The sequence below is a fragment of the Zonotrichia leucophrys genome, chromosome 2 (genome assembly GCF_028769735.1).
Source record: "Zonotrichia leucophrys gambelii isolate GWCS_2022_RI chromosome 2, RI_Zleu_2.0, whole genome shotgun sequence".
NCBI lineage: Eukaryota > Metazoa > Chordata > Aves > Passeriformes > Passerellidae > Zonotrichia > Zonotrichia leucophrys.
Window position 1 is genome coordinate 103,512,925 of NC_088171.1, and position 144,179 is coordinate 103,657,103.

Sequence of the window (144,179 nt, forward strand, 5' to 3'; positions counted from 1 at the left end):
GCTCTTGTGAGCTTTTTATCTTTCTAAAGCCTCCCTTTTGTGGTGACACTAAGAGAAAAGCAGTGGTTGCTAATTACAGGCCTGCTGGGTGTCCATGAGCTTCTCCTGCCTGCCCTGCTGTGTCCCAGGAATTGGCTCTGGCTCCAGTCCTATGCCCCTGTTGCAGTATCTGCCTTGAAGCAGCATTTGGGAGGGATGCAACTGCTGTTCCTTCCTACAGTGACATACCTCCTCCTGATAATGAAAGTAATATACCATTAACAGGCTCTTGTAAAGGAGAGAAAACCATTTTGCAGTTATTAATCAAATCCAAACATCCTTTCTTCCACCAGCAGGAGGTTGGGCTTTTATATGGAGAGATCTGTTATCCTTTCTTCTACGTGCCAGAGAGAGACTTCTTCTGTACAGACTTTGCAGCTTCTTCCATATGCCTTCCCCAGCTGGGATGCTGTTCTTTGAGTCCAGTGATGATGATAACTATTATTTTATTATTATTTATTTTTGCTAGTGCTTTGTGAGAGGTAAATTTCTCTCCCTTTAGGGTAGGTTCTACCAGGTATGGAGCTGAGAGACATCCTGTCTTCTTTTGTGGGTCTCAGAAGGCAACAATTCAACACAAAGCATTGTTTGGAGCAACAGCAGTTAATGGAAAATACTATACCAGCAGAAATCCTTAAAAATAAACCCAAAAAACCAAGAAATCCCCCAAAAATGTACTATTGGTTTTACAAGTATCCCATCCTCAGAGATGATGTCTGTGGCCTCTTGCCCAGCAGAGAAAATGTTTTTTTCTTAGTGACAGCTCCCTGGGAGGACCATTGGAAGAGATTCCCCCTAGGTAATTGTCTTCCTTCAGCATCTTCTCAGCCTTTTTCTGAGCTGCATATGGAATCAAAAGCAGTTGGTTAAGTTTTTTTTTTTAATATTATATGTGAGATGTTAGCTCTGCCAAATAAACTGCATTATACCTGTTGAAGTCTTTTTGGTTTGTTCTTTAGTCCTTCAGCTTCATGCTGTGTACTAGAGTTAAGTAACTTCTATCAAGCTGGTTTGGAAGTTTCCATGCAAGTCTGTGTGTACTAAATAAACAAGTTTAATATGAGTAGTTCTTCATGACACCATTTAAAAAATGATACCTTTAGATTCATATTGAAAACTTAATACACAATGCAAAAATACATAGTTTTCTGATCTATCAGTTTGTTAATTTGCAAGCAGTTTCAACAAGTCTGTGTCAAAATGTGTTTTCCCAGCTAGCCTACATTGTAGCAAGACATATATTATCACATACCAAGGGAAAACATAAACCAATCATCAGTTTACAGAGCAAAAGTCTGCTGATATTTTGATTTTTAAAGTGTTCCTTCTTTCTTTTCTTCAGAAGTGCTTATAAGGCAATGCATGGCAGAGATCAGGATACCTCATTTGCTCATGAGTCCTTCCCCCTGCCCCAAATTTATAAAACATGTGCCCAGAGTTCACCGGCCGCTTTGGCAATTACATTAGCAGAGGTGCTGCTCAGGTTTCTGTGTTGCATTTGGCAGTGTCACCCGTGGTGGCTGCAGAGGAGAGGGTGAATAGGGTGGCGGGTGGTCAGTGGCCCCGGCTATCATTGCTAAGGGATGGAGGCAGGAATGCTTTAGGAATGCCAAGTGAGTCCCAGGCATTGGTGGCTTTGCAGGGGAAGGAAACTGCTTTTATTCAACTCTGCAAACACTGCAGAGAGTCCTCAAAGCCTCTGAAGCTCAGTAAGTTGTTCTAAAACTAGTTAACTCTTGAGTGTGAATATTTGGTATAAACATAGCTGTTCAGCTAAAAACAAAAAAAAAAAAAAGGGCATTTTTTTTTCTGTGTGCATATTGTTCCTAAATTAGGTTACCAGTGATTAAGGGATTTGTTCTCTTTCCCCATTTAGAAGTATTCCCCCACCTTCTTTGCAAGTGTAAATTGCTCTCCTGTAATGAGATCAATGGACCTTCACTGATTTACAGTGGTAGAGAATAATTTGGCTCGTTATGCATTTGATGAGATACGATCTGTGGTTATCTTGGCATGGACAGATAGTAAAGCATTAAGAACTAATAAAAAATGTTGTATTCTCTAATACTGTGCTCTGGATGTGTATACATGGATAAATTATTCCATACGAGTGGAGGAAAAGTATCTAAGGGTCAGCCCAGATGGGGAGTGGAGATTTTCTCCAATTCCTACTTCTGTGGTGAAACTTTGTTTTGTCAGTCAGGGTGGGCAGAGGCTCTGGTTCAGTCTTGGGTTTAGAATGTGTCCTGGCAAAGTGCAGCTGCTCTTTACACAGGCAAAACTGGAGGGTTTGATTACGTTTTTTTTGTCTAATGGAAGCACAAATCCTAATGAAGTCCCTTACAGTGGTACCAGGATGAGGTTAAAGGAGATTGTTTTGAGTCACAGACAGGATTTAACATCAAACAAATCACCTCAAAATTGGTTGCTCCTGTAATTTGGCTAAGTAATCCATTGCTCTTTGACAGCCAGCTGGCTACAGGGAAGGCTCTTGCATTCCTGCAGGTTTGGTGCAGATCCTCAAAAAGCTCTACCCCTGTGACAGCTCTGGTGAGCATTTTTTGCTGCCTGGAACTCTTGATCCTTTGAGAAAAGAAGTTAAGCATGCTCTCTTAATTTTACTTTTTCTCCCAAGAAAGTGTGTTGCAATGGTATTTTCTGTGATATTGATATGTGTCCCTGGTATTGGGAACTTTGGAAAGGGAAGTGAGAGTATAAGATAAAATTGATTGTGAGATGTGAGGAATGTACTTAAAAGCACAAATGTGAATTGTGTGCAGGTCTTTTTCTGTGTTTTGTTTTAAGAGGTGAATAATTTTTGTTTCTCAAGTTTGTGTCTCTCAAATTCACAATGTAGGAACGTGAATATTGCTGAAAACCTAAGGTAAGTTTGAAACAGCTGTACTGTTGGCCAGCTGGTTACTGCAAGTTCCTGCAAGAACTTTGTAGAAATACATTGTTTTCTTATATGCAAATGTTTTTACCCTCTATATAACACTCTAATGACTTGGATAAAGATCTGGTTTATTCATGTCTTGCATGTAGAATTTTCTGGACTCTTTGCCCTACACAGTACATGTGGCATTTTTACAAAACACAATAAGAGGAATGGGAGTAAAATGTCTAAAGGGACACCTTGAGCGGATAACCTTCATCCTTATAAAAATTCAGAGAGATTTGAATTTTCACAATGTGGGTGCCACTGGTGAGTAGGGTTGGGTTATCTCTGTTTTTAGTAATGGCAGAGCTCTTTAGTAAGTTTGGTTTAGGTTTGTTTTGATTTGTTTTGGGTTTGGTTTTTTTGGGGGGGTGGGGGGGAGACATGGGCTGTGGTTTTGGTTTTGATGGAGAACTCTGTTGTGCTTGTAAGATTAGAAAATTTTACACACTTTGTGGATTAGGAAGCACTCAGGATAACAAAGGTGGTTTTGGTAAGGTGAAATAATTCTCCAGCCTCCTGGAGAACTGAACCCTGCTCTGGAGGCTTGGATTAAATTTCTAGGCTATGCAACTTTAAAATCATGCTTTTCCTCCTCTCAGTTGGTGCTGATGACCCGATGGGAGTGTTTTGGCTGCTCAGTGAGGCCTCCCTGCTGTGAATCAGAGAAATTCTCTGGTGGCAGGAACCACAGATGAAATATCTGTGAGTGCATGGCAGACCTTGGGGCTGCATGCTGTGGATGCTTCGCTTCCTTGATCCATCAGCTGCTTTAGAATGAGGCACAGCAGCACTGGGGTCTGTGCAGAGAGCTGCTGCCTGGGCTGTGGCTGTGCAAACCTCCTGTGCTCCAAATCCAGCAGTGATGTCTCTGGGAACCACAAAAAATATTAACTTCCTTAAATACTCTGGATTTTCCATGATTTCATGGCTCAGTCTGATGCCTCTTGTCTGCTGTTGCCAAATCGTTCCTCTGGTGTTCAGCCATGGTACTTGAGAGAAACACGGGTTTGCAAAAATGGAAGGGGTCCTTGTTTGATGAGGTCAAACCAAGCTGAGGTCAAACACAGCTGTGGGTTGTTCCAGGGCATCCTGAAGTAGGTGGGAGCCTCATGTGCTGGCTGGTGCTGGCAGAGATTTTTTGTTTACACCATATATTTCCATAATTGGGCAGGGCTTTATTTTGCTGCATTTTGTACCAGTTTCAAACTAGAGTGGGAAATTAAGGTTTAGCTGTTCCCCCTCCTCCACTCCTTCCACAAGAAATGACAGCAAAGGTTTTCATACTTGGTTTTCATTTTTATTATTATTTTTTTATTCTACCTAAATGCCTCATTCTGCTTCTAGAAATGCAGATCTGCTAGGACAAATAAGCTCTTGGTAGGTTTTTCAGATTTGGTTTGGCTTTTTTGAGAGTATGCTTCACCCCAACACAGCTTTCATTCATTTGCATTGCAGGTCCAGGAATGGGAAACCTTGTCTCAGGTTTTGTAGGGTATTTGTAACTAATGTGAGCCAGCATCTGGATACAGCCCTTGTGTCCTTGGCATTGTGCTCCAGTAGTGCCCAAGCACAGCAATGACAGCAGTCTGAAGCAGGAAGGATTTGGGGTGCTGAAGGGATTTCAGAACCCCAAATTCCTCAGATTCCTGGGATTCACTGTGAAAAGGGGGTTTAGTTTCAAAATAATTTCACTTTATTTATTCACTAGTACTGTTCCTAGTCTTAGTTCTGGTTGTATAAAGCAAGGGCTACCTGTTGTTGATGTGTAAAGATTATAGTGTGACATGTTCTCTGAGTGGTGGATGGAGCTTCAGTACCTTCTCTGATGTCACATGTGATTGTGGTGGCAAACAGCTCTCGGATAAGGTTCCCTAAGCTTTTGAAACCTGAGCCTGATTCTTTGGATTATTCTCTGAAGCTACCCAAAAGCAAACACAAATCTTTTTAATCTTTGGTAATAAGCAATGTGATCCAAAATATCACGTGTTAATTCAGTGGCTGCATTTCTTGTTCCTGAAAACTTCCCAAGCCAAGGCTGCGCTCAGAGCATGGTTTTGAGGTACATCAACCAGTTTTAGAACCTACAGCTTAAAACTGTCATGGGGCTGCTCTTCTCAAGTGCAGCAGAATACAAAAACTGATCATATATGAGAATATGCAGAATAATATTAGGAAGTGAATAAACTACGTTAAAAATTTTTAATAACTTTTGTAGGACCACAGTCTTTATGATGCCTAAAGCTGTTATTTTCAAAATCTTTTATTGGAGTCTGTTTTTTTTTAAATTTTATTTTATGTGTCTATAATTTCATGCTGTTTAAGATTTCACAAGTGAATATGCTCTGCTTCTGTGGAAAAAGTTAATAAGCTCCAGATGTGATTTCATTCTCTCTAGAGGTAAATTTAAACCTAGTAATTCCTTACAGGCTTTGAATCAGTCATTCTTCTTTTCTTTTTCTTAATACCTAGCTGATGAATTACAAAAGTAATTCAAACTTTGTTTTCGATGTCTTTTCCTTGTCTGCTGGCAACTGGCAATTCTTTTGCTGTGATGCATATCAAATCACAGCTCATTGAGGCTCCTCACAAACAGGGTTGCAGAACTCTCACATTGCCATGCTCCTTGGGGTTTTCGCTTTGGGTTGAGAATATGAACTCATTGAGGACTCTTGATCTGAGAAGCCTTAGAAAATTTTGGTTTTGCAAAAATGAATTCCCACCACCCCTGGCTATCGCTTAGAAACCCATTACTCTAATGCTGCTTTTTATGCCATTTGCACAACCTTTCAGAATAATATGCTTTAGAAAATTGTGCAGTGGAAGAGTCTTGACAAGATCAAATTGAAGGCTCAAATAACAAAGGCTGAAATTGTAATGTTCCTACAGCTAATGAAGTGTAATTTACCAAGTCAGTTCAAGAATTCGCCTCTAAACTTCAGAGTAAGGTTTTATTCAGTGGCTGTCGAATTTAAGATACCCCAAGCCTCGCAGATAAAGCAAAGACCATGTTTATAGTCCATTTACACTGGGAGCCAAACTGCCAATGCGGAGCTGTGCCAGCTTGGGACAGATGAGAAACTGGCTCCCTACTCTCTCCCTACAGAGAGCACCAGATCTGTGTTTTTCACATCTAGTTTTTGACCCTGACATCCGATGCAGTAACTACAAGTGGAGCTGAACTGCTAGCAAACAGTAACTTTCCTTTTTTGTTTTTGTTCCACAGTAGAAACATGTGTCAAGTACAAATAGTGAAGTTCACCTGCTGTTGTAGCAGCCCTCCTCACAGAATTCTAGCAGAGGACAAGATACTGAATGCAATCACACCAAAAACCCCTAGGAATGTAGCACATGGGGCTTTAGTAGTTTGGGAAGAGGCAGAGGATGATGAGGAAGCCAAGCTGGCCACAGCAGGGATAAAGCATTTTGTCAGACAAGCAGCAAAACAGCAATGCCATTGGTGTGGGAGGTGATTACACCCCAGCTGAGATCACCATCAGCTGTTTGCTGTGGGGCCATGCACTAGATCTCAGGGGGAACCAGTCATATCACTTACTGGGTCAATTAAATAATGTAGGAACGCAGCATCCTACCTACATTGCTGCAGTGGCAATGGATGGATTTACCTTCCATGAACTTTACACTTGAGAAACAATTCGTTCTCCACTGTGGGCAAAGTGTAATTAAACAAGAATCTCAGAGGGATGAATCAGCTAAGCCTATTCCTTTCTCCAGCTTTCTGCTTTTTCTTCAACTTTTGTGTCTAATATTAATTTGATTCTTTCAGAGACAGACATTTTAATTGATTAAATATACCCTAGAGGTTGATAATATGTTGCCAACGTTTTTAACAATATGTTCCTTAAAAAAAAAAAAATCATCCATCAGCTTCATGCTTTTCTCAGAGAAGGAGAAAAGAAACCTGTCAATTCCACGTCCTTCATCTTGTTCCCCAAAAGATCCATTATTTCTTCTTGTTGCACATCTGGTTTAGTACTTCCTAGTTTGTGTTGATTTTTTGTCTGCCTTCAGATGACGGTAGTTAATATTTCCAGAAGTGATGATGGAAGAAACATACCCTGTTCCTTCTGTGGGAAGTGGTTTGGGGGACCTTTTCTAATAAGGGCTTCATGAACCTGCAGAGGTTGCCCTGCATTATTGGGGCTGTCTGTGAGAGCAGTGGGCACTGAGGGGCTCCCTGAGTGAGCAGGAGTGTCTCAGTCCTAGACTTGGACACGAGCTGTTAAGAGGTGTGCTAGGTTGGTTCCAGGTCTGGATGGGCAGTCCTGACAGGGACTTTATTCTCCAAAAACTTTTCCCTTGGTGAGTGTGATTCTCATTCACCATTACGGTGCCACACAAGGGACTGCAGTTTTTAGGAGTTAGAGAGAGCCACAAAAAACTGCACTAGTGGACCAAGAGGGAGTCCTGTGAAGCTCAGCAAAGAAAAATGCAGAGAACTGCACCTAGGAGGGAATGAGCACTGCCTGGGGGATGCTGCCTCAGTAACAGGACTGGAGGAGAGGACCTACAAGTCCTTTTGGTGCACAAACTGAACATGAGTCAGCAGTGAAGGGCGATGACAGAATCACAGACCATAAAATCATTTAGGTTGAAAAAGACCCTTTAGGTTATTAGGTCCAGCCATAAAAATAACACTGCCATGTCTTCCACTAAACCATGTCCATGGTTAGAAAAGAGCACAGATGGAATGTCAAGAGAAATTCCCCATAGTCAGCAAAAGACAGGTTTTATCTGGAGTCCCATGCCCAGTTTGTTCCCATGGAAGAAAGGCTTTCATTTTCAGAATGGAGGTTATCTAGACAGCAAGGAGGCTGAAAAATAAAATGAAGGACCAAGAGAGGTGGAAAGTGTGACTTTATATATCTCAGAGAAGAAAGTAATCAAAGAGGAATCCTATGAATTGTCTATAGATAAGGTGGATCAGCCTCATCCTGGAAGTGTACAGCAGCAGAAGGATTTCCTGCTAGGTGTAAAAAACCAAATTTCACGGTAAAGAGGACCAAATATCAGCACCAGGGAGTATCCAGTCTTTATGCTTGAAGGTATTCAGAACTTGACAGAACAAATGTTCAAACAGTCTGATCTAACTTTGAAGTTAACCTTGCTTTCAGCAAGGAGATAGGACTTAACAATTTTAATTCTTCCAATCATAATTATTCAATGATTCAATTCAAATCCTGTGCTTTTTGAACTCTTTTGATTTTTATCAGACTGCTAGTTAGGTGTTTCTCATGGAAAGTGTTTTTCAACCCATAACTACTCCTAATTTGAAATACTCAGATAACTCTTTTATCCAAAAGGAGTGTATGCCTCACCTGGAGGGGGAAAGAAGGGATTTGGGTTTTTTACCAAGCCAAAATGATCTTAACCTTGTTTTCAGGAATGAAAGGATAATATATTATTTTACCTATATTAGGATTTTTTTCTGTTCTTTCTCAAATGTTCTGTTGTTCTTGTGCTTTCAGGCAAAGCCTATTAGCTTGGCAGGCTGCGTGGCTTTTTGGCAAGGCCTTGCTGAGTGAAGTGCTGCACAAAAAGTTTATGTTTAATGAAGATTTGAGTTCAAGTTGGTGAGACTAGGCATGGAAGGGAAGACTCAGAGTAGAGAGTGTGATGAAGATCAGAAAGTGGAGGAAAAGAAGGAAGCAGGACAGTAACAAGTCAGGGGAGGGGACTAGAGAGTGATGTCTGCTTTGTCCTAGGTGGGACTTGTTTAGTGGTGTGCTCAGAAGCTGACCAGCCTCTGTTTATATTTTGCAAATGGCTGTGATAACAGGGCAAGGCCATGGGGGTATGAAGTAGCAGGTTGGACTGCACTCATCCATTCAGTCCTGTCCATTACCCTGAAGTTCCCTACTGAGGCTATGCCAATTATCTGAATTTCTCTTTTTCTGACATTTGAGCTGTGATTTGAGAATTTCAGTACAAAAATTATGAGATGCAGCTGAAAAGTATTGGGATTGTGCTTAGAAGATATGGCGTGGTGTAAATGATCTTGCCTGGGTGGCACCAGTTGGGCATCCCAAACTGATGGATGCTTTTGACATTCATGTGTGTGGCTCAGTTCCCTGTGTGGAAAATGTGGCTGGAAAGGTGGCAATTATCAGTATCGATGGCTATTCTTGCAGTGCTCATTTATCAGTGTTAAGCACCACAGGAAAGGAAGTGAAGAAATTGATAACTCTGTCGTCATGACTCAGTTCCTTAAATACTCTTTACCTTTTCCACTGGATAAGGCAGCAGTTCCCTCCTGGCCAAAAAAAAAAAAAAAAAAAAGAAAAAACAGGAAGGTTGAACATAGTGCATCAGTAGAATGCAACTTAATTCTGACATTTCTAAGTATTGACTTCTATAATGTTAATGTATTCTGGTGGGTAATTTTACCTATAAAACTGTGTTCCTATTAGATTGGTCAATATTTTTGTTGTAAGCATTGGCCCTAATGATTCCTCTGAAGCTTCTCAGTCTGCTTGCATTATTCAACATTACTGATGTAAAAGGAGAAGTCCAGGTTGTCTTGTCCAGTTTGCTTAAAGAAAAGGTAAAATTATCTTTCAGAGGCTGAGTGGACTTTTCTGCTGCACAGGTTTCCAACAGTTCTTTAACCTCACTGATAGTGAATACATATTTCTTCTGAATTTTGGCTCCTGCTTGTGATACTGTTGAAGCCTTTATTTTTAGAGTTGCTATCTTTTCTCCTGCTGCCATATCTGTCTGCTGAGTGTTGCACTCCTGCCAAGTTTCACTTGCTCTAGACACAACATAAACATAATTACATGAAAGAAATGTGAATTTCCTGGGATTTGCTGTGAAAAGGGGGTTTCCTTTCAAAATAATTTCACTTTAGCACTGCTCCTAGTCTTAATTCTGGCTGCATAAAGCAAGGGCTACCTGTTGTTGATGTATAAAGATTATAGTGTGCTTTAGCTCCTTTCACTGCCTGGAGTTCTGAGATGCTACAAGAGAAGAAATAATAAAGTAGCTTTATGTGTATTAATGAAAAAAAAATTGTTGTTTTCATACTGACATCAGAAAGGGATCATTAAAACTGTGAAATAAATTGTGTGTGAGGGGAAAAAAAGAAAATACAGGAGAAAAATATTTTATCTTTCTTAAAAAGAAGGTGGTCCTAGTAGTAGATGGTATAAGGACAGAAAAGATTTTATTCATTGTCCTCTGAGGTCTGTCTTCATCCCAAGTTCATTAGTTTTCTGATTATTAAGGCTGTCATGTAAACCACAATGAAAATCTGGCCATGCTTTGAGAAAATAAAATATTTGTGCTTGAAGATGCATTACTTTGATGCTAAGAATAGAAAAAAAGGAAAAAACCCAGCAAAACAACAACCACAAACAGCTTTGTTGTACTTACATCAGTTCAGAAAATGCCTGGTTTTAGTTAGCTCTGAAGAGTAAAACTTTGAGGTTGAACTTGTGTAATGTTCATTACTTGAACATTGCTTTGATGACTTTTTTTTTTTTTTTTTAACTTGTGGCAGAGTCAAAGAAACAGAACTGAATTGGTAATTTGGATAAATCCTGGCATCTGATCCAGTGCTGGTGCAGAAGGATGTAGCTGCACATCACAGCTATTATAGCAACAGAGACCCACTGAAAACAATTTTTTGTAGGATCTAGGGTAGATGTTAAGCAAACACATATGTAGCTGATTTAAAAATTAAAAAATAAGAGAGACTCTCATTGAGAGACACAGAAGTAGTTGAATATAAAATGTCAATTTTATTCCTGATGCTCTTCTGTGTGATGTAGGACTGTCTGATATCTGGTGAGACTAAAAAGGGTTTGATTCTCCCTTATCTAGATAGTTTTCTTCAACTGGGAAATAAAAGTGGTGCCACAAGCAATGATGAAGGGAAGGAACTGCCTGAAAGTAATTGCAAAACAAGGCATGGATGAACCCTAGTAGAGAAGACAAGGCTCTTGGGGAGGCTGCACAGTTCATGGGTGATGTTCGTCTCTAGAACTCTTCAGATTAAAACCAGCTCCAGAGAATAGGCCCCTAACTACTCCCACCCTGAGCTGTGAGCCCAAGAAAATATTATACTACCCTTGACCACATGTGGAGCAGTGTCTTGCAATGATTTGAAGGAAGGAAAAAAAAATTCTGTGCCCATCTGCGTGAATCTGTGAATATTAGCAATGTTTCTGCTGGCCTGAATAACTTTCAGGCTAATTTCTGAAGTTGCTGGCAGAGCAGCCCTGGAGCTGTGGGGGCTGTGCCCTACTCTTCTCTTCACTCAGAGGCTGATGGCAGCTCATGCCCTGCCTGTGCTCAGCCTGACATCGTGCCAAAAGGATGCTCTGTGTGCCTTCTCTCTGTGGAGGGGGACAAAAAATAAGTTGGGAAAGTGGTGCTTTGAAAGTTCTCCTCAACAGGGAAGGATTGGTGTGTTAGGATTGATGAAAACCCAGCTCTTCTGTGTCTGCTCATTGCATGCCAAGATAAGATAAAGTTGTGAAATGGAGCAACCTATTTAAAAATATTCATCATTGTTAGAGAAAAACATGGGCATGAAAGAGGGAAAGACGGGGTTGTGATGTGGGCTGGTCGTGCTCTTGCAGCATCCATTTAAATTCCCATTTATAGTTTCCTAATACACTCATCTCCTTTTTGCCTCAGAGCTACTTTAATTGAATTTGCTTGTTCTGTCTGCCATTTAGCTGTGAGCTGGCCTGGCTAAAGGCAGTTCCAATGCAATAACAAACCGAGCTGCTTCACTAAATTTCCGGCATTAGGAGCAGCTGACCTTCATGTGCTGCACTGGGGGGGTCTGTTGGGTCTGATGCTGAGGGATGCACACCTAATAATCAACATAATCAACTGCACACCTAACTTGGATGAGAAATTACTGTAATTGCACTAACCGTCCATATTAAACACAGTTGCTGTCTTTTTATGTGCTAGTGTGTTTGTGTCATTTTCAAATATTTTCTGCATTTGAATTGAATTATCAAATGGGCTGAAATAATAAGTTAGAATTCCTTTGGGATGAGTGTGTATTTTGTAATAATTAGTTCATTGCTGAGCATAATTTAGCTGTTTCTCTTGAATGTACTCTTTTCATTTATTTAGAAAAAAGGTATTTGAAAAAATTGTCCACAAATATGGAATTGCTGCTCTTGGATGAAATGCAAATAAAGGAATTGAGTCAAAACTGTACAGCTATTAAAATAGTCTTTGTCTAATTTGCAAAACAGAGCAGTCAGACAATGCATTGTCTCTCTCTGACAGTATATTTCTGTTGGTTTTGTTGGGCTTGGCTGCACAGGGCAGGGACAGCCTTTCATCATTAAACTGATGAGTTTTACTGTCCTTTTCAATGGTGAGGGCTTCACCTACTGAACTGTTGAGATTAGACCTCTTTGTTGCAGGGAGGAGTAGCATGTTTGCTTATGTAAAGCTACTGTGGATAGAACAGACTTTATGGTTTTTTCCACCTGTGCTGTACTCCTGATGGTCTGCTTAAGGCTCTCCTTGAGTGAGTGATACGATTTTCAAACAGGTTTAGAAAGTCTCTGTTGTTTCTCAGTGGCTTGGATGGAAAAGAATGTGTTGAGATAAGGCCTGTCAGTATTGCCTATGGGTAACCCACGTGCAAACAAGCAGAGAGGAGGCTTATTTGTGTGGTTTATAATGCTGCTGTAATTCCTAGTTTTATAAACAGCCCAACTGTTCAGGCAGAGAAGCCCTCTTGTGAAATCCGATATAATTATTGGCTGCTGCTGCCAGAGAGCAGAGTGTGCGTTAGGAAATGGTACGGAGGAAGCAGGGCTGCTTCTGTCTGACCCCTCCTTTCCTCTCACCAACGTGCTCAGAGTCAGGGCAGCGTTCAAATCTGATTTGAAACCTGTTTGTTTAAACAAACTGCTAGCTCTGATTATGGTCTGGAAAATCATAGAATCATTAAGATTGGAAAACACCTCTAAGACCATTGGGTCCAACCAATGGACCCAGCTTTGCCCGATCCACCACTAAACCATGTCCATAAGTCCCACATCTACATGGGGTTTTTTAACACTTACAGGGATGGAGATTCCACAGCCTGTTCCAGTGCTTGTTATCTTTTTCAGTTAAGATTTTTTTTCTTAATATCCTTCTATGGCTTAACTTGGGGATACCACTTCATAAAATCACTTACTAGAGAACATAATAGGTGTTAGAACCTATTAGGGGATGCATTCTCAGTGCATATAGTGAACACTTGGACAAAATGACTTGATTTCTTTTTCTCATTAGCACAGCCATGATTAGTTTGAATTTCTTCTATGCTAGAAAGTAAATTTTATCAGAGTATAATGAAGACTACAAAAAGTAAGGAAAATTATAGTCTATAGAGGTATAAGAAGCCTGGGTAAAAGCAGGCTTATTGTCAAATAAGACAGACAAATATTGTCTGTCCACTAAGGAATCTGAGATATACAATGCTGTTATTAACTAAAAAATTTTTAAAACTTTTCATTGTTGGGATTTAAGAAATGTCACATGACTCAGCATGATTCATACCACCTCTCCTTCCTATGTTTAATTTTCTCATTTGAGTAGCTGTTACAATACTCAGCTTCCCCTCCACGAGTTTCTTTACTACTCTTTGAAACCATGAGGTTTAAGCAAAGTAGAGATGTAGAGATGTGGGTGGGAGGAAGAAGAGAGAATTGAAATTATCAGAGAGACCTGATATATTTTTATTTCCCTAAATATATATGTATAAAGAGAACCCAGTGTAGAAACAAATATAGGAACATTGGAAATTATTGAAAGAGAATATACAATACAGTTGAAAATTCCATTATTGATACATTGTTTTCAAAATGCTTTCCCTGGTAAAAATTTCAGGCTGGTTTTAGTCTGCCCTATTTGTTAGTATTTTACAACTCATCTATTCCACAGAACCTAGATTTCTCAGGTCAGATTCACTGTTGGTCTTTCATAACAAACCAGGTTGATCATATCAATAATTAAGACAAAGTCTTCCTGCAGTGTGATCCTGGTATCCTCTGGAGTCCTGCTCAGGTACCCAGATCACTGACAGTGTTCCTCACCTCTCCAGCGCCCCTGAGCTTGGGTGCAGGGGTTCAAATGTGACATCTCTGTGCATGGTTGCTCCCCATATGAAAACCTCTCAAATATTTGCGAATGCCTAAGTGTAGCTATAACTGCTTTCTGTGGGCTAAGTAAATCCTACCCAAAATATTCCTTATTATTTAACTTAGTAATGCTGTTGGCATTTCAAAAATGTCTCTATTCTTCATCACTTTATTTTTCTCCTGGAAGCAAGCAAAAAAACCTGAACTTTTCCTTACACAGGGCAAGTGTTTTATAGGTTTCAGGTACTGAAAGAGGTAACAAGTGGTTAAGAGCAGCTGGTAGAGAAGCTGAGGGTATTAACAAAGATAAGAAATTAAGATGTAACATGCTACATTATCTTACCATAATGGCTCAGTTTGCATGTACATGATGCATTGTAACTGCTGCTTTATGGCGAGTCTCTCAGATGCTGTAATTGCCTGGTGAGCGTTGCGTTGCTGCGTTCATCGACTGATGAATTCTATACCAACTTTAGACACATCACATAATGGGATGTCTGGGAAGTTGCAAAGTGAAAATTTTGTTTGATAAGCTGAAATAAAATTGATAAATAATAGGGAACATAATTTTAGCTTTAAAGAGGCTTTGAAGAAGGTAAATGAATAAAATATCCACATTGATGATGCAGCTTTTGCAACAGACCTTGTAATTCACATGCATTTCAAGATCACAGTCAATTACAGAAAAACGAAACTTTGCTTTGCTTTACTTTGTAAATTCATCATTGGTAAGTTTAACTTCAGAAGTCCTTACCTTAATCATTATAGCTGACATACGTCAGAGTATTTGATTTCATGGCTGTTGTGGAGTATAGAAAACTTATTTCTCTCGAAGGCTAGACCTTTTGTCATGTTATTCCAAGAGCTGCTGATTAAAAGTTTAAAGTTATTATTATTGTTGTTCTTATCATTATTATTTGCTACTCATTAAAAACAGGGAAAAGGAAAACAAACCAAAAACCTACCAGTGAGGAATTCACTGGTGACATGAGAACACTTTCTTTTTGAAGATGATTTCAGAGTACTGTACAAAAGGGGCTTGGCACTCTTGCACCCTAAGAAATGCGTCACCACCATTGTGGTGGGTACTCAAGGCTGAGTTCTCCAAGAATAAGTCACTCTATCTCCTGCCTTTTTTGTCTGGGTGGAACATGAGAACAAGAGCTCATGTTTCATCATTCCTCTGTATAATCACTTTCAGGTTCCTTCATAGCGTGGCAGAATCCCCCACAAAAGAAAATAAAGCAAGACTTTGTATTGCTTAATGCAAAGCAGAGGGTGGCTGGCGCAGGGAGAGACAGGGCGGCTCTGCGCCACGAGACACTGCCGCAGCATCTTTGATGCTGAGCATTCCAATCCATCCTGTGCAGTGCTGTGACAAATAGAGACAAGCAGTGCTGGTGGTGAAGCCATGGTGGTCTAGAATGGATGGTCCAGAGGAGCAAAGCTTGCCTCTCTCTCTAGGGGACAGGTTTTGTTTGGGTGTGAGCCCTAGTGGGCAAGGATCCTGTTAGATTAATCACAGTGTGTGTGGTGATAGACAGTCAGCGTGAGCAGTGCTGCCTGTCAGCTCACACGCTGCCAGGGCATATGCTCCTGCCTGCCTTGCAGAAAGATCCAGAGGGGTACTCAGAGCACTGAGCTTGCTGGGGCAAGCATGGAGTCTAGAGGACTAGGAGCAGTAATAAAACCTTACGAACACAACCTTTCCCATATTTCATTTTCATCTTTCCAATTTTTCTCCCCAAAATGTGAAAGGAAGATATGAGAGCAACTCATTGAAGTCGTCTGAACCCTCTGAAGGCTGTTTTATGAGTTCATTTATCTGGCTTGCTTGTGTTTCTTTGTAACTTCTTTCTTCTGCTGTTCTTCTGTTATTTTCGTCTATAAAAATAACTCTTAGACTATAGATTAGCTGCTGTACAAAGAGCAGTAAAATGGCCCAAACCTCCAGGAATGGACTTAATAGCAAAGTCAGAATTGGAGGAGTATGGGACATTTAATTCCAAACTAATTGAGTTATAGAATTTTCTTGCAGTTGTAAAGGCAACAGCTGGGCACTACATATTGTGTAAATGTAATACTTGGTGTCAATGTCACTGTGTTTTTCCTTTGAGAAAATATTTGTAGGTTTCATTATGTCTTACACTGCGTGTCTTGTCAGGAGAAAACAGTGTCTTAAACTGAAAATACTCCTTTTCCAGCCTTATTGCCCTTGTCTGGCACCTCAAGCATCAGCAAGGTCTTGTTACTTTGGTTGAGAAGGGACTGTTCATGGTGCATGGTAACAGGTGCAATGGCAATTGCAAATTTGTCCTTAGCAGATGGGTCAGGATACCCAAGTGCAGGGTGATGCAACCCATCACCATGATGCCATCAGGGTAGAGCAGGGAAGTTGGCAATCTGAGGACCAGTCCTGTGTGTAAGCCCTGACACTATTGACGTGATTTTGTCTTGAAACAGAGATTCCAAGAGATTTCCACTTTTTCTGTTACTTTGTTTTGAGAGAGGAGCTACACTAAAACCCTGGAAAGGGTGAGTGCTAGGCTACTCTGATTGGTGTGTTAAAGAGGGCCTTGGAAATAATTTGACTAAAGTTTGAGCAAAATTAGTTCAAATGTGGAGAAGACTGTAGCCTGGAACTCTTTGGTTCACAGACCCTTTGTAAATACATTATTTTATGTTTATGCATTTGAAACCACTGATGTGCTTGACTTTAACTGTCACCAGTGGTTCTGTGTCAGCCCTCAGGTACACTGAAGGGATGCTTGCTTAAGGCTGGGTTTGGGTAAGGAATGGAAAGGCAGTGTGTGCTTTGTGTGGTTTTGCCCAGGAAATAGATTTTTCAACCTGAATATTTGTTCAGATTTTATTTTAGAAACCTTAGAAACTTCTGCACACAAATTGTTTGCCTTTTTCTTTTCTTTTTCTTGAATGTGATGACAGGACAGGAATTAAGACATTTACTTTTCTACCAAAAAAAAATGTGCACCCAAAAATTAATTTACTGGGAAAGTAGCAGAGCATCTCTTCTTCTAAATGCAGGTTCCTTATGTAAGCTTGTGCATTCCTATCAGCCTATTTTTTCAAGAAACTTTTTTAAAGCAGGCGAGCTGGCCTGATGCTTAAGGCATCGAGGATGTTGCTTGGCAACTTTGGGCTGTGTGTGCGTTTCTGTGGGAGCAGCTGGACAGATGTTTGCACACAGGCTGACTGGGAGCAGAGCCTGGTGGTGACCAAGTAAACCCAGTCCTAAAATTATTGTTTCGAGGGATGTGTGATAAATTAAACATTTGCACTGTGAGAGGCTGTTCATGATACTCTTTATTTGAAATGTTTAAAAAAGATTTTCAGAAGGTGAGAGGCTGAGATGCCTTCCTGGCTATTTTTTGGTGCCTAGGGGACAGACACATACCATTTGTCATTTGGGTGAGTGAAATTTGTTTGGTTTAAAGCTGTGAGTTGATGATGATGTTTTGTTATGGTGTTGCCTTTCCCCACCCCCCCAGTTGTACCAGTGTCATTTTCATGCTATTAAGAGGATTTACCCTTCGGAGATCGCAAGGCAGATATCAGGGGGCTGGTTTGCAGGCCTGTGTCAAGTTAGCAATTGGCTGCATTTCAATTAGAAAGAAGACAGTGGGGTGTGACCCTCTGCTACTTTCTATCATGATATACAATTTGCTGGGTGCACACAAGGCATATAACTTTAAGGTATGCCACTGTATTTGCTGAGGAAAAACCACAAAAATCCTGGATCAGTGAGTAACTTCTGATTTTTTTCCCCATGAGTACTGATAGTGAGAGCGACTTGCAGGGGGAGTAAGCTGTTGAAGCAGAAGGAAGGGATGAATGTCTCTTCACTACCTTAATTTTAACTGGCAGGATCCCATGAATTGAATGTGAGACTTAAACTGTAATCTGGATCAGATGATGTTTTAATGCATTTTGAAAGCGTCTGAGCAGCTATGAATGTCATGTGGAGGAGCTCCTGGCTATGTGCAGAGGCTGTTTGCTGGTGCTGGTCCAGCCTCTGTGAACCCCACTCAGGTGGGGGCTGAAGGATAGGGGAATAATTTTGATCAGTTGCTCACATAAGTAAAGGCTGATGCCCAACATCATCATCTGATGCCAGCACAAGCTGGCATAGCTCCTGACAGAGGCAGTGGTGTGATATTGCTGTCATTCTCACTGCTCATGTCACACCACACCACCCACTCCTCAGTCTCGTATTGATGAGCTCTCACAGGAAATCACAGTGAGGAATTGATCAGATTTATTGTTTCTCCTCTATTTTCTAACTTGAAAGGGTTTGCCTGCTTCTTCCCACAGACTTAATAAATATTTGTAGTGGCTTAGTGAAAGGGGCAGGAGATGGAGGTGGGAAGGAGCAACTGAGAAACTGTGGGATTAATAAAGAGGTTTCTTCTGTTGGTATTGCAGATGTCTAACTGGGAGAATGTGGCAAACTGGGCCAGGGACAGGCTGTGAGGAACACTGGTGACATCTGGCTTGGTGGGCTTTGAGCCACCGGGCACAGCCCCAGGTCCTTGTTTTGTGAAGAGCAGCCACTTCTGCTGTAAAGTTTTGTGCAAGGAAAGATATAAGAGCAAGATGAGGAAGCATACTGGGAACAACTGTGCACTTTTCTAATTAGAGACAGAGAAATTACAGTGCATAAATTGGGGTTTTGCTTGTTGTTGTTGTTTTCTTCAAAAAGTATATTTGATAGATTAGAAACACCAGCCTTTCTCCTTTCTGAGAGTTTACTTATTGTTGTCCAATCTGGGTTTTTCTACTCTTCTGTCACTCTGGGAGATTAAAAATGAAGAGGGATAGCTCAACAGGAAAGATAGTGAACCTAAAGTTCTTGTTTAGACATGCCAGGCCAGAAATGTTTCAATTGTAAGGAATCCTTGAGCCTAAAGGAATCCTTCAACCATTGAAGAAAGCAACCTGGGACATCTTAGCCTATAAGACAACACAGATAAAGGATAAATGTGTTCTGTTTTGAGCAGGCCTTCTTATCCTTTCCCAATAACATTTTAGTATGCTGATAAACATAAACATTCATTGTATTTTAAACAAGAACCTACTACTGCTTCCCTTAATTGCTTTTAACCTTAATTAGGATGAGAGCTGAACTGTGTTGGGCGCTATGCAAACACTCATTAAAGTGCCTTCCCTCCCTGGTAAATCTTGCATCTAACGAAGACAAATGATATGAAAGCAGTTGGGGGCTATGCCTATTAACCTGGCCACTGCAAGCCATTTTATTATAGATGTCATGAGGAAGAGACATCTTCCTCATGGGATTTGTAGAAGGCAGTTATGATTCAGGATGGCATGTCTATTTCTGATAGTAGTCCATAAATAGGAGAATTGATTCTTCTTTAACTCAGTGAGACTGTAGCTTATGCTTACATAAACTTCACCTTAAATCTTTCTCTGAATTAGATGAAAAGACATAGAAGAGCTAAAAATAGTTTTATGACTAAAATGCAAGACCAGGTTTAATGGTATGGAAAAGAATGAAGGAAGCAACCTAGTAAAGGAAAATAGTCTGTGGTGACCTCCATAGAGATGGTTGCCATCTGGCAAGTTTGTGGTCTTAGAGTTGCTACTGGAAAATGAAAGTTGTCCTCCCCTCCCTTATTGTTGGGCTGTTCAGGAACACTAATGAAATGAAAATAAATTTGTACTGACTGCATATTGTGCTGTTGGTTTCCTGTAGTCAGCGTATATTAAATCAAACTACCGTTAAACCTTATTAATGACTATGAATAAACAAACTAAATCAAAAATTAAAACCTCAACTGTGATTCAAAGCTTCAGTTTATTATTCTCTCTGAAAGATAACCCTCGTACGTTTTGGTCACAGGCTCAGGTACATCCCAAAGCATCACATTTATGTATCCATAAAATGTGACTACCTTTGGTTCATAATGGGGGCTGGAGAACTGCAGCAGGAGGTAATCCTTGATAATCCAGTTAATGCTTTCAGTCAGAAAGTGGCCACAGATATGAAAGTGGCAAAGGGCGGTGCTGAATTAATTGCAGTAAATCTTCTACGGGCAGGATTTCAGTTGCACAGCGCTGGGGCCAAATTTACTTATTGTTCCTTTAGTAGTCTTAAAATGGGGTGGATTTGGCAGTGACTGGCAGAGAGTTACAGACAACAGACCAAATAAATCTCTTCTCTGAGGTCAGTAAACCAGCGTCAAGAATAAATCTAACCTGCTGTGTCACTGAGTTCTGCTTAAGGATAGCTCATCTACAGGTTTACTACTGACATATTTTAAGGCAATGGTAATATTGGCCAATTAGTGGGCATTATGTTTGTAGTGAGTGAAGACAGAAATAGAAAATTTGGTTTGATTTATAAATCTTACCTTCATCTGTTCACAGTGATCATTCTTAATTATGAGAATTTTGTTTCATTGCCATGCAGAAAGTTAAGCTGCATGAGTCATGGCCAGAATGGTTTGCTTTTAATAAATGGAAGTGGATACGGTAATAATAAAAAAAAAAGAAAAAAAAATCAGTTTGACTCCAAACCCATCTGCCCGTCTAGACAGATAGTGCCAAGCTCCTGTCTGCTAAGAAGTATCTTCTTAATAATGCTGTATTAATGCTAGTACTTTTATAGTACTTGCCATTTCTCAAAGTGCTGTGCCCAGCTAATTCATCGTTGGCTGGACTTAAGACGGCTTTTTGCTGAGTTTGATAGCATTTTTGTGTCTTGCTTTTCTGTTATGTGCTATTTTGAATGCCATGTCCAATCAATTAGGGAATCACAAGAATGTTTTAGGCATCAGTTCCCAGAGCTGGGCAATAATCCTTGTCCCTGTTCTTCCAGGGTTGCCTATTCATCTTTTCCTGGCAGAGACCATGTGTCTCCCCATTCCTCTCCCCTATAAAAAAAAGTCCTTGTAGTGGCCAAATGCTTTGCACAGGCCTGTTTTCCTTACCACTGTTTTCCTCTGAGTGGAACCCCATGGGGAAGGGGTGTGTGGGGGTGTGTGTTGGCAACTTTTCCTTCCTCACCTCTAATTTACCTGCTTCGTGTTTGCTATTATTCTTCCATGGCTTTTTCTTCCTCCCTTTGAAGGGCTTTCCCAAGCATAGTTGCAAGTGTTCACCAAAGCTGAGAAACTGGAAGGGCAAAAGGGGTGTATGGGTAGAGAAGAGAATGGAAGGCAGAACTTTCCACCTCTTTTACCCCCTTCCCCAGCTGTGGGTGATTCTCCTGAGCAACTCTGGCTCTTGCTCATATAGTTGGGTCCTGCCATGTCAATACAGGAAATGGAGAAAATGTGGGGAAGATATATGGTATGAGGGGAAGGAAACTGCTTTAGAGGGAAAATGAAGAGATGCCTCTTTTAAGGGCTGAGGTGGAAGATGTTTGGGAAATCCCTGACCAATAGGTATCGTGCTAATAGAGAGAGGGGGAGAATGGGCCAAACTGGGTATGAGAAGAGGAAAGGGACTGGTGTAACAGGAGCAGCTGGGAGAGGTGTTCTGCAGTCACTGAAATGGAGGGGAGATGGTGTGTGGGTGGTGGGACACAGGGAGCTCATGTCGAGAGCAGCAGGGTGTGGGGGTTCAAAGGCCGTGTGTTCAGAGCAAGTGCCAGTGTGTGGCATCCCACATGCATCTCACCCAACCTGGTGCTGTTTTTAAATAAGCAGGATGTAGGAGTTAAAGACTCCTCCAGGGCAGGCAGCAAGGGCTGTGTGACTTGCTGCCTGCAGGGCCTTATGTGGAGGTGAGAAGGGACTGCCTTGGGCTGCACCAAGCCTGATGTGTTGGGAGCTGAGATGAATGGAACTCAAATGGAACCATTTGCTCCTGACATCTAGGTCTGAAGCACTACCTCCAGAAAGAAAAGAAAGTAGCAAAAATAAAAATATTGTCCCATAGCAAGGCAGGAGATCAGTCTCTTCTCATGCTAGGCAAGAGATCAGTCTCTTCTCGTGCTACCTGGACCTGTAGTCTGGTGTCTTCCTTTTCTGTAAATGGACACTGTGTTAATTCCAGTGAAGTGCAGAGGGATTTTTCACATTTCCCACCTGTGTAAGGAAAGTATGGATTCAGGCTTGCTATAAATTAGTGAAAAAAACATTAAGAAAAATTTAAAATGCTGATTCATGGAAACCTAAACTTCCTTGGAGCTTCCTTCTGACAAAAGTCATGACAAGTGGGGCAACAAATCCACTTTGAAATTAGAAATTAACATTTGAAAATGAAAAAAAAAATCCTTTGTTGAGAGCTCTGAAACTTAAGCCCATATTGGTAGCCCAGAGGTACCAGCTGCCTTTAATCTGTTGCAAAGATTTCTTGTTTGGAGGAGCAGCCTGTTAATACCACTTGATGCTTTGAGGTTAAGTCAATGTGCTGGAAGCCTTCTAGAGCCTCAGATGAAAGATGCCATTATGTATGCAGAATATCCACAAAAGGGATCACAGAGAATAGTGTAACTGTGGGGCAAATCTGCCGGCAGTACTGCTCAAGGACGACATGGGTGGCTGGGGAGCACTAATAACTCCTGTGATGTGTCTGCATAAAAGTGATGTCAACACCTTCCTCTCTAATGGGCAGTGCAAGAGCTGCCAAAGATCGAGCTGGTAAATTCTTGCTGATTTTTCACAAATATTTCTGAAGTCTCCTAGTTTGCTTTAGAGACTCAATTTGATTCAGAGCAAGTCAGTCCTTTTCTTACTTTCCTCTTGTTTTGTTTTGGTTTTTTTTCAAATCAAACCTTGTTAACTCTAATGTGCATCTTAGCTGTCAAGACCATTCCCGTGTGATTTGTGATGGCTTCCAGAGCTCCTGGTGGAAAAGAGTATACAAGTCTTGTTATTTCAACTGCATGACCAGAGGTATGCCCTCCCTTAGTTGATGGCATGCATTTTCCTTTTGAATTCTCTTTCCTTCTCAGGCACATTACAGTGTGCCAGGCACTCTTGCATAGCAGGTGAAGAGGGCGGTGTGTGGCTGGCTGCAGTTCCATGTGAAATACAGAACAGCACAGTTTTGCAGATCTGAGAAATGGTATGCTTCTGCCTACTGTTAAAACCTCCTTCTCTTCTTAAATCCCCCAGAGATGCTGCTAATTAAAAGAGCTGTTCCCTGCCCCTCCCTCTCCCCTTGCTTCATGTCAGAGCCTGAGTATGATTTGGGTCTCATAAGTTTCGGGAGCTCTGTAAGTGCTCTATCTAAAGAGAGAATAAACCTCATTTATCCACTTTGCTGTACCAGGATTGAAGGTACAGCATCAGACCGTGTTCATCTGTCACTCTCTGCAGCCAAGCCATCACTGCCCTTCCTGTGGTCAATTCCTCCTCGAGAAAAGAGCAAGCTCAGCTGCTTCTTGTCCCCCAGAGAAGCAAATGAGCAGTGCCTCTGAGCATGGTGATGCAGCAGTCTCAAACCCAACAGCCACTCCTGTGTGTGTAGAAGGGAGAAGTCAGTTTTGTGCTCTAAGAGGAGATATTTATATATTTACCACACTTGGAATGGTGCAAGTCAGATTAATCCCCTCCCAAACTGCTTTTGTATGCACTACAAATTTTTTGATGCTTTCTGACATGTGGCATGTTGTGGTCTGTACTGGAGTACCAACTTGACTGTACTGAAGTACAAACTTCAAAGTCATCTTTGGTTTTACATTATCCCTTTTGGATCAGGAGCTGATGTGCAACAGGACTTATATATATATATTTTTTTTTTTACATTTTGGCAGTCTTCTTGAGGGAAATACGGTTCATATTTTAAGAACATGTAGTTTGTCACTGAAAATTAAAATTGAAAAGGCCCCCCATCAAAACTTCCACATGTTACTCAAAGCCAGACCTTGCCAGCTCACAGCTTGCTGCTTTTAAGTTGACAGGGAGCTTCTCAATCGCAGGGGTTTGCCTGAAACTGCTGCAGCTATACTCATCTCCCTAAATACACGGATTCATTTAGCTGGGCCAAAAACCGGCCGAATCCCTCCGGACGCAGGTGGGGATCCCTGTGCTGGCGGGGTGGCTCTATGCCGTGCCCGGGGAGCAGCCTGCGGTGGCCCGGGGAGGAGGGCAGGCGGGAAGTCTGCCTCCACAAACCTGCTGCCATCCGGCTTTTGCCGCTCTCCCCTGCGTACAGTTCATTTTTTTTTTCCTTTTTTTTTTTTTTTTTTTTTTTTCCCCTTTCCTTTTTCCCTCCCTCTCGCCGGAGGAGCCTCGGCAGCCCTGATTTGCTGGGGAGCGGCGGAGGCTCGCTCTGGGCAGAGCCGGGCTGCGCTGCCGCTGCTGACGCGTGGCCGCCGCCGCCGCCGCGCCGGGAGCAGCCCCGCGCCCGCCGCCGCCGCGCTCCGCTCCGTGCCCGAGGAAGCTCCGCGCCGCTCCGCCTGCGGTGCGCTCCCGCCGCGGGGAGCCCAGGGTATGCCCGGGGGGCGGGGGCAGGTCGCATCTCCCCCTTTTTGTAATAGATACGCATTTAATTCTATATGTGTGTGTGTATATATAGACATATAAAAATATATATGTGTATATATATCTACATCATTCTTAGGAGCCATTTTTAAGTTGGGGGGCGGCGTGTGCGTGCGGCCAGGCTGCCTGGGGGAGCGGGGCAGGCAGCGAGCGGTGTCCCCGCAGAGCCCCCGCCGCCCTCCCCGCTCTGCGGGGACACACACAGGCTCGGCTGCTCCCGCCGCAGCTCTGCTGGGCGGCGGGCGGTGGGGGGGCGAGCGCAATTTCAGTTTTTTTAGGACGATACGCATTTCTGTGGGAAACTTCTGTAGGCGGCGGAGGGGGGCGGGCGAGGCGTGTGGCGTGGTGGGGCGCACCCCGAGCCCCCCATGGGCCGTGCCCCGCTCACCTGGGGGACGCCACACCTGGGCGGTGCGGGGGCCCGGCTGCGCTACTCGCCATGGGGGGGTTACCCCGTACCCCCCCGCCCCGGGCCGTGGCTTCTGCAATGCGGTGGGTGTGGTTATGCACGGAGCACATCGCAGCCCCGGACCGCTGCAGTGGCAGCACCGCGCCGGCCCCCGCCTGGCCGGCAGCGAGGGGCCCCGCCGGGCCGGGCCGGGCTGTGCTGCCCCGCTCCGCTCCGCCCCGCGCTGGAGCCATCGCGCCTCCCTGCCCCAGGTGCTCGGGAGCGCGGCTCAGACGCTGGAACCCCTCACTGTTCCCCATCCCTCCTCCTGGCCCCGCGGAGCGCGGCGTGGAAGTGTCGGTGCTCGGCCAGGTGTGTGGGGAAAGGGCAATGGAGAAGCCGCGGGTGCGACCAGCGCGGGGGCTGAGCGGGTCCGTCGGTGCTCCCGCATCCTGGGTGCGGCCCCGCGCCCTTGGGCTGCCACAGAGGGACCGGGGCGGGTCGGCGGAAAAGGATTTTGTCTTTTTCGGTTGTCCCATTTTTCATTCAAAGGCGAAACTTCATCACATATAGCGAGAAGCATAAAAACTTGCACTCGTGTGGAAATCGCAAGAGCAAATCATCCCTGTCTGGCCTTGTGCTCTCTTGATTTAATTTCTCTTGGGGCTGTGCTGGAGGAGGAAAGCGCTGGGTCAAGGCGGTTGTTACTCTCACCGCGGTTCTCCGGCGTGTGTCCCTGTTTGAGGCAGAAACTGTTTTCCTCCACTGAACACGCACGTTGCTTCGAAGTTGAAGGGAAACTACTTACAATGTTTTTCTGTCAAAATGATTGCAAGTCAGAGGCCCGGTTGCCAGGAAAAAAAAAAAAAAAGGAAAAAAGCTCCGAGTTAGGTGTGTCCCATGCGTATCTGTTCTTTTACAGCCTGGTGAGCTGTGATACCTTTTTGTTTAACTTTTGGTGCTGTCAGCAATTATCTCTGTCCATAGAAAACTGAAAGGTTTGTTATAAAGAAAGCATTAATAAATCCCATTAAAAATAAGAATATAAGCAAACTACATAAGGCTTGGACCAGTAAAGGTCAGATGCAGTTGAATGTATGCTTTTTCTCTAATTCTGTGAAGAAGAGTCGTTTCAGAGAGTATTAAAAGGTCAAGATGATCATGCTGCATCACTGATGTTGTTAAATTCACTGCTCTTGCTGCACCTCTGAGTGTGTACATGCATAATAGAGTATAGGCAAATACTGCTATGCTGGTCTCCTTGGGTTGGAAAGTTTCAGCTCTAGCGTGAGGATGGGAGCTGCATGGCAATCAGGGGAGGAGAGGAAAGCCTGAGAGCACTGCATTGGGGTAGGAGCTGCTGGAACTTTATTCCTTATGGCACTGCATGAACGCAAAGGCTCCTTGAGCTGCTGGCATGCTGTAGACCTGCTTGCTGCAGCAGGGAACACGAAACACATCGGGGAGCATTAAAAATACCAGCGCAGCCCCGGCCTCTCCCCTCTCTAATTGCCTGCAGTCGCATCCCTCTGTTAGTGGTGCAGCTGATGGCCTTTTCTCCCCAAAGGCTTCCCCATAGGAGGAGGAGCTGCTCGGATGCGCATCAGGAGCTCATCCCATGGGAGCCCGCTGCTGCGGTGGGCAGGTTCAGCCTCGAGGAGGAGCCGCGGGGAGGGGGGGCGCAGGGTGTGGCACCCATCCCCATCCATCCCCATCCTCCCTATCCATCCCCATCCTCCCCCTGCGCCTCTGCCTTGGCGCTCCTCGCTGGGCAGGGCTGTGCCTGGCTGCTGGAGAGCTGCACCAAAACTGGAGAGGGCTGGTTTGGGTCCGGCTCTGCTCTCTCTTCCCAGAAGGAGCAAGTGAAGGTGAAGCTGCAACTTACGTAATTTTTCATTTAATCAGGATGAATTTTTTTCTTGTCTGTAGCGGAAATCTGCTGAATATTTAGTCTTTAATGGGAAATAATTGTTATTCAGAGATTTTTCTTTGAAATCCGGGAAGGGGTAGGTGATAGTAGATTTGTCCCACAGCAGTGTGGTCCCACCTATGTTTGTTATGTTTGTTGTTTGATGCATGGTTGCGAGTTTCATGGGGGTTAGGCATGGTTGTTTTCCTAAAATATGTGAAATGTCACTTTTTTTGTATTTCAGGCATGATTATGAGTTAACAGAAAGTTCTTGAAATGTGTTAAATGTGTTATTCACGGTGGGTGACATTCAGACTCTTTTCATGGAAATCTCATGTACCAGTAAATGACTGCTTGTTGTCTGAGGGAAAACATCAAACCATTTATAAGTGGTCATAAAAGACTTCTTGTCTCTCATGAGATGAAGCATCAGCTTTATTTCTTGGGCTACGGCATTTTCAACACAAAAGTGTGAAACTATGTGACTTTGTCACATCAAAATACATCCTTGGCTGAGAATGTGTGTGTGTGTTCAGTGCATGTTTAATATAAGTTGGGCTTTGAAAACAAAGGGTCAGTCTATGCAGGGAGGGCTGTTGTGAGTCTGCAGGATTGTGATTTCTCAATGTAGCATGGCCCTAGGATTTTGTGGGTTAGCATCTTATTTATCACATTTTTACAGGAAATATGTTATGACTGCAGTGTTTGAATGTTCAAAGTGTTTTGTTCAAACAAAATTTCTCTCTAATCAAGTGAGTATAAATGCATGCACATAACTGAAAAATATGATTGCTGTCAACTAAGCTGAAAATTAGACTGAAAAAGTGTTCTTTATGATGGATTGTTTCTATTTTGTATAAAAATTGTAGAGTATAAGAGTGTTACCCAGAACTAAACTTAAATAAGCATAACTAAGCAGTTTGAGTCAGTAGCATGAAGGAAGTATTTAAAAGAGATGAACCACTGGAAGAACGATAGATTAGCTAGCTTTTATAGCATGTTTCTCTAAATTTTCACTCTCCAGTCTTAGCCATTTATAATGGCTGGGGAATGGTCTGAGTCTAAATGAGTATATGGACACATAGCACTGCCTCTCTCAATAGCTGGCTTGAAACACCCAAAGAGAAAGGCTTGTTTTCTTTGGGAAGATCTCCATTTCTTAAATGAACAGCCCAGGTAGTGGAGAAAAGGAGCATAAGCACTTTCCCTGGCTTTGGTAAGAGATAACCTACAGGCCCTTTGCTCCCTGCCCTGCCACTCTCAATCGCTGTCACCATCGCCATCAGTGCAGAGGAAGCTCGGGAGCATTGCTGAGGACTGAGTAGCTCTGGAAAAGCAGAAATGGGTCAGTATTTGGGACAACTGAGTTAATCTGAGACAGTGTGCTGTATAGGCAGCAGAATCAATATCTCCTGCACCCTTCCTGAGTAATTGATATAATGCAATTTGAGTAATTGTCAGCTTTTTGTCTCTGGAGAAAAATGAAATCTTTAAATTTTACTTTGTATCAGCGGAGCTGGCTGTTCTTGTATAAAGTGGGTAAAAGCAAAAAGGAAATTATAATCTATTAAATCATGAATCTATTTGCATCCTATGGGATGCAGTACATGAAAGAGTATTACATAAATGAAAGTTTTAAAAGTACACAGAACAAAAAAAAAAAAAGGGGAGGGTGGGCTTTTCTACATAGACCTCATCAATTTTTACCCTTTCCTTTATAGATCTTGGAAATACTTTGTGTGCCACAGACAGAGACTCCTTTTCAGTGGCTTCACTATCTATCCAAACTGATCTGTTGGCACGCTGAGAAACAAAAGAAGTACTGAAATCTGCATAAGGATCACCCACCAGATGTTTGATCCCACTTAGAAAAGTCTTTCAGTTTAAAGGGTTAAAAAAGAATGTGGAAACTGGGGACTCGGAGCATGTGTTGGGGATAAAGGGCTAGAATAAATGGAAAACATATGTGAAAATAAAAAAATATTCAGAAAGGGTAGGGGAATGTGAAGACAAAAAAAGCAGGATACAATTTTGAATACCTGTTCATGTGCGGGTATTTGTAAGAAACAGATGTTTATTGGCAAATGGGTCAGGGGCAAGCAGTCACAGCTTTGCTCTATTAGGTGAGACTTGGGAGAAGAAAGCTCCTGTGTGGGATAGAGAATGGTTGATGATTCTGATTTAGGGCTGTGTTAAATTTGGGACTACGAAGGTGTAGCATGTGCCCATTGCCTGGCTTTTACTGCAGCCCTTTTCCCAAAACAGGAGTTGTTTTTTGTTCCCAGATGGGCTGCAGGTAGCAAGTGAGTGAATAATTTGAGGTGGCAACAGCTGACCCTGGTGGGCTTTTGTTGGGAGCCCCGTTGATGAACAGTGGGATGTTCATGGGATAGAAGCAGGGAAAACACCTGGCCCTGGCCCAAGCCCAGATCAGGCTAGGGCAAGCTGCACACTTAGGCCTGTGGTTTTCTTCTGCTCTGTAGTCATGTCCTGCTCCTCCAGTCAGGCTCTTGCCTATTGCTCCCCGTGCTTGTCTGCTTTCCCTGGCTGCAATCACTGGCTGGGTCCCCTTGTCTTTGGGCTTCTTGGTGGAATCCCTAGTGGAACCCTATCCTCTGGCACTCTCCATTTTTCCCATCACCCAAGAAAGTGGTCAAGTACTTGGGCACTTGCTTGCTTCTCCTCCTCCTCATTTGGGATTATTCCTTCATATTCCTCATCCTCAGAGCTTCCTCCCTTGCAGCAGCTCAGTCACAGCACTCTCCACCTCCCTGGAGGAGGTGAATAAATCCCGGGAGACAGCCACATGCTGAGGTGTCCCAGCAGCCCTTTCCCTGGTGGCAGGAGGTGACACCACTCATGGCATCCCAGGAACTTGACACTGCTGGTAGCAATGGAGCAGGGGGAATCCTTGGTGGTGGAGGTTACTTTGTTTAGTCCTTATGAATCTGAGGGCAATTATGTGTAACACCTCCAGTTCCCTAGAACATACTGGCTGCAAATAAAATCTAGTTTAATAAGCCAGGAAATGTAAACAGGCTGTGAAAAACAGAAGAAGAAAAAAATAAAAAACCTAAAAAACACACCAGCTCTTCCAGACCTAGGAAACATATGTTTATACTGAGAGACCTGTTCTTGCACCCTGACTCATGTTGGGGAGTATCCTAGTCCACCAGTCTTCCCATGGAAATCGGTAAGCCTGGCTGTGAGGCAAGGCTCAGTTTGGTTTAGATGGAGGTACCAAAATCTGACCCAGCCAAATTGTAGCTTAGGTCAGGAAGCTGAAATCTTGCTAAGGACACTGGAAATTATTACTGCACCAGGTGCTCTGTATTTATCACTCTTTTCTTTCTATTAAATTACTGCTGTTGCAGAGCAACTGTTGGGGCAGATGGAGCTTAGCCCCTTTGCTCCCAGCACGATGTGATTCCTGAAGCTGCCCCACAGATGCACTGGAGTCCATACATGGACATATGCATCCATACAAAGAGAAACATCACTGCTTGCCTGTGAGAATTATTTGTAGCAAAAAATCTGATAATTCTGCTTTGTTCCTGGTAGTGGTTCCTAACCTTTCATATCAGTAAATGCCAGGTTTGATAAAGTCAAAAAAAAAAAAAGGTGATGTATAAAAGTGTGTGCTCAGGAAAGCAGGGTCTTTTAGTTTGGCCAGATGGTCTTGATAGTCCAGGCACTGGTTGCACAGAACTCTCTGTGTGCACTGTCTGGCACCAGTATTGGCCAGGGAGGTTGGGGAATGATGGGCAGCTGCCTTTTTGGAGGTCAGCATGTCGCTGTGTCTTGAAGCAGGCATAAAATACAGGTCTCAGTTCCATTTGAGGTGCCGACCCAAGGTGAAGTGGCTTCTTGTAAGCAGGTTTCTTCATTGATCATTTTTTATTGATCACGCAGTTTGCTGACACCACCAAACGGTTTGGTGTGGCTGAGGTGCTGGAGGGAAGGGATGGCATTCAGAGAAGCCTTGACAGGCTTGAGAGATGGGCCCAAGTGAACCTCTTGAAGTTCAGCAAGGTCAAGTGCAGGGCCCTGCACAGAGGTCAGGACAAACCCAAGCTCAAATACCGGCTGAGAGATGGATTGAGAGCAGGCCTGAGGAGAAATACTTGGAGGTGTTTGTGTAGGAGAAGCTCGACATGACAGCAAGGCATGATCACAGCCCAGAAAGCCAACAGCATGCTGGGCTCCATCAAAAGCAATGTGGCCAGCCAGCTGAGGGATGGGGCTCTGCTCTCATGAGACCTTACCTGGAATATTGCTTCCCCCTCTGGGTCCTTAGAACAGGAGAAGTGTAGACCTGTTGAAACAGATACAGAGGAGGGCCATGGATGTGATCAGAGGGCTGGAACACCTCTGCTAAGAAGACAGACTAAAAGAGTTGGGGTTGTTCAGACTGGAGCAGAGAAAGCTCTGGGGAGACTGCATTGGGAGATTGAAGTGGCCTTTGCAGAAAGGATGGAAGGATTTTTTTACATGAGCATGTAGTGATAGGACAAGGAGGAATGAATGACCAGGTTTTCTAGAGAAATTGTGGATGCCCCATCCCTGAAGTCACAGAATCATAAAATATACTGAGCTGGAAGGCCCCATCAGGGATCATAAAATCCAACTCCTGGACCAGTCCAGAACATGCAAGATTCATGCCATGTGCCTGAAAGCATTGCCAAAGGCCAGGCGCTCAAGGCAATGTTGGATGGGGCTTTAAGCAATCTAGTGTAGTAGATGTCCCTGCCCATGGTATGGGGGCTGGAACTTGGTGAGTTTTAAGGTCCCTTCCAACCTAAATTATTCTAGAATAATGGCAGTATGTTGCTGCTTTAACCATGTGTCTCACTGGCCAAGTGCTGTTGTAAAATCTCAAGAAGAGCCCTGGAAGGAAGAGCCCAGCTGTAGGATTGAAAGGTGAAGTGAGATGACAAGGGTTTTTTTTAACCTTGGAGTTTGTCTTTTCCATTTCTTCTATCTTTCCCATTTAGATCATTCCAGAAGACTAAGGTTTTGGTCAATTATATGTGCTTAAAGAGAAACACTGTAATGTAGTTTCCACTGTACTGGAGCATTATTCTTGTACAGCTGGAGCTGGCAGCCTTTCATTCCCTTACCACCTCCTTTTTTCTCCTAAAAATAGCAGCACACTACAGCAGTATTACAGGAGAGGCAGAAGAACGTTTCCTGAGCAACAATTTTTGCCGGATAGTGGTTGAGGTAGCATCAAGAGCAGATTTGGGGGAAGTTGGAGGAAGATATAAATAGGAACAGAACAAAATGGGACAAAGATAAAATTGGTACGGAGAGGATGAGGCTGGTCAGTGAAACGCCTGTGGATGGTGGTGTTCACTGGGCTGTGTAACAGTCTGCCTGGGGAATTGGGAGAAGCCTCAGCACTTGAATCATTTAGGAGTTGTCGAGACGGAGCACTCGGCAGCACTGTAGGGGTAACAGACTCACGGTGCAGATTGGAGGCGTGGGTGACATGACCTAATTTTCGTCTCTGATTTCTATGATTTATTAAAGAGTTTTGCAGACTTTCTCTTAGCAGGCTTAGAGCTGGAATTTGAAGCATGGCAATTAGGAGGATCCTTTAATACTGTGCCAGCACTGTTGGGGTTTCATCAGTTACTTGCAGGGGTAGTGTGCTAAGTGCAGAAAACAGAGGCTGGGGACAGGCTCTATGCCAGGTTAGATCTGGTATTGACAGTGGTTTGCTTTCTGTGTTCAGTCCTGCCCTCAGTGCCACTACTAGTATTTGTGGATTATAATCACCTATTCATGGGCTGTAGTAGATATTAAAAAATAAAAACCCAAATCATCACCCACAGCCACTTCTCATGCCACCCTATTTAATGACACACTCAAGAAATAGAGAATAGTTGATTTGTCTGTCCTGATCTTGGGAATCTCTTCATGCCTGGGTTGGAGAAGCAGAGCCAGCGGACAATGCTTCTGTCCTCATCGGTTTTCCAAGATAAGGAGAAAAGACAGCACCCACTTCCTTCATCAATATATTTAAATATATTCAACCAGGCTTTCTGTCTGCATAAACACTGTATCTACTTTTATTTGCACAAACTAAATATGCCACACAATTTTTGTGGTGGTGAAATGCTGATATACTTGAAAGTATATATGAAAGAAATGCTGAACTTACTTGAAAGCTAAACTAAACATACTTGAAAAGCTGACCTTATGCTTCTAAGTGTTGGTGCTAAGGTTCTTATTTCTGATCTGTTACCTGTTGGCTACAGCTCTTGTGAAGCTCAACCACGCAGAATTTCATACTTAAGGTTTGAAAGTGTTCTCTCCTCATCTGCTACTTCTTTGACTTAAATTTCTTGACTTATTCTTTTCTTGTATGAACCTGAAACCATTTCTCTTACACTTGCATCATATATGAAGTAGGAATATTTTTCTGTGTAGCTTCTCTGCCAACATGATAATGCAGAGCAGTAAAGCCAGTCCTTTTCTCAGCCCTAGGGGACAGTGATTGAATTAAGCATGCAGAGCTGAAGAATAAAAAAAGTTCCTTCCTTTTAAACTGTTATCAGCTTCCCATTGCTGTGCTGTAGGAACAGACATAAAATGTCTCTTGTCAGTACCGGGCAGACTGCATGGTTTTGGGGTTACACATTGCGGGGAAATGGTTACATTGACCAGAAGGATACCAGCAGCTTCTGTAACAGTAATGTCTGTATTAAAGCAAACTCTTTACCTGGCTTTGGACTTCCTCCCTCTCAAGCTCCAATGTTGTTTTAACCTATCTGCTTTGCAGACATGATCACTGTATTTTCCCCATCCCTTGTTGCTCTGAATCACCTTGCCTCACCCCAGTGGGAGTTTGGGTATTGCGATTTATTTTCCTGTTTCCCTGTGTCCTGCATTTTCCATCATCTGAAGTGCCCCTTTCTAACTCTAGCCAGTGTTTCTTCTGTCTAAAAGCAAAATAGCTGGTACGAAAAAAGATGCCCCTCATGACCTTCTGATCCTGTGATGCTGCTTTGAAGAACACCCTTGGTGTAGTTATGCCTCCTTCTTTAAACCAGTCTGTGGAAGTCGATATAAGTGTTTGATATTTCCATAGATTCATAAGAAATCTTGCTGTGGTTTGTTTTTTTTTCTTTTTCCTAAGTGAAAAAGTGCTGGCATGCACTAGAAGATGGGGCAACAAAACATTGTGTTAAAAACTTTCTAATTGCTTAAGAAGATACCCATCGCTCTCTGGCTTCCGAGCAGCTATAAAGGGATAAAACAGATACAGTAACTACATACTGCATTGTGTGCTTCGCTGAAAATGCTTTGCCACCTTTCTTTTAAGGCACGCCAAGGTTATCATTGTTCCTAACCTGCAGAACTGTGAGTGTGCTTCCTTGATAGCGTCCTCTGTGCCTGGAATGTTGTTGTAAGAAGAAAAAGCTCTGCAGGACAGTATTTGGCAAACAGATCAAGGTCTCAGCCAAGGAAATACATTGTCTGTTCATTTTCTAAACAAAACTAGCTCAGCTGAAATCATGTGTTTTGTATCTGGTTTCCACTGGCTGTATTTTGATTTTGTAAAGTAGATGCGATATGCAATTATTTCTACAAACGTGACGTTGTTTAAAAAACACTAGTTGTTAAATATTTCTTAATTAAATGTTGGCTGCTGAGTCTGAAAGAAACTGTCTAGAAATTCAGAATGGATAGCATAAACATTAACAAGAGTCTGAAGAAGAGTTTACATAATGAATAGAATTATTTCCTACTTAAAAACATACTGGAGATATGGGTTGAGCAGAATTCACTCTTTGACTAATCTCATGTTTAAGCCCAACATCTCTACATTTCCAGGCAAAGAATCCAGCTTTCTGCTGGCATTTAGTCTTCATTTTAAGATCTTGGATAGCCTACTCTTAACCTACTATTCTGAAGTTGTGGTGTATGGAAAACCCATTTTATTAACACTGTGGAAATTTTAGAGCTTAGAATAAAAAGCCCGTCAGTGTCCTTCGTCCTCCCTGTCTGACCCACAAGTACAGAACACACAGCTCTTTCCAGGTGCAGATAAAGGCCTCAACTTCGTTTCTGTCACCATCCTTGCAAACCACAGCATTTCTTATCAGTGGGCCTGCCCAGAGTCCTCCCCTGCTTTGGAAAACAAAAGGTGGGAGGTAGCAGTGGGGACAAGGACGAGGTGCTGGGCCCTCCTGGCTGTTGTGTTTGCAAGGAGCAGACTTCACCCTGTGGTGCTGCAGGACGTGGCTTCCCCTTCTCAAGGATGCTCTGTAGCAGCTCCTGGGGCTGGTGGCTGACTGACTGCCTGCTCTGCTTGGTCTTTTGTCGTAGGCGCCGCCAAGATGAATAATTCAGTTTGTCAGGTGAAAATTTAAATTGCATCAGTCACACCTCTTCTAGAGTTATCCTGTGATTAAAAATGACAAATGGGTTTCAATGAAATACTGTTTTCATGTTCTCCTAACCTCTCAACACATACGTATTTGAAGCTTAAGAGTGTCATACGCACTCTTCGAAACCCGTCTCTAAAATTATATGTTTAATGTAAGGAGGGAGAAAAGTTTTCACCTGTAGTTTAGAGGGAACTGAAAGTGTATCCATTTTCACCTAAAATATTGACCTTTTTTTTGCCTTGCTGCTAGGAACAAAGCCATAGCTGTTCAGGCTTTGAATTTCTGCACCTGTCTGGCATGATCTCTTTGCTGAGAAGTGATGCTTTTAGACTTGACAAAACCTGAATGATTAATCTGATAGCCTACCAAAATAGCCTTACAGTAGCTGATAAATTTATGCACAGTTATGGAAATCCACTAAAACCTTGATGTTGAATTGTTAATCTCAAGCAGTAGTATGACATGGAAAACCAATGCACTCCTTTCCAGAAAGGGCCCCACTTTGTTTAAATGGCTGGTAACTTCCAGCAAGGTTGCAGTTCCATCCTCTGTGAAACCAACCTGCAGTTTCATCAACATGAAGGCTGCATCTTGACACTCAATTTTACTCTGCCACATGAGGCAAAAGGCAAAACCAAAGCATGCTTTGACTCCTGAACATGGTGAAGGAGACGCAGAGGTGTCTGATCCCAAACATCCCTGAGCCTTCATGAGCAGCCTGCAGGCTCTGGGCTGTCAGGATTGCCAGCTGGCACTTGCCAATCATGCTATGAATGGAGCCTGCTTGCTGGTTTTGGTAATAGTGCTTCAGCAGTCGAGCAGATGTTGCCCTGCTCTATAACAGATAGTATTTGGAGATAAAGACTCCTGGGTTTTGGCGTGCAGAGTTGCAGAGCTCTGGGATTGAGGATGATGTGCGTGTCTCTCCAGCCTGCAGGTTTAGGTTGGGGAAACTTTTTGGGCTCAAAGGCCCAGCAGGTGTCCCAGACATTTGGGGCTTACAAAAATAAATACATTTTGTGGCCGTTTGGGGGGGTTTTCTTGTAGTGGATCTGAAGGGCTTGTGGATGATGAGTCTTTGAACCCCACACTGTGTTCCCACTGGGTGCTACACTGCCTTCACCTGCTTTGTTCAGCTTCCTCGAGGTCTTGTTATGTCACATTACCAAAAAGTACAGTATTAGCTTCAGACATCTCCCTTTTTCAACTGTGAAGCCAGTAATTTTCTTATAAAATATCAAGTCCTCTTGAACACTGCAAGAATAGTACCAGACAGAAATGTTGACAACTAGGTCTGCTGTTCAAATAATCTCTTGCATGAATGTGAAAAGCACATTTTCAAGATTGAAGTGCTAACCCCAATTTACTGTTGCAATCTGAAGTAAGATATCAGGCCTTTCATTATTTTAATTCAGGCTCCTCTTTAAGCTTTGGGCTTGAACCAAACAGCTTTGTAAATGCTGTTGGTTATAGAGCTCTTTCTAGTATATTTTCCATACAAAATGTGTAAACACATGCAGTGTTTATGCATGAGTTTTCAGGCTCTTTGCATTCCAGCTATTGGCACTATAAAAATGCATTAGTTTAATTGTTAAGATAATACTACTTGGCCATTTAATTTCTCTGGTAAAAGATGAGACAGTTTTTAAGTGAATGGAAGGTTTTTAGCCAAAAAAAAAAATCTTGCTCTGTAAGGGCAAAAGGCTTTGATTCTAGTCCATGGTCTTGGAAATTGGAAAAAGAGCCTTTTAAGGACTACTTAGAAATAAATGATGGATATTGGTGCCATCTCTTAGTGTGGCAGCTGGAAAGTTTAATTATAGGCTGGGAAGTCAGTTAGGGATTAAGGAAAGTGGTAGCAGAAGGGGTGAATGTTAATGACAGCTGTTTGCTGTAGGCTTCAATGAGGCAAAAACATATAGAAGATAAGTGTAGGGACAAACATATGCTGGCTTTGAACATTCAAAAACACCAGGCCTTTGAGCCTTGGCATGTGACACCAGTTTGAGGGAATTCATTTTACCCTCCTTGCACTTGTGGAGGGGGGAGAAATTCTTTCTTTCATTATCAGAGTCCCGAGCACAGAAGAGCTTGTGTTCACAGTTGGAAAACAGCACCTGGGCCAGGGATAAATATAGACCAGGAGAGAAGCATGTACTCATATCCTCATTAGGAGAGTGTAGTTGGCCTGGGAGAAGGGGATCCATACCATGAAAAGTTTGGGCTGAGGCCCTGACATGCCCATGCCCTGGCTTTGCGCTTGTCCCAAGCAGCACACTGCCTGTGCCTGCAAAGACCCGTGAACCAAAACAAGTTAGAAAACTCATGGCACGGAGTGTAGGGGTTGTAAGCACATTGTACCTGGTGTTGCAGACCCACACATGCAGTTTGAGGGAAACTCCAAATCCTTTTGCTTCTGAAAGCAATACATCATTGGGAAATAGTTCTGCATCTGCTCAGGGTACCCATAAATCCCATTGTACTGGTCAGGCACTACTGCTGAGGTTAGGAACACTGCAAAGGGCAAGGTTGGTTACAGCCAACACAGTCTTAAGGCTGAACCAGTCTTCCTGTTTTGTCATTCTCCCAGGTACTCAGTCTAAGTTTTTCATTCAGGTACATTCAGTCTGTTCTGAAAATAGCTAAATAGCATTTTTTTTTCTTCTGTGGCACAGGTTTTTCACTATATAAATTTTGTTTGAATGAAGAGGAGTTGGAAGGGATGTGTGCCAGACCTAAGCTTGCTAGGTGCATACATGACTTAACAAGTCTGCTTTCTAACATAAAACTGCTTTCTGCAGTAAGCAGATGTCATCCTCTGAGAGGACAGAGAATTATAACATAAGCCATCCTGTGAGAAAAACAAAAATTCTCCCCAAAATTCAAACACCCCTCCAAACCCAAGAAACTTCCAAAGGCAACCAAAAACCCCAACCAGCACACAAAACCCAAACCAAAAATCCAGCCTTTTTGTTACGAGGAGTGTTTGAAACAGATGTGCAATCACAGCTTGTTGGTGTTTCTACTCTTAGAGAAGTTTGGATTTATCCTTCATGTATGTGAGTTTTAAAATTGCCTTCTATTCAGTCAGAGTAGTAGACCTGCTGTACCTTGCAGACACCTATGGAGAGGAGTAAACTCAAAGAATCATCTTCTCCATTAATATTGAACTAAGTTGATCATGTGTGTTATTTTTAATACATTTCATAGATTTATAGCTGCACATGATCTTCCTTGACAATTAAAACTTGCAGTGCACAGAAATGTATTTAGTTTAATAAGCTGCAAAACTGTCTCCTATGAGACTTCTGGGTGTTATAACACTGAGGTTGTGGCAAAAATAATTCAGCCTTTCTGCACTTACTTGCATGTGACCTACCTTAATGAATGTATGGCTGTGGTGTATAGGGTGGTACAGTGAGTGCTTGAAAAATAACAAAATAATATTCACAAAAAAATTGGGAGCTTTTGGATGCTTGCCAGTTTTGGTTACAGCTGGAGTTGAGTGAAGGGGCTGATGGTATCTTCTGTCCTTGCTGGCTTGAGTGGGAGCTGGGTGGGTGCAGTGGCACACAGAGGTTGTGGGCTCCCTCTCTGGCCCAGCTGCTTCCCACTCACTGAGGAGGGACAAAGGGATTTACACCTCTGGTTCTTGGAGAGCTTACAGTTCATGGGAAGCTGTCTGACGCTGGACAGAAAGCACTTCATGTGCTATTTAAAATGCTGGACAAGAATTCACAGCAGGCATTTCCTGTCATCTGAAGTGTGAGCAGAGGAAGAGGAAAAAGGAAAAAACCTTAATAAAATGCATCTCACTTTAGAGATGGTGAAGCTGAATAGTTGAACCTGTGTCACTTAAGGTTATGTCAGTGCAGGTCAAGTGCTGAACTTCAGATGAAATAATAAGAGATAAAAAGAATCCTTGCCTATTTGAAGGCAGTACACTTTTACAAGACTGTAAAAGATTATAAATGGGGTGAAACAGGGAAGAACCTCAAATGTGTGTGGTTTGAAATTTGTGCCCTTGATTGTGTGCTTGCATGTGAGCAAGAGAAGAAATCTCTAACTTGCTCAATCTGCAGGCTGCTGTGGTTTTCTGGGTAGTTTCAGTTTTGGTGGGGCCTTTTTTTTTTTCCCTCCAGTGGATTCTTCTCCCTTCCTCCCCCAGCCCCTCCAGGTCCCTCTTGGAGAACTCATTAATTGCAGCTGTAATTCTGAGGCTTAGATGCAGTTCTGGGCACACATGACCCTGCCATGTTCCTGGTCTTACTTACTACTAATGGATTAGACAAAAAAGAAAGTCTCAGAACCCCACCCTGAAATATTGCAAGCTGCTTTTCTTCTTAAGAACTCCTAAATATCCAAGCCCACACTTGCATCCACTTAAGCCAGCTTGAACTAGCTTCTCTGCAAGTTTTCAGTTGTCTGAATGCCAGCCATTGTCTACCACTTGGTTGGAATGAAGCAGAATCCTATATTGGCCTGTCAGCTCTTTTTTGGCTTCCTGTCCCCAAGGCACGTTCACTCTCAGTACCAAAGGTAGGAAGAGAAGGTCTTCTTGGTAGTGTAATGTAGGCTGGGGTTTTATTCCCTCCTGAGAAACCAGTATTGAAATTGTTCTTAAAATACATATTAAAGGAATAAGTCTCATTTTCTCTCTTTATTTTTCCATTTTTTCATTGCTAAGGCAGAGCATGTTGTTCATTCCATGAGCGTATTATGATGCCCAGAATTAACCTGAAATTGCAGTCTTTCCTCACCATTTAACTTTTGGTTCTGTAAGGGTTGAGGCAAACATTTGCCAGCATATTGAGAGGAACCTGACACTTCTGTTGCAAATAACTTTTCCCCAAAAGCACTGCTTGTGTTGGAACAGTTTGGGCTCTGGCTTGCAGCCATGGGTTCACCTAAGCATGTTACACGAAGTGACAGGTAGACAGAGGTAATACATATTTTAATGTGCTTGACTCAGCTAGAGACCATAAAATGAGGGAGACTAGACTTTCCTTTCCTAGCAGATGTGAGCTTAGTCTCAATTTATTAATGAGTTGTGACACTGCCAGGAATGCCACTCAGGTCGGCTTAATGGCCCTGTGAAAGTGGACAAGAACTTTTGAGTTCTGCCTTGTTTGGAAGGTGTTCTCAGCTCCTGTGAAACCATTACAGCAAACATGCTGGGGGTCAGCCTGGCCAAGTTTCTGATGCCCCCAAGACCTGTCAAGGAACGGAAGTGCATATGTCAGCAGTGAGTTGAAACTATTGGTGAAATTGGAAATTTTTCCGATTGGGACTTCCTAATATTTTAATAAATATGAGAGTACTGTGGCATGAATGTATTTGGACACAGGGAGCTGCAGTTGTTCTAACATAAATCATGTGCACTCCTGTCACTGAAACTAGATCTTGTATGGTAATAAATGCTTTAACTTTTTGAATGGTACCCTTCAAAAGAGAAGGGACTTTGTAAGTATAAAATTTTTTAAAAAATCAAATAATATCTAGCTAGTAAGTAGGTCTCTTTCCTCACTTTTTGTTGGATAAAATGAAGTTAAGTTAGTTTTTATCCACTATGGAGATCCTTAGGCAGTAGTGTGGAGAAAACAGTGTGGGATCTTGAATGAATCAAAGGTTTAAACTAAGTTGATTATTGTCATAATACGGAGAAAATATTGAACTCTTTGCTAGCTGGAGGTATGAAGAGAATAAAGCTCAGATATAAAGCTGTCCTTGCAAGAAGTTCAGCATCAGTAAGGACAGTTGATCTTCAGCTGAAAGTAGGGTTTGGATGCTGTTGCTCTGGAAAGAAGTGAACTGATGGCAAAGAGAACAGAGCAGGGGAAAAGGAGCGTGAGAGAGGACTAAAAATAGGAGTGCCAGAAGAGGCAGAGGAGAGAGTGGTCTGAGGGGCAAACAGCAGCTGTCTACGAGCTGCAGAGCCATGCTATGCATCCACCATTGTCAGGGTGAGGAGAACTCAGTACATTTCAAGAACTAGGTCAGACATTTGGGAAAATTTTCCCAAACAGCAAGGCTTGGGAGCCATTGCAATAAATGGCCTATGGGGAACATGTAAACTTCAGCGTTGTGGGATTTTTGTAACAGTTGACATAAATATATGTCAGGTAGAGTTCAGACAAGGTGGACTGGGAAGGGGACCAGGGAGCATTGAAGTTAATGTGCAAGATGAGCTCCCTGATTAAGATCCAATATGCATCTGATGTGCTTGTTTTGTGATGGTACTTTTGGTATGCCTGCATGTCTGTATCTCTCAAAGAAAATGTGGTGGCTGCTGCTGTAGGGATCATTAATGGAGCTGAGGGAAGAGTTAGTTGGTTTCTTGCTTCTTTGGAAACCTCTAAAGCAATGATTCCTTGAGGGAAAAGTGTCTGTGGCCCTAGCTGCAGTAAAACACATGCATACAGTGAAGGTGACAGAGAGCAGAACGGGCTGGAGCCCAGCTGCAGGGTACCACTTCCCTGGAGCACTCATGACATCCAGGGAGGGGGTGGATTACCTCATTCATTTTTTAGTTCAGATGTAATGGCACTGTGAATATTGGCATGGAGTTTTGTGTCCCCATGGAAAAAAGACTACAGAGGGAGCAGAAAAGGGGAAGGAGAGGTGAAATGTGACTCTCTTGTTAATCTAGCATCAGACATTGCTCTAGGAGAAGCTTGTGGTTGTTGAGACACCATTTATGATGCTCTAGGGAGTAGCTGTATTTCCTACATGTTTATTAGCTCCTGAGAAGGTTGAATTGTGCACTAAGGTATCAAAGTTGTTTGATATGTTAAACTTTGAAATTATAAATGCCTTTCTGAGCAAATTTTCCAGTAAGGAGTTAGACAGTTACCCAGTTACCTTTTTATTTTTTCCACCCAAACTAGCATATAGTGTGGAATGTAAATGAATTTTACATGCTGTGACCTCAAGGGTACTGAAGGAAATGGATTGGTATAAAATAATCATTAGTTACAATGCACAGCAGTCCTTTGTCACTTGGCCGGAGACTCTTGCATAGGCTCCTGCATAATATCAGGAGGAAAGATGGCAAAAGCCACTGTTCATGGGCTTGTTTCACTGATTCGGGCACTTACCTCATTAGCACATGTGACAAGTTTGAAACTCAGCACATTAGGTAGGATCCCGTATCAAAGTCTCTCACTTTGTTTCTGAATTGTAGCATTCTCCGTTAAATTAAGGTAGATTGTAGCAACAGAATTAGTGGCCTTCTGTAGTGGACAGAATTTGTAGTCTTAAAAACACACCATCAAACATTTAGCAAAGGTATATTTTTAAAAAAGTATGTGGGGAAGGAAATAATTTTAGAGTCATTTATTACATGTTATTACAGTCATTTAAAGAGTTTGGGAATTGCAGCATCTAGCTTAATTACCTTCACTTCTCCTTTTAAATTATGAACTTGATACAGAATATATATTTTTGTTATCATTTCTCTTGAGTAACCTAGATTTATGTGGCTTATTTTTTTAAACCCTAGTGATTTAAAAGCTGCAAAGAGCTTTCATAGAGTTTTTCTTGCTTTTCTTTCTGCTGCAGGAGTTTGTCCATTCCTTTTTTTTTTTTTTTTTTTTTTTTTTTTTTTGTGATTAAGCTGCATTACTGCAACTTTCTGCTTTCTTGTTTTCCCCTCCTCCCTCATTTTTTGTTTTCTGACTGCTGTCTTGTGGGGACACTTTAGGCCACCTGTCTGTCCCAATTGCCTCAACCCCTTCTGTCCTCTCTGAGCTGCTGTCATTTCTATGTGTCTGAACTCCAAGAAGGTCATACACATTGCAGAGGAATTGCCAGATCTGGTGACATCCATCTTCAGAGACAGCATAATCCAGTATAACACTGGGTCAGGACTATATAATGTAATTACGATGGAGCTGTATGTGGAGCATTTCAGGGTTTAATAGGTAAAAAGGGTTAGAGCCTCTTTAAAGAAAGCTATTTTCTTTGTCAGGCTGTACTGGATGCTGCTCTGCAAATCCTTGTAGTATGGTGTAGCTGCACAGATGGTGAAAGATTTTGGCTTTACTGGGATGTTATGTGAAGACACCGAAAGCTTGCTCATAATTCCCTACAGAGCTGATTGTGCAAATGACCCTCAGGTCTGAACTAGTGTGCATTGGGAGATGTGAAAGGATCTTCCTGTGCTTTGGAAACATGTAACTAAAAAAGTTCTAAAACATCTAAATCCAAGTGTGACTGGCTCTGGAGAGAATCCTGCTTTCTGGCTGTTTTTAAGTGAGATCACTCTACAGATGCCTGGACCCACCATAAATGTACTTGTTGTTCGTGCATTTCCTCTGACCAATTTGTTCCTAGAAGTCCCTGCTCCCACACCATCCTCACACCCTGGTTTGCATCCAACACATGATTTTACAGCTGGTGTCTGTGAGGCGTTAGGGCTGACTGCTGGTATGTGCATTTGAGTTTTGGGAGTGGGGGAGAGGGAAATGTGGAACTACATTTTCAGATGATGCTGGGAGATTGTTTTTGCAGTGCAAGCGTAACCTGGAGCACACGTGTCATGGGCTAGCTGCTGGTGCCAATTGAGCAGTATTTTTGTAATCTCTAGCAGGTAATTAAAGCTCTGGGGAGCGTGGAAGTCCCAGAAGAGTTTAGGTATGAAAACCTAGCTGTCTGATGCCATGGGTTTGGTTGTTTAGGTGCACAAGATTTTAAATTGTTTGGGGAGCCTGTGGTTTCCTGATGCAGTGCTCCATACTGGAAAGTCCTTTACTTGATATTGCAGGATGTGTTTTATATTCAAAACTGACATGAATGCCCAGGAGATTAATATCTAAATATGAAATGAATAATCCATTTCAGAAAAACAGAAGCTATTACAACTAAAACTACTGTGATGCCTCACCATCAAGTAGTCTTGCTGCATCAGACCCATTTAGCATCTTCAAAAGTTGAAACACAGGGTGTAAAATTAGTGTTACTAGGAAGGAACAAAATGAAAAGAGGAAGATGAAGTAGGAGCACTTTTGTCACCAGGTCTCAGCTTGATGGCTCTCATCACACAGAGCTGCCTTTATTTAACTAGGACCCAGCATGAATTCAGGGTGGTTCCTCTGCATTTTTTTTCACTGCCTGTGACTTCTTCCTTCCTTTGGCATCTTCCTGAATTTTTGAAGTTTTCTCAATTATTTTAATCCAGCATGGAGGAATCCACCTGGAGCTCCTAGAGATGGAGAGCAAGCACTGCTCTGGGCTGTTGTGGGGGAAGCCATTGCTCAGGCATCCTGCCTTGCATGACCCAGGTCAGACATCTGCTTCTGAGAAGAAGTGATTCATGACCCCCTTAAAAACTGCTTTTAAAATGCTCAGCTCTGGGGAGGTTTATGGAAAACCTGCTGAAGCTGAGCATGCTGCAGGGCAGCAGTGCCTGTGAGCCTGTGCCAGGGCTGGGAGCTGGGACAGCCACGGTGCTGATTTGTGTCTTGCTGGGAGGGAGCAGTGCTGGACACTGGGAATGGCTGTGGCCAGCTGAAACATCAGGCCGCTGGCTGCAAAATGCCTGTCTTCTTTTCTTCCATCTCTGAACCACCCTGGGTTTGAAAGAAGGCCACAAAAACATAAGTGAATTCCCTTCAAACCATAAAAATGGGGGAAAAGTATCCAGTCACTGAAAAGAAATCCAAGCAAACCCAAAGAAAAAATTTATGCTGCTACCTTGCCTTTGGAAGTAATAATCTAGGGAGGGTTTAATTTGTCAGTGAGCAGTCCTTTGTGACTTTTTCAAGCTCTATTCAGTAAAATACAGCAAAAAAAAAAAAGTGGTTTAATTGCTGGATTCTAATTAATAAGATAAATCAGAAAAGTTGAGATGCTATTTTAAAATTACAGTTCAAATTTTTCTTTTACTGCATAGGCTCTTCCATCCCCTGAGCTGGAATGATAAATGTCTGGTCAGAGGGAGTCAGAAGCCCTTGGAGGAGATGGGCTTGATGCTGTGATTTGTACCTTGTCTGTCTGATTCTCTTGTTTCTGTGAGGTTAGGCAGGTCACCGGCTTGGGAGCACTGGAGCACAGTCTATTTAGGTACTGCGTGAAACAAAAAATATTGTTCACAGGTGTTACAGTATTTTGGCCTGAGGGTAGTGTGATAATGTAGCACACCTGCCATGTGTCAGCAACCCCCTGCAACTCTTTTTTTTTTTTTTAAAGTTTGAATTGGTTCTATTTTCTGCTCAATATAAGAGAATATGAACTTTAATGATGTGATGCCTGAAGCACACTCAGCTTCTGTGACATTAAATACAACTTTTAAATAGTGAATGCTGCACAGGGAGCCCCATGTGAACATTTGGCACCAGAGCAATTTAGAAAGGTCAAAACCTCATGTAAATGTAACCCAAGTAATCAAAGTCACTTGTTTGCAGAAAATCAGCCTGTGCCATCGAGGGCTGTTTCTTGCCTTTTTAGTTTCTGAATGAAGTATTTATCAATTGGTTGTAATCAAACTACAACCAGTTTTGTTGTGGGTTGGTTTTTTTGGCCAAGATTTTTCTGTGAAATGTGGAAATGAGAGGTGAAGTTGGTTGTGTTTCTATGCAATTCTCTCATGATCAACATCTGTGGGATGTTGCTGTATTCTCCATTATGGCTTTCTTCATTTCCTTCTCCTCCTCCTCACATCTGCCTCCTTCCTGTAATTCCCTGTTGTTTCTCACTATACAGACTTACTAAGTTATTTGTGTATTATTTCTGGTTCCCTTTACCTTCCTGCAATGCAGTATTTGAGTAGATTAAAGCTTTTTTGGGAGCAGACATTTTGGTGAAGTCTGTTATAAGCAGCAGTTCATTGTGTTTCTCAGGAGTTCTGCTTTCACTTTTGAGTTTTTTAATGAATAAAACAAGTGTCAGGTTTGGGTTAAATTGTGCATTTCTACAGTTACACCCAGCACTCTCAGAGAGATGTGTGCTTTGCCAGCTTGTGTACGTGAGATCTTCCAGGCAGGAGCCATCTGCAGGAACTGGCTTGAGTGGTGGGCAGTGGCTGTAATTATAATCAGCGCTGCTTTTGGTGCTGGTGGATCAATCCTGGCAGTGGGGATGAGGGAGGCAGAGCCACCCCTCACTCTGGATGCAGGGAAGGATGCAGCAGCAACTGAACCCCATGCCTGGAGACCTGGACAGAGAAATTAGTGGGAAAATGCAGTTCCCGTCTTCTGCTGGTAAATCCATGTTTGCCCCTGGGGAAAACTAATTGGATCATCAGGACAGGAAAAAGTGATCCAAAACATGTTATGATGGCCTGATTTTTCTTCTCTTGTTCAGAAATTAGGGTAACCTTGGGGTGCTCTAGGTGTTATGACCTCCAAAAGGTGATCTGTTGTTTTCAGGGAACCTGGTCAGTCAGATTCTTCATAAACCTTGTGTGCAAGTGGGGCAGCAGAAATGGCAGTGATCCTGGGCTTTATTGCTGTGTGAAGTCCCCCATTCAGAGAGAAAAACAGACCCAGGTAATTTCATTGATTCATAGAAATTAAAGGTAAATAGGAGAGAAAAATGTTACCCTGTGCATCCAGGTGCTCTGAAACAGAAGTGAATTTAGGTTGTTACCATTTAGGCATTTTGTGAATTTAGGGTTGTCAACCAAAGTGGAAGGGGTAGCAAAAGAGAAGAAATCTTAATATCTTATGCTTTACAAAGTTGCAAACAGAGAATTTTGTTGATTTTTTATCAGTATCTAAGTGTCCCATGATGACTCCACACAGCTATAGATAACCTCTTCTTGACTGTCATTACAGTTGATATGCTGTCTACTCTAAATCCCACTTGATGCCAATCAAGCTCTTGCTCCACTGTTAGCAAATGCTTGATTACTTTCTGTCTGCAAGAAGCTTGAATGTATTGCAAGGCTCTTATCAGGCCCTCTTTCTATTCCCTTTCCCAGAGTAAACAAATCCAGCTCCTTAAATGTTTTTCCACTGGTCACATTTTCTAAAGCTGCTATTGTTCTTCCTACTCCCTTCTTGACACTCTTCAGTGCATATTTTTCAAAAAAATATGAATCCCAATCTTAAATATAATATGCTGTATACCTCTCCCTGGTGCTGCAGAGAGCAGAACACCTCCAGCATTATGTCCCACAGAAATTATATGGTTTTCTTTCAGACTCCTTTGCTCTTCTTTAAGTCAGGAGAGGATGCCAGTGGTATATCCCAACCTGATTATTATGATACTGAGCACAAATCAGACACTCTCCCATCTTCCACTGATCCCTAAATAGCTGTGATTCCTGAAATCAATAAGTTTTTGCAGGTTGTCATCATGGTGCTGATAACTTTGTGGGCTAGGTAGTCAAGGGTTTGGGTTCTTCTAATCACTGGTACACCTTTCCGCCCCCCGCCCTTCCTTTTTCTTTTGTGATAATGTGAGCTATTTCTGTAGTTCACTCATGAAAAAGTCATGTGGGGCTGTTTTAAAAGCCTTTCTAAAGATAGGCTCTGTCATCTGTACTACTCTACTTCCTTTTTATCAGCTGGGACAGATGCCCTGTCAGAGAGAGTGAGAGAGGCATTACTCTAGTTTGACATGACTTTTTGATACATTAGTGTTGGCCATTTGTTGTGTTTTGTTCCTAATCTCATTATTTTTACAGGGTTAGAAATCCTTTTGCAGTGTGCTCAAGTAACTTTGATATTAGTAGTATTCTGGCTTTTCTGCTCCCACTTTTCCTTTGTAAGGCTGGGTGCTGTGTTTGGTCTTTTTATTTCTTTTAGACTATACCTGGCCTCTCTGGCATCTGCATAGCAGTGGTTAATGGTTTAAAGATGATTGATGGTGGTTCCCCAAGCACTGTAGGAACCTTTTCAGTGCTCCTGCTGTCTTGAAACCACTTGGCTGACTGATGTGTTTGCTCTGTTCTTCCCTTACTCCATCCAACCTGAACTTGCACATCCTGTGTGTCAAGTGAAATATGCCCTCATTATCTGGTCCCAGCTAGCTGCTGTGAAATGAGGCACTGGAGAATTCAGCCTTTCTCATGTTTTGTAACAGGCCTGGTTTTCCTTCTCATGTATTTATAGAGACTCTCTTCTTATTGTTTGCCACATCTCTTGGTTAATTCTAAGTCACTTGGCATCCTAGTCTTCATTTCTCTTTTATGTTCATCCCTGAGTCATGTGTCTCTGGTTCTGCTTTGGTGTACAATCCCTTTTTGATACATTCCTCCCCTTCCCAGGTCCTTTCAAAGCTTCTGACAGTTTCTGTCCTCAGGCTTTCTAGGTGAAGTTTCTCCAGAAACACTTGGCTGTGTTCTCATTTTGTGGTGGTGCTGCCAAGGGGTGCATGTGTGCCTGGGAGCAGGGAGTTTTGGGTCCTGACAGGTAGCTCGTGTCTGCAGTTCCCTTTTTGTCCCCTTTGAAAGGTGTGTCTGGTGGTTTAAAGGTGCCTTCTCCATCTCCTCCAGATAATATTACTACTTCCTTAGATGTTGCATCTGGTTTTCCTTTCATCTTCATCAAGAAACTTTAAAGAAATCCGTATCATGCGCCTTCCTCGAAGGCCAAACAAATATTTTAAGTCATGCTATATCTTGCAACATCTCCAACCAGTTTTATTATTGCTGATTAGCACCTCCCTGCCCTCCCTGCAGTCTTCCTCCTGCATCTGTGCTTGGGCCCCTGTCCTTTGCCACCAAATCTGTTAAGTCATTTAGCCCAGAGCACTCTCTGCTGGCACAATGGCAGCTCATCCAGATGCTTAGCACCTTTCTCCATTGGTTTTTTTCCTCTTGTCGCTTTTCTTATTACCTTTTTTACTTTATTTTCATGCTTTTTTTTTAATGTGCTGACTCAAATGAATTTTTTGCTTATGTATGTACATTTAAGGCGCAGTAGTGAACTCCCAGCCAGTGTGTTTGTGCACTGAAGCATAAGGTTTGCTCTTGCTGGGCTGGAGCCCCGCAGCTGTGTCAGACAGATGGGGTACCCAGCAGTGCCCAAAGGAGGGGTGTTGCTTCCCCCTCCCCATCCTGGGGAGGTCCAGCCCTCCCAGCTGAACCACCAGGCTCCCAAAGTCACGCTGGTGCCAGCATGAGAAAGGTGACAGGAGCATGATGTTGGGAGGGGGCATCCAGTGCCCTTTTTGGGGTTGTTCCCATCCATGTCCATTCAGGACACATCTGCAGTCGCTTTGGCTGGTTGATGTCCACTGAAGTAACTGTAAGGCCAGGGAAGTGCCTCTTCTGTGAGGCTTCCTGTTCTACAAGGCTGCTGGCACTGGTGATGGATCAAGAAAGAGCTGGTTTTAGCTCTTGGCGACCCTGTGCCAGGCGTTTGTGGCTTGGGTGCCTCCTGCTTGTGAGGGTGAAACTCATCCACATTAAAGAGGATCAACAGAAAATGATTGTTTTCCTAAAAGGGAACCCAACTGGAAAACTGGAATGAAGTGAGCTGAGGTTCAGGCAGTTTGATGAAAACAGTTTATATTTCAAGCTTAGAAGTCAGCGTTCTGGCGTGTATTCTTTTCTTGAAACATATATTGGCATTTCTGTCACTGCTCATTGCAGCAACATTGTTCTCCATATGTTCTTCTCATCAGCATCTCATCGTTATTGGATAAATATGTCTCTCATTATGCAGAAAATTATTTTTGAAGTATGGAATCATTATTTTGTTACATAATTTCCAAATTTGGACCTTTGCAAAGATTTATAACAATCTTCAAGAATTACTGTAATTAAAGGAGAACTTTCTACAAAGAGAATTAATCAGATCAAAGAAGCATTTAAATGTAAATCATTAATCCGTGCATTACAGGAAATAGTTAGTGTCTATGTATAGTTCATTTAATTATACTTGGTTCGATTTTGTTTTCTCATTACATCACAATTTATTCGGAATCAATTTGCAGTTTCTTGTCTAATGTGACTTCTGTTTGCTTAATATAGCCGATATTTTCACTAGCATGTATTTATATATAAATAAAGGTTCATTAATGACTGCAGCATTAATTAAACTGTGGGCTCTGCTGTCAATTAGCTGTGAATTTTGTTGCTCTGTGGATGCAGCACAGAAAGTCTGTGCTCTGAAAACGAGAGGTAGAGTGTCAAGTTTTTGAATGTATGAATTTATACAGTAGATTGGGGCTGTCACTTGCTGCAGGGGACCAGGTGACACAGAGGACAACATGGTTTTGGTTCCCTTATGGAAAAAATACATTGTCTAAGTCTGTAGTGAGTAATTGGTAATGGAAATGGGAATCTCTCAAGCTGCAGTAGGTTGGTAGCTGAAGGAAAGAAGACCTAGGTGTTGTGTCAGGTTTTAGGATGTAGGGATTTTGCATAAGTGGTTTGCAGGTTTTGTAATCCTTATGTAATGTCTTTGTGTAGTGTGAAGTTTGTGTATATATAAAATCATTATAGAATGCTATGTTGATTTTTTGAAGTCATGTTTTAATACTTTGATAGTCTATTATTATCTATATTCTCTTACCTGTTGTCAGCAGCACTAAAATACTGACATTTTAATATTTTACTGATATTTTTATTTTGCACTGCTGACAGTACATGCAATTTTAGCTTCTAATTTTAGTAGTCAATTAAAATAAGCTAGTTTTGGGCTCTCCCCCCTGCCCCTCCCTTTAATCAAAAGACTTAATTTTCATTCTTATTTTCATTCTGCAGCCAAATGTACTTTTGCCTTGGACTATCTCATTATAGCAGCATCTGTGTTAAGTTTGGACTCAGCTAATCTTTTGGAATCTTTGAATACTGGGTTGTAAGCCAAAGTGTAGCTATCCAAGAGCACATCTGGCTTGCATAGTATTACCTCATTTGTATAAGGTAGTGCTCCCAATTTCTCTTCACTGCCTTGTTTTCTGTTTGCTGGAAAGGGGAATTTGATACAGAGGCTGTGCTGGCAACAGAAAAAGATTAAGGAACTTGAGTGTTTTCTTTCTTCCTGTGCTGAAATTCACATTGGAAGTCATGGTTTTGGTACATAGCCAGTTATAGTAAATAATCAAATAAGAAAAAGAAATTCCCAGTCAGCTGGGTGCTTGATAAAGGTTTACGCACTACCAGCTATTCTGTCAGGTTTGCTGCATACAAACAAAGGCAGAGTAATATTTATGTTGGTAAATTTCTTAAGATTACTGTTATTTCTTTCAATAAGTGAAATTACCTCTTCCTAGGAGGATTGTTGTGCTACTTATAATAAATGAAATGCTGTCAGAGTTCATGTGGATAAGCAGCTGTTTGCTGAGGAAGGCAAAACAACTTATTGGTTTGCACTGAGAGAGGAATGTTGTTTCCTGCCTTGTAATTTAGTATTTCCAACCCGCACTAGATGGAAGGAGATAAATCTTAACAATACTCTCATCTGAGGAGTTTGTAAGAAATGGGATTTGCAATGTGTTTGCTTTGCTTCTATTTACACCTGTAAGAGAACAGTGTGGGAAGAACAGTATTTTGTTCTCAGTATTTGTTATTAAACGTGCTGCATGCATGGGGAAATAAAGACATTTGGAAATGGGCAGCCCTGGGTTAATTAAATCCATCTGGTGTCTGACTAATGATAGTAATATTGGATCCAGGAAATCTCTTACGCTGAAAGATTTGATAAAGCACACAAAGTTTTCTAATAAAGCACTCTTAAAGCCAGCAAGAACTCATGGAACTGGAGAGAAAACCAGTGACTCCTAGAGAGTAACTCACTATTGTAAGGCTATGCTTCATGCAGGAATGTCCCAGAAGGATATAAGAACCTCATTTGTTGTTCCCTGAGATTCAAAATTATAACTGGTAGGAACAGTAAAACTTGTTTACATCTCATCCCATGCGGAGTTTTGGTTTATGGGGTTATTTTAAATGTCTGTTTCCATGCTTGCAAACAGGCTGGATACAAATGTTCATTAGGCAAGAAGCTACACAGGTGCAAAAATGAGCTTTCAGAGGCGTGGTGGTGGCAGCTGAAAGTCAGACTTTTGGTTAGTATTGGCTGGCAGTCTGATCCTATAGAGAGTAATACCTCTTTCTAAAGAGAAGTATGTATCATATATCAAGTAGGATGGTTGCTGTTTATTTGCACTGCTCTAAGTAATATCAAGAGGAGGGAAAAAGTATTACAACTTATTTTGTGCTTACTCTTTGTATTGGTCATAGGCGCTCTTTCATATTGTTTGAGCAATGATTCTTGTAGCTCTAAGTTAGGTTTTGGTAACTTCCTAATTCATGATTTATGGAGAAGAAAACTGAACACATAGTTTGAGTTTACTGCAATAGTTGTGTGATTAATTTGCATTTCATGTCCTCAAGCACTTGTACAAAAGACGGTGGGGTGGGCGGCGGCAAACTTGAAACATTTGTGGAGACCTGGGTGCTTTTAAAGCAAGGCATATATAATGAGTGTCAGATGAAAAATACTTTATTCCATGTTGATTTGACAGATGGGTAAAGAAAAACTCTCAGAGATTAACACTGTTGTTCAATTTAATGTTTAAAGCATACAAAAAAGAATGGCTTAGGAGAATTGAATATGGAGGATGGGTTTGAGTGATCTGCATCGGAGGAACTTGTTTAGGCTTCCTTCGTAGCAAATTGAAGTCGCTCTAGTATGTGATTTATCACAGCTTAAAGCAGGAATTTAAAATAGGTCAGATGAATCCCTCTCCGAAACGTCTGTTTTTCTGCTCTGCATTTAAAGTGACCATCTCAGATATGGTCAGCTGGAGTTTGATTAAATGAACACCTTTCTCACTGACACATTTTAAGACCCATGTTAATAATTGCTTTTTGTAGATGCTAAGGACAATTTGTTAAATAACACATTTCAAAAAGTGGTTTTTTATACAGTTGTGCCCATATGAGTGTGGAAATTTATGATGTGTTTCTAAACAAGTGTGTCACATGTTAGTACCTTGAAAATGTGGCCTGAAGCATAAATCTGCCTTGTGTGCTTTCTAGTTCTGCTTCTCTCTCGCGCTGTTTTGGCTGGCAGGGGTGGGAGCAGGCACCCCCCTGCTCACACACAGTGCAGGAGCTGAGCACAGTCTGGATGCTGTGACTTGCTCTGCTCTGCAGAGACATGTATTCACTGGAGAGCTTAGCCTTGAAAGTGCAGAATACACAAGTGGGTTGGAAAATAGTTATTGGCCTCATTTATAACATTTTCTGCCAACCAATTTAGCTTATCAAACATTTAAATGAAGAAAAAGAGAAACGTTTGTACTTCCATTATGTTCTATAATAAACTTTCTTCTACTAGTAAGCATTGTAGTGTATGCTAGGAGTTCACAGTGACTTTCTAGCAGGTGAATTAGCAGATGTATGTTTTGTGGAATCACCTGTAATTGCACAGTAGCCATGGCTACCAGGTTAAAGAAATCATGTCCTGATGACTAACAGAAATAGATAGCAGCAGACTGGTTTGCCTTCAAGTTGCTTAGTAGCAAACTATTCAAGGATAAGTTTGTGAGGTCTGAGAGCATATGAATAACAAACATCAAAGCACACTCCCTTTGCTGAACTGACACAGTCTGCTTTTTCAAATCCTTGTTTGGATAAAAAATCACAGCATTTTTTTTTAAAGTTTGAGTTTGTGAATATTTGAGAATTGGGTGCCAGCCACATATTTGCAACAAAACTATTTAATTAAAGTAGCTAAAATTTTGATTTAGTGTTGCTAATATTTTCATTTTGATTTAGTACTGGACAAAGTTAAGTACAAACATAGACTTTTCACATTCAGGGAAAGTTGTATTCCCTTTATTTGAAATCTAGCATTTAGAATGACTTAATGGAAGTCTATGTTTACTTTTAGATGCTCTAGCACTTAGAGAGAAATGACAGAAATGTAGATGAACTCAAGTGGGGAGGACAGAATTGGGTTTAAGGGCAAATGTATGTTTGCACTGTTGTTGGTGGACCCATTTCAGATGTTTCTAGTACGTATAGAATCATAAAATCATTTAGGTTGGAAAAGACCTCTAAGATCATCTAGTTCAACCATTAATATATTGCTTGGAAGCATCAAAAGTACTTGAGTACATTTCTAAAAGGGGGTACAGATGTTGACGAGCTTGTCCTGTTGTTTTCAATGTAAAGGACAAAATATTTAATTTTTCAAGTTTCCACATGGTTTAGAAACCCAAACTCCACTGGATTTTGTTAGATTTAAGGCCCAATGTGTTGCTCTATTTCTGTGAATTATGAACCATGTATTCTCTATTTAACTGGCACAAAAGCCCTATGATGTCTGTCTATTACTATGTAGAATAAGATTTTTTAGCAACATATTTTTCCCTAGAGTATGGATGCAATACACTTAGCTGGTATTTTGCACCAGGTAAGCTTTCCTAGGGATCCTGGTTGGGCCAGTGTGATAGGAGCTTAAGTTTTAAAGGCTGAGGATATTGAGAATAAAACCATTAGATCTTTCACGTCCATGAGATTGTACTCAGTAGTGCTCACCCTGTCTTGCAGAATAACCAACCATGACTACAGAATCGGGATCAGACTCCGAGTCCAAGGATAAAGAGCAGGATCAGGAGGAGAGCCCTGCTCAGGAAGGGGCGGCAGAGACCCAGCCTCAGGAGCAGCAGCCACAGCAGCCTCAGCAGCCGCCGCAGCAGCCGAGTGAGGAGCAGCAGACCGCGCTCGAGCAGTTCTCGGCCGTGGCAGCGCACAGCACGCCCGTCAGAAAGGAGCAGGTAAGGCAGCCACGTACACACCCTCGCTGCACGCAACTGGCTGAGTGCCCACCTACTGCTCCCAGGAGATAACCAGCCTGGCACATGTGGAGCGCAAATGCACGTTCAGATACGCGTGGAAGGGCGTTTGATGCGATGCTGTAGGTCTGGGCTGGTTGGTCTTGCGCATTTAAAGGGAAACGGTTGTCACGCAGAATGTTTTCAAATTCACAGCAGCTATTTCTGCCCCCAGTGCTTAAACAGGAGGGTAGTCTCATTAACTAAGCAGGAAACATCTTTGACCTTGCGTTTGCATTAGATAGCAAACAGTGTCAGTTTTTATGATGCTGAAAATGTTTTCAGAGTTCATTTCTTTTGACACCTGCTGAACACTGATTTCATGCTTGCTTGTCTGATGGGTGAGCCATGAAGAAGCTGTGGTCCCTTAAGTTTCTCGTGGGTCTGAAATGACTGCATTATAATTACTTGAGCTATTCATGTAATAGGTTTCAGAAGAGCTATTGCGTACTTTTCCATTTAGTTCATTGTTGCACTTATTAAATTTCCAGAAGCTGCTTTCTTCTTTCCATTAATAATTTCCAGTCAATAGGATTAACAGGCATTTTTCTTCATGGGTAAGTGACACACAATTAATGAGGTACCTGCAAATCTCTTCCTTTAGCTTTGTAGGGTTATGACCCTCATCTGATTACATTTACCTTTGGAGAGTGGAATAAGCCAGTCTAGCTCCTCCTCTTCTCCATCCTTTTAAAAAATCTGGCTGTTTGAAGTGGGCTCCTGTTCTTTTACCTGGTTGGGGTAGACAGTGCTGGCAAAGCAATTTTTATCTCTCAAATAGATCAGAAGTTTCCTGAGATTAGTTTGGGGAAAAGAAGCAAAGCTTCTCCAAAAGAGGTAGGTGTTGAATAAACTGGTCATTGATTAAAAGTGTAATTCTATCAGTCTTTGGCATAAGTATTATTATTTATATGGATGTTTTTCCAGACATCTTCAGTAATCTTTCCACTTCAAGTTTCTTTTCACATTAAAAATGTAAAACAAATAAACAACAGCAACAGCAAGAAAAAACCTCCAAACAACAAAATAAGCCCAACTCCAAAATAACCCACGCACACAATAAAAAGCCCAAACTAATTTAGACACCAAGCCTGTCCACGTCTGTTTAGAGGTGTGGGGTGCTCTCATGTGCTGCATGATCCCCTTGTTTCCCAAAGATCACCAGTGAGCTGCTTTCTGTAGAAGGCAAGATAGAAGAACTGGGTTAGTGAAAGGGATATGTGACACCTTCCTGCTGAGATTATCAGACTGAATCCAAATGTCCATGCTGTAAGCAGACTGCCAAATCCAACTGCACTGATCAGCCCAGTGTATTTCATAGTGCATTAAGTGTCTGCATCTCAGGAAAGCAACATTTAAATGCAGCACTAAGAGACAAAGCTGTTTGCAATAGTGTCATTAAAAAGCCAAAAACTGAAGGATCTTATTCTCCCTCTTGCTGTCCGTAATCACAGTGATAGAGTGTATTTTTGCTCTTACTTGTATGAGAGAACCTTGGGAAGGAAGATTTAAGTTACCGATCCATGACAGTAACTTTTCTTTGTCATCCTGTGCCCATAAAACCCCCCAACATTTTAATGTAGGTGAATAATCTTTTCATATTGAGATTAGCAGGTATTAGAAAAATGAGTCCTTCCTATCAGGTGTAATAATGCAACCTCACTTTCTGCCTGCCTTCCTGTTTCTGACAAAGAAAAGGTGGCATTACATGAGGTCAGGCACCGAAGTTTCTGAGTAACTACCATAAGTAGATGGGATTCATGTGTTTTGCAAGTGTTGCAACATCACTTCATACCCCAGTGAGAAGCTGCAGAGCTAAAGATCCAAGATCTTTATTGCTGAATCCCCTGATTCCAGAGGCATCCTTTGAGAGGAGGTCCAGATTTAGAAGGGCTTGAACATAGTGTGTCATACATGAGAGAGATTATGCTCAAAAAATGCAAACCCTGAAGCAACTTGTGCTGCTTTAGATTTTCGTCCATAGTACTTTAAAAATACTGCAAAAACAGGACACAGAAACTAAAAAAAAAAAAAAAAAAAAAAAAACAAAAACCCAAAAAACCCCCAAACAAACAAACAAAAAAGCAGTGCAGAAATACTTTGGAGAAGAATTTAGGAGAAAATGAATCCATGCTTGCAGAGTGAAAAATAATTCACTGTGTACATGAGTCTTTCACTGGCCATTTTTTTTTCCTGGATTCCAGGATGTCAGGTTTCTTTAGGAAGAAGAGACTTAATACAGTCTGAAAGTACCTCAATGCCTGAACATGTCAGCATAGTTTGGGGGAATTTTCTCTAATAGTTCTTGGCATGTTTTGTTCTCCAGAAAAATGAGAGGAAAACCTTTTGTATGATTTTAACCTAGACACATTCCCCTGATCTTAGTGTAGATGGGAACCTTAACAAACAAAATAACCTCAGTAATATTTTTTAATATTTATAAATAAGGAAAACTCTGCAGTAGTCCTGATCTACTGACTGTCTTTATGAAGGAAAATAATGACTAGTCCATTGGGTTTCACATAAATTGCTTGCAGGCTGAGTATGGTTCTAAGGTTTAAATGGATGAGGGGTGTCCTTGTGTATTTTTTTCTCAAGCAGCTTTTCTGTTTTCTTGAAAGAGATTAGTTCCATGCTGGGGTGTTTTGTTGGTTGTTTTTTGTTGGAGTGCAGGGCTAACCCTCACATGAGAAATGTAATAAGCCACTGGGTAAGACAGTTTCTTTTTCCCCATCACTGGAATTATTTTTTTTTACCAACATATATGCATGTGCGCCTTTCCTGGCAGATTTCTTTTGACAAAACATACAGAAATCATCACAGCCCCTCTTCCCACCAGCAGCAGTGCAGTTTTGCCCAGGGGCCCAAGCAGGAGGCATCTTCAGTGTTGTTTATTTCTCCTTGCACAAGGCTGGACCAATTGCCAGCTGGCTGCAGATGTGGTAGAAGGCTCGCTGGCCTCAAGCCTTGCTGTGATCCCAGGGGGTCTCTCCCTCTTCAGCACAGCTGCTGTGAGTGTTAAATGCTCAGCAAACAGCTGATCCACTTGCCTACACTGTGCCTTCATCTCCCACCAGTTTTCAAAGTATGTGAGGACTTTGACATCCAGGTACAGAGGTGGTGTCCAGCTGCTGGGAGGAGAAATTCCTCTTGTGCTGGAGCCAGATGGGGGAAGAGATGGCTGGTGCTAGGCTGCTCCTGAGGAAGAACATTCATGGCCCAGGAGATGCAGTAGATTTTGAAAGCAACTCTTGCCTTTTTATCTTTTAAGCCCCCTCTTTTCCAGTTTCCCATCCAGAAATGACCAGGAGGCCATTGCTGTGTCCTGCTTGCAGGGAGAGGAGGACTGTGAGGTCTTGTCATACCTCTTTGTAATTTGTGGGCTTTGGTGGCAGCTAACACTGTAGGGATCACAGCCAGCTCCAAATTGTCCTTTCCCCCACTGTCAGAAGGCAGAGGAGAGACTTAAAGCTTTTTTCTATGAAATCACTCAGGGACAGTACCCTGTGATTAGAGATACAATGTTGTTTCAGGTTATATGATGCAACATTGTTCTGGTCTCAAAGCAACTTAAAGCCTTTGGATGGATTTGCTCCATTCTCATGAAGTTTTATTATATACAATGAATGGAAACAGACTTGCAGGATTAATTTACAATATATTTCCACTAATGCTTGTTGCTTATTACACTGAAATAATTCAGAGCCAGAGCAGGTTGGGGTTTTTTTGCCTTGTAGTGAGATAACAGAAGGATGTTTTTATTTAACTTGAGCTTTAGCTGAGGTATTACTGCACTCCTGTTGAGGTTTTGTTTGGAGTCTATCAGGGATATAATTGATGAGAAGGGTAATGACTGCAGCACAGTGCTGTTGCTAGGAAGGGTGAAATGCTGTAGAGCTGTTCTGACTTTCATCTAGAGCTGTGGAGAGGACTGGGGACTGAGCTACATCACGGGAAATTCTAATGGCCTGACCCTCAGATAAACCTGAGCAAAAGCAGCCAGGGTCGTTTACTTCTTGCCCCTCTTCCAAATAGCACCTCCTTCTCTCCAGCTTTGGGAGACTTACTGGGCATCAGCAGAGAGCAAAACTCATCCTCTCATCCTGTATGTTTAGCCAGCTGGCTGCACATTAAAGTTGTTTGGCCACTCACTTCTGTCATGTTTTCTTAACCCTTTGCTTGGGTTCTTGAGGAGCCTTTCACTCTCCCAGGGATGTCAGCATCCCCTTATGAATTCACACTGTTCAGGGGGGATCCATGCTCTCATTCAGGGACTGTTTTCCCACTGACAGCAGAATTAGTGCAAACTTGATGGTGTTTTTCTATTCATATGACACCATGGAAACATCGTATTATTTAACAGGTACAGGACTTCAAAGTATTATCAAGAAGGTGTAGGAGTATCTGTTCATCAACAAAAATTTCTGATTACTCAGAGCTTCCAAAATGCCAAAAAACAAGTGCAGGAAGTGGGATTTTGTACCTGTGGGAAAAGCAGAAGCCTTAAAATATTTTCATGAATGCCCCTCCTTCATGGGTATTCTGTACATTTTGGAGGGAGAAGGGAGGGCAGGAAGGAATATGGGAAATCTTTTCAGTAAAGACTCTGTCCCACATCATGGCTTTCTTGTCCAAGCCCCCAAAAAAGGCTCATTTGAATGCTTGGGTGCGGCATGTACAGTGAATTGGAGGGCATGATTGGTTTATCTTATTTCAAAAACCATCTTTCTTTTCTCTTTATAGGCTACAGAGAAAGAACAGGAGTTTGCTGCTGCGAGTGCAAAACAGTTGGAATATCAGCAGCTAGAGGACGACAAGCTCTCTCAAAAATCTTCATCTAGCAAACTTTCCAAGTCTCCTCTAAAGATCGTCAAGAAACCGAAAAATATGCAATGCAAAGTGACGCTCCTGGATGGATCGGAGTATGCCTGTGAAGTAGAGGTAAATGACTTTTTGTCATCTTTTTTTTTTTTCATCCTGTCAGGAGATAAATGGTGAACATGGTATTTCTAATTTAAGAAAAAGGATGAATGGCATGATATTTCACCAGTGCCAAGCACAGAGAGACTTTCATTGTTTTCTCTGGAGGTTGTTGAAGATGGTGCACAGATTTGAGCTAGGTGGGGGATTCTGAGCACTCCCTGAAACAGCCAGAGACTGTGGAATAATTTTCTGTTGTAAAAGCCACAGCAGAATGTGGAAAACAAAGTATGGGCAACAAAGCCCATAAACAAATAAGAGTTTTGATCTCACTGGGCTTTTCTTTTCCTTGGTACTTCACTGAGTTGAGTCTTCCATTGAGTCATTGTCCATACAGAAATTCTGACTATTGTGAGATTACTGTGGGCATGAGAGACACCCTGGGCAAGTGGGGAAAATGTCAAGTGCAAATAGCAGTGAGAATGGAGAGTTTTGTGTGCTTTTCCATGATGTCTGTGAATCATAACTGTGTTTGAATGTTACTGGCAAAAAGATGCTGTGATTTTTCTGTAAGGAAGCTTGCCTTCCTTGCTGGGACTCTGAGAGGAACCTACTTTTGGGAAGGATGATCTTTGCTGTCACTTAAAAGCCAGTCTTTGCCTGTGGGCAGACCCTTGCTAAGAGGATGCCTTCAACTCCAGAAGGCCCCAGAAAAGCAAAAAGTGAGCACATTTAGCATCTCAGAGTAAGCATGAGAAAATTCAGAATCTCAGGGTGGACCCTTTCTCCAGTCAGTCATTGTCATCAAGGTGATTTTTGGGCAGTGGTCCAGCCTGTCCTGTTTTAGGTCAGAAGGTCATGAGCACAAGACAAGGCTGAGCCTGACCAAGCAGTGGCTGCAGGGGAAGGATGAGTCTTGGGGGGCCTGGCTAAGCCAGACATACTTTGGGTAATTGCTGAATTCCATGGAGAAGAAAATCCACCTGGGGCAAACAGGAGAGTATAAAGGCAGAGATTAAATAGTCTGCAGGCTTGAAAGGGAAATCCACAGGAGCATGGAGAAGGAAAAAGGATGGAGAAAAGGAGTACCTGACTGGGAGCCAAATCTTTGGCATCTTTGCAGTCACGTTGTGCACAGCCCCCTTGTCCTTCAGCTGCTCTCATTTTAGGGCTTTGGAGAGTGGCAGGTGAGGAAAAACCTTATTGGTTTTTAGTTAACCCTGGCATTACAGTTTGGGTCAAATGTTGTCATGTTAGGAGTGAGCTGCAAACAGAAGCTGGTATTTTACTACTCTTACAGCAAATTAGCTGTCCATGTGGCTGAGTATCTTTTAATTTCATTGGCCAAGTCCCATGTTGTTTCCTTCAGCCTAGGACTGGCGATCTGGACGCATCCTTTGTGACTATTAAATGGTCATTTCTTGACCTGCAGTCTCAGTCTTGTCACTCAAGGATAGTGTGGGAGCCATTAAGCTGGAGGAATGACTCATACTGGCTTTGATGGAAAGAGTCAACTCATTTCAGCTTTTGACACTTGCTTGTAAAATGTGAGTCACTTTTTGGAATACAATCAAGCAAATCTTACCAAATAAGATTTCTATGGAAATCTTGTCTAGCAGGCTGAGCTTTATCAGAATCTAAGATGGAGCAGAAAGGGAGATTTGTTATGTTAGATTTCCACTTATGCAAAAAAATGCTGTGAATAATACTTTTTATAAGAAGTTTCACTCTTTCACTACTTGAGTTCTCTTGAAGCATAAAAATGCTGGCATATGGAAGCTGTCCTGTTTTATTGCTTGTCAAATTTCTCCTTCTGCTTTGCAAGTTCTGAATAGCTCTTGAATAATGTCCAATATAAGTTTTGTATGATTTTTTTTTCTACTCACATTGCTGAAATATTTTCAAGTTGTATTGACTGTCATCAGTAATCATTTTATCTGCTTCTAAGATGATCAGGCTTCCCAGGCAGAATGTAATACTGATGAGGAGAGAGCTCCTAAAAGGATGCCTTTTCAAATGATGAAGCTGTAAGGCTATGATGATGAGTAGATCATGGGGTACACTGAAACAAAGTTAGTTAGGAGGAACAAATATTTCAGGGAATGAGTGCAGCTGGGGTGGTGATACACCTTATATGCCTGAAACAGTGTGATTCAGACTTTGCATCTGTATTGATGAAACAACTACAGGTGCTTCTGTGGCACAGCCCACCCTAGCCCATGGGAATTCTTGGTAGATCCAAAGGAAGTCCACCTGCTACATGCATAAAGTTTAGCTACAGCAAAAGGGTGCTGAGTGCAGCCAAGACAAATGATGTGACTTTCACTGTGCTTTTTCTCCAAAGGAGTAAAAAAGTATTCACAAAGGGAGTTAGTGGGGCAGGAAAGCTGAGGATCTGTCTCAGGAGACATCTCAGGAAGTTGTGTAGGAGGCTGAAGCTGAAGTTCTTCAGAAGTTTTGGGTAATAAAGTTCTGTGTCAGTAACAGAAACTCAGTGCTGCAGCATGAGAAACAATCCATCACATTTCAAAAAAATGCTATCATAGCTATCATATTTTAAGGATCACCTTCAAGTGAACTCACTGTATCAATTTAAATGGGGGGGAAATGTATATATGCACAAGCATACATACCTACATACATGCATACTGATATATATGTGTGTGTGTATGTGTATATGTGTGTTATTCTCTGTCAGCAGCACACAAAGACATGAAGTTTTACAGAATCACAGAATATTATGAGTTGGAAGGAACCCAAAAGGATCATTAAGTCCAGCTCCTAAGCGAATGGCCAATACAGGGATTGAACCCACTCCCTTGGTGTTATTATCACCATGCTGTAAGCAAGTGAGCTAATCTCAGTTCTTTCTTACATATCTATATAAAATATAAAGTATAGTAAGGCACCCAAAAATTATGGAGGTCAGTAAATTCCCCAAGGATAATTCTTTAAAAGAAAAGGAAGAGGGACAGACAACATGGCAATCAGATATTTAATACTTCCATTCCTTGTGTTCAACCCACATAACTGCATCTTTCAGCGTGACAGTGACCCAAGATAGGGATGTGACAATTTTTAAATGTGAGTCAGAAATGTCACCCTGTGTTGTCAGCTCCTTTCTTTCTGCTCCATGTGTATCATGCTTCTACCTTCTGAAGGCTCAAAGCAATGTAATCTGGAAGGACCAGAAACTTAGAAACCTAATTTTGAGCTAGAATAATAGCTCTGTCAGTGAATCTTGATTTGGATGCAAGCCAGGTATTTATCTCTCCAGAATTGCATTCCCTAGTCTGGGAGTTGGGGATCATTATAGAATCCATCAGTTACTCTATAAAGTGCTTTGCAAATGACAAATGCTTTTTATGTATGTTAAATATTAATGTAATTTAAAGGAGCTTATTGCTCTCCAGTAGAGCGCAACCTGCAGCTTATCAATTATGTGTTCATCCCACTAATGACCTGGCAGCCGACGGGGCACGTACTCCCAGATTGAGACACTTCCGAGGCAAGTTTGGTTAATCCATTATGCCCTTGCTGTCCTTTGTTTCAGAAGCCCCTCTTTCTTATTCCATTTTTAATGCTGAACATTTTCACTGTCTGCTGCTATATCTTTCAATCTCTCTCACATTCAGGGCTTTGCATTTGTGACACTGGGGGTTTTTTCATGTTGTGTGAGATGTATGAGGGAAAGTGTAGTGGAGCCAACTTCAAAGCTGAGGTTAACAGGGGGTCATCTAATGTAGTCTCCATTCGGTGAAAGGATCTTAAGCAAATACCAGGTAAAAGCTTTCCCTTGAGGCCCTGCAGTGTTGCTGCCTGTGTGCTCTATCTGTCCTGACCCAGAAAGTCTTTCATGCAGTAACACATTACAAGCCAAAACCAGGTTAAGGAGGTAACCCAACCTGTTCATTCATCCTCCTCCAAAACCATAAACCACCAGTGTCACCATCTGTGCCCCCAGTGCTGCTCTTGTCAGAAGCCTGCAGATGGTAGTGGCAGCCGTATTTCAGAGCAGGGTTTCCTTTCCAAGGTGGGATGGCCTCCTGATGGTGCTTCCCCTCCCCAGGGAAAGCTGTTGGCTTTTGGAAAAGAGGTATTTGTGCATTGACATTGTCCCCAGTCTGCCAAGACAAACAGCCTCAGGGCAGCTGTCTGTTTCTCCCATGTCATGAAGAACCTGGGGATTTCTGAGGGGCGTTAGATCACAGGAGTCGATGCAGCCCATTCAAGGGACAAAGCCTGGTGGTTTCCACCAGATGCTCACCCCTGCTGGCAATGGTTCTCCTTGGGTTGTTCATTGTGCTCTCCCAACCAGCATCATGCTCAGAAATGTTGATTGTCAAAGCGTCCAAGGCCAGAGCTGTGGCCAAAACTGCATTTCAAATTGTCTCTTTTAAGCAAGCTAGACTTATGCTTTGCATTCATTAGTTTGAAGAGCTAAGGAGAAAGCAAGATCCAAGACTGCAAATTAATTTCAGATAACCTAAAAAAGGCAATGAACACACTAGTTCAAGTTTCTCCTAAGATTCAAGAAAACAAGCAAAAATTACTTATTTCTGTGTTTCTTCAGCTTTAAGTAGGAGCTTTCAAATGCTGTAGTACAATATGTTTCTTCTAGTATTTATTTCCCTTTTTGTCCATATCTGCCCCATCTCAATTTTCTGTTATCTAGACCACTGCATTTTAATTAAAAGATGCAAGTGGAACAAGCTGTCATGCTCTCCATTACACATAGCCTAATTTAAAGTGTCTTCCTAAAACAAGTCGGAATTTGTCTTTGTTGCTGCTCTAAATATATACATGCTGTCACTCACAATGTGAGGGCAGAAAGCTGTAACATAATCTGTCTAAATAAATGGTAAAATAATTAGATTTCATTTTGAAAGGCTCAGCTGTCTGAGGCCATTGGTAATTTATACTCTTTCGTCATTCCTGTACCACTCAGACTTTCTTATCATGCAGGCCACCAGTGAATGAAAACAAATGTTTCCATGGCAGCCTGTCTGTGGCATCTCTGCAGCCCTACATCAAATGGCAAATTGACGTAGGATCCAGATAAGCTGCACAACACATGGAGAAACAACAACTCAAAAAGTATTACTGTTAACCCCACTTCTGAGTGAGTGGGGGTCAGCTGAGGTGGGAAGGGACTGGTAAAAATACACTGTATATGGGTATTTTTAACTCCAGTTTTCTCAGTCATGCAACTTGGGCAGTGGTTCGGTGTCCCATGCTGTAGCCACTGTTATTTACACCTTTGTACACCTTCTGGTGACTTCCTCCCTGGTGGAGACCACACTTTCTTAATGGATTTCCCCACATCCTCAGGTGACATCAGAGTAGCATGCTTGAGTTTAAATAGCAAGAAGTTTTCTTTTCATACATTTGAAACCAGGACTTGTAACATGGACCAAAGCAGACTGGAGTGAACTGGTCCCTTTCTGCCTACACAAGTATGGGCTGATAATCCTTTTTGAAGACAAAATGGACATGAAATAAATGGATTCTCTAATAGTTGAAGTATTGCTTCTTGCAATAATTTCTCATTTTCCTGTTAAAAAGTGTGACTACATGATCCTTCCTTGAAAAATAAAGTCATTGAAGATTGTCTTAGGACAGGCTTGAAGGGTTGAGAACAAGCAGAATTATTTCTGCGCTGCCACCTCTGCCAGCAATGAAAGAGAGCAGTGGCTGCCTGTGCTGCTTTTCCTGACCTGCAAGACTCCCTCTGGAGGAAAAATCCTCCTGTGTTTCTATATGATAGAGGGGAACTGCATGGCCCTGTGGTCCCCTCCCCACACAGTCCCAGCAAACCCTTCCCTGGGAATTTCCATGTGTGGACCTGCCAGCCGCTTTTGCACAGGGAGTTTAATAAAATCAAATTTCTCCTTGGTTTTGAGGTAGGTTTTAAGGTCAGGCAGGAAACCTTGTAATAAGATGCACTCTGCATTCTGAAGGATACAGTTTCGGTTACCCCCTGCACATTTTAATTGTTTAATGAATTCCACACAGTCTCTTGCAAATGGCTTTACATGCAGAACTGATTATTGGATGCAAGAGGAGTTTTTTTAATAAGTCTTTTCCTTTTGACCTACTCATTGCTTACACTTCACTTAATTTAATATGAAGACCTTTGTTTTGGGTCTTGTTTCTTCCCCGGGATATGTTTCAGTAAAAGTGGCTGGGTTGAGAGGCATCGTCGCTGTTACACAGCATGTTTTCTGTACCCAGACCCTCTAATTAGGGCTGACTCAGATTAGCCAGGGGATTCACTTAAGATCTATGTTACCTGACACATGTCAGTAGGAGTCTGAGTATTGCCTGAATATGTTTCAGCTGAATAAAGTTAATAAACAGTTCTTCTGACTTGCTTTTTCCAAATACTGTAGGCCTTTTTTTTATGAGTTAAAATAATTGTCAATTCAAGAAGCATAATGATCTGGAAATCAGCTCCAATGTCATAATGATCTCAATAATCAACTGTGAGGCTGAGAAGAGTTTGGTAATTCAAACAAAAGTAAAAATGTTTGGACTCTCTTTTAGTGATTATGATTATTATTCTTATTTCACTGAAGCTAAAGAAGTCTAAATCAAAACAAGTCAGGTTGAGCTAAGCCTTTTCAAAATTCCACAAGGCAGAGGAAGTGGGGCTGGAGAATTTCTGCCTTGCCAGGGCAGACTGAGGTCCCCCACAACTTCCTGTGGCTGGGAACATCTGGGATATGTGGTATTCAGGGGGAAGGTCTCTTATAACCTTGGCAGGCAGACACCTAAACCACTAGACAGATATTTTCTCCAGTTCATATGCAAGTATTTTAGAGACTGAATGAGGAACCAATTAAATTAAATTAAAACTAAGTCACTCCTTTAGATGTACCAAGTGGACAGAAGGTGGGACCTTAAATTGCACATTTTGGCACAGCAGAGGACATGGTCACAATCAAATGCCAGAAGCTTAAAAGAAAAAAAATTATACACGTTTTCTCCAGACCTACATTTTCTACATCTAATCCTCTTAACTAGTGACTTTTGCTAATAGTTTCTGAAATTTATTTGTGCAGTGAAATGTTGAGTTTATCAGGCAAAAATACTTTTGATACCTTGGAGGTGCCAGCCATTTTTCATAACATTGAAAACTATTGTGAGCAGTCCACCTACATTGACAAATACTTTCAGCTGCTCTGAAACTGCATATATTTTGAGAATAAATGGTTAGCTGAAAACTTTCTACTGAAATAGTGCCTCTGGTTCCCTCCCCTTGGGGAAAGAACCAGCTGGACACAAGCCAGGCAACAGGAGCTTGTTCTCCATCTGGCAAAGTTTTTAAAAACTAGGTTTGATCATGCACACTCAAACTGAGGTACTGCAAGGTTCCTTGCTGGTTAATCTGTTTGCAAGACCCCAGGAGAGGATGATCTTCCACCTGCCTTTCACTCCAGACTGAGAGATGTCTGTTGACTCCAGGGGTCCTGTCCTTTGCCCCATCCTTGCTGATGGCCTCGCCAGGGTAAGACTGCATCAGACCCTTATGTCTGTCTTCTCCAGGCTTATTGCTTGGGGTGGTCTTGGCCCCAGAGAGCCTCCAGCTTCTTACTGGAGTGCCTTGTGCAGCCAGCACCCAACCTCTGCCTGTATTTTTTAATGACTGCTGGAATATAAATAAAAAAGAGCGGATGACAGGCTTTGTCTTTTCCCTTTTCCAAATGGACACTCAAAGCCTTCTGCTGTTTCTGTACAATGTGTTTTTCTGTACAAAACCTCATGCCCAACCAACACAGTAGTTGCTGATTTTCATGTCACTGCCCAGTCACGCTCCTGCCAAGCCTCCCTGCATTTTGTCATGTTTCCTGCTCTGTTTCTGTGTCAATGAAGTGCCTGCTGCTTGTTCCAGTCCCAACCGAGCTGTCTAAATTCATCAACTCTAGTTGCTCCAATTTATAGGTGCTGTCCCCACGTTTACACTTATAGTTGCCATTTCCAGATCCAAACTAAGTAAATCTTCACTTTATTATCATCCTCTAAATATATTACCATGTCAAAGAAAATCATAATGCCTCATACGGGTGATTATTTTTTTTCCAACTGAGCCACGTGCAACATTGCTCTGCTTTTATGTTTTCTCATCCTTGTCTGTTGATACAGTGAACAGAATATCATAGACAGGACTGGGTGGTGAAGTATCTGCTTGCAAAGCAAAGTGTTGATAGGCAGCAAGGTCTGTCTCTCATGGTTTATCTCACTCTGGCAGAAATGGTTGTGATCTGAAGTGGATAAATCTTGGATGTAGCTTGAGAACAGGATTTGTTAGTTTTCATGAAAACCCCAGCATTGATGGTGCAATATCATCTAAGGTACCCCAAATCTAAAAGCCTGATCATCCTGCTCCCTCTTCTGCCTCAAGAGCATCTTTCTCTGCAGTGTATTTTTTTTTTTTCACTCCAGGCTGGCAATGTAGGTCAGAGAGAGCTCTGTGGCTTTTAAATTCATATGGCAAGATTACTCTGTAAATCGGACTATGTTGACAGTAGAGCTTTTTCAGCTGAAAATAAACAAACTGTTTATGGGGTTTTTTTTGTCAATATATGCCAAGGACTATTTATATCTCAGTTAGAGATTGGTTCCCCTTGATTTGTAGGTACTAGGCTTGTGCACAGTTAGTTAGCACGTGAGATGAGGAGAGATGAGTGTTTGCTGAGTTTATCCAAGTATAGGTAGAATAAGGAAAATATTTATAGCCACTACTGGAAAGCTTCAGCTGCTGCATGAATCCCAAGGGACCTGCCTGAGTTACTGCAGAGTGTCTTGCAGGAGGCTGTAGGGCAATCAGGAGGCATTAAACCAATGGATCAGCTGCATGTCTAGCTAAAATCCTAGCCCAAACAATCTGTGCTCTTAAGAAAGCTGAGTGAGGGGTTGCTTTCTCTGCTGAAACGCCTTCATAAATGGAATACTGTTTATTATTTTATGTCATGATTTAGCAAATACGTAAAGCTAATAAATGTGCTGAGAACAGAACTTCTAATTGAGAAATTGTGTCCACTGTTTTTATATTCATTTTATCAGAGGGTAGTGCTCATAAGCTGGTAGCAGACCTCAGTTTATACAGTATGCAGTCTGTTGATGCACTTGGGATGCATTTGATAATCATCGCATTTGACAGGTATTTCTGTAGCCATTGTGCACGTGCAGACATGGCTCTCACACTTCTACATCCAAAAACATGCTCCAGACTGTTTATTTTTTATTGAGTGCCCCCAGCACGGTTGCATTGTCGTGAAAGGAGTGCTCACTGTTTTCCCAAGGATGCAAACTGTGTGGAGCACCCATCAGTACACTTAGAGATTTTGTGGTGCCAGTGCTGGTGTGATCTCTGCTGCTGAGGTAGAAGGCAAAAACCCTAATTTGGTTTGATGCCAGAATCGGGACTAGGTCACCAATCTTCTTACTGGGATTTAGCAGTCCTCTGGGTTTTTTTAGATTAGTGCTGGCTGTTTAGGATTGCCAGCTCAAATGGCATTAAAGAAGGTTGCCCCTGATAAAAACTATGTCATATTATACAATGTCATTGACATTTGCTGCAGGTATCTAACGGTAGCATAGGCAGTGTTACATATTTATCTGTTGATCTAAATGCTTGGTTAGCAGTCGACAGAAAAGGTTATTTTCAGGAATGGTAATACATTTCAATATGGTGTATTACAATAAATATCAACAAGATGCTGAATTATAGTACTGCCATCATGGGGGAAAAAAGACAGTGATCAATCATCACTGTATGTTAAAATACCTTCTCATCCACTCTGTTTCCTTATGTGCCATCACTTATATGTGCAAGGCAGTATAAGATAGTGTTCTAAATTAAAAGGCAGAGGCAGATATGCAAAATATTATTGCAGGTTTTATTTCAAACTATTACTCTATATCAGTCACCTACTGGGATGTTTTATGAAGGTTCACACATAAAGAAGTTAATAAAGAAATAGAACAGTTGGAGAGCTTACATTGATATGCAGCTTTCAGGAAAAGCATTTCTCTACATGAGGTAGCTTCATAATGGGGAAAAAAGTCTTTTTAATATAGCTTTTATTCAGAAAAATCTTTTTGAAATTGCCTAATTCTTAGTTCCCCCCACTTTTGGCTAAATATTTTATTAAGTAGATATTATCTGGAGTTTTGACTTGGGACATTTCCAAATACATTTTACCACTGAAGTATGGAAAACTTTTGAGAACCAAAAAATTAATGTATTTTGCTTTGACCATTTTCTTTTCTTGGAGTGTGTCTCTTTTTTCCCTTTGCATCCTAAAAGGCTGGAAAAAATCTCTTGTTCAATATCTCCTACACTTGGTGACCAACTGCTTACATACTGGATGAGAAGGTTCTGCCCATCTAGGGATTCATTTAGGAACATTTATGATTAATGACTGTGTGTTATATTTTGAACATTTGTGTCTCCTCCTCATCCAGGCGAGGGCAACAAAGATTCTCAGAGGGCTGGAGTGCCTCTCCTGTAAAGACAGGACTGAGAGGGTTGGGGTTGTTTGGCCTGGAAAAGAATCCAGGGAAATTATTGTGGCCTTCCAGGAGTTAAAGGGGGCTTACAGAAAAGAGGGAAAGAGACATTTTACTCAGACAGATAGTGATAGGACAAAGGCGAACTGTTTTAAACTAAAAGAAGGAATATTTAGATTGGATGTTGGGAGGAAATTCCCAGCATCCAATCTAAATATTGGATATTGGGAATTTCCTTTACTGTGAGGTTGCTGAGACACTGGTTGCCCAGAGTAGTTGTGGATGCCCCATCCCTGGAAGTGTTCAAGGCCAGGCTGGATGGGACTTCGAGCAATCTGGTTTAGTGGAAGGTGTCCCTGTTTATGGCAGGGGGGTGGAACTAGATGATCTTTAAGGGGACTTCCAACCCAGGCCATTGGTTTATAATGGTTTGCATAAGCAGATTTTTTTCTGCAAGAAACCAAGTAGTTGGAATAAAAAGTCAATATGAGTTAATTTCCTTTATTTTAAAGGGCTGTGTGGAAGAGGGGAGTAGGGCATTTCTTGTTTGCTTTGTCGATGTATAGCCTACCTTTGTCTTTGGCATACAGTGTTGCACTGATAAGTTTGGCAAAGGTTTTTTTCCCTAGGAGAAAAGACTTGAAAATGTTTTGTGGAATGCCTAGAACATGACTCGCAACACATTGAACTTTGAGATAAATTAACTGGTATTGATGCTTCTGGAGTTGCCAGTGCCATTTTCAGCAAGCACAGCAGGGGATTTAGAGACCTAAATTCCAGTGGTTAAGTCATGTCATGCTCCCAGATGCTTTTATCCTACACATTACACATGTGATATTTACTTCAGTAAACCAGTGGAAAATTTACTGATTTTCAGCCAGTTAAGACTCCAGTAAAGATTCTCTATCCTGTTTTTCTTTCTGGATTCTCCTTACTTAGCTTCCTGCTGTGAACTTCAGTTGAGAAACGAGAGATTTGAAGAAATTCAGGGGTTGTTTTCACTCCTGTCACCTTTCTGCTTCATCTTCTTTTCCCTGTGGAGAGAAACTGCGGAGAAGTGTAAACAGGGAAAGAGTAAATCCTTTGAAAATGCAAATTACAAATATGTAGAAGTGAAATAGAGTTAAACTTTCTTGGAATGACTTTTTCCACTTATCTTCCTTGAGAAAAATAGCGATTTCCTTCTGCTGGCTTCAATCAAGACATGTTCAAAAAACATGTCTTCCATGTTTGGAGATTTTCTGGCCTAAAGTGCAATGATCAGCTCCTAGAATTTCTCAGTTCAGCTCTTTGGTTCTTGAACAGCTCAAACTCCTTTCAGGAAAAACATGGGAAATGTCATGGTATGTTGATTATTATTTCATTCACAGATAAAAATGTGCTCCTTACCAGAACAACTGTGTGAGTTTAGAATCTCTGATTGACTTTCTGTACATGGAGAAGCAATATGATGTGGCCACAAGCTTCTCTACATTTGGAGCTACAATGAACATCCACTTACAAATTCACATCTGTTTGTATGCAAGTATTGTATGCATCAAATTATATACATACTTGCCTATGCATATTAATTTATTTCATATGTTGATGTTCATATCCTTCCCCCAGAAATGGGATTCTCCATACAAAAGTGATATTGCAGGCTTGGTTACTTTAGCTTGCAAGTAATGAGTATTTGCAGAAGTATTGAGGTTTTTATTCTGGGATTTGGCATATATTTTGTATTAATGGGGTAGTTCATGAGGAAAGAATGAGAAATTGTGTTGTCAGGAGGCTGGAATTCAGCGACTCAGAGACTCAGCTGAGGGAGTTTTGTTAAGAGAGTGCTCTCTATGGTGAGTACAAAGTTTTCCTGACAACCAGTTAATCATTTTCACTTGTTTGTGTTGCAAGAATAATTGCAGAAGCTGCAACATGGGGATGGAGAAGCTTCCCTTGCTTATGCTTCTTATTTGTTGCCATATACATTTTAGTATATGGTGTTTTACTTGTATTTGCACATAGGAGACTACCATGCAGTCTATGCAGTGTAGAAAATGAAAGTATCAACCAAATTAAATTGCAAAAAGTAATTTAAAGTGTAACCGGAAAATGAAATAAAATCAGTGGTATGCACACAATTGGAATCTTCTTCATCAAATAAAATTTGAAACATTGGAAAGGAAAAAAAAATAGCTAATTCTTTCCCACCAGAAGGAAGAGGGGAAAAGGAAGAGGTTAGTACAGCCACATGCCAAAATACATTACAGCATGCAAGGCTAGAGCCAGCCCACACATTTATACAGTGCATTGTTGAGATCCGTTGGAAAGTGCAAATGCTAATTAGGAATGTGAACCAGATAACCTCAACATCACTTCAAGTCAAATTATTCGTACTGGGATTTCATGATACTGATCTGTTTGTCCTTATTCCAGCAATCCTGCCTAACTAGAGTTATTACAGTAATTGTATGGAGTTGGATGCCAGGCTGGAGCTAGTGTGACATTGCTCACTGGCAGCTTGGCAGCTTTTCCCAGGAAAGCAGCAAGGTCATTTGCATATGTATTTCTGCAGAAAGTTACATGCAAACTCATCCCTTTTAAATTCCAGGTCCACAGCTGTGATACATTTTCATCCTGCTGTGCTCCTTGACTGGTCAGAAAGGGAAGTTTCAGTTCATCAGGCTGTCCTGACCTTGTGGTTACTGTGCAGTGGAGTTGATGGTTATTGGTGGCAAGAATGAATCCTGTTATAGATGTCTGGCTGAAGAACACTGTTCTCACTCTGTGTTTTCCCTAGCACTGCAAAATTTGGTCTGAATGTGATCCCTTGTAATTGATTCCATGCTGCAAGCAGCCCTTACTCAGCGTTCTGCACCCACATGAGACTGCAGCATTGAAAGCCAAAGCAGAACCGCCCCAAAGTGCGTCACTTTGGAGGCTGCAATGGTTTTTATTTCTAGGAAGCAGAGAGGGCTGCTTGCTTCTCATCAGCTCCTCATCCTGCTTCCCTCTCAGTGAGAGGAGGGTAATCTGCTAGTGAGCAAAAATAGAGCCTTGAGAGTAGACCAGCGCTCAATGCTGTAATCAGACACTGAACCCCTTGGCACCTGGGGAGGTGCACAGGGATACCAGTATCATGGCCGTGCTGGTTCAGAGGGACTGGAGAGGCCCCTGGCGTGAGCAGGGCAGGGGCCAGGGCAGGGAGCAGGTGTGGTCAGGCCAGCTGTGGCATTGCCTGGCCAATGCCTTGAAACTCTCTGAGAACAGAGGCTCCTCAGCCGTGTTGAGCTGCCAGTCCCAGAATGGCACTGCCCCTCCAGTGAGAAATCTGTCAGGCAGAGGGCTGGATTCTGTCTGAAAGAAGCCTGAGAACTGACAGGTCCTCAGCATGGACAGCTCTAGCTGGCATAGAGCTAGGAAAGATGGCTGGGCCTGTAGGTTGGAGGTTACCCAACAAGTGAAAGTGGGTCATTCAGGGTTAGGGGCAACAGAAGAGGCTCAGGCTGCGTTATCAGGGTGGGTGCCAAAATAGCCTGCAGAAAGACTGCAAATGATTGTGTTTCAGGGACAGGGCAGGTTTGCCAAACCAGGAGCCACAGCAGCTTGAAGACCTTTTGGAGAGGTGGTGCCTCCTGGCATGGGGTAGCTAAGCCTACTGCCCTTCATAGAAATAAAATTTGTGTATTGGAGGTGGCAGATCTGAATCCTCATAAATTTTCCTCTGGCACAACTGGCTTCCAGCCTGGGACACATGATCCAACACATAACATTTTAAATCTTCCTGATATCTTTCTTATATTTTACTGACTCCCAAAGGAATTTTCTGGAGTCTTACTACCACCTGTAGGACAAGGAAGTTGGCATCATATCTTTGTATTAAGTTGTTGGTTGCTCATTTTCGATGTAATTTTCCTCGTGGCTTAACACAGTACAATAACATATGGGTTTGGTAGCTGGGTTGGCACAATACAGAGGTTTTATTACTCAAGAGTCCTGATGGGCAAAAAGGTGAACAGAAGTCAGTGATGTTCCCTGGCAGCACAGAAGGTCAGTGCCATCCTGGGCAGTGTTACCAGCAGGCTGAGGGAGATTATCCATTCCCTTTTTCTCAGTCTCAAAGTGCTGAGTCTGATTCTGGGTTTCCCAGTACAAGGAAACATGAACATACTGGGCAGAGTTCAGCAAAGGGCACAGATATGAGGAAGGCCCTCGAGTATGTCTTTTATGAGGAAAGGCTGAGAGCTGGAACTGTTCAGCCTGGAGAAGAGAAGGCTCAGGGGGATCTTAGCAATGTGTATCAATAACTGATGGGAGGAGTGAGGAAGACAGAGCCAGAATGTTATTGGGGGTACACATTTGCTACAACAGGAGACAAAGGGCACAAACTGAAAGACAGGAATTTCCATTTAAACAGAAGAAAAAAAATTCACTATGAGGGTGACCCCCGCAGACTGTGCAGTCTCCATCCATGGAGGTATTCAAACCCAAGCGAGCACGATCCTGACCAATCTGCTTTAGGTGGTGCTTCTGGAGAAGGGAGGATGGACTAGGCAATCTCCAGAAGTGCCCTCCAGCCTCAGCCATCAGCAGTTCTGTGATTACCATACAGCACATAGTTTGTGGCTGAAGTGATAGCAAAAACTTGCATTTTGTCATTTTGATGATATTTGCTTAATATAAGTCCTTTGCAGCTCATGAGTTTAATCATAATAAAGGAAAACTTTTTTATTATTGTTCTGCATTAAGAAATACTGAATTTTGTATCTAAATTTTCACCAATGAGACTTGATAATAATGTTGTTATTGACTTGAAAATAATGTTGTTATCCAGGCAGAGCAAAGGTGGAAGTACTTGAATTTTTGAGTTCTTCGCTCTGTACTCTGTTCACACAATATTGGTCTGGTGATCTTGTAAGGTGATGGGGGTATGGTGGAGGAATGTGGGCTGAAGAAGATGATGTGGGAAGATTTGAGCATGGTGCAGAAGCCCATTAGGGGACAAGAGAGCCTTTTGTAACCTTCAGCATCCCAAGGAAGGAGAAACTTAGCATCAAAACTGAGGAGAAGCTGGTGAGAAGAGAGGCTGCTTCTCCTTATGTGTGAGAATTGCTGGCAGGCACTGGCTTGCCAAGTTTGCTGCTGCTGGCTCCTTTCACTGGGAACTTCACCAGGAGGCTGTTTATTCCCATTCCAGCTTCAAGGGAGAGCCATGGCCTTTATAGACCTGCAGGGATGAGGCTGTGAAAAAACATAACGTTTTTGCTCCCAGACCTTTGTGTTCATTTATACCGTTTAATCTGTGTCTTGTATCCCTTCTGTTTGCTTGATTTCCCAGAGCTTAAGCAAAGTGTCTTTTTTCACATCTGCACATTTCCTTTCATCCCATTCATGCCTGAAAAATATCTAACGATATTTCTAGTGGATACTCTTGCCAGATTTACCTTTCAGAAATTTTTTTTCATTTACAAAGTCAGTATTTTATAGCACAAAGTCTTCTTTTTTATTTATTTTTTGATCCACACTTTTGGACTGCTGGAAATTGATTGGCATTTTTGGCATTAAGTTGTGATCCACAGTAACCAGCAGACTGTCAATCTTTCATCGTCTTAGACTTGTCACTCCAACAAAATGGAAAAGGAAGGTTTAGGATGGATTGAGAAGCTGTATGATTTTGTAAGTTGACCTTTCTCTTCCCCTCCTATTCTCTCCCTGCCAAAGCAATGATATCCTTGCCTTTCATGGCAGGGTTATTTGGGCATGCAGTAAAATAAAAACAAGTAACAAGGGCAAAACAGGCTGTTCAGTTGTTTTAATTATATATTTCCAATTGAATCTCCTAATTTCCCATGAATTTATGCAACAGTTTTCCCTCACTTTCTTTCTGTGCAATGGTGCTTTAGAAACAGTGTGCCTGCTTACAACATGTGGGTACAAAGTGGCACTGCTGCCTAATGTGCAGGGGCATGAGGATTTCTCTTGCATTAGGAGGACAGCAGGGGTGACTCCATTTAAGGCTGATCCAACTCTCCAGATGATCAGAGTCCTCTAAATCCTTCTCCCACAGGTCATCTCTGACCTGGGAACAGGCAGGGTGAGGGACAGTGGTGAGGCTATGGTGTGAGGCTCATCCAACACTCAATGTGAGTGTTTGGACACTAATGGCTCTTTCTGTAGAAGAAGTGATCTTGGTCAGGCTTTCCCTCAAGCATCACCAGTTCTTACCCTGTGATTGTGAAAAGAAGACACTGACCAGGAAGGGCTGTTAGTTGCATTTTGATTTCTCATGTCCTCTTGCACCACCAGCAGGATTTCCCCCCATCCTGAGGCAGCAGGAATTGTGTGGAAAATGACTTATGTACAACTTGGGCATCTTCACACAGGAGGAGGAAGAGGAAGTTAGATTGCCAAGAAAATTGTTCCAGATTGCTGTAGATACTCTCACTTGCAGTGCGTAGCCAAACAAGAAATACTGAGCACTGGGGGTGTCCTGGGCATTTGGTTTTTATTACTGCACAGTCCTGCACAACTGTTTCCTGTAATTCCCTGTTAAAACATCATACCTTGCAGCTGCTAGCTACTATTTCTCAAAACAGACATCTGTGTAGATCTCTGTAGCTATGGATCAGCCACATAAAACAACTCCTATGCTGGCCTTGAGTGACTCTTAAAATTAAGTGAGCACTGAAGTGCCACAATTCGAATACATGTAAATGGTGCACTGGTGCAGACCAGTGTTTTTCAGAGCTGGTGTGTCCTCTAGAGCTAATCTGCTTGTTTTTCTCAATTCAGTATAACTACTTAGTTTGTTAACAAGTAGAAGAGCAAGAAATTTGCAAAATGCAACATTGCTTGCTTACAGCAGAAATGTGACCATTTTGGCTTGAAGTTTCTGAGTTGCTTCCTCTCCACACACTAGTATTAAGATCTTTTTTGTCTGCCTATTTCTCTACAGAGAGCACCAAGTATAAAACCAGCAACCTCTCGTTACCTACTTTCAAGTTCAGGGCGTGAAGAATTAACTAAACATTTGTTTTGACACTATAAAGGAGCTGGGGCATATTTGTGCTTCCTACTTACAGCGTGGAAAGCATGTGACACACAGAACAAGGCCCTAGAGCCGTTTGCTCAAATAATGCTGGAAGGCACAGTAAATGAAGTTACAGGAATACACTTGTAATGCACTTCTGGACCTGGTTTTCCTTCCTCAGCTGGAGAACATTTTTTAGGTCATGCTTCAGTTTCTCCATTGATAAAATGTAAAGGATGTTTTCCAGCGCCCTTTCCAATATACCATTTGAATGCCAGTAAAAATACCAAATTTAACACAAATTAGATTACGCTGCACAACTCCATCATCTCTTGTGATGTTTTCACTGGGTGTTAGGCAGCAACCCTCAGTTCTTTCCTTTTTTTTCTTTTGGCTTGCTTAGGACTTCTAAAATAGTTTGAGGCCAGCATTGGGCTCCATGGGTTTGCTGGCATAGCTGTGTCAGCTTGGATTTTGAGCTGCCCTCTCCCAGCCAAGACTGCTGTGCTGGAAGTGCAGTCCGGGTGCAGCTCTGTTGGCAGATGCATGTAAATTTGGAGGTGGCATTCTCTCCTCTTTTTTGTCAACTGCCTGCATTGCTTTTGAAGCAAGTAGTGTGTTTCCAGTCTGCTTCTAGCCACCTACAGATAAAGAAAACACTGTGCTGACATCAACTAAAATATTTATGTACTCGTGTGGTCAGAATAAAGTGGAGAGATTTTTCCTTTAGCTGAGTTGCACTTTGGGAAGCAGGCAGTGATGAAACACAGCAATAAATATGGCCCAAATAATTTTGAATTGTTTATCGTAGTTAATGCATATCAAAGTTGGCATGTGTAGGTTATAAAGAGGATGTTTCTGTCTGTTTGGTTTTCTGGAGGGTTATTTTCTCAATTTCACATACAACGCTGAGAAACGGCATGACCTGAATTTTTACTGTCCAGTATGATAGATACTATGAAGCTTCTGCTAAGGGTTCTAGATGTTGACAGTGAGAGGCCTTCTCATCTGACATGTCATCAGTAAAGAAGGTTACTGGGGCAGTGGAAAGCTGCTTTTTTACCCAGCTACATTCCCAGTCAGATACTAGGCTCTTCCCATGATTTCCATAGATGGCATAATCACGTTTCCCTGTGTATTAGACAAAAATGGGTCCTGAAATCAGTCCACACTGTTACCAAAGCAAATAGTATGTCCATGTTTGGTTTTTCCTCCAGTGGATTGCCCCGCCAGTCACAACTCTGATAGACCATGACCAGGAATATTTTGTACTGCTATTTGTTGCTACTTGCACATAAAGAATTGCTTCGGTTTGCAAAGGTATGACCTCATCATGCTCTTGAAGCTGGAGTTTCTGAAAGACAGAAGAGATTTTCCGACTGGAAGTTGAAATATGACATATATGACTTATTTCTAACTCTGCAAGAAGACTTGAGGTTTTAGGAAAAGAGGATTGGCCCCATTCAGCAGATTGTTATGAAGCTCCAGGTCAATAGGTTGGAAAGATGGGCGCATTGATTTGAATAATTTTGAGGTTACTGGTTTGACAGAAAAGGTGTTATTTTAATGCTTATATTACTTTATTTGGCAAATTTAATTGTCTTTTGGTTTGTTTTCTGTTATTTCCCACAGAAACGTTCCAGAGGTCAAGTGCTATTTGACAAAGTGTGCGAGCATCTGAACCTTTTGGAAAAAGACTACTTTGGACTAACATACAGAGACACAGAAAACCAAAAGGTAACCCACAAAAATGCAGGTGGCCTTTGGCATGTGAACATTAGAACTCCCTGAGACACTCCCCAGACAGCTGTAAACATTCCAGAAGGTGGTTTTATCTTCCTTGCCAAGTTCCATAGACACAGTTTGAGCAATTGTCTTTTTGTGACTTTACTCTTTAAGAGCATCTCCTGTGCTTCCCTGGGTTCCCTCTCTTTCGGCAATTTATGACATAGAAAATATTAACCATAGAGCTGGTGCTCTTTCTAGTATGATTTATTCCTTTACTGTCAAGATGAAAGTCAGATTTACACTTATAGATACACTGCAAAACATATTGTACTAAAATATGGCTTAATAATAGTGATTGGGACACAAATAGGTAGGGGATGTCTGACTGTTCCTGCTAACTGCCAAGATAAGGGAAGGCTTTAAGCCTTGACTTTATCTTAGCATTATTGTTGATTTGACTAAAGACATTAGTCTTCAGAAGCAGTTGGTAGGAACAGTGAATCACATTCTGCTGTCCTGCATTCCAGCTTCCATTTGAAACAAGCTGTGTATTACAAGTGTTGAAGATATCTAATGTGAAAGTGTTTGGGACATGGTACCGTGAAAGAGAGAGTATAAAAAAATAATTTAAAATATGTTGTGTTATTTTGGCATTTTAAGATAAATATTTTGACAGAAACAAATACAAAACTTCTTAGCAATATGCACAGTAGCTCAGCAGAGCTCATCAGCTGAGGGTATTTTGTGCTTTGTGAAGCCTGTAAGGGCTTCCCTGATGGAGCTGGTTCTTCTACTACTTTTTTAGCTGTTTATGCCTTGTAGGAGCAACAGTTGTGTTTTCTAGGCTTCCTTTTGTTTCACATATATATGATATTAAATAAATCAATCTTTTTGTTTCTTTTTTCCACTTTCTTTACAGACTTCTTTGTTTCTAATTCACAGAAATCACTTAAGCGGTTACTTGGTCCATGCCAGCACAAGATAATGCCCTAGCATGTGCTTAGTTTTGAGTTTTTAGAAAAGCTAGGCAGAAATCTAAGTGCATTTTCAGATAGGTATGCTTTCCTGTGGGAAAGAGAAGCATGGATTCATTATTAACACATGGTTTAGAAGCTCTAAATATTTGTAGGTCGCCAGTTACTTTACAGAGCTGAACAGTTAAAAGAACAGCTGCCTGCCACCCCTTTTATTGATCAATAACATGCATATTTTTAATGTCAAAGTACTTAACAATTCATCTCCATCCTCTGGCACATAACTTTCAGCCAGACAACAACATATGTGCCCACATCCTATGTCATCTTTGTAAACAGAAATCCTAATGTGTCTTTAATTTCTTGGTGCATAATGTGCTTTTGTGCTCAGCAATAGCTGGAGATCTTCAGGCTCAGGTTCTGCACCACAGAGCAGGTTTGGACAGCTGCAGACTGGTTGTTTTTGTTGGGGAGGGATTGTTGTGTTCTGTTTGTTTGGTATTTCTTTAGTGTTTTATTGTCTCTGGTACATCTGTTTATCTTTCTTTGGAGAAAGTGGAACTTTCCTGGGGAAAGCGAACTTTTTGTTCTGGGCTCTGACGCATTTTAAATATTAATTTGATTCTCTTAGAGGTCAAGACAGCAGAGGCACTGAGACCCCAAGCTGCTGTGTGCCTCCTTCAGAGGGATTTTATCCGCTCCTTGGCATCTCCGGGGTACTAACACATTGCTGGGATAATTCTCCACCTCCTCAGCAGGGTTTTTGTCTTGCATCATCATGGGGCTCTGCATGGTGTGGATGGGGGCAGAGGTGCTGTGGTTCTGCCTCTGATTTTCCCTGGAGAGCCCCTCATGCCCATGCTGCATTGCAAACATCCCTACTGTGCACTTGCTTATCCTCTAGCAAGTCTTTTCAGCCTTTACAGGACTGGAGGAAAAAAACTATCAAAAGCACTTGTTTTTAACAAGCTTGTAGAAATTCAGTTTTACCTGAAAATATCTGCAAAAATATCTCTGTGGGTTTATTTTACCAATTCCTATTTTTTTTATTCTTTTATTTCAAATCATTCAGGCCCTCAAAGTCTGTGAAGGTTAATAAAAATCTTGTTTCTACCCAGGGCCACATCTTGGAAGTTAGTGTTAGCCCTGCCTACTGCTAATCCAAGGAGAAAGGAGTGGCAGAGCTTCACATGTTCTGGCTTTGACTCATAGCACTATTTAAAAAATAACGTTTATTGTGTTTTCTAAGTGAAATTGAAAAAAGGAAACATTTTCTTTGCAGAATTGGTTGGACCCTGCCAAGGAAATCAAGAAGCAGATCCGAAGTAAGTTTGTTATTGTTGCCCCCTTCTACACGTCTCCCCATGGGGACAAAGCATATTTCACAGTCATCTTTTGTATCCTGTCCCAAGTCTTTAGCAAAGGAATTATGTACATCCTTTAGATTTTTTATGCTAGTATGATGGTGAAGCATTACTGATGCTCACAACACGTGAACTTGTGTCACTGAAAACAACTTGACATTTGCAGTGATGCAAAATCCTGAAATTTGACATTAAGCAATGTAACCTTAGGGACTAGGCCATGTATTTGAATTATTTCTTGCATTACTGATATTTATAACATATGCAGAAACACTATTCATGCCCCATACTGAAATAATTCACTGATGCAAAATATTACTCTAAAATACCTTTTCTTTCTTCATTTCAGAAGATTGATTTCTCTTCCAAAAATGACCATGAATTTTCTAATTCACATTAATCTTTTTAAAAGCTCAGTTGTTATAACTAGGCATCTAGTTATTAACTTAGTATAAGTTTCTACTAAAAGCAAAAATCTATATTCTAAATCTATATTTCTATTTCACTTTGTGGCTTCATATATTAGAAATTCAAAAACCACTCAAAGAAAAACCTTTTTGAGACTGCTGGGTTCTAAACTTGACTTGCATTTTTTACTTCCCCTCACTTTTAAAAATTTACAAAATGTCTACGTGTATGACTTCTGTGGGCAGAAAAGCCCCAGTAATTTTTTTTTTTTTTTTTTTGCACATTTTGTAAATGACCTCTTCTAGCACTTTTGCTTCCACAAACAAATGTATCTGGTAGTTCACATTAATTGGGTAAAGCCTGACACTGAAATCCCTTCCCTCTCCAAGATTAAAAGGGTTAATTTATACTGGTGCAACTTCCCCTTTCCTCCAGTATTTTTTTCATTACAAGTAAGTGATCTGCAATACAAAGTAATGTAGATTTGTCTTTTTAAGTCTCATGAAGGGATGGATCTGGAGAGGAAGGTGCATTACACCACAATGAGTCAGTTTACACAGATGGTCAATGCAAGTAAAGCAACTCAGCTCCCCACCACATATTTGAAATGTATTTAATATGTACCCAAGCCATGAAATAGACAATGAAGGGTTGTGACAGTGGGAAATTAAGCAGGGCAGAAGCGTCTCATCCTGGACTTGAGGCAGTGGACAGTTGTGTTTGCAGAAAATGACAATAATAATTTCCTTTCTCTCTACAATTCATCACAGAAGTTTGGAACAGGCCAACAGTGGAAAAGCAGCGCTGTTACCCTTGATGCTTTCCAAAGCATATATATAGTCCTGCTAAACTGGCTGAGTTGTACAACATGCAGACCACACTGCTGGGACTTCATCACAGTGTTTGAGAAAGGTTCACATCCCGCTAGTTATAACCCGCTAACTTGCACAGTGTTAGGTTTTATTCCAACCCTGTAAATATGGGGTGAAGGCTGCTTACTCCTCTATCTTAACCATCTGTGCTATTGTGATAGGCTTTATCATAGGTTTGATGTATTTTTTGTGCCAAGGAATAGATTTACAGGCCATGGTCCCTTCCATCTGTTGTGGAATCAGGTGTCACCTCTGGCTGCATTCCCACCTTGGGGATGGTCTGCTCTCTGCTGGGACCATGCCCCATCCTCGCTGCCAGCCAAATCTTCCTTTTGCCATCTTTTATGTCCCAAGAAAATGGAAAAATTCCTAGAATCAAGGACTCCAAAAGTCTTGCCAAGAGCTGAACTCCTGATGGTTAACAACAAAACTCTTCTTGCACATTCATGAAATCATTGCATCATTTGGATTGGTTGGGGCCTTAAAGATCACCCAATTTCAACCCCTGCCATGGGCAGGGACACCTCCCACTAAACCAGGTTGCTCAAAGACCCATCCAGCCTGGCCTTGAACATTTGAGATTAGATGGGTGGATAACCAAAGTGGATAGGATCTGCCATGGGATAAAATTTCCTTGTTGCTTGTAAGAACAGTGTGGTTTGGGGTTTTGTTATTGCTTTTCATTTGCATTCAAGTCTTGTGCTAGTGTAACCTAACCCTTTTTTTTCAGAACAGCTTCTAAATTTACCTACCATGTTCAACTCTATTTTTAAATCTTGATATAATTTTTTTTACAACATTTAAAGCTAACACTCCAGAAATAATTTTGCCGACTCTGGAGATACAAAACAGTATCCATCCCATGGGTCAACTAAATTTAGTGAAATGATTAAATAAGAATTCCCCAGTGCTATGTACTTTTGCAGTCATACTCTGTGTTTGTCCTTGCAGTTTTGTCTGCACAGTAATTTATGTCTGCTGAAGAAAGGAGCTATGTGCTGAGGCAGCACTCTGAGAGGATGCTGTGAGCTCATTTGGGCAGCTAGACCTCAGCACATCACCCTACTCCAGAGCCCATTCTCACTCTGGCTTGTGGTCTCTGTGCTTTGGGTTATTGGTTTTTAAAACTTGTACAGACTGTGTGGTGCTTACCTTCAACAAACATTGTTCTCACACTGAGAGGTTTTTTAGTATTAGTAATAAATTACTGCTCACTCAGAGTCCTCACTTCAGTGGAAATCCTGCTAAATAAGTAAAGAAAATCTGATCTAGTACACTATCTTCCGTATGATGTGTGGGAAAAATATTCTAAAACCTGTTCTTATTAATTGCTTGTCTGGGATATTTTTAAGTCTGCTGGTGATTGAGTAGCATGAGCATCTCTGTTTGCATTTGCAGTGTACTTTCAATCAATCTATGTTTTTTTCCAGGTGGTGCTTGGCAGTTTGCATTTAATGTGAAATTCTACCCTCCAGACCCTGCCCAGCTATCTGAGGACATTACCAGGTGTTTTAAACATTAAATATTTTTTAAGAAGTGGCTTAAAAGCTGTTCCTGGTAGCACTTACACTCTAATTATACAAGAAAAGAAATGTTTATATTCCAATTGTCTCTCTTTTTCATATGAGCTTATGGAAAATATGCAATACTTTGACAAAAAAGATAGTGTGAACAGTGTCTATCCTCTGTGTTATGAAGTATTTTGTGTAGTTTAAGCCTAATCCCCAGATTTTTCAATATGTAAATTCCTTTGAGTTGATTTTAATCTTCACAAAGATGCCTGATGCCCATTTTTGCATATATAGTGGTAACAAGTTATTCCTGTAAGTAAAATCATGACTGTCAAAGGGAAGAAGTGAGATAATGTTGTGGTTTTGTGACCATACTGAATCCAAAACAGAGCGAGCACTGTACCAGCTACTTAGGGAAAAATGAACTCTTTCCCAGCTGAAGCCAAGATAGATCAGAATAAGCATGCATATGCAAATTTTGTGTATCATTTGACAAAGTAAGCAATCGATGTGCATGGAATAGAGAATATGGTGATAATTAATAGCTGCTCCCTCCTCTTCAAGTCGCTCAGCTCTGCACTCTACACCTCTACTCTTTGGTTTTGTATTCACATTGCAACCACAACAAAAAAACCCAAAACTTCACCTGATTTCCTCCTTGGAAGGAGGCACAGAAGTTTTGATCCGTGATGAGTTTTTGTGCCATCAGCAAACTGTTTCTTAGTCTGTTGCAACATTTGGCAACCTTTGCATATTTTGAACCTTCAGTATTTTGTGGACTACTTGATGCTTTTAAGGTAACATGAAGTCTTTAGCCTTGATCAGGGTCCCCTGTGGTAGGTACTGTGCAGAAAGACAGTGTGCCAAGAGTTCACAGTTTAACAGAGGACTTCCAAAGGAAAGGATTGCTTTATTCCTCTTTAGACTCCTAAATTTCCCCTGGGAGCTCTGCCTTTGCCACCAAACCAGTGCTCTTCACTTATTTCTGTTTTCATGTATCTGGTGAAACCTTCCACTGCATGTTTCTATGGTTTTAACAGCACTTACTGTTTCAATGTATTTTTGAGAAAGCACAACATGTTGCTAAAGCAACGGCTTGTGTTTTTTGAAAGACTTGGAGTTCTCCTGTTCTTAAATGAACACTATATGAGAGATTTAATTATTTTTTCTCCTGAAATAATTATCAAGTAGTTTTATATGTAAGTGATTTATGATAGAAATCTAGTATGTTTAATGGGTATTTCTTCATCTAGTTCACTAAACAAAGTAATAATTTTATTTAGAGATCTCCATGCTGCTGTATAAATTAGGTGTTCCTACTAATAAATTGGGTAAGAGCTTGGGGTTCTGGGCATTCTGGGATTGTTTTTACAAAATTATTATTGTCCTTGTGAATGGCTGAAGATCTCTGGGCTTGGCTGTCTGCAAATGCCTGTTGGAACTCTTTCCAGTGCTCGGGCGGTGCTTCTCTGGGGGCAGCGGTGCAGGAGCCCTGTCTGAGCTGCTCCGGTGCTCCCCTGCAGGTACTACCTCTGCCTGCAGCTGAGAGATGACATCGTTTCGGGCCGGCTGCCCTGCTCCTTCGTCACGCTGGCCCTGCTGGGCTCCTACACCGTGCAGTCGGAGCTCGGCGACTACGACCCCGACGAGTACGGCAGCGACTACATCAGCGAGTTCCGCTTCGCACCCAACCACACCAAGGAGCTGGAGGACAAAGTGATCGAGCTGCACAAGAGCCACAGGTAAGCACAGGGCGTCACTGTGAGCTCCAGCTTGCCTCAGGTACCATCTTGGTGCATCAGGAGATGTTAAATTCTGCAGTGGTGTACTTAAGATTTTTCCGGCAAGACTCTTCTACGTGTCTTTGGATAGAGAAGAGCTTTGCAGCATGTGAGTTAGCAGGGTCTGCACTAGAGCTGTGGCTCTGTTAGATACCCAGATACATAAAAGGTAAAACTGTAGTTCTGACATGCTGAAAATGGTTTCCAGCTGCTGGATTTTCTTTTGGATTCTGTTTCCTTAACATTTATGCTAGAACTGGTTACTTTTCCACAGGGGAATGACACCTGCAGAAGCTGAGATGCATTTCCTGGAGAATGCCAAAAAACTATCAATGTATGGAGTAGATCTCCATCATGCCAAGGTATGTACTTTGGTTCCTTCACTGGCCCTGTCTCCTCCTCCTGTGGCATAGTGCTTGGATCTGCATAGGCTCCCTGATTTATTTTTTCTTGTATTTTTGAGACAGGAATTTTGTGGGATGAATCATGTGTCAACATGAGGAAAGGTGACTCATGAAATAAGCATAAATATATCTTGTAACCGTAACATAACTTATCCTATAGATTCAAAGATGTTGCACATCAACTTTCATGTTGATTAAATAAATGCTGTCCTTGAGGAAAATACTTAGTGGATGAGGTGATGAGGGAGGATTTTAGAAGCTGTCCAGAGAGTGGTGAATTTTCTTTTCATTCAGCTACATTTTCCAGTTTAGTAAGGCCATCCATGCTATCTTAACTGGATAGCAGATCATTTTTATGCTGCAAAGGACTTTAAAGCAATTATTTAGCTGTGCTGGAAACATAATCAGATTGATGATAATGGGGAGAGAGCAGCTTGTCTCTTTCCTGAAGTGTGGTTGTTGCGGTTGACAGGGAGGGCAGTAATTCTCCTGGAAACATTCTCCCATGATCAAGTAGTTTCTCTAATCATCAGCAGACTAAGTTATGAATAAAACATGGTCATTCTTACTGTGGCTGGAGAGAGTCACTTATTAGCCTTGTATTGGTTGTCGAATTTTTGGTTTTAAGGTTTTTTTCCCAAATAAATAATTGCTATTGTTTTCTTCACTCTTCAGAGTAAGACTAATGGATTTTAACATTTTTGAGGTTAGCAAGCATCCTTGGCAAATGAATATGGAACCAAAGAATCCTGTCTTGTGGAGGGAACCGCATTTTCTCTAAAGGTCAAGTTATTGTGAGCCTGGTTTTTTGCTGCTGCAGCTCCTTTCAAGAATTGAGATAAATTTGCAGCTTGGATTTTGAAAGAGCCTGCAACGGTGTCCCTGAGGCATTTCATAGGAGCTGTACATGTGTGTTACAGAATTCAAGGCAATCTTTTGTGTTCTGTTAATTGCCTTCACTGAAAATGAAGAATCTGAGTACAGCTCAAGGGGCAACATCTACCAGGAGGGATGCCACTGCCTTCCCTGTATCCTGCAGATACACACTCTGTCTTGAGGCTCATTTGGAGCAGAGAGAAATGGATTGGCAAATGTCACAATGCAAAGAAGTCCAAAAACCAGAAACTAAATGGATTACTGTTTTTAAAAATTACAGGCTTTGTTACTGAAAATTTTACATAACTTAGCATTAAGGCCTAAGTGTTTTTTTCAGAATATTGCAGAAAAGCTGTGAATTTTAAGATGGGATATTATAAAATAACCATTTTATTTATTCTTTCCTGAAAAAGTATTAGTGTCCTGGTTTGCTCTTCTTTTTTTTTTTAATATTGAAAAACTCAGAGAAAAGTAGAAAAAGTAGAAAACCTAATGTCTCTCCAAACTGATACTCTTTATTTTAAAAAGCTGCAGTGATAGCCAAGATGTGCCTGTCTGTGGGTTAAGGAACCCCACAGTCATCTTGAAGCCTGAGCTGAAGGTGGGAAAAGTAGACTCTGCGTGAGAAGTCATGTTTAGTTTTAATTAAGTCTGACAGTGAGATTTGATGATGTCAGGCTAAGGGACAAGTATCTCTGTGCATGTCTTTTGGAAGTCATGCCACAGCAAATGTCTCTATGTAAATGTCAATTCATTAAGGTTGTGCCAATATATTCAATGTTGGACTCTCCAGCTCAGATTAAAATGAGTTCTCAGTTATCAAATGCAAGGCTGTGATGAAAAATATGTTCAAATAGACAGACTTGTCCTCTGGCATGTCACCATTCTGAGGAAGGCCACCCCATCTGTATGCAGAGCTAGAGGAGTGTGCTTTGGACATTACAGCTAAGAGGTTCCTGTCCCATGTAACTACATGGCTCCTGAAATAGCCAAATTCTTTTTTTCAGGTTTCATTTTGCAATAGAAGTAGCATATTGGAAAACAGTCTCTGACACCAAGTAACAGAAGTCTTAAACAAACTTAGATTTGTGGTGATGATGGAGATAAGGGAAGAAGGTATTTCTCGACAATTTTTGAGAAAGTGTATAAAATGATGAAGCTGCTTGCACCTGCAGAAACATGCCATGTATGAGCACACTTGCATTTCAGACATTCACCAGGACCAGGCGGTGTGATTATTGCAATGAGACTTTTTATTTTAGAATTGTTCAGTGTATTTAGATATTGCTCTTTGCTTAGGAAAGTGAAACTGAAGTACACTGAAAAAAAATTAGCTTTGTCATTTCTGTAGTGCCTGATGGTGATACCACACATGAGCTGTATTTAGAAAAAATCTATCTTTAGGTGGTGGTACCATCGTTGTTGGAACATATGTCCTCTACTGATGTGTTTTCTAACACTGGAGTGACTTTGTGGCACTATTTCTGTTGTGATTTTAAAACTATTTTCATTTCAAGCTGTGCCATAGCTGCTTCATCATGACTGACCATGCATACTATTGTGTTGGTCTTGAAATGTAATCAGATTTTCACCAAGTGCCTAAAAGATGGCTGGTTGGGAAAACTAGAAGAAAATTATGAATTCCTTTCATGATTATCGGAGGGTGACATCTTCATAGCTTCTGTGCTCAGGTTTTTGTGACTTTAAGTTATTGAAAAACAATTTGTGAATAACTCAGTACTTTGAAGCGGATTCTTCTTTACTCTATCAGTACTAGTACTTTAGCTAAATGAAAAAACAGTGATAGAAGATAGTAAGACAGTGAAGATTGGTTTTAGACTATTTGAAGACTTCTAAAGGAAAGAAAAATCTATATTTCTTTCTTAAAAAAAACAATATTTATGGGTGTGTTCTGGTAAGATTGTGGACAAATCTTTTGTGTAGTGCTATTGTGTCTGAGCTACAGCCTTCTGACAAACGTAGGTTATAGCACAGTCACAGTCACACACTTTTAAAAAATAATCCTTTCTGGTCCAAACGCTCAACTTTATACCCACTGGGCATTTCTAAGTGAAAATACTGAGCAAAAGCACCAAGAGCATTAAAGAAATTAGCAAACTTTCTAAAGCCACCTACTAAAGGTGAGCAAACTACGGAAGAAAAATTTATCTAAGGATTCACAAGGCTTAGTCATGGAGATGAGTGATACCAGGAGAAGTAAATTTTTATGCTGTCATACTTACTTTCAATCTGGTATTTATGCTAATAACACTTTTTTTATTATGCTAATAAAGCTTTGCTATATGATTGATGTATTTCTTTTAATGACATCTAAAATTTTCCTCCTCCTTTTGGAGTCTTTGTTAAATATAAGGAAACATTGGAAACCCTCAGTTTCCTTCACCCTGCCCAACCTTACTATTATTTGCATGAATGCATTCAGTGAGGAGGGTAACACTCAGAAATCAGGTCACTACAGCTGATGCATTAAAAAGACGTAGCTCAGATAGAAACACAGGATACAGGAATCTGTAGTACTGTAGGATGCAAGGATAGAAATGCTCAACAAAGTGCATTGCTTGCTGTTCCAGGATTCCGAAGGAGTGGAAATCATGCTAGGAGTCTGTGCAAGTGGACTCTTAATATATCGAGACAGACTCAGAATAAATAGATTTGCCTGGCCAAAGGTTTTGAAAATTTCCTACAAGAGGAACAACTTCTACATCAAAATCCGACCAGGGGAGGTAAGGGCATCCTGGCTCTCTTAAGTGGATGAGCCTCTTGAGAAAACATATGTTTTTACTGATTTGTTGATTTGTTTTGTCTTATAAGCTTTTAACACTCCTCTCAATTTATATTTCCTAATTTATGCTGATTTTCCTAGGAAAGGTTAGGTACACACTTTCTTTAAGATACAGGTAAAAAACAACTCTGGTATTTTTCTGTTTACATCCATGAACTAATGTAAGGAATAAATATGGCCATTTGCACATAAAAATCTCATCCATATCATGAATACTTTAAGCATTTAAGTAGCATAATGCTTATTCATGGAGAGCTTGTTATCCTCCCTCATCTTGTACATGCAACTGGGATTTATCTCAGCCACTAAGAGATGTAGACAGGCCATAGCAACCTTTATAAACATACAGGACCAGTATACTTGCAGCATTTTGGGTAGCTGCACACATTAGCCCTCCCAGGCCCGCAGGAGCTCCTGTGCTGGCTCTGGAGAAGGGGATGTGAAACCTCATACAGTGAGTGCCCTCTCGTGGCTCAGCTTCAGGATGCGAAGCGAATACCGACCTCATGGGCTGAGCATGCGCCCTCCCAGGAATCATGGATGTCATGGAAGGGTTTGGGTTGGAAGGGACCTTAATGATCATCTACTTCCAAGCCCTCCACCGTGGGCATGGGCGCCATCCACTAGGCCAGGTTGTCCAAAGCTCCATCCAACCTGGCCTATAAGATGGTAACTCTTGAGAAATTCAGGATCATCACAGGCGAAGGAGGATTTCCATTTTAAATGCTGGTACAATAGTTGGCCTGTGATAGATGAAATCCCCATATCCATTTAGAGTGTGGAGCTGTGTAGCTGGACAGAAATCACTTAGATGAGGACTGGCATTTCTCCCTTAATGCAGCCAATGTCTCTGGGACTGACTTCATAATTGATCTGGGAAACTTGCTGGGGATCCCCACCCCTGAGCCTGAGCCTTTTTTAGAGTCCTAAACCAAAGTCCACACACCTACGTCTCCTGCCCATTAGCAGACACAGTTTTATTAACCAAATTTCTAGCCTTGAATTTGATTTTAAGAACCCAAACAGTCATTGGCATTCCCAATGCCTGCACTGAAGCTCTCCACCCCTGCTACCCTGTTGAGCTCTGCTGGTCTTGGTACACAGTATCCTGTGACCAGGCCATAGTTCCATGTATAAAATATTTCTGTAGTTCCGTAATCAATGCAGCCTCTGTCCAAATTACATTTGATGATAATGTGATTCACTAACTCACGTCATCTTTATTATTTTGTTATTTCCTGCCTTATTTCCCTGTCAGCTTCAGTAGGGATCCAGACTTCCTTGCAAGTGCCTTTCTGTCTACCTTTCCCCCATCACAGCAACTCTGTTTTACCCACTCAGCTATCTGCATGTAGCCATCAACATGTTACAGCAGATATAGATGGCACAGCTTCTGCATCTGAAATATATAAATTTGCAGTAGAATCTAAAGAGGTCAAGAATCTGGACAATTCTTTTCAATTACCTGTCTTGCCTCATCCTCCTCAGATGAATTAACTCTAACCAATGTGATTTACTAACAGTAGTACTTTCTCTGTAAATATCCTTAATCTAAGGCTGTGTGAGACCAAATCAGTCCCTAAGGACTATTGCTCACCTCCAGCTATTACTAGGCTTCCCACTGTAGTTATAACTAGTGAAATTAAATCAACAGGATAAAACACTTGAGTGATGTTTTCTCAGAAGTCCCCCAAGTCTTAACTGAACTCTTTGTTACTATAGGGTATAAAACATCACTGTCACCATAAGAAATCTCTTGCTCATTGCTAGTGTTTCCTCCCAGAAATGATCCTCAAAGGTTGCCATAGATTATCATTTACAGCTTCTTTCCCAGAATTCTTTCTGTAGAATATGGATATATGTGGTTATGTACATGAGCATATACATTTGCCCTTGCAATGAGGTGATACAGACGGAGGAAATGGAGATGAACCTGTGTACACTGTCTAGAAATAGATGCACGGCATCAAAAACATACTTATTCTTTTTTCCTACCTAGTTTGAGCAGTTTGAAAGCACTATTGGGTTTAAGTTGCCAAATCATCGTGCTGCAAAGCGCTTATGGAAAGTGTGTGTTGAACACCATACATTTTTCAGGTATGTGGATTTCTTTTCCTAAAGGTGTGATGTAAAATGCGACAGAAAATATCAATTTTGTCAGCAGAGATGAAACCCTTCAAATCAAATTTTCATTTTGATCATGAGGTACCTCTGAGCAGATAAAGAAACATTATTGCTTTTTCAAAATTTGAAATGTTGCACCCAAATTATTCATACTATTTCAGATAGATATTGCTTAAAATCACCATATGGTCCTAATTAATCACTTTGCTTTATCTGTGCCACGATATTATCAGCTGCTATAATTAAAGAGGTGAAGGACTCTGCTGCATTACTGCATATAAGCTTGCATAGAGAGAACAACTTATATGGAAGATTGCTGGGAAATGGAAAGATGTGGGAAAGAGTTTAAAAAAGAAGACTTTTTTAAAATTATATATGAAAGTACAGACAGTAGTAGGTCATGGATTTTTTTGGTCACCCAGAATACACAACCCATAGCTATAATTTTTGGATTACTAAGGAGTTTTGCAGCTATTTTTTTGACTTCTAGGAAGATCGGAGAAAAATGTGGAATAGTGAAATAAGTGCTGTAATTAGTTTGTGCTAAGATAGTCACTAAACAGATACTTAAAAAGAGAAACCCAAAAGGGTTAGATTTTCAACAGTTTGAAAGGGTGTGTCCAGTGCTTAAGTACTGTTTAGAATGTTTGGGAGTACTGAAGGATTTCCCTCCTTTCTTAAAACTGTTGGTTCAGGCTGTCTGTACATTCATATGAAATGCAGTCTTAGCAGCAAAAGATCTAAAGAGAAATGGAGTGTGCATTTTTGGGGTATTTTCTGATTTTTAATGAAAAATAAATGTCTGATGTATAGACTCCATAGCAGGAGAATGGCTTCTTCACCCAGCTGCCATGCCCAAATTACAGAGGGTGGGAGAGCTCTAACCTGAAAAATGTCTATACCCCTGTGAATGAATACTGCCTGTCATTCATTGGAAATCAGTTCTGGCCCTGTCCTCAGCATAACATCACCATGTTAAATTTTAAGAGATACGTTTGCATTTCAGCCCAGTCGGGCCTCTGGTACAAGGAACCACCTTCTTTTTAGTTTTGGTAATCAGAAGATAGTAAATTTGATTTTCAAGCATGAAGGAACTGAGTGATTCTTGCCCATTTGGAAGAACTCAGATCTTCAAATGCTTAGCTAAGTGGTTTTGTCATGCTGTATGAGGGGCATCCTTTGATTCCCTTTTAGCCACATACCTCTGAGGCACAGGTTATGATGGAGAGCGATACCCAGCAGTCATCTTCTCTCCTCTGCAGAAACAGTAGGCTGATTTTGGAGGAGAGGGAATAACAGGTGCACTGCTTGGTGTGTTTTAGGCTCCTGCTGCCAGAAGCACCTCCAAAGAAGTTCCTCACGTTGGGCTCCAAGTTCCGCTACAGCGGCCGGACGCAGGCGCAGACGAGAAGAGCCAGCGCCCTCATAGACCGTCCTGCCCCTTACTTTGAGCGCTCCTCCAGTAAACGTTACACCATGTCTCGCAGCTTGGATGGGGGTAAGGGCCTCTCAACTGACCTTATCAAACACTGTCATCACAGTGGTCACTGCTTTAGGTTAGGTGTGAACCTCATCATCTCCTTTCATTGAGATTTGGCTGGGCGGAGGCTGTGAGTACCTGCACGTTCACTGCAGGGGTAGAGGAGGAGGATGCGGAGAAATTCCGTGGTAAATGTACTGCTGTGGTCCTTACAAAGTGTTTGGCTGGAGGATGTCCTTTGGAGCCCACTCTTCACAGAGTCTCTGTCCTTGGCCTCATATCTGCTTCCCTGATTTGGGGAAGGATGGGATGGACCTGCCTGGCCAAGAATGTCAGGCTTTAACACTTTTTCAGAGTTTGCATGAGTGACTGTTTGGGTTTTGGTTGAATCTGAGATTTTCTTCTGTGTAGGTTTTTCACTTAAGTTGTTACAATCCAGAAATTATTAATTTTTTCCCTTGAGTAATAACACTTGATTCCAATTACCTCACATCCTACTCCAATGAGCACTAAGAGAATTTTTTCATACATTATTTTTGAAGGTATGAAATGGAGAGTAACATACATAGGTTAATAGTACATCCCTCCTCTCTTTATCCTTGTTTCATGGAGGTCATGGTTCTGCTGCTGACTTTGTTTAAATCAGTGTGTATGTAGTTCAGAGTATCAGCTATTTCATCAGCTGTTACTGTTGTCAGCTGTTGAGTAAAAAGAGGCTGTAGTTTTGTAGTTTATTTTTGTAGGAAAAAAAAAAGACTGAGACTAATCTCAGATTCATTACAGATTAAAAAAAAAGGTGAATTCTCTTGCAGAATATCACAAATTGCGATGACTATAGTTGGTGGTGGGGATGGGGAGAAGCTTTGATTTAAAAGTACACGTGACAAGCCTTTTTCTCTCCCTCTAAAGGTGCTGCTTGTCATTGATTATTTTGGAATATTCTAATTCTGATGTGCTTCTTTCTCGTTACCAAGCAACTGGTGACCTGATTGCTGTGCATGTGTTTCAAAGCAGAAATTATCCTTCTGTATTATTTTGTTTGTAACATCTAAATAAGATGCCTCCCTTTATTCCCTTTGCTTTCTCCTGCCTCCTAAACTTTATCCCAAGAGATAAGATACCTGAAACATTTTACCCAGCATTTGTTAGACTCTGCAAGGTGTTAATTTGCCTGAGTGCAAATGGGGGAAAGAGGTTTTTTAAATCAATGCTTATGATCTCATCACTAGCATTGTTACTATAATGCAGATGTGTCTGTAGCATTCTGCATTGTGCTTACATTGAGATCCAGACTCTGTCATTTTTTACAGATGCAAGTGAGTTTACAAATTTGAATAATCCTATTGGTTTAAAAATTATTTACTCAATAGTCAAGAGCAGGGTCTGGGCATATGTTACAGTTTTGATTATATTCTGTCTGTAAAGGTATTATTTCTTTCAAAATATATATATTATATATATATATATATAGTATTATATATATTCTATATATATATAGTGTATATATATACTATATTATATATATAGTATATATATAAATATATATATAGTATATATTATATATACTTTTATATATTTAAACCTGTTTAATTATTGAGCACTTGTATCCTAAAATATTCTGGTTGGGTCTGCTGAACTGAATATCATCACTTCACAGAATTTTTTAGGATAATGAGCTCACCTAAGTGGCAGACTTTAGCACTCAATAATACAAGGATCACAATTCCTTTTTCTCGGGTATTATGCCTGTGCTATATCAATACTGTCATTTTGTGTAATGGCACGTTACTAAATCTGCATTTGATCTGCATTTTTATATTCTGACAGATTGAAAAAAAAAAATCTCTTCCACCCCCATGGCTGATGTCATAGCTGGTTCTCCTTATGTTTCCTGCCTGATAACTGTGGCAATGCATTGCTTTTTTTATGTGGTGTTTTACTACAGTACTAATTTTAACAGCTTGCTAACATTTAACAACTGTGTAATGCACACATTAGCTACAGTAATGTGTGTATACACATCCACAATATATGTATATGCATATAAAAGCTATGAGCTTCAAGTAAACAGTTTATTTAAATGTATGCACATGCTTCTGGTTTCCTGAAACATGACATAGTTGTGTTTTCAGTGTTATCTCAAATGTTTTTCTAAACCAGCTTTTTTAATTTTATGCAGCTTCTCAGCAAAAGCTATTTCAGATTTTCCCTCTTTAAATATTTGCTTTTAGCATCAGTGAATGAAAACCATGAAATGTACATGAAGGATTCTGTGTCTGCTGCAGAGGTTGGTACTGGCCAGTACGCCACAACAAAGGGCATCTCTCAGACCAACTTGATAACCACTGTGACTCCAGAGAAAAAGACAGAAGAGGACAAAGATGATGAAGAGGGCAAAAAGAAGAGAGCAGAGGAAGTCACTCCGATTTCAGCAATACGCCATGACACCAAGGTAGAATTTTCCGGGTTTTACATTAAACAGGGCTGCCTTGAGAGTGCTTGGAGAAAGAGAATTTTTAGGGAAAGGGGAGAAAGAGAAAATAAAACTGGTTCTGTGAAAGGAAACATACTATGTGTATATACATGTCTTGAATCAGTGTTTTTGTAGTCCTTTCAGTTTTCATATGATGTTGTGAAGGTTAGTTCCTGCCTTGGACTTCTTTTTTGAAATATGTTTAATAGTCAGAATGCTGTTTTTCACACAGCATTCAACAGCTCTTTAGGAAATGCCCAGAAGTAGCCTGGCGGTGCATGTTTGTTCTTCTGGTTTTTGGTCATATTTTGGCTTTAGTATGGCCATCCTGGTTTTTTATTTTGACAAGGCAACAAAATAGTTCTGTATTCTTGTATGCAGCTCTGTGCTTTAAACTATTCCTCTTATACTTCTCATAACACTGTTTCCTTGCATGAATTTCAGTGGGCATTTTTTCTCTATTAACTTCTGGATATTATTCTGTTATTATAAGCAATTTTTTTCTGGCTTACAAAAGCATTTGCTTCACTTGTTTGAAGTTTCTGTTGAGGAAAGCATTTTTTATTAATGGTTCTCTTAACAATTGTTAAATTTGAGTCATCCCTCATCATCTTCAATCCCACCAGCACCACCACACAAACATACACACATGTTTGTGCATAATATCTACTGAGACATTAAAACAGGGTAAACCAAACAGAAGGATGGAAAAAATAGTAAATAGAGATTGACAGTGAAGAGGAATACAGTAGAATAGCATTCAGAAAGTGTACTGTGGAATGCACTTGCTAAACAAGGTTTACCCTCATCTTTTAGGAAGAAAAACCTTGATATATATATTTATATCCACAGAACTGTTAAGTATGCAAATGTTAGAACCTGAATTTTTAGCTTTATCGTACAAGGCCACAATGAGCTACATAGCAAAAGGACCAAGTCCTCAAAAAGAGTTGCAGTTAAACTACTGAAAACCAGAAACAAATTGAGTTACTGAAAATTGCGAATGAGAAAGATTTTCTTTTGAAAGTCTGTGCTGTATTGTAGCATTTAAAAGATAATATCTACTAAATTTAACTGAGGTCTTCTTGAAACTCCTTTAGTTTCCACATGGAGAAAGAGTGATAAAAATCAAATATGTAGAAAACATTCAAAAGAAGTTAGTTCTGTTCTAAGTGTTTGTTAATTTAAGTCAATGCAGGGATCAGTTGCATTTTGAAAATCATCTAGCCATTCCTTATATATGGATAGAAATACTCAGAGATATTTTAGGAGACTAATTTGATGGAACTTTTATATGTACAAATGATTGATTTTTACCCCCACTCAAGAGATGAGTTCTTTTTAAACCGTCATAAATAGAGTAACAGTTGTGTAATCCTACAGAGATCTCAGTCCTGCTTCCGCATGGACCTGCTAACAGATTAGTCTGTCATCATAAAGAGAATGTCTCAAGAAGTACAAGCTCAAAATCAAATCCCTTTTAAGGGCATATAAGTGTTTTAGGTGTGTTTACCATGAAGACATTTTGCCTTTGTTTTATCCATGTGTATTGAAGTACCAGAAGTTATTCTAAATATTAACACTGTAGAGATGTCAGCAAGTGAATAGTCTGAATTAGAAAAAAAATACATTTACTTTGGATTTTTGTCTTTACAGTAAAGAGAAGTTGTATTTGTGTGTGTATTTAGCTCACACAAAAACCTGTCCATGAGCATTAAGTTTTGACTTGATCTTACTACATTAAACCCATAAAGGCATTTTAAGTGGTTTGAAGCTAGGCTTGGTTCTGATTGCTTAGTTTGGGAACACAGATTCCCTGAATTGATAAATTGTTACAGAAGAGAGAAAGGGAGATATGATAGAGGAAGGAAAGGAGTTCTTCCATGTAATTACTAGGCTTATGTCCCATTCCTACCATTAATATACCTGGTAACAGTCAGGCTTAGTAGCAATCTGTGTCTAAGACTTGTATCTACTTTTTGCCTCCAGTTCAACACCAGCTTGAACAGGAGGCAGATACTGTTGTGTTTTTTAAGAAATTTTGCTTTTGGGAGCCTGGAGTGAAAATGAAATAGCTGTTATAGCTCCCTGGTGAGATGTAGCACGAATGCACCAGCTCAGGCACTTAGGGCTTGGTCATGGATCCAGTGGGCCACTTCAGCTACGTGCACTTGGGGGATTTTGGCCAAAACATCTCAGATCCATCAGCGTTGTGGCTGATGTGTTGTACTGGGTATACATTTTGGTGATGACAGTGGTTTTTGTCCTTTGAAAGAGCAGTGGTTTCTGCTTGCAGGGAGTATGTGAAATGACAGTCACCATTTCCACTGAATCACCTCTCTCCTCCTACCAATTTTTTGACCTCAAATGACCTGAAAGGCCAGTTGAATGCCCTATAAGTGGCATATCAAAGCAAATCCTGCTTGTTGGTAGCCAGTATTCTTGGCATTGTGGTAAAACGTGTAGCAACAGCATCAGGGGCACTTTTGCCTCTTCACTATGGGTAAAGGGTTACATTTTGGTTATGAGAAGATGTGGCTGTGTGGAGCAAGGACCTCTCTCTAGCCAGCCCCCCTTCAGATCCCCAGTGAGAGATTATGGGATCAGCTGGGCCTCAAGTCTCAGCCCCCTTCTTCCAATGTACGGCTGAAGGGATGGCAGCATGGAGGGGCTGGCAGGGTGCATGGCTGGGAGGGGCTAAGCCCCCAGCACTGCCTGCTCGGGCTCACAGTGAGCAGAGGTGAGGGCAGGGCTCTGGGGATGCCCAGCAGGGGCCAGTGGTGGGAGCCGTGCTGAGGAACTGGCTGCTGGAATATCTGTTGAGCAAGTTTTTTTTTCTTCAGGTGCATTGATGTATGGATTTCTGCTCCCCCCACCAAACAATGTGTTTTAATTTGGTTTATGGCCTAGTTTTTTTTAAAAATACTGCAACTGAGAAATTTAAAGTCCTTGGAGCTTTACATATTACCGCTGAGGTTGTCCAAGGCATAGATGGGAAGCGTTTGGCCCCCACCAAGTTTCCTCCTGACTGCAAGAATGCTGTCACAAGTAGTGCTGGTATTAGAAATATGTTTCCTTCTTTGTTGCTCTCCATATACTTCTTGTTTGAAAACTTTATTATCAGAAACCAGTCTTGCAGTAAGTGGAAATTGGCAACACCTGAAACTCCCCATGTGGCCATGGAGGCTTTTATGTAAATCCTGTGCTACAGAGGACTAGACAAATATTGAATCAAGAAGTTGCCTTTTGTAAGCTGGAAGCCTGATTCGCTCATACCTGTGGTGTGTGGCGTGGGAACATGCACTATTCAATTCAGTGGAAAGCTGTGGTGTTAAAATACTGTTTATAATTTTAAATATATAGTTTATATTATTTATCATCACGGAAGAAAATTAACTAATTACAGTTTTCTTTTTGTCCTTTTGCTTTTGCGCCTTGTTTGCTGCCCTTTCTCTGTCACCAGCCATCTTTGCTTGGCACTGACTCCCACCACTCCTCGCCATCCTCTCAGCCTGGCCCCCATGTATCTTCAGCAAAGCTTCGCAGGAGATGCAAGGAGAGCACTCGGACAAAGTCCTTAGGCTGTGAGGCCCCCAAAGAGAGCGCTCCAAAGCACAGCGAGTCGGAGCCAGACTCTGACAGAAAGGGGCGAGTTTGCTCCGCCGAGCAAGACGTGGCTTTTGGCTACAAGCAAAAAGCCGGCAAAGGCGGAACACTGTTCTCCTTCTCCTTGCAACTTCCAGAGTCATTTCCTTCCCTCCTGGATGACGATGGCTACCTGTCGCTCCCTAACCTCTCCGAAACCAACCTTCTGCCTGCCAGTGTGCAGCACTACCTCCCCATCCGCTCCCCCTCCCTCGTGCCTTGCTTCCTCTTCATTTTTTTCTTTCTGCTCTCTGCCTCTTTCTCAGTGCCATACGCCCTCACTCTCTCCTTTCCTCTGGCTATGTGCCTCTGCTACCTGGAGCCCAAGGCGGCCTCCTTGAGTGCCTCACTTGCCAATGACCTGAGTGACAGTTCAGAGGAAGAGGTGTGTACCTCGGCATCGAACACACTCTTTTTCGTGTTCAGTGCTTCAGTCCTAACCAGTGTTAGATTGCTGCAATAGTGGTCCTACTTTCAGAGCCTCATTTCTGTCTGTGCTGATATGTTAGAAGGGATTTTTTTTTGGTTTGGGGGTTGTTGTTTTTTTGTTTTGGTTTTTATTTTTTTTTCTTCTTTTTTATTTTTTCCTCATGCTGGGAGTACAGCTCGGAGCCCAGGGTTAGGCACAACACTGTGTAGAAGAGGCTTGGCTTGAACTCAGTGTCAGTTGGTTCAAAGTGACTTGCACTACATGACAAGACCTTTTTCTTCCCTCTATCAGTTTAGAATAGTTTTAGGGTTAGGATAGTTATCTAAATAGTGGGTATTAAGTACATTTCTGCATAATTACTAAACATCCAAATATATGAATCTGTATCTACATTTATTTATATGACTACCTGCCTAACAATGATGAGCACCCTCACCAACTTCAGTATGTTCAAAGTCCAGATAGACTCAGTTTTTTGCAAAAGGCTGTCAGCTGTAGCTGAACCCCAGAAAAGTCTTTCTGGTCCAACAAAACCTAGATCTCAATTTTCAGCCTTGATCCTATCTCTGCTGCAGATTAAATTGTTTTCCCATGGTTAAATCCAACTTATCAGTGAGGGGTCAGATTGGGACAGCTGTTCTGCAGCTGTTGCAGGAGCATGCCATGTGGGCTGCTTTGACATTTGCAGTGTTTGTTTAGCACTGCCAAAACTGATGCCTTAAGCCACCAGGGTCACCACGGGCAGATGAACCAGCTGCAGCAGGAGTCTGAAGTTGCTCTGGGTACTGTGGATGTGATGGTAAATCCAGAAATAGGAAAGGAATCTGCTTAAGTAACAGAGAAACTGGCATCTCAGTTGTTGCTGGAGCTTGGTTATTCTTTGTTGACAGAATAAAATAATGAGTTCAGGTTTTCCTTGATTGTCTGTTTTCTTTTTCAGCTTCAAATACAAAGGTACAGGTTTGCTTTGTATATAAAGAAAAAAGCCCAGATCAGATGATCACAGACCAGCTGGCCATGTAAAAAGCCACCTTGGCCACTTTTCGATAGTCCATTGCAGTAGCTCTCTTCAATAACCAACTTGAACATTGTCATCTGCTGCTGTTGGTTTTGTAAGACTTGGTGCAGGATTTAATTTCCTTTTTATGGAAAGCCAAAAGTCACATCAATTTGTCTTGTAAAAACATTGTTTTTAAATGCTTTTGGCTCTGTGATGCCTTGCAACTAAAAAATAATGTACTATTTCTGAAACAGGCATCCAGACTGCTGCTGTCTTATTTCTTGTCCTTATTTTGAGACAGCATTTAGGTCTCAATTTGCATTAGCTCTGCACTTGGATTAATCTAATAGCAGTAACAGCATTAATATATTTCCAGCTCTAGAGGCAATAATGAGGTAGTGTTTATGTAATACATTAGTCTGTTCCTCTTTCAGAAATGAGCGCTTCTTTTTGTTAGCAAAGTTAGGAAGTATTGAGCATAAAAACATCTAAAATAGGCTTTTTAGTATCGCTCCTTTATGAGGGTGATTACTCTGGCAGTGCTTCCTGGCAGACAACACAGACTTGTGCCTAATCCACTGGGTATTTCTTGTTCAAAATATTGCATGAAAGTGAATATGTTTTAAACTCGGGCATGTCTGCATTACATTGGCAAAACAAATCACAGCAATTACGATCGCAGGGTAGGAGAGGTGCAGCCACAGCACATCAGGAGAAGCTGCCTCTGTCCCGCTCCAGCCCTCGCCTGCCTGCCAACCCCACCTCAGCTGTACCTCAGCCCATCCTGGAGCTGAGCCTGGCCTTCCTTACTCTTCACTACAGAGGAGACCTGCCTTACTCAGCCCTAACTCACCATTCCCTGCTCTGTGATAACCCCAGATCTTTTTTTCAAGTAACTCAGTAATGCTGACTTTGAATCCATGGCTGTCGATTGGCTGATTAGCAGATATGTATGTTGCAACAAAGCAAGCTTTATGCTTTATTTAGGATTTCATTCCACTCGCGGTAAAAAAAATAGGAATGTTTCCCGCCCCCCACAGTTCTCAAAAGATTGCACACAGAGATGCAGACGACTACAGCCAATATCCTGAACCAATACCTTACATTGCTGAGCTTGTTCTCCCTTGAGCTATGCATCTGGAGTTAGTCCATGCAGTCAAAGATAGAATCTCACCCCTTGGAATTCACTAGCTTCTGTGTTTTTACCTTAGCAGCTAATTTTCTATTGACTTCACATTCTTAAAATGAACCCTATATGCCAGACTTGTGTTACAGTGCCTTGACACAGTTTTTAATTCTTTTTAAATGCCTAGATGCATTAATGCCTCTTTGTTTCTTTTTATTTTTTGTAAACAGGAGTGACAATGCATACTTTTTTTTCTATTGCCATATCTTTACAATTGTCTGTAATGTTATAAAGACATGAGATCCTTTGTTAATAAAGAAACAATTTTCTAGCACTTTAGTGAAAGCAGTTGGACCAGCCTAATAGACTGCTTTGACATTACTCTTCCATTTAAAAATAAATGTGGTCTGTCTCAAGAGTGGTCATGACTTGAAAAATTTCATGTCACTTCCATTCATGCACTTAGCAAGTAGTGCAAAATGCTTGTTTATTCTTCTGTCTGTCACACAAACAATACAAACTCTTCAAAGAATGAAAAACAAAGCTATGAAAACAAATCAAAACAGTGTTATTTGAAACAATGGAGTTGTCAGAAAATGACCAAAAAATGCAGGAAATTCAAAGCTGAGACTGATACTCCATCCACCAGTAGGTTGTTCTTTTGTTCTTGTTCATATTGACGGGATTGGAGGATGAGATATGTTGTCTTGGCTTTAAATTGCCTGCCGGGGTTACTATCTAAGGACCACAGAAAATCACTCATGGAAACCAGAGCTTTCACTGAGATCAAAACAACTTGGATGTGCCAGTCTGGGGCAGTAGGGTGCACTTTACTTACTAGTTTTCCATATGCTTACCTGACATCACAGTAGTTTCTTGAGCTCTCTTCTCAGTATGTAGTAACCTCCACTCCCTTCTCTCTTAATCTTGACAGTTGTGTTCTCCACTAAAATGTTCTTCATGCAAAGCAGGGATAGATCAGTCTGTGCAATGCTGTGCTTTGTTTCATTTTTATCACTCATACCTAGTAAGTGTTTGGGGGGTGGGGGGAGTTACTTTTGTTTTTCTCCTGCTTTCATCCATACTCTTGAATGGAATGAGAAGTATTTTTTTCTTCTTTTAATGGCAGTTTTCTTTCTTTTTACTATCATTAACAATTATCAGCTGCTCTTTATTGGAACCGAGTGGGATCTGAGCCTTACCATTACTCCACAGACAGACAGTAGATGGGCGGGGGGTAGGGTTATTTGAACTCCTTGGTAATGCAGACAGCCTCATGGTGTATAAATGTGGAGACAAGAATAACCTCTGTACAAATGAGGGGCTGAAAGTCAGATGACTGTTAAAGTAGCTTTTTTGTTGTTGTTGTTTTTTTAAATTATTTTTTCCCCTCCAGATAAAAAATTAACCACTACTTATATTGGCTAGAACAAAAAATTAATTCAATAATTTTCTGTAAAATTCATTATGGGAGGAAAAGTTCAATTAGAAAATATTAGTCACTTTTTTCCCCTTTTTTTTAAGCTATCTGGTTTTCTTAAGGAAAAAAAAAAAATCTGCTATTCAAATAACACTTTTCCAGTAATGCTTTGTTTGGCTTATAAATTTGTTCCAGTAAAGCCATATACTGTGTACAGTACGCCTCAAGTCTTCCTCTGAGTCTGTTCTGTTTACTAATATAGCATTTTTATTTTGCTTCTTTGACATGTGCGTTGTTTGAAAAGCAATGCTAATGCAGTTCACAGGGATGTTGAGTTTAACAGTTCCCCGCGTGAGCCGCGTGTACTGATGAGCTGGGTTTATTCTTTATTCCTGCCTTCCTCTCGGGACCCGGGTACTTGTCTAACCCAATAGACTGACAGTGAGCAGACGGACACTGCGGCTGATGGTGAGACCACTGCCACCGAGGTTTGTACAGTCGCCAGCGCCCAGCTGTGGCAGGGGACAGCGTTTGGCCTCGTCTCCTCCCGACCCTGGGGGCCTGACCGCATGTCTGCTATGGCAGCTCAGGGTCCCTCCCTGCGCGCGTGTGCATGTGCGTGCCTGCAAGCGGGACAGCTTTGCCAGGAGAGTTGAGTTTCTGGTGTTTTCCCTGTGGGCTCCTCTCATTCCTGAGTTTGGTTTGGAAGCTGCCAGGCCTCTGCGTTGTGCGGTTGGTGGGGCAGTGGCGGTGTCACCCGCGCCAGTGCTGCCCACCCGGAGCGTTCTGCTGGCCAGATCGTGCCCTGGGGGTTTTTGTTTGCTTGTTTGCTCATAGACTCTGAAGCCTGAGTGGGAGAGTGGGGAAAAGACAATGAAAATCGGTTTTCAAATTTACTGAATATTCTCGCATTTTAAATATCTAAGTTATTTCTTTAATGTAATTTCACATAGGGCCTTCATATGTAATCTTCAGATATGACCACTACTAGTCCGCGTATTCTCTTTAGATGAGAAATGTAGAATGTTTATATTTTCCTTACACTAAGAAGCCTCATATCCACAACATGGTACATAGACTGTGCAGGCAAATTCAACCTTATGTGACTTCACTGAAGTGCATATAATGCTTTCATAATTAATATGGTTGCAGCTGCAAACATGAGCTGAATTTCATCTGACATCTGCTAGAAGACAGAGTTTTACCACAAATACTACTCTAGGTTTTCAGGAAAATCTCATTAATATTTGAGACTGTTAAAATTATCGTCAAGGAAAAATTTTCTGTATGACACGTCAAGACGATTCAGCCTTGGCTGTAAATAAAATAAATTTGAACGGAGTTGTAAAGTAATCAACAGATTTTCCCATGAGTCATTTGTCTAATTAGGAATATATGAAAAATTAACAATAAAATAGCAGCATGGGCATTAAAAGAATTCAAACAGTGCCACAACATAAAGTCTGTTGAGATGAGTCAGAAGTACAAAATGCTTTGAAGCACTTCTTCCACTCATAGGCCTTGAGCACTACAGAAAGTAAAACATAATCATAAAATTGTGACATTTTAAATGTTCAGTTTATTACCAAAAAATGTGTGTTATTATTCCTAGTTTCCATCTTTATTTAGAGAAGATATAGCACATATCAGTTGGATATGGATAACTGATTTTCAAAACGTGTGGTATATCTGCCACCTGAAAATTGCACACTTGGAAATAGGGCTTCTGGTACAGTCCTTATGGTGTTGCTTTTGAAAATGTATACTGAAGTGGACGGGATGTGTGTGCCATTCCAGGTGATAGGTCCTGAAAGAATATATACAGGCTAAATATTAAATAAAATGACAGAAATACAGAAAGGGACTGTGGTTAGGGAAACAGCATTTTAAGCAGATAAAATGTGCTTCTTTCTGTAGAAAGTGTTGCAAGTTGTTTGCCCGTGGTGAGTTTATGCAAAGCTTTGCTTGTGGCCCAGATTATGTCCTGTGTGTAAATTCTGGGATTACAGAATTCCAAAGCATTTGTTTGGAAACAAACAAAACATGCTGTTGCTGTTCTGCCCTAGACTAGCTGTGACCTTGGTGAGAAGGTGCAACTACTGCTCCATAAATAGAGATTTATGAATGTGGAGTGTAGCAATATTTATAAAATAAGATGTTTAACACCCCTTTGATAACAAAACAAAAATTTGTGAAGTGGACGTTTGCTCTGAGTTAGGAAAACCGTGCAAAGCCAGTGTGTCTACTCCTTCTCCTTAAACCCTTAATGAGAAGAAAATGGGGTTTTAACCTAGTGTGTACCTCTCACCAATGTTCATAAAGCCTTCATTCATACAAGTGGGTAAGGTGTTGTTTTCCAATCTTTCTCATGCTGGCAGTCGGATCAAGAGGAGGACGGAGATCTAAAGGCACAGGTACAGAAACAAAAGGTCTAGATGTTGCTCAGGTATCAATGTTGGAGGTGTTCGCCTCTTTCAGCATGTTACTGTCGGTTCTCTGTGAAGAAATGTGTAGAAACAGCATTTTGTATCCTTTCAATACTGTGTCCCTTACTTTTCCCTTTCTTTTTCACTTCTTTCAGAATAGTCTGATTAAGCGAATACAGGGTGAAAATGTGTATGTCAAACATAGTAATCTTATGTTAGAGGTTGGTATTGGTATATACCAGTGCATGTACGTACATGTGTGTTAGTTTTAGTGGTAAACTGTGGATCTGCACTATGATGCATGAACTGTGTACTCCCACCTGCTAATAGATTATTTTTTCTCTCAGATTATGATGACTCCTCTAACCTGTACTATCAATATCGATATATGCGTGTGCCTCTATGTGTGTGCCTCCACGCGCATATGTATGTTTGTTTGGAGCCTCTTTATCAGGTGCAAATTATAGTGATATGGATAGGCTCTTTAAGAGTGTGTTTAGGATCACTTGTACGAGATATGCTATGCTGTTCTCTTTCAAAATGCCACATTTTCACAGAGTGTTGTGTTGGTGCTGTGCTCCCCGGCTCCCTGAGCTGTTACTTCCCTCTATACTAACCAAGTTGTGTGTTTTGGCTCTAAAGTGTGGTTGGCTTAGGATGTATCACAAACTGCTCTATTCTTTTAAAACTGTCTAGGATCTAGACAAAACCCAGGAAGATCTGATGAAACATCAGACCAATATAAGCGAGTTGAAACGCACCTTCTTGGAAACCTCCACAGAAACGACTGTGTCTAATGAGTGGGAGAAGAGGCTTTCCACATCTCCCGTTCGGCTTGCAGCAAGGCAGGAGGATGCTCCTATGATTGAACCACTAGTGCCTGAAGAGGTCAGCGTGAGCTGAAAGGCTTCATTATGTATTTGTCTATGCATTTTTACTTATAGCAGCTCTCACTAGATTAGAGGCCATAGTTAGAGGCCAGTCCCTGCCTGCAGGCACTCCCTTTGCTCAGGACACAGGCAGCAAAGATGGAAGGAAGAGTAGATACCTTAAATATATACATATATAAGTATGCGTGTATGTAGAGAATTAAATTCACTGGTAGCCATGTGGCAGAACTGGGTTTCTCTGAGGGTGAAAAATACAGGCGTTGTTGCAGGTTCGGTGAGCTTGAGGAAGTCCAGCCATGCGTAAAGAAACCATGAAAGTGATGGAGAGGAAATTTAAACAATGGTGACTGGCTGGGAGAAGTGGTGTAGTGAGACAGGTGGGGGCTATGGTGCCAAGCTTGAAAGGAAAATACAGAACAAAGGGCAGAACTCTCACTCTCTGAAAACTGAGAGAAGGGAAGTAATAATGACAATAATTAGACCTTCTTGGCCAGTTCCATAAGGAACCTGATGGTTGCTGCAGTCCGCTGGATACTGTCATTGAAGATCCAATGCAGTTTGCTAAGTATCTCCATTTTCCTGCAGTGTGTGTGTGTGAAAAAAATCTTGCTCGCTGTGCACTCTTGAGGTGCTTGTGAGAAACTTGCCAGTTTAAAAGCTGATGTTTACTTGATCTATAGGTGGATAAGGACATGTAGGGGTAGCAAGGCAACATTTGTGTTGTAATAAAATACGTAGTGCAGTGTCTCGGCTTAAGTCCAGTGGAGCAAAAAGAAATAAGCTTGTGTGGTCTGCCTGAGAGTTATTTTTTTTATTCTATTATTAATGGATATCTGGTTTCTGTCTCGCAGGAATTATCTTTATGGGTTCCTCTTGGTTTTAGCATTAGAAACCAATAAAAGGTCATGAGATTTTTCCCTGTGCCCACAGCACTGATATAATGTTGTAGGGAACTCAGTAAAAATTGTCTGGAAAGTGTAAATTGAAAGAGTGCTCTGCTTTCTCATCTCGGAGGTTGGTGTTGCAGACCCATAACTCTGGGGAAGGACCTCCCTGGAGGCATGCAGGTAGCAAGTGTCAGCTTCTCCTCACAGGGAAAGGAATGTTGCCAAGGAAAGGGGTCTCATCTCCTCCTCTACCACATTATTGCCAGTGGCTGATGCTGGCGCCAGATGTGCATTACTGTGGCATTCAAGTTGGATTAAAATACGTAAAAAAGCCAGGCTCTGTGCTCAAATCTTCCCTTTTGAGGGGAGCACAGAGGAGCTTTAGTGTTGCTCCTACTGCCATGTTCAGGAATCATAACAGACCCTACTAACAGGTTGGTTTGATTGTATTTAAAAATAAAGTTTTATCCTTCTAAGAATTAAAATTATAAATACAATGAACAGGATGCATTTATCATAATAAAGATATAAGAAACTGTTGGAAAGGATGGCTAGCTGAGCCTGAATCAGAGGATTGCAGAGGAAGCAAACTTAGCACCATCCTGTTTGTTTAATATGTTTATTAATTTAGGAATGTAATAAACAGTTTTAATTAAAACATGCAAGCAGTATTAAAGTATTGCACAGCTATGTAGGCTTCACCCTGATGAAACACATCTGAATTTAACCATTCATTTGGAAAGGAAAAGGGCAAGGATGCATGCATCTAAGTATTACATCTGTTTCACAGAACCTCATCCAAATGAAGGTATTTCTGAGGAAAATTAAGAGCAGAATTGAGCTATCAGAGCCTAACTCTGAAATGACTTTTGCAGTAGATAGCACCTGGCCATTCCTTTGGTCCTAGTAAGTGAGATGGTTTCAGTTCACATGTCCTGATGAGAGGGGATTTTTTTAGGAAAAAGCTGGAGGCATCCATAGGTCAAAATCACCATCTTGTTGTCTACTAAGAAATGCAGAGGAAGTCAAGATAGTGTAGTGCCTTCTGCTAGTCAAAGAAGTTACACTGTATCCACTTTAAAAATACGTTCAGTGCTGTTACCTGTAGCTCCTTCTTATAATAAAACAAGAACAGAAGAGAAAAGATGTCTTTTCAAAATATGATCTTCAAGCACATGGCATGAGAATGTTTGGTCAGTGTGACTTTAAGCCACTGGTCACAGCTTGGTTTCTTATAATAGATAGGGAAATAATTTGGTTTTTCTTAGTAATGAAAAATATAGTTTTAAATATCTTCCATGATACATCTACAGCCAGATAGCTGTTGAACATGAAAGCCATAATATTGACAAAGTCCTTGTCAATGTTTAATCTGACCTGAATTGGATGAAACCAACAATTTAGGAATAAAGGAGTCGTGCATCTCCTTGCAGTCTTAGAGTTGAACCATTTATCCCTTTCTAGTTTCATATTTCTCTTTAAATTTCTGTCTTTCCTCTCGAGTATATGTACCCCTTTATCATGCCAGCTATAGGACTTCCATTGGCATATCTATTGGGTATAGTAGTTACTGAAGTCACTAGAAAGGGTTTGGCAAGAAACCCGTTTTGCTCTGCAGGGGCTTATGGCCAAATGAGACCAGCCCAGAAGGTGGGCTCAAAAGCCTTGGGCAATTGAGTCTTGCCTACATCTAACATCTTCCCAGTTGTCCAAGATAGAGCTACTCTTATTATTCCCAGAGCACTGGGAAAGCGCTGATGGGATAAAAGTGAGGAGGTTTCGGTGTCACGCTGCAGGATAATAGAACAGCAGTTAGCTCCCTCTGTAGGAAAAGTGCTTCTAAGACTTCTAACACCAGCAGGGAGAAAGGGAGAGCTGAAATCATGGCTGGGCACACCTTCTGCCTGCTTCAGCAGAGAGGGCTGCAAACTCAGGAGGGAGCCTTGCCCAGAGTGAAGATGCAGGGGCCTGTTCTGGGCTATTGGTGGAAGTTGTGTGAGCTGGCATCAGCCCCAGTTAAATGAATCATATGAAGTGAAAAAAACACAGTGCATCCACACCTGGGTCTTACTCAGTTTAGTGGGTTTTGTGCTACACTTGTGCATACCATTTGTATACTCATGTCTCCTCTCCATAGAGAGACACTGATTTCACTTCTCATTGGAAACCTCTGTGCTGCAAAATGATTCTCTTTAGTTCTGTTTCCTAATTTTCCATGAGATTAATAATTTGTAGAGAAATATGAGCTACTGTGAAGTATAGTATCTATACCCTCCATTTACTAAAATCATTTATTCCCCTGACATTAGACCAAAGAAGAAACAGAAAAATCAGAAAAACTCATAATTTTGCAGAAGGGAGGTACTACATTCCTTGAAATGCAGGTAAAAACAAACAATACTTCATTGAAATGCAGTCAGAAAGGATGGCAATGATTTATTATTTTATTACCTTTTTTCTTTCCAAGCCCTCCCTTTTCATATATTTTTTTATTGTTATTATTAAATAAGTTCCGGGCAGAGATATAATCTGGAGACCCAATTCTGAGGAATGGGTCTTCTCCAGAGCTTATGGCTTCCTAATGGACATTGATTTCTCTGCCAGTTAGAAATCTCCTTGCACGGTGCAGTTTGGATGTTGTTTGCAGTTTGCATGCATTTCCAGCATAAACCTCACTGAGAACGTTACGGGGAATGAGGCACTTCTGTCACAAGAATGCATTTCCTTTATATTGTCAACTGAATTTAGATTATGTTGAGTGATGGTGAACTTTATATTTTTATTGGTTTTTCTATTAGCCAAGTGTGATAGAGAAGAAGCTGCAGGAAGGAGAATCTGCTGGCACTTTGGTTACTTCTCATCAAATCATTATCCAGAAAAGTATCCCATCATCCCTAGAGGTTATTTTTAACTCATTTGATTTTAAACTACATCATTTGCTTAGTTAATTACAGAAGTTACAGTCTTAAAGTCAAATAACTGGATGCTGATTGCATAGTCAAAGCATATCACATAGCACATTTGCATGAGGAGGAAAAAAAGATGCTGCAATTAAGTTTCATTCAGAATTTTTAGTAGTATGCTTAGTTTATACAGTTTGCTGGGTTGTGCTTCTCCATTTAAACAATCCTGAAGGGCTTGGTGCTCTAATGAAAACAAGGAAATTCAGTGCAGGCTACATACAAAGAGTACTATTCTAAAACATCATTAACAGCATGTTTGTAACAACCAGGGTACACTTGAATGGGCTTATTTGCCCAACTTTTGTAATTTGTTTTTGACTGTAGCTTTGTTAACCACTGCAATATGTGATTTTTAACCCCAAGTTGATTCCAATCACCACTATAATTACGTGCTGACATGCTATTTTGCTTCAAACAATACAGAAATAGTGTGGCAAAAGTAATATTTTTGGGTCTGTGTTATACGGACCTCTGAAGAGAGAGAATATGCAAAGAAATCATATTTTCCCTAAGATGATTCTGTTTATTTGCTTGATAACTGCTCTAAGAGGTACAATGCTAGAAGTTACTATATGCTTTCAGGAGAAACAACCTGATTTCTTAAAAATCTTCATAATTTAGTGATCCTGAAGTACAGATAAACCTGCAGATATTCTAATTTAGCTTTTATATCTCAAATATAGGGCACTGAGGATTGGGTTATTATAGAGAAAATACCCTCTGAGGTAGTTGATGGTGAATCGGAAAAAAATCTGGCATACAAAGTAGTGACTGTGAGCAGTAAAACTGCCTTTCCACCTGAGATATTAAAATCCAGTACCGTTCTAATGCAGAGCTTTGAGGACTTGGAAAGTGAAATACAATCCAATGAGGAGAATAAGCAGAAAATGTTCACCCTAGGAAAGTCCTATGATACCGTATCTGGGAAAATTGTAACCATGACAAGTAAAGCTAAAGAGGGCGAGAAAGCGGTACAGCCTTCAGGAGAAACTTTGCAAAAACTGGAAAGGGAAGTTCAAGAGTCTGTGAAAACCGTTCCAATAGTGGCCAAGTATGAAGTCCTCAAGCCTGTCAGTGATGAGAAAGCCAGGCGGGGATCTGATGTGCAGAGCACAAGAAGAAAGCTCTCTGACTCTCTGACACCCATAAAGGAAGCAGAATCTCAGTTGCAAAGTCCTGAAGAGGAGAGTTTGAAAAAGACACTAAGGATGGACCAGGATTTGAAGTTACTTGGTACACTGGAAAGCTTACAGCTTGGCAAAGCAGAAAAGCATCTTGGTGGAGAAGCTGTAAAAGCAGGGGCGTTTGCCCGGACAGATAAGAGCCTGTCTGAGTGGAGATATTCCAGAGAACAGCCATTTACCATTGCTACTGCTCACTATGTTACTGAGTCGTCTGCATCAAGAGTAGTGGTAACAAGTGGCTTTGACTTCACGCCACGATTTAAAGATAAAAGCATGACTTCTTTTAGGCAATCCCTTCACACCACCCTAGCTTTTGGTTCTCTTGCTGCCTGGCTTTATGTTGACAGCAGCCAACCCGGCTTATTTTTTTTCTCTCATACTTTGAATCCGTCTCACGGTCTGAAGCAGACATTATATAAGGCTTTCAACCTTTCTGGTTTATGTACTGAAATTCAGTATTGCTGCTGTGGCTTGTTAATAAAAGGAAAAAAAAAAAAAGGTTTGCTTGAACCAGCAAAACGCCAATGCTAACAACAACGCTTTGTAACTATTGCTTACTACAGCCATTATGAATTCGCTCTGATTTATTTTCCCATTCTTTTCCTGTTTCCAACCTCTCCGTGCCCCTGCAACTTTCTCTCCTTTTCCTCCTTCTCTGCCTCTGGTTTTGGCAATTAATATGTCTGTGCATATGGGTCTGCCTTTTTTCTGTGTATGACTCTACATTTCTTTGTCTATTTAGACTAAACAGTCCACCAGTGAAAAAACCTTGGATGGTTCAGATATCTTCACTTTAATAGAGTCCGCCAGAAAACCAACTGAGTTCATAGGAGGGGTTACTTCTACTTCCCATACCTGGGCTCAGGTGGCTGCTTGATTCCCTCCATCGATATCATAACCATGCACCAATTACTTTTGCTTTTCTCTTATATTGTGGTTTTTTGCACAATATGGAACTGTACAACTAATGCATGTATTCATGTGTGTTTTCTTTTGATTCAATGGATCACAACAGAAGCTTCATCAAAAAAAAAAAAAAGGCTACAACCAGCTTTTCTTTTATTTCATTTTATTTTGGTCATTTTGTAGGGTGCTGTATTTTGCCTTTGTAAAAACTCACACAACAATACCAATGAGAAGAACACCAACATGAAAATTTCACTTTTAAAAATTTTGCTTCTTGCCTTGTTTTCCATTTCTGCTATACTGATAATATCCCAAGAACAAAAATCCATGCAACGTGAGAGAAATAACTTGGCAAAATATAATGCCCATTTTTTTTAAATTTATGTTCACAGTACATTAATCTTGGGCGCTACTGCAGATAGTGTTGTCTGCTTCTGATGCTGAGGGTTTTTTTCCTCCTTCCCTGCAGAGAATAGACACGACGACGTCTCAGGAGATAACTTCCAGTGACATGAAGCAAGCAGTTCAGCCGGATCAGGATACAGTGCAGAAGGTTGTACAGGAGACTGTAGTTGTCAAGGAGAGACATGGGATGGAGGTGCATGCAGGCGGGGATCCTGCTAAAGTGGCCGGACTTACGCTGGATGCCCAGGCTGAGGCAGCGTCGGCGGTGGCTGCCGGCGTGAAAGGGAAGGAGGGCTCTGCTGGGACTGAGGGGGCCAAGGAGGAAAAAAGGGAGGAGGCTGGGAAAGCCCTAACCAAACAGGAAGGAGTCGCTGCCGCTGCTTCGTGTGAGCAGGCGGAGGAGCACAGAACAACAGTCCAACTTGCAGAGTCTTTGGAAAGAAAACCTCATTTTGAGGTAACTTGTTGTTAAATTGGTCGTGTCTGTGCTGAATTGTGAATGTAGGCTAATAGTAGGCTAAGTTAATTGCTGTCATTGAAAATAAAGTGTGCACAGCTTGTATGACTGCACTTTTACAGAAAGCAGGTTTTTTTCTCCTCTTATTTCCTCCTTGCATGTCACCTGCAAGGCTTGCTGCTGGTTTCCATCATTAGCAAAATGCCATGCATGTTTTACTTGTAACTGCTTTTCATGCTACAGAGAAGTACCAAATTTCATGGCATTTTATGCAACAGATAACAAGATCAGCTAGCATTCTGTTTGGGAAAGTCCATCGAGGTTGGCAAAGCTCACATATCCCCAAAGACAGGAAACAGATTGTTTTTTCCATATTTGATGCAATTATAAATAAGTGTACTGTGTCTTAAACAGACCAGGTTCCTTATCTTATCCCCATTAGTAGAATTTCAAGAGCTGTTTTGTGCAGGGTTTTTTCCCCAGAGATAAAAAGACTAAGCCTGGACAGAATTCATTCTCTTGTCATTCTAAGAAAATGTAGAATCTCAGATTCTCAGAACAGTTGAGGCTGAAGGGCCCTCTGGAGGTCATCTGCTCCAATCCCCTGATCAGACAGGGACATCCAGAGTGAGTTGGTGCTCAAGAACATGTCCAAAGAGCTTCTTCTGAGTATCTTCAAGGAAGAACATTCCACAATGTTGGGAATAAACACTTGGGCAACCAGTGCCAGTGTTCAGTCACTCTTACAGTGAAAAAGTGTTTCCTGATGTTCTCAGAGAACCTCCTGTTTTTCAAGTTGTGACCATTGCCTCTTGTAGCATTTAGAGCACTTTGGACTTTATTTTCCTAAAATCCAGGGAAGTCCTAAATGTTGCCAGCATTATATACATGACTGTACCACTGTAATTAAGAAAATTTTATCTTTCACTTTTTTTTTAATTCAGAACATTTTTTAGCTATTCTTTCTTTGCCCCAAACAAAAAAAAAAAATGTGTCCTGAGAAATCCATAACCTCTGCTAAATGTTCCAATTCCTTCTTTTTTTTGTTCATGCAGTCACCAGTTGTGAAGACTGAGACTATAAGTTTCAGCAGTGTTCCCACTGGTGGGGAAACCCTTGAAATTTCAACAAAGGAAGTGCCAGTAGTCCATACAGAAACAAAAACCATTACATATGAGTCCTCTCAGGTAAGAAATTCTGCAAAAGACATGGTCTAATTTAACGTGCCTTTAAGGAACCCATTTCTTTACCCATCTTTAAGTGTATGTTTTAGTGTGAACTTTTCTAAGTTGTTCAGGTATTAAATATTAGCATGAGGAGGATGTACATAAGAATAACGTACCTGAGGGTCACTCTCACGTCCTGGTGTAGGGCCTTTCCAGAACATTGATGAAACTGCAGATTTAAGTGTCATCTTCTCATCTGTGCGTCCAGAGGGGAAGGACAGCCTCCAGATACACAGAGAAATACTCACGCATGGTTGCCCTCATAGCAGTTTTTCCATAGCATAAGGTACTCACTTTATGAAGAATGGTAGAAATAGGGAAGTTTAACAGTCCAGTTCTGTCCTCAGGATAATTTTTTTGGTAACTGCTTTTCTGTTCTGGTTTCTAGGTGGATTGTGGTGCTGACTCTGAACCAGGTGTATTGATGAGTGCACAAACGATCACATCTGAAACCACCAGCACTACAACTACTACACATATCACCAAAGTGAGTCCTCAGAAAACAGGGAGCTCCTTTTCCACCAGGGTGTATGCTATCTTGTCTTTGGTTCTATGATTTATTTCAGAAAGGGAACACGTTCTGTTATTCTCTTGACAAAATGTTGTAAATTTACCATAAATACTTGTCTTTATTCACCTGTCTTTGGCTATGCTGAGTTGATTAACACATCATCCAATGACTTGACATGAATCCTAAACCCTTAAGGTATGTCTATGCAAGCACAAAACCCTGCTGTACAGAACCACTTGATTTAGCTGCAAATGCTACCTGGAACTGGAAAGAGTAAACCCACATTGGCATCATATGGTAGCCTGGAAGGAATAACTTGTCTGAACATGAGGCTCTTTTGACATGACTGTGCCTTTCAGCCCTGAGATATTAGCACTGCACATAGTGAATCTGTATCCTGTAGCCATAACAGGACATTCAGTCAGCTCCTACACCTTGGATGTGTTTCTGGCTGGTACCCTGAGGAACTTGCCCACAGCCAGGCTGGAAGCTCATCTGCACAGACAAACCCTGCTGTGTCTTCCAGGTTCTACGGTAGCATTTAAATAACAGTTCCTCCCTAAATAGAAACTCTCTAAGTGCTGTGACAGCTCTCCTGCCAATATTCACTGAGAACAGAAGGATTTCATCTTTCTGCATTGAAGTTCTTCCATTAGTAGATGAGCCATACAAAGGCCATGGCGGCCCGTATGCCATTCTGAAGCAAGCAGTTGGACTTAAATAGGTCTGAATATGGGGCTGTCTGTATTTCCATTCTGTTTTTCATGGGAAAAGTTTGGCATTTTTGACACACAAACATCTCTCTTGATGCATGTGCGGATTAACTCAAATTATAAAATTACCTGTGTTGGAAGGACATCTGGAGGTCATTAGTCCATTCAGAGCATTCAGGCCAACTCCAGAGCTGCTCATTTGCAGTCCAGGTTGTCGCCTCTTTGAGCTGTTTTGGTCCAGTCATGAGAATGGCAGCATCTAAAGTGAGTTACTGACATGCATTTTTGTCCCTCCCATCTAGACTGTGAAAGGAGGCATCTCAGAGACAAGAATTGAAAAACGAATAGTCATCACAGGAGATGCAGATATTGATCATGATCAGGTAAAATCTACAAACTGCTAAAAAGGCTACCCTGAAGACTGAAAAAGAGAACATTTCTAAATATTGCTTTGACAGATATCCATACTGGCATGCCTTATATTAAACTGGAATAGTAGTTAAATCAGTGATGGTATATTTCATATTTTAATCATTTTCCTCATTTGTAAATTGTGTAATATGTCATGGATCTCTCCACCTTGCTATTGATCATGCATGTTCCACCTCCTTTTTGTTTTTGCCCTTCTGTGGTTTCCTTGGGATAGGCGCTGGCTCAGGCAATTAAAGAAGCCAAAGAGCAGCACCCTGACATGTCAGTGACCAAAGTAGTGGTACATAAAGAGACAGAAATCACACCAGAAGATGGAGAGGATTGACCACAGGTAAGAGGACCAGATGATTTTCCTAGGCATTTACTGGGCTGGCATGTTGCAGATGTTGTTTTCCTACCATATTTCACCTTTAACTCTTCACTTTCTCTCACTGGCATTTTCAAGTTGCTGGTTATCAGTTCTGATATTTGAAAGTAAACCACATTCAGCTCTCGACATCTGCCTTCATTAAACAGTGCCAGCTGGAGAAAGAGAAACTACTCATTTGCTTTCGTTGGCTCTCTGAAAAGTCCTCATTGTCCATGCTTTGTTATAGTCTAATTTTCTACTTCTGAAGTCATAAAAAATCTGTTGTCCGCTTTTGTGTCATTTAAGAACAAAAACAATTTGTTCTTAAAGGTGTGCGTTTTTGTTTAAAAATGCCAAGGGAAAAAACCTACAGCTGCTTTTTAAATGTCTTGTGCAGATACGTTGAAAGTTATGTTTCAGTTCCCGACTTGCTAAGATATGGTCCAAGTTGCTTTTAAACGCAGTGAATTAGATTGTCGATATTTGGGTGTCTTGGCTTTCTTGTACTTGAAAGAACATTTAATGTTTTAAAGCAGCATTGTTTATCAGGATGAGATGATAATGCAGCTTTCCTTGCGTCTAGCTTTTACTCAGCTAAGGCATGCTCTCCAATAGTGGCTGGCTAAACAGACGTCTCAATATTCCTATATTTATTCTGTGTGCAGAAACATGTCATGCATACTAACCTGCTATGCAAAAGCTCTTAATGCCAGCACCATTGCACAAATTGCTTTGAATGCTGTATGCAGAAGGGGAAGAAAAAGCTGCTTGTCAGATTTGTTGAATCGATAGCAGCATTTTATTCTTAAAACAATATGTATTCCCTAGCACTTGGTGTAAGTAACAGAGTATAATGCACAGCACCTTTTGAAGCTCTTTGGCTCTCCTGCTTTTGGATATACAGACCCTAAAGAAAACTGAATTTCAGTGTCAGTTATTTATTTGGAAGATGGAACCAGTCACTAAGGAGTGAGTAGCTGTGATTCTTGTGGTATTCTGCTAATTGTTTCAGAGACAGCTCAATGTGGCTTGCTTAAAAGTCTATTGATGTCCCTAATTCTTTCCATTGGCGTCAGTGGACTTTGGATTTGGTCCAAGTTGCTTATAGTGGGACATGCCATTTTCAAACAGCTTTTCTTGTATGAACAAATTGACAAAATTTCTTTTGCAAGAGTGTAGTTGCTTTGAATAATTAACTTAGTTCTCTTTTCTGCAGGAATAACCTAGAATGCATATGAATCCAGACATGCATACCAGTAGGAATACGAGAACCTATACGGAGTCTCAGTTCCAACCTGACTGACTTGTATCTGTCTATGGAAAATTTCAGTACAGAAGAATTGATCTTGACCGTTAATAAAGAAACTGGCAGAGATACCTTCCCATAGAAAGCAATCTGAATCAGCAGCAGTTAAACAATATTGCATGAAGCAACAATAAAATTACAGAAAAGCAGCATTTTTAATTTTCTTAAAATGTCTAAGTTTTCAGCTTTACCTGCACGTTCATAAACAATATAAACAGTGATCTCATGTAACACATAAACAGTTCATGCCTTTCACAGTTTCTGAAAGTCTAAACAAATTAAAATTTGTTAGGTGGCAAGCCTTTTGTTTACGAATATTGTAAATGAAGATTACCCCGAAAATGCTAGAAGCTGTATAGGTACTGTGTATAATGTTTTACCACACATTAGATGTGCCAATAACAGTTTATTCAGTAAACAACTTGAATCTTATATTTGTTTCATCTGGTTTTATTACTGCCCGATAAACAATGATGAATCTTTACTCTTATCAAAACATATAATGCTTACAAAGTGTGCTTTGTATACCTGACTGAATACCTTATGAGGTAGTAATGATTTTAGTATATTAACTTCAATGATTTTTGTCAGCATTGTTCAGAGTCAGCTTCCAGTCACCCTTCACAGATCCTAACCTTGTAAATTATATGTAGTTATTTTGGAGAAAAAAAAATCTGTATTTTACTTAGTTTGCAGCTTTAGAAGATTATTAATCTGAAATAACCGTGATGGTTTTCTATTGATTTCCCTTTTGTTCTCAGAGAAAAAAAAAAATCTGTTTGAGAATCTGGTCAGCATTTACTATCTAGTTCTGAGTCAAGCCTTAACCTGTACAGAACGTCCACTGAAAACTCGCTAGTGTCCAGCTCTAATACCCACGGAAGGGATAGCATCCATTACACTGTCAGCTGCATCACAACACATGGTGAATGTATGTTTCTGCATAGTGAAATAAAAGTGGTAAATGCATCTGATATCGTATTGTTCTGTGTCTAAAAGCACCTAGTGTTCTTTAGTATTCAAAACATCGAAATGTTATGTTTGTAAGACACCACAGGTTTCACTCATGTGCACAGTAGATGTGTTTTGTCTTCAGTGGCTGACACTGCACTGTGCAGACAGTGGGAGTTAGCGGAGAATCCAAAGGGATGACAGTGTTCACCTTTGGGCAAATGATGTTTGCAAAGGAAAAGGACTGTTTGGTTCCTTCTGTTTTCTGTAGTTGTATAACATTTCACCGAAGCTAAATGAAGAATTTTGTTGTTGCTTAGAAAGTAAAGGCCAGTAGCGCTTGATCCAGATCCACTCTCTTTTTCTCTTGTTTGTACTTTGGCTCTGAAACATGGATAAAATTCTCTTTAAAGCAGTATTACTTATTGGTTCCTTTCTTTTTTTTTTTTTTACATCTTTGCTGCATCTCACTGACACTCCCCTGGTAGTTTAAGAGAAATTTGTAAGGATTAGTTCACCCTTGAATCTCTATTTCCTTGCAGGATTGAAAGGCAGTGGGTACAAGCAGACTTTTCAGGACATAAAGGGCCAAATTTGCCCTTCGTTGTTTACACGGGGCTCCCTCCCATTGAAGTCAATGGATTTGCCTTCAGTGGAGAGCAGGATTTGACCCAGTGACTTGTTAATAAATGTTTATTTTCATAATTTAGAAAGAAAAATAGTATATATAGAGAGAATAACCTGTAGATAATAATTAAAAGTAATATCCCAAGGCTTTTAAAGCTTTGCCCTTAGTCTCCAAAACATCTTCCTTCCACCAGCCATTCTTCATGCCTTTAAATCTGGAGTGCTAACGATGTAACCCCTCCCTGCCCCGCCTCATTGTTACCTCTCGCCTAATGACCAAGCAAAACTGACAGTCTGTTGTGATATTTGATGGCCCTCTCCTCATCCTCCTCCTCCTCCTAGCCCAAGACCATGTCTGTTCTCATCCCCCTGAGTGAGAGTAGGCTCAGCTCTCTGGTGCTGCTGGTGCCCAGCGGCGGTCGGGGTGGAGGAGGTCCTCACCCCATCTTGGCCGGTGGCACACCAGGTCCTCACTACCACATCAGGAGTTTAAAAACAGACTCTGAAGCCATACCGATCCTCCTTCAGGTGCCCCTCATGTTGTCAGCTAGGAAACAGCATTGTATTACCTCAGAGAGACATGAGGCCATCGCACAGCCTTCTCTCCAGAGTTAGCATTATATTTTAGCATGGCTTGAGGAGATTGTACTCTGGTGATCCTGCACAGTATGTACGCTGTCTAAAGATGTTGCATTGTAGGAAGTTAGTCTCCTTGGAAAGGACACTCACCACTAAGATACCGCCTAAGCGCATATAAACTATGAGGAGATGAGAGTGGACAGGCAAGGACATCTCAGTGCCACTGTTGGTAGTAGACCCTTGTTTGGGGGATGGTTCCTGGAAGTTATAGCTTTGGTTTTTGTTAGAAACTGTTTCTTGGGTTGTCTGCCTAATGCTGTGCCACATGAAATAAAGAGCACCTGCCTGTTTCTACCAACCATCTTTTGTCTCTGTCTCTTCTCATTTGTTGTTGGTCTTTGTCTGGCTTCTCAACATAAACCAGCCTGGAAAACAAACCCTCAGTGTGTTATTTGTGGGCAGCATTGCCAACACAGACACCAGCCAGGGAGGCAGCCTTACTTGCTACAACTGGAATCCCAGTTTCAATCCTGAGAGAAATGACTACTCTGAGCCATTGTGGTAAGGGCTTTGCACACCAGGCAAGAATGGGCATAGCCAGCGACCACAGCAATAGTGACCATTACACATACAGAAAGAGTGAATACATCACACTGACATTTTTTTAAGGCTGCTTGGAATTCCTTAAAATTTATGCCCCTAAAGTTTTTTAAGGCTGTCTCATTACAAATGGCAAGTAATGGTGTTTCTGTGCTCAAGCAAATATAAAAAACCTTTAATGAGCTTCTAAATCCATATACTAGATCAAAGCAAGGGTTTAACAGCTTAGCCTTATTTCTTCCCAGAGCAGATTTAGGCAGTTGGTGAGATGATGTGCTTCATCTGTACAACAATTTGTATCTGCAAAATGATAGCTCCTGATAAATAGTTCATGGCATATAAATTGGACATTGAGTTTAGGCCTCAGTTTGGCAGTCACACTGGCAAGTCTTGCTGCAGGTTTCTTTCCTTACACCAAAACAGTTCTGTCAGTTCAGGTCAGAAAACCCATTTACAAGCTTCACCTTTACATCTTCACAGGAATTAAGGACGAGATAAAGAAATACATTTCCCTTTTTTATACCGGAGCAATAATGGTTGAGATTTCTCATAACTAGGAATCAAATCATTATTTTTAATAATGTTTCCTATTGTAAGGTTTGTGACATGCCCAAGGCAATGCTGAGATCTCCTGCAGTCCTCTATAGATCCCAAGATACAGTGGTGGTTTGAGGTACTGTGGATGGACTATGGCTGGACAAGTAGATTGCTTTGAGAAACATTAACTCAATTTCTTACATTCTTTTTAAAGAAAGAAAAATAGGCACTTTTCTTAAATCTATAGATTCCAAAGGCTATATCAATCTTACACTGCCAATAGTGGGTTTCTGTGTCTTTTGTCACTAATGTTATGCCACATCAGCAAAGTCTGCCTGTGGTTGCTCTGGAGCAACACAAAATACCAGCCTTCCTAATTAAAACTCGGTCATACTTAAAATGACTATTATTATTTATGCATCTTGTAGTTCCACCTCAAGGATTTACATATAGATAAACAATGGGACATCTTGTTAGTTTTTCTATAGAAAGATTTTCCATACGTTTCCACATTCACTAACTGTAACCAGATTATTTCATTACCTTGGAATAATGTTAGCCGCTGTTCAGACTGTACCTTAGTCTGGTTTATACCTTTTGTTTCCACCTCTACCATTTTTTCTGGCATCAGTCTTGCTCCTCAGCTGGAACTAATGGTTCCTGTAAGGCCTTCTGGAGCAGAATTTCAAAAATCCTTGTTTAAAGGGAAACCAATGTGCTCAAATTACACAAAAAAAAGTCAGTCAACTTTCCTCCATTATCTCATGTTCCCAAATTCAGCTATAACCTCCATAAATCAGTGACCTCACCCTTGCAGCTGAAATGACCATCACTCACTGTAAGTAGAATTAATGGCCTGTCTTTGAGCATGACTACAGTGACATAAAAGGGAAAAGAAAAATGAGAAAGAGTTCTGACGCTGGAAATTGTTTTCCTTTTTAAATACATTAGATTTTATCTTTACAGTCTACCAGCTCTACTTTCTCCAGTTCAAAACTTAAATTACAAACCTTTTATTCTTGGGTGGGGTGGAGGTTTTTTTGTCCAGAGTTGGCTAGGAATTTCTTTTCCATTTTCTAGAAGTATCTTTGCTGTCCTGCTGTGGTGAGGTGTACCATGACTCCTAACTTCTGTGCATAACCAAAGCCTGGGCAATGTCAGCTAACAAGAGCTGCAAAAAAGCAGATCCCAGAATATGTGCAGCTTTCAAGCTGCCTGAATTACAGCCCAGAGGATGTGTTCCCACACAAGCCTTGCCTTGCAGTGCACAGGTAAAGTACTGGTCATGTGTTATTGGGTAGATAGTCCTGGGTGGCTATAGTGTAAAAGACACAAGTTTAGACAAAGCACATTAAAGGGCTCAGGGAAGGGTGTATCATAAATTGTACAAAAATGCAAAGAAACAAATTAAAGCAATACATCTGAGTATACAAAGTAAATAATTAAGAGCTTTCAAAGCCTTTTCCAGTAGGAAAAGTCCAGCTAATATGATGTTTCCTTAAATCAAGGGTGTTTCTAGCCCAGATGTCCTTTCTTAGTGGATTTAGGAGGCTATTTCTCAGACATCCTGATTTTCTGGCCAAACAGTTGATGCATTTGGCATATGAGGGCTTCTAAAGACATTTATATTCCTGCAGTCCAATCTCTAATCAATATACAACTTAGATAGATGTGAATCATTTTATATAGCCACAGAGGTGGTGACAATTTAGCCACTCATCTTTGGAGCTCCTAAATCCTAAGCTACTGGACTAACACACCCACACATTTTCACAGAACAATATTTATTCTAAGAATATTTGGTTGAAGTCATTCTTGAATATCCATTAAACAATATATTTTTGTTGTTTCTTTTTTTCTATTTAAAAGGCCATCTGGTGATTGACATGTAACTAGATTTTTTTTCCTGCAATCAGAAGAGATGTCAGTACAGGTACTTTTTGACATATCCTTCTATAAAAAGGGAACAACAAACCACTGCAACATGTGGCCTGATATCACAGAAATAAAAGACTGACTTGAATACCTGTGTGATATGGTTCTTGTAATGAGGACACATCTGCTTACTCTGGGAAGACAGCCTGCAATAGTTATCCCACCACTTCTCAGTTATTTTAAACTCTTTTTGTCCCTTCTTGCTTACTTTCATATTCTCCAACTTAACCCACCTGTGTTTGATCTGTCAGGCTTCTCCCTGCATCTTTTCTTCTTCCAACTTTTCTCCCAGATTTTAAGCAAACTGCATCTGATGCTTCTCTTTCTATTCATTTTACTGTTGCTTCTTATCACACCTATCAACCTTCTTTCAAGACATGCTAATTCTCTGTCCTGCAGTCTTACCAACTCATCTATAACCACTTCAAGTGCTACAACAATGATACATCCAATCCTTAAGTGCTTATTTCTTTGCTTTTGTATCTCTCTACAAATTTCAGTCTTGATTCATTCTTCTCATCCCTGGTGTCTTTCCCATAAATGATTTTATCAAGCAGCGCTCTGATATTTTTTACAGCCACTTTCTCCCTCTTCAACCTTCATCTGATCTCTTTCAACATTTGTTCATTTTCCCCTCACATTGACACTTGGACCTTTCATGTTTTCTGGTCCATTAGCTTTGATGAGTTGTCATCTGCTTTCAGACCTTTCAAGCCCCATCCCTACTTTCTCTATTCCTCTTTCTGACCTGTCACTGAAAAGCATGCATGATGAAAATGCTGTAGTTTGCCTTCAGTACAGTAAACATTCTTTTCTCTAACAATATTAAACTACTATTTAAATAAATCCCACCTCCCAGTAAGGCAATCTGTGTCCTGCCTGTTGCTTCTACTTCTTCCTGCATGGGCTCCTGCCCATACCTTCCAAGGAGAGCATAATTAACATGCAGAATCAACAAGCAGAATGACTTACCAGCCTATCTACTTCCTCTTCACTCTCAACTTGCCTTTTTCACAGCCGTAGAAGTATTTTGTCTACTTCAACTCCTGACAGCCTCAACACATCCTCATGATTGCATCTCAAGGGATCTTTCTCCTCACAGTGTCATGTGTATTACCACAATTTTACTTCCTAAATTTTTAGTTCCTCTCATGGCATGCTTTGGTCCCCCAACTCTCAATATTACATCTAGGGTCATGTTGTCAATATTATCTAGAACTGCTCTGTCCCACTCTGGAGGCCAGCCTGTTTTCCCCCACAAGAGATAGCACAGCAGCTTTTCTCCAGGCTCAGGCTCAGAAACCAGTACCTTTCTGTTGTCCCCCATGACTTGCCCTCTCTGTAGACACATTCCACACTTCTCTGTCTCAATCCTGTCCTCCTCTGTGCTCACTTAAGTCCTTCTGACTCTCCATCCAGTCTTTTAGTAAAGGCTCTCCTTGTTGCACTCCACTTTTCTGTGGAAATTTTTGGAGCTCGTGGTGTGCATCCAGTCTTCCTTTACACTGCCTTGCTGTGATCTTGCCCAGGAATGTGGATTCAGCCAGCCCATATTTCTATCACTTATTGAAACTTATTGAAAGGGTTAGTATTGCTCCTCTTCAAGCAATTTGTGTATATTTACAGCTGCAGCACTGTTTAGTAGAAACAGCTCTGTCATGTGTGTTACCACATTAGAACTTCTGTGTGAAGGCAAAATGGACAACCCCCAGGAAATGTGATATTTGTTAGTGTATGAGAATAAGGAGGTAACTTCATTGCTATGTTGATAACTAAACTGTTCTGGAATAAACTGCCAGGTTTATTCCCACTGATGAAAATGCCTATGACCAAATGGGCGTCTTCCCTTGGGCCCAGCATTGCAGTCTCTGAACTGCAGTTCGATTCTACCTGATCTGCTCAGAGCAAGGGCTGAGGAATGGGACTGTTTCCTCCCATTCTAGTACACATGACCCTTACATAAACCTTAGGAATGCAGTGAAATGTTCTGATCCACACAAGCCAGGCTGCTGTGACACAGGCTGAGCAGGCCAGGTATCAGCTCACTGATTTGATGCATTGGCACATTTGCACTGAAATGATGCATCCACACCAGTCATGCTACTGAAGTGTCCTTCAGTGCATTTAATGCTGCAGGAGGAAGATGGCATAGCAGAAGAGACGCAGGCAAAGCACAGGCTCTGCCATAGCCTTGTGGGGGACAGAAACCTTGGCTGGCACCCTGCATGTTCCATCTGTATTGTGAAGTACATCAATCACCCCAGCAATTAAAGCTAATGGATGTTGAGACAACAGTACACCCAATTGGCTACCTACCCAAATTTTGTCATTATATGTCCTTGTTTTTCCAGAAATATATGGACAATGGGGGAAGCTGATTCCAGTTTCTCCAGTGAAGTATGTTAATCTGCTATTGGCAATTAACCCTGCAGTGTCAAGGAAGCCACTTAGTGCTGTGGCAGGCCAAACCCCATTGCTCTAGTGATTTGGAGCAAGATTGATTTGTTTTTGTCAAAAGAAAACTAATTTGGCCAAAACTAAAAACCTGGCTTTCACAGTGATGTGAAAAGATCCCACCAACTGCCTTTTCAAAATTCAATGAAAAGCATCAGTATTGTTGACATGTTGTGGTGGCAAAATCAATTCCTTCACTATGTATGATGGAACTTATTTTTGAGCCTGGGGAAGATGATATGACTGAAAGGCAAGGTCATTGGTAATAGTTCAAGATCAAGAAAGCTGCATCTTATGCACACGTTTCAGTAAAAATCTTTGCTATCATGTCAACTCTATAATGTGTCTACAGCTTAAATTTTGTACTTCTTTAAGGCAAAAACAATGGTTACAAAGGGGAAGAAAAATCTTGTGGCTACTCATAAAAGAACAATCATGTGGAAGAAAGAAAACCTCTAGGTATGTGCAAGTAAAATAAGGGAGTAGTGTTGCAGCAGATGGTGATACAGAGCAACCAATAGCTATGTGGGTTTTCTTAAACTCTTGAGGTTTTATGTTCAGGAAAATGAGGTAAGGCAGACAGTGCTAATGCAGAACTTCTGTAGGGAAACACAACCGATTTGTTTGAGTGATGCTTGGTAAAAAAATAAATCAGACAAAATGTACCACAGGTGTAACAAAAAGTTCAGATATGCAAGACAACATATCTCTTCTGTTAGCATGTAGCCGGTATATTGTACTCTTAGCCATAAATTACTAGCATTGCTATCTCCAAAAGGAGTAAAAATAACGATGGACTAATGTCCATCCACCGTCTGAAACAGGAATATTTCACCTTTACATGCTATTAGTTGAAGACCTCAATGAAGAGAGATAAGAGTGGAAAAGGCCATCCCCATAATGTTGCTAAATTCCACAGCATGTCCTCAGGTTATATAATACTAAACTGTATCTCTAATCATGTCTTTAGATACCAACAGCTGCGTTGTTATTTGATGATATTTTTAATGTGTGCCAGGGAGGAACTAGGGAATAGAGTCTATATCCAATGCCTGCACAGTTGCTGTGCTGTTGGCTCAGCCATGAGCAAAAATTTCAAGGGATTTCATTATGCAGTAATATTTGCATTTGTGTTTTCCCCCTCATAAAGAGGCATGAAACTATAAATTGTGTGAACAAGATTGAAGTATTTCAACACTAAACCAGTAATACCTCTTCACCTACATGAAACTATGCAAAGCAGCTATTGCTGATACTCTCAAGTGATCTGATTTCAGCTGTACATAATTTGATAATGAGGTTCACCTTAAATTATCTGCTTGGTCAAAGTAGCCTTGTGTGCTCAGCTACTCTGGCAAATAGATTTTTTATAAGTCAATTAGTAAAGCTTTTGTCAAATTGATGCCTGCTATGTTGGCACCAACAATTAAAACTCAACCCCTCTTGCACTGTTTTGGTGCTGGAGATAAATAATGACCTTTTGAGACAACAGTAGTATCTAAGACCTGCTAATAGAGATGTCTCTGCATCCATTTCTCTCCCAGAGGAAGAAAAAATAAGTGAAGACAGCAGAATTTTCCTCTTGATTCTCTTGGGAATACACTGATGAATAGAAGTCATTATCCCATGCAGGCTTTGCTTCTGACAGGGCAAGTCATTGTCCTCAGAAAATGTGGTATTTGAGAGTACTGAGAGCACTGGATCTGATGGTGTCTTTTGGATCTAGTGGTGCCTTTTCTAGCAGGTTTTCAGCAGTCTCCTGGCCAGCCTTTTCTGCCTAGGTATGCTGTAACTAATCTAGAACTGCACAGGGGAGAAACCTGCCTCTCCTGGTTCTGCTTCTGTATCCCTCCCAGGTGTTCTGCAGTGTTTCTTACTGTTATGCATTATGGACTCCTTGGCTCTCATCCCTCTTCTAATAAAGCCTTCAGCTTCATTCATTTTCTCTGGGATGAAATCACAGCCACACTTCCTGCTGAGCTTTTCTGTCATCTTCCTGGTACAAAAACCCAGCAACACAAGTTGCAAGACCTGAAGATCTGACATTACCAAGTCTTTTGAATTCAACCTACAAATACAATATCCATACTACCTTGATGATAGAAATTTTCATAGGCATCCATATCCATATCCATGTAAGGTGGCAGAGAAACTTCCCTCATGCCAACTCACTTATCAGCCAATACCTGTGGCTTGCTCAGAGCCTGCTATGATGGCAGTCAGGGCTAGGATCTTTCCACATTATCAACACCCATGTACTGGGTCCCAGTCCCCTTTATGGATGTGACTGAGTATTAATCTTTCTGTTAGCAGAACAGAAATGCGTAAAATAACTACCTAAAAAGAAGTTGAAGCCTATAAAATATAACATCCTCCTCTACTATTTTCCATTTTTATTTTTTATCAAATGATAGCCGCAAAATGTTCACATCTATTTTCCAACAATTATTCCTTACAAATTCATAGTTCTTTACACCCTGCTGCTGTGGCTGATGAGCAGAAGTTCACAAATGCAGTGTGTTAGTGTTATTGCCATCAGAAAAATTTTCAGTCTGTATCTATTGAAAATATTAAGGTATAATTAATCTCATGGCTGGTGCAGAATAAGTTGAATATTTCTTTCAATATCCTTAATAGGAACTTCTTTCAGACTGAGCTCAGTCATTTGATGTGCAGAAACAGGCATCCCTCTCAAATTCACGTGAAGGTGACTTCAACAGTAAGAAGCATGTGCCTAGCTCCAGCACAGCAAAGGTGAAAAGAAGGTCAGTACCTTTCCTCAGACAGTTTGTACTTTTGCTTCACTGGGAAAGACACGCCCATCCAGTTCACAACAGTGATCTGCTGTCATTCAGAGATAGCTTCCCTCACATGTCCATTTTGCGTGTTGTGCTGGTCATCAGCATGGCTTGTCAAGATCTTGCTTTTGCAGATGATAGGACAACCCAAACATTGACAGCAATTCCTTTAGTTCCTTTTTATGTTTGAAATAAAATTATCAGGTAGTTCTCAGATCAGCCTCAGCAAATGACAGGGAAACCTGTCATTTTGATTTGATATTACTTTCTGTATCTTTGTCGCAATGCAAGTACAAGTGAATTAAGTGTGGCAGTGGGAAGGCACAGCTTCCAACGTATGAGAAGAAATCTCACTGAGAGATTTTGTCTCAAGATGTGGAAATGTGTAATGTGAGAATTAAAGTGTGCATATTTCTTTCTACAGTGCATATTCCTTTCTATGGTGCCAGACAGGGAAAGAGTTGTGACAGACCTAGAAGGAAATAAAGCATCTGCCTGTATTACACAGGTAAAAATAAATATTTGTCTCTAAAAAGAGATTAAATGTGGAAAAGAAGGTCTGTGTACCCCAAGGTCTAGGAGTCAAAATAACCTGAACAGATGGGTCTGAAGGATGTAACCCTAAAAGAGGGCTAGAGAAAGCAACAGATCTGTGGCAGATTTACCAGGTTGTACTGAAAGCAGGAGAAGCAATTTGGAACAGAAAATTTACTATATGTTTGCACTCTAACAACCAAATTTGTGAACAGTACTTGCTAGATGTGTTACTTTTGTTAGTACAAGATCTGGAGTCTAACTTGAAGCCAAATGAGAAAAGAGAAAGGAATTCTGCTGTGGCAGGTTTTGTTGTGGCATCAAACAGAACTCTGCAAGGTCTTCCCATTTCTATATAAAACCTTCTAGGATTTTAGTAAACTTTATACAGAATGTATACATTCCACTGTTAGCAGGAACTCAAATTACATCTTAAAGCCCTCTTGCCCTTTAAAACTGTATATCTTTAAATGTTGCAGGAAACTGTTTGTGTATTATTTCTCTGAAGTATGATCTTGCCTCAGAATTTTACTTCAGAAGACCAATATTCCTTCAAACAGGATTTTTCCACCCAATATCTGGCAGTAAAATCACTAGAAATCAAAGCAAATCCTAGAACTACAATATCAGAGCAGCCTCATAGTTACAGCAATGAAAATCAAGGCCTATGAATATGACAGATCTTTCAAGGCCCAAGCTGGTGAGCTTTATTTTACCATGTGAAGGTAAGTCATGAGGCAAATATACATTAACTTTGTTAATATTTTTTTTCTTCCATGGGAAACTGTAAATACACAATCTAGAAGCTCCTGACCACACCTCTAGGTTTAAGCCAGTAGGTATTGAACCCAGGTTGTATTGAACACATGTTGTATATCTGGCATGATCTTTGCTGACCTATTTCACACTGACACACTGCCAAAAGACAGGAACTAATAACAATTAGGTTCATCATCAGTAGAGTATATAGTTTGTTTTACTAAACTATCTTGAACCCCTGCTCATGGTCCACAGCTTCATTTTGCAAGACAGAGAACTCATACAGAACAAGAATGTGGATTCTTCCACTAAACAGCTTACAGGCAATGCAAGAGAGGACTGCTTAGACAACTAGGTGAATACAAAGGGATGTGAGTGATAAAGGATCCCAGTGCACATGGCTTGTCTACTATAAAGAGTTTTAAAAGGGGGGCTTTTAAGTAGAACAGGAGAAACACTTTATTCATGTTTATAGAGAATTTCCAGAACAAACTCAAAATAGTCCCACAATGGCTGAGAGGATACCTAAGGTAAACTAAGAAATTAGGATGAAATGTTTGATGGCTGAACTAGTGACAGGACATGATTGTGGTGAGGCAAGAAACTAAACTGTACCAAGGTAGAATGGAGCCAAAGATCACAGAGGATTTTATTCAGGGAAGACACAAACTCAGTAATTGTGCCTGTAGGGAGTTTTTAGAAAAGCTTACAAGGATGAGGAAATGGGCAGATATAATCATCGATCAACAAGGAGGTCACTGACATCTGAGCATGAGGGTCCTTGAGAAGAGGAGAAAGACATTCAACAGACAACAGTAAGTCAAAATTAAAGGCAATGCTCTAGAGGGTCCACATACCAGGTACCCAGGAGATAATAGAAGGGTCAGGTGAGATTGAGTGCTCTTTAAGTCAAAGAGGGTGAGAGTATTTTGAAATAAGAAGACTAGAAAGCAAAAGCTGTCACATCCTCTCTCTGGACATTCTGCACTGGTGATCTTGAGAGGGAAAAGGCACCCAAATTTTTCTTGAGTTACTGCTTATGTAAAATTTCTGTGAGCAACATATTGTATGTTCAGGAAAAGCAAACTAGCAAAGTATTGTATGTTCAGGAAAAACAAAGTAGCTGAGCAGAATTCATGGCTAAATTGCTCCTGCAAAACAAGCAAGTGAAAAGTTTTAATAGTGTGTTAGAGGACTACAACAGAATATTGCTGAATCAAAGCAGCCTGCAATGCCTAAGGCTGTTATGACACATTTAGCCTCTGTATTGACAATACATAATCCTGTGGCTCTTCAACTGTCACAGCAAGACATGCAAGCACATATAGTACTGTTAACACTTAGTGTGGTGGGCTAATAGACAACATACCAATCCAAAGCTCCAACAGATTCTCTGACTTGTGCAGTGCATTAAATACTTAAATATTGTGATAATTAGCAGCCTCTTCTTGAGTATCACATGCAGTCTTGGGCACCACAATATGAAAAAGACATAAAGCTATCAGAGAGCATCCAAAGGAGTGCCATGAAGCTGGTAAGGATCTCCAGGGGAAGCCTTATGAGGCAGAAGTCTCTTGATTTGTTCACTCTGGACAAGAGGAGACTGAGGGGAGACCTCACTGCAGTTACAACATCTCACAAGGGAAAGCAGAGGGACAGAATCTGCACCCCAAGAGTGATTGAAGCAGCAGCTTCCCAGGGAAATGAGCATAGCACCGAGCCTGACAGAGTTCAAAAACCATTTGGACAATGCTCTCAGGCACAGTGTGATTTTTGGGATGGTCCTGTGCAGGTCCAGGAGCTGGACTTTGGTGATGTCTCTGGATCCCTTTCAATGCAAGATATTCTGTGATTCTAACAGTCAGTGTGTGATTAACCTACTGAGCTGTATGCTCTTAAGCTCATAAATTCACTTTTTCCTTTCTTTTTAATACACAGCTATACCTGAGCTTTTAAAGCTAGAGGGCTACCAAAGGCTGTCTCGGGTTCTTCTGAAACACGATGGCAATTATATTAGCAAAAGAGAATCCCTGAGAAGTGTACAGCAGTTATATTTGGTGATCTTAAGCAAAAAAAATTCCGGCTATTTTTCTCTAAATTTGGATTTGGACAGAGTTACAACACAGCTAAGTGTAGATTTTGTGTTACAGTATCTCCTGAGAAGCATTTGCTCTCCCAGGTACAAAAGCCACCACAGGGGTTAAAAGTGAAATGATTTCTGGATTATTTTTGTGGGAGTCATATACATGTGGATGTCATGTCTAAACAGAGGGGCTTCTGCTACTGAAATGAATGACATTTACAGAATCTATGTCAATGTAAGAGGCGAAGTTTATAGCTGCTTTCATCTCACTCTCACTCCTGCTGTGTTTCAGTCTGCTTGAAAGACACCTCTGAAATCAGGGCTTGCACTGTTACGGTCCCTATTGTGTGCCCACTAAGAAATTTCTATTGCATGCTAGGACTGGTTTCATAGGCACTTATGGGAGAAATTCACCGAATGGTGTCATGGTTTAAGTCAGAAAAAACAGCCACTTTCTCTCATATGGGTGTATTTGAATCAAGAGTTATCCTAGCACTTTGATTTGCTTAAATGTGTATGGAAACTTACTTGTTGTCATTTTAACAGCTGTGAAAGCTTGCAAGTACACACACCAAAGGCTGACAAAAAGAACTTGGGTTTACTTCTATTAATAACAATATACCTTATTAACACAGGAGAAAGTCTGGAAAATGCTGCAGTTACAATATATCTCTAGTTTCAAATGTGCACAAATAATCCCAATTATCATTTCAGTGAGTGCTACCATGATGGACAGCACTGGCCAGCATGTGGAAATTTATGTTTTGACTATGGTAAGCTCAGAGAATGAGAGCCAATATACAATAGCAGTGTACCACATATCTACTTTATTTGTACATCTCTCTACCCCAACAGGTAGAACATCCACAATGGCTAGTTGCGTTTGATTTAAGGAGTGATGTTAATTGAGATGGAAAAGTCTGTGAAGGGACAGAATCTATTTTAAAGCACCCCAGGCTTTCCACCTGGCACCCATCATTAAAGGATGATCTAGACTGGCAACATTACTTTCTGTAAATTGGACTGCTTGGCAGACAGCAGGCAGAGCCAGCATGTTAATCTTATGAAAATTGTTCTCTATCCTCTCCATCCCTATCCCATTTGTCTTATGTTACATACAGATACTGGGACCAAGGAGGGACTGTAAGAATTGTTCCTGAACTGTGCATGTCTACTGTGGTATTTATGCAAGGTTTTTAAGAAGTTTCTGTATTTTCATTGGTATTACAGTTGGATGGTTAGTGACTTAGTTGTGAAACTCTTCTAGGGTTTTCCAAGAAGAGATTCTTATTTTGGCATATGTTTCTCTTCCACATTTATGAGACCAGCTGACTGCTTTCATATCAAAATAAAACATGAAGGCAGACTGCAGAATATAGAAAGCAGAAATGGTTGCTTAGCCATCCACCTTGAATTCTGTGAATAAATACAGAAAGAATGGTAAATGCAGGTTAATTAAGTTGCCAATGCATAATATAATCAGTGTAAGTTTGCAAATTCTGCTGCATGTATACTATAAATGATTCATGTAACTCTATTTTAAAGCACATAACTCGATTTCATAGCACATTTCAAGCAAAAAGACTTCTTGTATTACTACCGTAGGCTGTAGTTGTATCACTCACAGTTTTGGCTGAGACGTCAGTGGGCATTTAAGTCCCAAGTATGTATGAGGTAAAGCAGATTGAGTAATGTTTGGGATGAGCATAAGGCATGATTGTTATTAATCTCTTCATACTGAGACTGAGCAATGTTCACTTGCTCCAAGTAATTTGGCAGTCACAGCTGCTGGAAATATTTATATGTGCTCTGTGAAAAAGACTCTAACAGACTGTAGTTATAAAGCATAAATTGTTCAAGCCAGGCAAATGTAACTTCTACTTATTTCCATGGGACTAATAATTCACACAAGCCTGTAATTTATTGCAAGTTATGCTTCCTGTACTTCCTGCAACTTTTACTGCAAAGTATTGAAGCACAGACCTGAGCGTGGTTGAAAAGTCCATGTGCAGTTGAATTCAGTTTGAAAAACACACACACACACACAATACTGGGCACTCAAGCAGATGAAAGAATCTTGATCAAACAAGGTGGTAAGAATAGCCTGTTTTGGCAGAAATTTTGACAATCCTCTGGCTGAACAATGAAGGCCAAGTCCAACTGTACATCATTGCACTAGGAGCAGCAGCACATCACAGCCATTTTAGATTACCATTTTACTGTGCAGTAGCTATATCCCATGGATTTTCTCCAATTTTCCAACCACTTTTATACAAAGTCTTGGAAATGGAAAATCCAGAGGTTTCCTGCCTCAGTCAGAAGCACTTATCATATATTCTTGCTGCAGCAGAAAAACTGAAAATTAGTTTGCTATACCTGTTGCACTATACTTTTTTGTGTTCTAGTCCTTCCATTTCTTATTTTATTAGCTGTGTTTCCTCATCTTCCTAAGGACATACTCTATCCCTGGGGACCTTGCACATTAGTTGCATGCATCTAACCCATTATCTCAGAAGTCAAGGGCAGATTATTTTCCCATAGATAAACATCACAAGCTACAGTGTACTGGGTTATTTGTAAGCTACCATCTGCAATGGTAGCAAAGTCAACCTACATCTATTAGGGTGCCCTGAAACCCCACTGAAGAGTGCTGTGTTTAGATTCAATATGGAAACACAGGTAGACCTGAGCTTCAGACAGATAAATTATTATGTTTTTTGACACTAGACTTCATAGGAAACTAGATGAAAAAATCAATTTGTGCAGTATGCTCTGGTAATATCAGAATTTTAAATAAAACTAAACAATATAAAACAACAACAACAAAAATAACCCCAAACAACACCAAAAACCAAGCAACCAAACACAACAACAACAACAAATCTCCAAACCTTAGTCCCTTTGCTTGGAATACTCTATTCTGGTAATTTCTTGTTGGAATTGACACAAAGGATGCAGCCCTATAAAGGCAAAATGAACTATTGGATATGTCATTGTGTTTGGGCACCTGTCATATCTGCCACCATGGTCCATACTGACAGCAGAGGAAAGTGTTTTGGTAGCCACTACATATTATTTTCTTATAGCTGCGTATGTTATTTTGTAGTCCAGTAAATACTGAGGACTCTTCCAAACCTCTGGAAGATGCTGAGTAGACAAGGAATAATAAAGGCGGAGAAAAGGGAAGAGTTGCTTAAATTTTGTTAAGTTAGCATCTCCAGCACATCATTGCTTTGATATACTTATCTTTAGGTCTTTTAGCAATTTATAAAACTGTGGCAAGGCAATTTGTGTAAGATTGCACAAGAGATGTATTGATCATGGTCAAAATCTATTATCCTTAACAGATGCCTCTTTTTCATGTGGATATGTTTTTGAATTCAAAGTCGCAGCCTTTTATTTATATGTATTTGGAAGATTATTTAAAGGGAAATGGCTGGTATGTACAAAGTAAGTGATTGGCAACTATTTTCCCTTACCTCTCCTACCTACAGTTTTCAGTTAATTTGACTGTAATTTTTCATCTTATGTAAAGCTTTTTCAGGTATTTCTGAGATGATGAAAATCATTCTTATCAACAGTTTATATATCTGTATACCAGTAAAGATTTCTCTGTAGCCACCAAATCCCATAACCAACAGTTAAAATCCCTTCATATTGAGGTACCATGAGTTCCAAAAATTATAACAGGATATCTTTTCTTTTGGGCAAACAATTAGCTACATGATATAAAGATGAAGCTTACACTAATAAGGAATGTGGAAGAAGATCCAGACTAGTTGATAGGGAATTGCTTTTGTTTTAAACAGTAAAACTAATAGGATTCAGTATAACCCTTTTCTTTATTCCACATTGTTCCCACTGTGTACCACATGAGGATACAAGTAGCCTCAATACATTAAAGTAATAAATTAAATACTGCTTTTGCAGAATCCAGTCCTAAGAAAGCAGACAAGGCAGTGATAATACTTATACTAATTCGAATACAGGATTTTCATTTTTCTAAACTCCCATTAAACTAAATGGAGAGCCAGGATTTTCTTCATCTTCTAAGAAATGAAACTGATGATTTACAGTAATAGCTTTGGATTTATCAGAAAATAAATTCTGTTGCATCTGAAGAGACCTAGGCTGTGTTTAGTCCTATCTTTAACACTGCTTCACAGTGTCTCACATGGAAATCAATGGGAGCCATTCCAGGTACTTTCATGGATGTTGGATGTGATCTCTGAACATTATGGCATTTGAAAAGTTCCTGAGAAATAGAGGAGCACACTTAAAAAAAAAATCCCCAAATGGAGGCTTACACTTTTCTTTCATACTCCAACATACAACTTTTTAATATTCTTGAGATTACTAGGAGACAAAGGTAGGCAACATTATAATTTAAAATCTCATTTCCCCTCTCCCTTAAAAATTCACTTACACTTCTACTTTAATTTGGTAAATTTATTTCCTAAATTCTTTGTGCAGAGCCATAGAGAGATATTTTTCCAATGGTTTTAAAAGATTATTTCATAGCTCTATACATTTTTCTCAACATAAACTTTATAATTTTTTTCTGTATATGAAGTGATGTGTTAAAAAGTCAATGCTAGTCAATGAGCCAGTATTATCTATGCATTGTATTATAAATTATGCATCTGCTTCCCTAGTGAGGGACAATCTTCTTACTGACTATGAGGAGAATGAGCTCAAGCAAATTTCTAGGCAGCAATTTTTCCCACCTTCATTCCTTTTCCTAACAGGCCTATGGTAGTCTCAAGATGTTTGTATGCACCTCAGGTAACACACATAAGTATGAGAAATAAAATCCTCCCTGCGAAAATCCATTGTATTCTGCAACTGGGCAGGGACCAATGTCCTGTATCTGCATTTATGAACAGAATAATTGTTCTTAACATGCAGGATCATGACATCTCCATAACTGTGCTGCCTTTCAGAACAGGCATTTTGATGGCCTAATGGGGTATCCTCTCTCCTTGAAGACTATGTATTTCCATTAACTTGACATTGATTCAAAATGCTTTTCATTCCACCAGTCCTTTATACAATTATTTGTTCACTGCACCCCTTGCTAAGGGCTGACCCACATAAAAGGGGAAGGAGCTGTTTCTATAGATCAAGCAAAAGAATAGTCTGATTTCTAGAAATTTAGGATTAGAACTTTGGTAATCTGAGTGGCTGAGCACATAAGACTGCATCATAATGCAAATACACAGAGGATCACAGTGAAGATTACTAAAGTAACCTTAATTCTTCCTTCTTTATCCATGGAGTGCTTAACTTCAAAGCACTTCTTTTCTTTTAATGCAGGTTTTGGCAGTTGCAATATTTCACAGACTGGCAAGCCAAAAAGAACACTATAACCACCTAATTTGACAGCCTATATAAAACAGGACACAATGTGACTTGCTGCTGTTACTTTGAGCCAATTAACTGGGGTGTGACTAAGCATAACTTTGAAAGGCATCCATTTTTTCACTTGAGGATTTTGAGAGATGAAGAATCCATTAGTTTTCTTGCTGGTTTATTCCAACAGTTAATCATTCCCTCTGTTTAGAAATAAAGTATGCATCCTTGCTTATCTGAATGGTTTCATGGTCACAGCTTCCAGCTTCAGACAATTCAAGTCTTTGGACGAAAGATCCCTTTATTTGCTCAGTATTTTCTCTCCATAAAGTGTCTTAGTCTCTGTAATCAAGTCATCCTAATGTATACTTGTTGAGGAAGCTAAACAACTAGTACTTCTGAAGTGTCTCACTCTAAAACACTTCCTACAGCTGTCCAAATGATTTTGAAACCTTTTCTTTTTTCATCCTCTTCAGAACATGGGAACCAGAAATGTGCTGTGTTTCAGCAGGAGATGAGGGACTGGTACCCATCACAAGTCCAAACCAAAACCATGCACACCTGCCTCAGCTTACCCAGATATATCTAAATATTTATATATCTATATATCTATACCTATACCTATTCTTCTTCTTGGGCAAAGGTTATGCAGCCTTTTTGGGACAGGTACAGACCTATTAGATTTATAAGGCTAATTCTATTTTATTATATCTGTTACATTCTTCAAAACATTAAATATAGAAAAAAAATTACACAACAACAAGGCTTCCTGCCACCAGCAGTAGAAGAAAAGCAGACAGCAAGGGGAACACTTTGCCACCCGCCACTGTTCTAAGGTTGGAATCCATTGTAGGAACACTGGTCCTTCACCCAAGGATGTTCAGACCATCTTCAGCCAGGGGGATCCTGCTAGTGCTGTTGCCTTTACTAGATCTAGAACCTTAGATTTCACCTTCCTACTTCTGGTTTATTTTCTGCATTTGAGGCTGCTAGACAAGATTCCACCTTCTGCAGCATTTCTACAACCATGTGGCAAAAAAACATCAGCAAAAAGTGATATCTAAACCAGTCTTATTGCTACTACAAATGAGTCACATCTCAGAGCTGCCTGAAGGCAATGTGTAAAGCTTGTTCTTTGGAAAGGAAAAGGTTATAAGCAAGAGCAAGGACCCAAAAGAACTTCAATTTTTCTCTCTGTGTTTGCTACTCCTGTATGTACTCCTGCCATTAGAAGGAAGATAGTTTAAAAAAGTGACATTACAGAAAAAATTAATTCCTCCTCCTAGACAGCTATTACCACCTTTAATATTAAAAGTCACTTCAGGGAAGAGAAATGGACACCAGAGTTATTCTTTCTTTTTCTGCACTTTTAATAACTGGCAATGAAGGTCGTGTGTTTGTCCATGGAATTGAAAAGCCAAACTTTAGTTCCTTAATTTTGTGTGACATCAAGATGACTCTTTCAGCTTTCTAGGCTGATTTATTCCATTAAATTAATCAAACACTTCTTCCAGTATCTAATTTTTTAAAATTCTTGAATGGGTTACAATTAATAATATTTAATTGTTTCAACTGTGCACAAAAGGGTTTTTTTGCTTCTAACTGGAGTACTGTTAAGCTCAAATGATTTTCTGTGGTTATGGTGGGTTTGGGTTTTTTTGGTGATGTGCTTCTGCAGCGATCTTTAATGACTTAGCTGTTTGATGAGATCACTTCTGAGAGATCACTACTTTCATTATCACAAAATTGTTTCCACGCTTTCTGCAAATATTCAGATTCAATAGTGAGATTGAAAATGCAGGTGTAAACAGCATAAAATCTTTCTGATCTCCTTGGAGAAAGGTGCTGAAAAAGGCTTAAAATGTACAAACTACAGTAGCAGAAGTGCTCTCCATTCCAAAACTCGCACATTTAAAACGTGAAAGTCTGTGGTCATTAGCAAATGTGCAGCAAACCCGATAGGCTGCGCATAAACCGTCACACATAAAGCCACAGAGCTTGTTCACTGCAACAAAACTTTCCACCTCTCTTTACAGATATCAATGCCAAAATATGCTCATCTGCTTGGGAAAATGTCAGCAGATAAGTGCCTGCAATGAGCTAGTGAAGCAAGCAGCTGTACCACCCAGAAGCAGGAAAAGCTGTCTTTTAGGGGGAGCCTAATGCCTCTCTACTAATGGCATTTTGTGTGAAGTTTATGAATGCAGGAATTCTGGTCATCCAGTGATGTGAAACTATCATACTCTAAATTGATTTTAGGTTTTTTACAGATAATTGACTAACAAATATAGCAATGGGGAATTAAATGGGTTGTTCTTGCTCTAAACAATAAACATCTAACTGTTTTAAAAAACATGAGGTTGACAAAGAATAAGGTTGGAGGGGACTGAGGGCTGTAGCTGTGAGAAAACTGATTTTTCAATTATAGTCTATCCATAATTATGAGGAACAGTTTCCAATATTCAAACACAAGATAAAAGCCTGGGTTTTTTACAAAATAAATACATCACAGTAAATAACACTTGTTTGCATTTGGCAAGCTTTGCTCCTTTCAGAAAATGCAGACTATGCCATGTCCAAATGATTCTACCATTAGGAAAAATGTCTTCAGTAAAAGGGTCGTCAAGTATTGGACCAGGTTGCCCAGGGAACTTGTTGAATCACCATCCTGAATGTATTTAAAAGACATTTAGGTGTGACATTAGAGACATGGTTTAGTGGTATACTTGGCCATGATGGCTTAAAAATAGGACTCAATGATCTTAGAGGCTTTTTCCACCCTAAATGATTCTATCATTAAAATTCAAATGTGAATAAAAATAATTTTTGCATATCCATTATGAGATCCATGATATCTTGGTAACCACAACTCTAGCTCAAAAAAGAGTTAAATTGCTCTGCTCATTCTCATGCCAGCAGATAATTCATCCAAAAAAATTTGTGTGCCCTACTTACACAAACAAACTGGACAGCGCATAAATAATTCACAGAATGGCAGTCTCTTTTATTAACTGCACACTGACAGAAACATGAAACATGGCTGAAACCACCATGTAGGACCAAGTTCTATATGTACTCTGTAAATCAAAAATGCACCTGATCTGTGAGTGAGAAATTTGTTGTTTTTGATAGATCAGGCATGAGGAAGCTGTTACACATTTGTGGACCAGCTGTTTCTTAACAGTATGTTATACTGCTGGCAGGTCTGCAGTACTAGCAAGAATCAAGCACAGATACAGCTCTCACCAAGTGAACATTAACTAATTCACCAAAAAGCTTTCTATTTTTCTTGCATACTACACCCTTAAAGGTCAAGAAATACCTAGGTTAAAAACAAATGTGTAATTTTAAGCTTTTATCCATTTGATATCATCTTTACCTAGGATGATAATATATATAGATATAAATATATCCCCCTCCTTCCTTCTTCTCTGGGACCTCTCACATCTGCTCAGTGCTCTCTTTCCATTGAATGCTGTGAATAACAGTGGACACTGCTATTCCCTAAAGTCTCTACCTGTAGCATTTCTTAGCTTCAGCACCAGAATGCAGGATCACAACTGAATCAGGAAGGAAGGAATCAGGTAAGAAGACAAGGGCACAAAAGTAAGGAAACACAGAGAGAACACCATGGGGAAGGAAGAAAAAGTGAAATTTCATTATATGCTTCTGGCACTTGGCATTGGAAAGTGGCATTGATCCTTCTTCACTCACTGTCCACATGGTTCTAATCAAATAAGGGTATCAGCAAAATCAAGGAATTGGGCCAAGAGTAAGGTAAGTGTCAGTGAAGGAGAAAAAAAAAAAAGGGAAAAATAGAAGGATGAGAGAGATATAGGGGAGAAATAGATAAAAATATTGAAGAAATAGAGTCCAAACCCCAAAACATGAAAAAAAATATACCCTAAAAGGGGTAGGAGGAATAAGGAAGGGACATGGAGACAGAGAGGATATTAACAGGAACAGTAATAGGGTATGTGTAATTATGCAATGACTAGATTGTGGGATGACTCGTGCATGCACAGAGTGTGAAATGCCATGTTCACACAGCCACAACTTTTTATTTTCTACAATTCTTCACAATCATCTGTCTCTAGGCATTACTATACATGACTGTAGATAAACACACCACAGCAGTAGTAGTAGCATTAATTGGTAAGAAAAGCATATCATCAAAATTCTCATCTACTTAGAATACAACAGTACTAAGTAAGATTTTACAGATCAGGTTCTCTTGACAGGACTTGTGTCCCTTCAGGCATTGGTGCAAACTGCAAGCTCCAAGTGCTGTTCAGTCATTTGCAGGGTGGCGTGGCCTCTCACCACCCATTTGTACAGCTTAGCCAGGGGCTGTGCCACCAACCTCCATCATCTATGCTCTGCTCCTCCCCAGTTGTCTCTACTGTTTCCTCTTTCATGGGGATACTTGAAAATACAGGCACGAGTAAGTGATGCGAAAACATGACTAACTCACACGCAAATTTCTGCCGGGAAATTTGCCAGGTTGCTATGGGAAACACACACTGCAAGGAGCATCTGCTCCCCGACTTCCCTCCTCTGTCCTAACACATTCACTTACACTCTCAGGAGGGTTTCCTGCCCTTGCTGACACACAGAAATATACTAACAGGGTCTATGATTCCCTTTCACAAATACTGGATGATTTGTATCTTCACCTTCTTTTGTGCACTCAGCCTGACAAGAAATCTGACCCATGGAAAATCTGTGTCCTTGTATGATGGTCAGTTCTGCAAGACCAAGATATAATCTCAACACGTGAAAATGACCATAATATCATGATGTTTCTATTGTCATTTGGAACTTACACAGACATAAACCTAACCATTTCAAACACACAGAAATCTACACTTAATACATATTTTACACCAGTCATCACTTAGAAAGTGTTAGATGGAAGCTGCATGCCATCTCTAAAGCCTCATGCATGGTTACATGAAGTGGCACTTGTCATTCTTCCCTCCTGTTACACAATTTTCTAAACAGAACAAGAACATCCTACAAAGGACTCTTTTCCCTTACAGATATCCCTGCAATCCAAACAGTCTGGAAACAGCCGGTTGGTCCAACATATCCACAGCATCTACAGTCTAGTTCATCAGATAGGAAAACAGAAGAACTATTTCAAAGCTTAAATGTTAATCTGTGCTAGCTGGGTAAAGGATAATTTAATAGGAAGAGCGTTTCAGTTGATACATGATTCAAACACTTTTTTCTGCAGGATGGTATTTTCCAGTAAATTGAAAAAAATACATGATTTTGGCAACTGACATAATTACACATATTAGCCCACAGACAAGCTAGTGGAGACATGTTGGGTTTCATTCTTATGCTTCACCTTCAATAATACATATTTTCAATCCCAGGTCTTTTCATCCAGAATTTTTGTGGCATTTACATTTTGTCTCTTGTTTCCAAAACCTAGCGCAACATTCATATGTAATGAAAAATATTACACACTCTACTGGGTTTGTGTGACAACCTTTTGGTAGTGGGGAGGAAAACAGAGGTAACTTCTGTGAAAAGCACTGGAAGCTTCCCCTGTGTCTGACAGAACCAATGCCAGAAGAATCCAAGACAGATTTGCTGCTGGCCAAGGCTGAGCCCATCACTGAAGGAGGTAGTGCCACTAGGATAACATAGTTAAGAAGTGAGGGCAAAACCTGTGCAACAGAGAGACAGGAGGGAGAATACATGAAGGAAGCAGCTGTGCAAACAACAAGGTAGGTGAAGAAGAAGGGGAAGGAGGTGCTCAGCACTGAAGCAGAGATTTCCCCTGTTGGGCAGCCCGTGGTGAGGCAGTTGGCTGCCCTGCAGCCCATGGAGGTTCATGGTGTAGCAAATATTCACCTGCAGCCCATGGAGAACCCCCAGCTGGAGCTGGAAGAATCCTAAATGAAGCTGTGACCCTGTGCGAAACCCTCACTGGATCAGCCTTTTGGCACTTGCAGACCCATGGAGAGAGGAGCCCACACTGGAGCATGTCTGCTGACAGGACTTGTGAACCTGTAAGGGACCCACACTGGAGCTATCTGTACCTAAATGACTGCATCCCATGGAAGGGATCCCACGCTGGAGCAGTTTGTGAAGAACTGCAGCTCATGGGGAGCATGCTGAAGTTTATTGAGGCCTGTCGCCTGTGGAAGGGATCCCATGCTGGAACGGGGAAAGAGTTTGAGTTCTCTCCCTGAGAAGGAATAAGCAGCAGAGACAATGTGTGAACTGACCCCAGCCCCCATTCCCCTCAGCAGCTGGCAGGGAGAAAGAAGAAGAGAGGAGAGAAAGTGGGAATGAAGTTAAGCCTGGGGACAAAGGAGAGGTGGAGGAAGGAGGTTTTAAGTTTCAGCTTTTATTTCTCTACTTGGATTTGACTGGTAATAAATTAAAATTATTTCCTCAAGTGGAGACTGTTTTGCCTGT

General features: G+C 40.9%; 1 protein-coding gene across 23 annotated transcripts; it reads left to right on the forward strand.

Moving 5' to 3' along the window:
- The first annotated feature begins 24,372 nt into the window (after window positions 1–24,372).
- EPB41L3 (erythrocyte membrane protein band 4.1 like 3) lies at window positions 24,373–121,052 on the forward strand. 23 transcript variants are annotated; one of them, XM_064705884.1, is made up of 27 exons: window positions 24,373–24,528; window positions 54,731–54,957; window positions 59,758–59,955; window positions 79,091–79,195; window positions 81,443–81,485; window positions 84,235–84,310; window positions 85,839–86,057; window positions 86,371–86,458; window positions 89,968–90,120; window positions 92,179–92,276; window positions 93,626–93,801; window positions 96,015–96,235; window positions 99,720–100,286; window positions 104,312–104,365; window positions 106,256–106,291; window positions 106,459–106,524; window positions 107,000–107,191; window positions 110,390–110,464; window positions 110,879–110,980; window positions 111,727–112,455; window positions 112,970–113,092; window positions 113,603–113,995; window positions 115,051–115,182; window positions 115,610–115,708; window positions 116,748–116,828; window positions 117,092–117,208; window positions 118,443–121,052. In XM_064705884.1, exons 2-26 carry the CDS (start codon window positions 54,742–54,744, stop codon window positions 117,200–117,202), a joined length of 4,353 nt encoding a protein of 1,450 aa, XP_064561954.1. In that variant the 5' UTR covers window positions 24,373–24,528; window positions 54,731–54,741; the 3' UTR covers window positions 117,203–117,208; window positions 118,443–121,052. The 23 variants fall into 23 exon arrangements, with proteins under 23 accessions (XP_064561954.1, XP_064561963.1, XP_064561961.1 ...); XM_064705893.1 differs by having other exon boundaries at window positions 113,603–113,686; XM_064705891.1 differs by having other exon boundaries at window positions 24,374–24,528; window positions 111,877–112,455.
- Window positions 121,053–144,179: the final 23,127 nt, after the last annotated feature.

What these genes read in the sequence shown, in the direction of transcription:
- EPB41L3 (XM_064705884.1), top strand. Translation starts at nt 54,742, where the DNA reads ATGACTACAGAATCGGGATCAGACTCCGAGTCCAAGGATAAAGAGCAG. An exon ending in GTGACAGTTCAGAGGAAGAG is followed by an intron (nt 100,287 to 104,311) that starts GTGTGTACCTCG and finishes CTAACCCAATAG; the next exon opens with ACTGACAGTGAGCAGACGGA. An exon ending in CGTCTGCATCAAGAGTAGTG is followed by an intron (nt 112,456 to 112,969) that starts GTAACAAGTGGC and finishes TTGTCTATTTAG; the next exon opens with ACTAAACAGTCCACCAGTGA.